General features: G+C 37.5%; 9 protein-coding genes across 18 annotated transcripts in view; 5 read left to right on the forward strand and 4 right to left on the reverse strand.

Annotated features, from left to right (window-relative positions):
- LOC100529005 (G protein pathway suppressor 2) overlaps nt 1–4843 on the forward strand; it is a 7911-nt gene extending 3068 nt beyond the window's left edge. The window contains exons 6-11 of one of the 3 annotated variants that reach the window (XM_017470992.3): nt 404–483; nt 609–783; nt 1453–1536; nt 1674–1750; nt 4072–4107; nt 4412–4843. In XM_017470992.3, coding sequence (XP_017326481.1) covers nt 404–483; nt 609–783; nt 1453–1536; nt 1674–1750; nt 4072–4107; nt 4412–4504 — 545 coding nt within the window. In that variant the 3' untranslated portion in view covers nt 4505–4843. 3 annotated transcript variants of the gene reach the window in all.
- Nucleotides 4844–6641: 1798 nt separating this feature from the next.
- On the reverse strand, nt 6642–12539 carry LOC100528739 (eukaryotic translation initiation factor 5A). Of its 5 annotated transcripts, none has more exons than XM_053681127.1 (6): nt 11119–11520; nt 9638–9813; nt 9271–9375; nt 8950–9081; nt 8783–8855; nt 6642–7788 (listed from the first exon to the last, which is right to left on the reverse strand). In XM_053681127.1, the coding sequence occupies exons 2-5, from the start codon at nt 9803–9805 to the stop codon at nt 8793–8795; spliced, it is 468 nt and encodes a 155-aa protein (XP_053537102.1). In that variant the 5' UTR covers nt 9806–9813; nt 11119–11520; the 3' UTR covers nt 6642–7788; nt 8783–8792.
- A 10646-nt stretch (nt 12540–23185) lies between these two features.
- On the forward strand, nt 23186–33378 carry LOC108267906 (Y-box-binding protein 2-A). The gene is made up of 10 exons (XM_017472412.3): nt 23186–23351; nt 24453–24516; nt 24641–24674; nt 28753–28842; nt 28962–29210; nt 29461–29546; nt 29747–29924; nt 30188–30316; nt 30670–30736; nt 31778–33378. Exons 1-9 carry the CDS (start codon nt 23273–23275, stop codon nt 30694–30696), a joined length of 936 nt encoding a protein of 311 aa, XP_017327901.1. The 5' UTR covers nt 23186–23272; the 3' UTR covers nt 30697–30736; nt 31778–33378.
- LOC108267905 (solute carrier family 2, facilitated glucose transporter member 4) lies at nt 32663–52330 on the reverse strand. Its single transcript, XM_017472411.3, has 11 exons — nt 51974–52330; nt 48916–49011; nt 45373–45533; nt 42125–42249; nt 41247–41362; nt 40995–41157; nt 38921–39108; nt 36486–36590; nt 34633–34734; nt 34224–34427; nt 32663–33802 (listed from the first exon to the last, which is right to left on the reverse strand). Exons 1-11 carry the CDS (start codon nt 52004–52006, stop codon nt 33578–33580), a joined length of 1518 nt encoding a protein of 505 aa, XP_017327900.1. The 5' UTR covers nt 52007–52330; the 3' UTR covers nt 32663–33577.
- Nucleotides 52331–55761: 3431 nt separating this feature from the next.
- LOC108267915 (cellular tumor antigen p53) lies at nt 55762–63234 on the forward strand. 2 transcript variants are annotated; one of them, XM_017472433.1, is made up of 11 exons: nt 55762–55955; nt 57494–57638; nt 58211–58271; nt 58446–58658; nt 58929–59115; nt 59877–59989; nt 60324–60433; nt 60531–60655; nt 61822–61919; nt 62043–62146; nt 62254–63234. In XM_017472433.1, the coding sequence occupies exons 2-11, from the start codon at nt 57562–57564 to the stop codon at nt 62348–62350; spliced, it is 1185 nt and encodes a 394-aa protein (XP_017327922.1). In that variant the 5' UTR covers nt 55762–55955; nt 57494–57561; the 3' UTR covers nt 62351–63234. The 2 variants fall into 2 exon arrangements, with proteins under 2 accessions (XP_017327922.1, XP_053537279.1); XM_053681304.1 differs by lacking the exons at nt 55762–55955; nt 58211–58271 and having other exon boundaries at nt 57521–57638.
- A 100-nt stretch (nt 63235–63334) lies between these two features.
- LOC108267914 (receptor-type tyrosine-protein phosphatase eta) lies at nt 63335–76017 on the forward strand. Of its 2 annotated transcripts, none has more exons than XM_017472431.3 (9): nt 63335–63552; nt 65310–66011; nt 69245–69490; nt 69993–70244; nt 70718–70987; nt 71684–71950; nt 72226–72501; nt 73718–73815; nt 74579–76017. In XM_017472431.3, the coding sequence occupies exons 1-9, from the start codon at nt 63447–63449 to the stop codon at nt 74648–74650; spliced, it is 2289 nt and encodes a 762-aa protein (XP_017327920.1). In that variant the 5' UTR covers nt 63335–63446; the 3' UTR covers nt 74651–76017. The 2 variants fall into 2 exon arrangements, with proteins under 2 accessions (XP_017327920.1, XP_017327921.1); XM_017472432.3 differs by having other exon boundaries at nt 65313–66011.
- Nucleotides 76018–77373: 1356 nt separating this feature from the next.
- Nucleotides 77374–79978, forward strand: LOC108267916 (homeobox protein HMX3-B). Its single transcript, XM_017472434.3, has 2 exons — nt 77374–78291; nt 79252–79978. Exons 1-2 carry the CDS (start codon nt 78138–78140, stop codon nt 79740–79742), a joined length of 645 nt encoding a protein of 214 aa, XP_017327923.1. The 5' UTR covers nt 77374–78137; the 3' UTR covers nt 79743–79978.
- A 24086-nt stretch (nt 79979–104064) lies between these two features.
- Nucleotides 104065–115587, reverse strand: LOC108268203 (carboxypeptidase Z). Of its 2 annotated transcripts, XM_017473016.3 has the most exons (11): nt 115290–115587; nt 114858–114887; nt 112103–112477; nt 109060–109275; nt 108559–108785; nt 107820–107981; nt 107447–107605; nt 107143–107278; nt 106905–107044; nt 105931–106030; nt 104065–105768 (listed from the first exon to the last, which is right to left on the reverse strand). In XM_017473016.3, the coding sequence occupies exons 1-11, from the start codon at nt 115402–115404 to the stop codon at nt 105422–105424; spliced, it is 2007 nt and encodes a 668-aa protein (XP_017328505.1). In that variant the 5' UTR covers nt 115405–115587; the 3' UTR covers nt 104065–105421. The 2 variants fall into 2 exon arrangements, with proteins under 2 accessions (XP_017328505.1, XP_017328506.1); XM_017473017.3 differs by lacking the exon at nt 112103–112477 and having other exon boundaries at nt 115290–115585.
- Nucleotides 115588–117716: 2129 nt separating this feature from the next.
- On the reverse strand, nt 117717–121148 carry gpr78b (G protein-coupled receptor 78b). The gene is made up of 3 exons (XM_017471457.3): nt 120037–121148; nt 119835–119948; nt 117717–119056 (listed from the first exon to the last, which is right to left on the reverse strand). Exons 1-3 carry the CDS (start codon nt 120702–120704, stop codon nt 118819–118821), a joined length of 1020 nt encoding a protein of 339 aa, XP_017326946.1. The 5' UTR covers nt 120705–121148; the 3' UTR covers nt 117717–118818.
- Between the last annotated feature and the right edge of the window lie 4703 nt (nt 121149–125851).

Consider the following 125851-nt stretch of genomic DNA (forward strand, 5'->3'; position numbering starts at 1 on the left):
TCTCAATTGTCAGACACTAATGTGGAACTCTTCAGTCACTGACAGACACGGAGTTATTTCAGCTTGAGTGAGTCCCTGATCAAAGTAAAAACTAATTTGTTTATCCATGATGCTGCGAGATTGCGCTAAGCTTTTGCTGCCTCCAAGAAACATAAAAAGACGTTGTTGAGTACACAGAAAAGAAGTCCGGATCACGAGAAAACAAGAAAGGAAAAAAATAATAATGCATGGCCTCTTAGGGCTTCCATACTTTAAAGATGTCATATACCCGTCTTTGGAGGGGGTCATGCTCCTGAGTTCTTGACGATGAATTGCTTTGGCATCATCAGAATTTAAACTGTGATCGCTTGATAGAGGCATATCATTTTATTGTTTAAGTTTTGTATATGTATCTATCTTTCAGGCAGTCCTGTGAGTCACAGTAGACCTGGAGGTTTGTTGGCAGAACGTGGTAAACAGTTGTTTCAGACACCTGGTATCCCTGTGAGTCTTTTTTGTTTAGACTTTTCCCAAAGACCAACTGCTGTACATTATGGTGCTGGTTAATACTGTATGCTTTTCTTTATCAATGTGTAAATCTCTAACTGATCATCGTTCGTGTTAATCAGGGCCGTCACTTCCCTGGTCAGCCTACTTTCACTTCAGGCTCTACTGAGCATGCTCAGTTTTCAGCCAGCCCTGCAGTTCATGAGGCGTACACAGTCACCCAGACTCAGCACCCCTCCACCTATGGCCCAGCTGCATCGGTCCCCATCAGCTTCTCAGGAACGCAGATTAGGGCTGGTATGTATAAAGCCACTCAGAGTAAAATTCTAGTCTTAAAGTGGTGAAAACTTCGAAGAAATTAGGATTTATTTTTCGCCTCACACTTTGGCTCAGGAAAAGTTTGAGTTTATAAGTTCGAACAGGATGATTGAACTTATCATGTTTTTTTTTCAGAAAACTACTTGAATTGGTGAAATTGTACTTGTATGAAATTGTTTTGCACTGTCTTTTGCAGTGATGTTTTTAGCTGTACTCATGTTCAACGCATGTGAATCAAAGAATGGCTTTGGCTGAATGCGCTTTGTGATGATGTGACATGACATATGACATCATAAATCTGTGGAAAATCTGCAGTAATTTAAAAAAAATTCCAAGCTCCTCTGAATATTGCAGAGTTTGCTTGATTTTGCATTCATTTCTGCAATCGTAAAATTGCAAAATCCTGGAGTCATTGCCCGGTGGTGTGAAGTTTTGCTGTTGTAGCCCATAAGCCTCAAGGTTCAACATGTTGTATCTTCTGATATGCTTTTCTGCTGAGCACATTTGTAAAGAGTAGCTATTTTAATTACCTTAGACTCCTGTCAGCTCGAACCAGTCTGGCCATTCTCCTCAGACCTCTTTCACCAACAGTGTTTCCAATCACAGAACTGCCTCTCACTGGATGTTTCTGTACTACTCTCTCTAAAGGTGCTTCAGCTTTCCAGACCATGCCCTACCTGCCCCATCAGCCACAGGGTTATGCTGTCCACAGCCACTTTGCTTCCCAGCCAGGTAGATACAAGTTTGTTATTATAACTTGAGTACGTATTTCTAGCTGTTAAAATCTGCTGTTTTACTAGTTATCAGTAAGTAGTTAATGATCATCTACGCTTCATTCACTGTTAACTTTCTTTTGTTGCCTATAACAGGATTCCTCCCCAGTGCCAGTATACCCCTTCAGAAGCAACTGGAACATGCCAATCAGCAGTCTGGCTTCACTGACTCGGTATAACCATTTGATTTCTGGGTTCACTTCATTCAAAGTAGGCTCAAACCTACTTACACCAGAGAGTGTGTTGCTGGCGGAACCATTGTATAAGCTTGTGTTGCCTGTTCAGATAACTCGGTCTGCACAAATATTACATACAAGATTCTTCTTAAGGTGACATTCACAGTTTTTGGCAGCCCTCAGAATGGGCACTAGAGTACACACAGAGTGTGCATTGCTGGTTTGTTATAGTGTATACAGTGGGGGAAATAAGTATTGGATACATCAAAAAAAAATTTCAGTAAAAATATTTCCAATGAGGTTATTCATGTGAAATTTTCTGCAGACTTTGGTGTTAACTCAAGAAATCTGGAAATATAAAGAATTCACAATATTAAAGTTCATAAATAAAGTTATGTGTAATAAAGTGGAATGACACAGGGGGAAAAAAGTATTGAACACGCTGACTGAAATGTATTTAATACTTAGTGGAGAAGCCTTTGTTTGTAATGACAGCATCAAGATGCTTCCTGTATGAAGAAATTAATGGGACGCAGTATTAATGTGTGATTTTGGCCCATTCTTCTAAACATATTGTTTTTAAATCTTGTTCAATTGGATTGAAGTCAGGTGATTGACTGGGCAATCCTTGATTTTTTCCCCCTCTGAAATCAATTGAGTTTCCTTTGCTGTATGCTTTGGATTGTTGTCCTGCTGGAAGTCCACCCACATCTCATCTTAATCATCCTGGTGGATATCAGCAGATACTTCCCAAGAATCTCCCGGTAAAGGGCTCCATTCATCGTACCTTCAATTATATGAAGTCTGCAAGTACCATGTGATGATAAACAGCCCCACACCATGATGCTTCCACCTCCAAACTTCACTGTTGGTACAGTGTTTTTAGGGTGATGTGCAGTGCCATTTCTTCCCCAAACATGGTGTGTAGTATGACAGCCAGAAAGTTAAATTTTGCTCTCGTCTGACCAGACTACACTCTCCCAGTATTTCATAGGCTTCTCCAAATGAGTTGTAGTAAACTTTAAACGACATGCCTTTTCTTTAGTAATAGTAAAGTGCACTGCCTATTGTTTTCTCTGTGTCAATGGCACTTGCTGCCTCCAAGTGTTTCTGGAGCTCTTTCTGAGTGGTACTTGGCTCTTGGGCTACTCTTCTGAATATTCTGCTGACTCTCTGGTCAGAAACCTTGCGAGGAGCTCCTGTGTGTGGCCGGTTGATGACGGAGTGATGTTGCTTCCAGTTGCGGATAATGGCCCCAATGGTGCTTACTGGAAGATTCAGAAGTTTTGACGTACATCTGTATCTGATTTCATCAATATGTTTCGCAACAATAAGGTTGCGAAGGTCTTGTGAAAGTTCTTTGCTTTTACCCATCATGAGATGTTTCTTGTGTGACACCTTGGTAACGAAAAGCCTTTTTATAGACCATCAATGTACTAACCCAGCTGATATTAATTTGCACAGATAGGAGGTATAATTACTTACGGATTTCAGTTGGTTCCTTGCCTTACCTTGCCTTAGAAAACTGCTTTTTCTTAGCGTGTTCAATACTTTTTTCCTTTGTCATTCCACTTTATTACACATAACTTTATTTATGGACTTTAATGTGAATTCTTTATATTTCCAGGTTTCTTGTGTTAATACCCATGTCTGGTGAAAATTTCATGTGAATAACCTTATTGGAAATATATTTACTGAAAAAAAAAATGTTGACGCGTCCAATACTTATTTCCCCCACTGTATGTGTATGTGTTTTTGCTAACCCAACCTGTGCACACACTCACATAGCAAGCCGAAGCCTGCCATAAGCTGTCCTTATAGATTTTTTTTTTAGTGCTGTTTCATACAGCCCTGGATGTGAACTGAATACTGCTCAACACTGACCTAAATTACTGAAGCCTGAATCATTTTTATGCATCAGCGTGTATTGGTGTGCATTCTGTTAATGTATTGATTGCACTGAATCAGCGATGGGCATTTTTGTAAGATACCAGAAAGTCCTCATGAACACCACCTAATGTCTGACAAGCTTCATAGCCAACGTGACATCAGAGCGCATTTGGTTTTAAATTTCGATGTTTTTGACCCAGTTGTTTTCTGTAGCATGTACTGTATGTGCAATTACAATGAAGTGATGCATTTGCCTTCTGATTATATATCTTGTGTATTCATGGTGTATTTGACTAGTAGAGACATTCATTCTGTTTACAGGGAAATATGAAAACAAACACAACAAGTTCTGCATATTCATATTATACATTGCTTGATGTGAAAAGAATGTCTACATGATTTTAAGTGTGTGTCTGTGTGTTTTACAGGGTGCACTGAGGCCCATGCATGCACAGGCTCTACATGTAAGTGCTGCAGGACTGCTGCCTACACCTTCACTGGCTGTTCAAATTCCCACTGCAAAGGTGAGCTCACTGAGCAGTGCTTTAAGTCTCAGTGAACTCTTGCCCTATAGCCTTAATACTTTACCCTAAATTCACTTAAAAAAAAAAAAAAAAAAAGATTTCTCATTGTCCACATAATGTTTCCTTTGGTACACATTAGTCATTTAATTTTCCTTTATTCACTCTGTGTGTGTGTATGTGTGTATAATATAATATATGCATTTTACTTGCTTAACACCAATATTTCTGTGTGTGTATTTGACAGGCCCCATTTCAGAGCTCTCCTCAGCCAGCTCCCCGTCATGCTTTCCTCTCCCACCCACAAGCTGGACAGAGATTCTATCACCATAGCAAGTAACCAAAAGCAGACCACATAAAAAAAAATTCTCAACATGTGGCCAGTAACCATAATGACCATAACACTGGGTTAGAAAGGGTCAAATAATGTTTATACCTCTGTACAGGTCTGATTTGGATGGTCTGGAAAATGTACATACACTTTTCATGTAGATATTTTGTGGCTTCTCTTAAACGCATTATGTGGGTGAAAGGTTTCATCTAGAAGCATTACTCACTAGTTTTTTCTGTTGTCAAAAGTGATTAGACATCATAGATTTAAGACATTTGTTCAAATATGATTTGAATTGTCCAGATAGCTTTTTGTTCAGACTGAATAAAAATACATTTTTGTGTGTGATATTTGTTCAGTGAGTGATTTTTGCAGATCCTGTACATATTTTCCTATTCATAGGACTGTTGCAAAATAGATGTATTAGATGCCAATTGGAAACATTTACGGAGACAGATGTTTACCACTGTAGAGGAAGTTCCAGTTGTTTTTACACTAAAATTATATTTGACAACCATGGCTAGATTTTATTTGTATTGGAAAGTTATTCCATAATTGAGTATGATTTTTGCTGTCACCTGGCCAAAAGCTGCTTCAAAAATCATTCGCAACCCTGAGGAAAACTAGAAAAAAGAAGACGTCTACCACGGTACAGTGTCTTGTAGCTGTATTAATGATTCAAGGGAGGCTACTCTGAATATTACAAACAAGGTTTTAAGGTTGGAGTTGATTAGAAAAGACTCCCACGTGCACAATGTTTCAAGATTTCTTGTTAAGACCGACGTGGCCTGTACAAGACATCTCTGGTGCTAAAGTGTACCCCTATTTTTATATATATTATATAAAAAGCACCTAGGCTGAGACCTTGCAATCTAGTCTAGTCTGGCCTTGCTGAACTAGATTAATGTACAAAGCTGTGCCTTGGCCTCTGGCAAGGGAAAAAGCCCCAAATCATCAATAATCAATGTTACATAAACAGTAAATACTCCCTAATTTAACATTAGGAATGATTTGTGTATTTGTTTATGAGGCAGAAAAGTTGTTTTAGGATGCCTGCCTACTAGGCTTGTGTGATTATAATAATATAATCATTGCTACACAATATTACACTGCCAGCAGACCTGCCAACCGTTACACATTCTGAGTAGGAGCTCCTCAATTTAACATCAGTGTATGCTAATACGTGGGATTGCTCAAATACACCAAAAGGGCTTCTTTTTCTCCCCAATAAAAATGCCACATGAGACAACTGACACGTAAATCTGAAATGATTTGTGCAGGTTTTGTACTCAGATATTAACTGACTGCCTGGACGCCCCACCACCCTTCCCCCTTCTTAAATACTATCAGGGCTCTCAGGAGTCGTAGGGAGTTCTCGCCGTGTGCAAATGGAGAATGTATGTTCCATGTAGCTAACATCTGATAACTATAAGACCACACTTTTGTTTTGTTTGTTTTTTCATCCAGAAAAGAACTGCATCGGTCAGCACGAAGATATGTTCAATCACTTCGGGCAGCAAATTTTATAACTTTTTTTACTGTTTACTGAACATTACTACTGCAGAATCACCTGAAAATCCACAATCGAGATGAATTTTCACACTTGACCCTGCCAGCCAGCAGTTCCTGACTACACCGATGGAAATATTTACACTTTACCATACTATCCTTAAAATGGAAATGGTGGAAATGCTTGTTTTTCGGTTCTGGTTGATTAAATGGTTTATTGCAATTGATAAAATGGTAAGTTGAAAACATAAAAATTAATGTCACAAGCCTACTGCTTACCCAGTCTGACATTTCTAAGCTTGCAGGTGTGTTGCTCCAACAGCATCTGATGCATGCAAGTTTATTTTTTTATCTTTCTCCTATGCCAATTAGGTCAAAGTCATCTTTTTTTTTTATTCACTTCCCATCAAATGTCCTACCTAAAAGGACCTGAAAGAAATCCACACTACATTTCCTTAGAGCTAAGATTATTATTCCAGTCTATTTAATTTAATGGGGTTTAAATAGCTTTTTATTAATGTAAATACAAATAATTTGCTTGTTTTCATCAACAGTTCCAATAATTCTGTACAATGTCAGCATACAACTGTGTTGCAATAATGAATGCCCATCAGACACTGAAACAGAAAAGGCAACATGAAGGTGCTCATTTTAATATTAGGGTATGAGAATCTCTTGGTTTAATACAGCTGTTTATCACAGTCAGGGTACAAACAAAAGTTCTGCTTAGGTAATATGAAAGTAAAAAGAAATTATCTTAACACCAAGTTCAGATATGAGCCAGCACAGAAAGCCAAACCCGTAGGGAGATAGATTCACCAAATTAAAATGATCATTGGAGAACAGCCCCTTTTAAAAGGTGGTAAGGGAATGACAGCTGTACATCATGGTTCTCTCTTAGCCACCTGAGAATGTGCTGAGACCAAATCATTGTCTGTTATACTCCCCCTATGGTAAGTTTGTTGTTTTTTTTGTTACCAAGGACCTATTTCAGACAAATTATTTTAAGATTACAGTTCATTTACTGAAACCATTGTTCTACATAAAAACACTTAAATTTGACTAATGCTTAAAAAAAAAAAAAAAAAAAAAAAAAAAAAAAGTGTAAACGGGACATTTTTATTAACCCTTTACTCACTAAATATACCTGTTCACTCAATATCAGGATGGCTCCCCATCTTCTATATTTTGACTACTAGAAGATAAAAGGAGTAGGTGGAGAGAGAAGAGACCACACCACATCCTGTTACACGTAGTCTTCTCAGGTTTTTTTTTAACCACAGTGCCTGTATTAGAACCGGATGCCACTTACTCAACAGTCCAATTTAAAATGGCAAAAGAAGGGTGGTAATTGGGACAAATGTAAATATTAAAAAAGAAATGAAAAAACAAGCCAAAAGACAAAATGAGAACAGACACTCATGTTAGTATAATACATATGGCGTGCCTTTACAGTTCCCAAAGCTAAAGAGCTCGTGTGTCATTCTGCCTTTTTTTTCCCCTCTAATATATACATTCAAAATATTGTAGATTAATGTATATTCAGTGTATTTACAGAGATTTTTGTCCATTTGCAACCGTTTCCAATTATTTAATCCCCCACCCTCTAAATTTTCCAACCCAAAGACAGGCTAAAGTAAAGTACATAAAGAAGGGGAGAAAAATAATTAAAAATTAAAGAAAGAGGGGGAGAGAGAAAAAAAAAAAAAAAACAAAAACAAACAACTCAGGGGGAATAGCATTGCTGAGGCATAATTCTCTCCTTCTGTCCAGGTCCAGTGCATCTTGCCAATACCTGAGAGAAAGTGAGAAAGGGAAGGCAGAGGAAGAACAGGCAGGCGTAAGGGAGCAAGTCAGAATGAAAAACAAAGGGGGTCAAGTACAACTAAAATAGAGGAATGTATATAAAAAGAGGAAAGTTTACCATTTCAAAGATGAGAGGGAAAGGAAAGGAAAATGAGGACAGCATGAGTAACTAAAATTATGAAAACTAGCCTTAACACTACATTATAAACTCAGAATGGCAACTTGACATTTGTCAAAGTTTGCAATGTCTGATGTTCTGGAAAATGTTCTGAATGTCAGGTAGCTAGGAACATGTTTAGAAAGGCCTGTATGTGCAAGCATTTATCAATCAGGTGGTTAAACAAAAAGTTTATAAACTCATTGCACACCCTTGCTGTGGCTACAGGGATCATTCGAATATTCATGCCAAATATATCCTTGATTAGGGGTTAATAGCTTCTGTATAGCAGCAGCCTTTTGATGCATTTATTCTGTAACAAATCATCCCCACCATGTTAACAGAACAAACGTAATACAGGTAGTACAAAATACAGAACAGACATAACATCCTATGTACAATTTGTCCATCCATCATGTCTGTTATTGTGTACAGAGCAATGTGAATACAAATAATGTATCTTTTACTATCTGTGTTACTACTGTGGTCATGCAAGCACCAGTGTGCAAAGAGCAAACCATCACCCTGCTTGATTTTTTTTAATAGTGAAATCTATATGTCGTGTTGTACAGAAATATATCCCCAGAATACACAGTTAAGTGAACACACTGAAGAGTTTTTGAACTAAATAGTATATTTTATTGAGATCACCACATGGATAATTATTTGACTGAAAAAAAAAATTGCTGGAATATAACGTAAACACTTGGATTAGTGCTTTGCTGTTGGCACACTAGCGTAGCACAGTTACTCTCAGCTAACAGGTGAGCATGCATACACACACACGCACGCACACACGTGAGAGCTCCAGGTACCTGCTGCGTTTTATTTAGTCATGGCTTTAATGGCCACTGCAGCCTCCTCATTCATTGCAGACAGGACACTGATCTGAAAAACAGACAAAGCAAGCAATTAGTCCAACCAGAGTTACAGAAAACACCCTTACAAAGACATGTGTGGTACAGCAGTCAAAGACATTTACCAGGATCTCCTCTCCGGCATCATACTTGCTCTCGATCTCTTTGCCTAGATCTCCTTCAGGCATTTTCAAGTCTTCTCTGACCTCACCGCTGTCCTGGAGCAGAGACAGGTAGCCATCCGTGATGCCAATCAACTGTGGATAGGGGAGACAGGGAAAGAAAGCTGTTTTAAACCATCTCAAACGGTCAATACATTTCCAAACAGACAGCATGTACATCTCTTACACTTGTTGTTTTGTTCTTGAAAGTGGAAAAATTAAATCATTCGTATCATTTATTCCTCTGAAACACAGCGGGTCAGTGGTTTAGCAGACATCCCCTACCTGATAGTCCATTCTCTTGATGTTGGGGACATCCATATTGTGAGTTGAGGGACAGATATCTTCATATTTTTTGCCAGTGAAGATGTCGATGCCAACCATGTGGACCTGTTCACAAGAACAACAGTTAAACAACTTTGTTTCAAACCTTTAGGTGATCCTATTGCATGTTTTCATGAGTTGCACGATGTCCACACATCAACTACTCACTAACACATGGTATACAATAAGACACGTTTTATTGAAAGTACATTCTGAATGCCAAAAAAGTCGCTACTACCTCGGACAGCTTCTAAAGGAGATGTGAACCTAGAAACAAAGCCAGACTTGACCCTTTTCAAAACGTGTTTTATTCACAGTGTCCAGTCACCTTTGCATGTCCATGTTTGCCAGTTTTGGAAGTTGACATCTCCACAATCTTGCATGGTCGACCCTTCAGCAACACAAAGCCGTTCTTGCGCAGGGCAGAACACTGCATGGGGTAAGTGGTGGAAGCCCCAGCATCACCTGTCGTGAAGTCCAAATCTGCATCTGCCATTTTGTATCCTGAAGGCAGACAAACATTAAACATGAAACTAGATAATGCTTCTGGGTTTAGTGAGTGTGTTCATCATGCTGGTAGAATAAAATTACAAAAAAAAAAAAAAAAAGTGGCTAATTTACCAAACCGCATATTATGTTTCTACTTTACTGACCACTTAAGAGTCATAGTAACTTTTAGGCAGCCTCGTGGTTGTAAACGTAAATATTTATTTGGGGGAGACTGAATAGTACTCTACGTTGCTAGCTCGAACAGGAGTGCTAAATTAGGTAACACAGGGATGGCACCTGTTAGCCATGCTTCTGCACAAATACTTAAAACTACACTTCTCCCAAAACTGTTGCAAACCAATCATCAGTGATAAAAATGCGTTTAATCTTAGATTTACCAGCAGGTAGTGATACATAGTGAACAGTGCTTTGCGGTGGAAGTCGGCGCGCACGCGCTCACGTGGAAGGGCCCAAACGTCAAGTCATGCTGTCTCCATGCTATCAGCGTGTCGGCGTAAACAGGCTCGTCAGAAAGTCCTCACGCACTGTCAGTCGTTTTAATTTTTTATCAGATTAAATACGATAAGTTTGACATTTTGGGCACGCACAAAAACCGGTCACAGTTTTCCATTTCCATACTGTAGCGGTAATCCGCCGGCGCTAGCATGCTAACATGCTAGCCACAGTCGGCGCGAGCTGCTGAGAAGGCCCGTTAGAGCGCTCGTGCGAGTTACACACTGCTGAACAAAGCGGGCTGAACCGATCCTCTGGGTTTCCTTCACTGAGACCTACTACAGCTCACCCGAGTCTCACCGCGGATACTCAGGACGTGTGAACACGTTTTCTCAAACATTGAGCTGGAGAAATCAGCGCGCAACTTTAGCCTGTTCACGCCTAGAAAGCTAACACGAGGTAATCCGGGACGCTGCGTGGCCGGCCACTGGCTGAAGTTATGATCCCAGTCATTTGATCTCTTTCCAGATCTCACCTTTTAACGCCACCACATCTTCGCAAATGGATTATTTATTTAATTTGTATTTCCGCAAAGTTGAAGTTGAGGCCTTAAGAAATTTTTTGTTGTCGTCATCCACATCCCAGGAAAATGAGCCCAAACCAAACCAGCCACAGCATAGGCCCAGTTAGAAAGAAACCCGCTTTGTCTGAAGTTAACAGTGCAAAATAGATCAAGTTCAGGGAAGAAGATGAAGAAGAAGAAGAAGAGTAGCTGTAGAGAGCCGTGTGTTTGTATGACTACTCTAAAGCGAGCTCGCGCCATGTTACCAGCTTCTCTCAAAGCTTCAAATACTTACGTCTACTTACCTAATTTGAGATATTTTCCACCCTAGACGTTACGGGGCAAATCCACCAACTGACTCGGTCTTGCTGGATGTCTCACTTTTTCACTGCTCTCTTATCTCGGCTGCTCGTGGCTGCGCACTGCCCCTGTTCTGCCTTAAATCAACTCTGTGGACACTACCGTCATTCCAGGCGTTTTTCTTTCTTTCTTTCCTTCTCTCTCTCCTGTTTTTCCTTTCCCAACAGCAGGTCCGAGTCTTTGACGAGGCCACACGTACAATTCAGTAACCGACAAAAGCGTGAGCCCCAAACTCTCTCTCTACCTCTCTCTCTCTCGCGCGCGCTAGCTTTTCTCGTTCACTCTCTTTGACTCAGCCACACATAGCCATGAAACGAACCTCAGCAGTTTCCTCCTCACTGCGCATGCGCGCTCGCCCATCGCTCTTTAAATTCTATAGGCCGGGCGGGGCGCGCGGTCGCGTGTTCGCGCGCTCTGCCTCGTGGCCGGTTGATCATTCAGCAGTAAAATATAAGACCTCTCATTATAGCGTTTTCTTTATTGTCCTTCTCAGTAATACGGGTGAATTTTACAGTGGTTTGTGTTAACTTGATAGTACACGTATCCGATTTGCTTTCTCTCTCTAGACACGTTCTTGTTTCTCCCCCATTTATTCTTCCAGATGGGTTCCGCTAGTTGGAGGCGGAAAGCTACGGCAAAACCGTATTCCTCAAAACTCTACGTAGCCTGTGTTACGCACTGTAACGGTGTTACGAGTCCTCCTTTTCAGACATGCGCATTAACGTTTCCATCCGTTGAGCACTGCTTTAGTACAAGTGCAGGGTTGGGAGGGTTACTTTATGAATGTATTCCGTTACAGTTAGAAATTACTTCATAAACAATGTCATCAGTAACGCAATCCAGGTATCACAACATAAAAGTAATGTAATCTGATTACTTTCGGATTACTTAAAGGTCATATATGTAAATAAAGTCAAGAGAAAGGCAATATGATCTATTTAGAGCTTAAAACATGTTCAGTGTTGTGAGGGAAGTTACTCATTTTTACTTTGTAATAATTTTGTTCTTGTTCATGTTCATCTGAGGATAACGCCTAAGGCCACGTCATGTCACTAAGATCAGTACAGAATGTTTATTTGCTTACAGAGACACAAACATGTTCGTCTGTTCAAGGTTCGTCTAAACATCTTCCAAGACCCTAAAACAAAGCCTGTTTGAACTGCCTCAAACTGCTTCTTATCAGTACACAGAATTATGTCATGCTCTGCTTTTCATATATATAGTAGTGGTTTAGTGCAAGGGATCATTGCGCTCTCATTATTCTATCCTGTATCAACCATCTTTCTGTGATAAACCTTTTTACCTTCAGAGGACGAGTGTGCGAATGTTGTCTAATTTCCACAACAATTTGGCGTCTCCTGGCTGGTCTGCACAAGTCTTTCAGATTTTGTGGACAACAAGCAAACCGGAGGACGCCCATGAAAAAAGTTCCACCCTGAACTCCGTGTTGACACGCAGGTGACCTTTTGCTGTGCAGAGCAAAAGACAGATGCAGCCTTACCACTGACTGGTAGGAATCATCAAGAATTTAGAATTAGAATTACAGTTTTATGGTCATTGTGTATTGCTGTTTCTATGCAAAGGAGTCAATGATTTAGAATTAGAATTTTATGAAGTCATTATGTATTGCTATCTGTATGAAAGGGAGTCAATGATATAAGAAATGAGCGTATTACATTGAGAGAAGTATTTCATGGAGCGATTTCTTATAAGAACTTCCAGGAACTTCGCCTCTGCGACGGCAGAGATATTGGTGTTTCTTAGATCACAGCTTCAAAACTAAAATAATATACTGATGGGTATATATATATATATATATATATATATATATATATATATATATAGAGAGAGAGAGAGAGAGAGAGAGAGAGAGAGAGAGAGAGAGAGATAACAACAGTAAAAATATTTGCTAACAGAATCAGGTTCGAGCAATAAATAAGTAAAGAGAGTACTTATTAATAAGTGCAAGAAGCGTGGTATTTTTGCATTGGGTTATTAAGTGACATGCCCCATTGACTCATTTCATCATATCAGCGGTACATGATACATTTGGCAAATTTAACGCACAAGAAAATTCTACTGAGATAGATAAATAATAATAATAATAATAATAATAATAAAAAAGAAGGGAAGAGAAAAATGTAAGCACTACCAAAATTGCTGCATGTGGACTCGCCCTCTTTTACATTCTTAAGGTTTGCTCTATTGAATCTATAGGTTATATCATTTAATTGAATGTCTAGAGATTTGGCACACATTTTGAACCTTTTCTGTCTGTCCACGAGAATGCATATTCACTTGATTTTCATAGCGTGTTAAATTGATTAAAACTTTGAAAGTTATGGAAGCTGTAAAAGGAATAAATAAATAAATAGATAGATAGATAGATAGATAGATAGATAGATAGATAGATAGATAGATAGATAAATAAATAAATAAAATGTGGGAAAAACATGTAGCAAATCAAATCCTGAGATACATGCTATGGTATGTACAGGGTGCTCACATGTTGATCCTAATATCACATTTATGCATGTGAATTATGGGGACGGATGTTTGAACCAATATGATGTATGGGTTAAAGAATGTGGTTTCTTAGAAAAAGGTCATTTTAGTCTCAGACAGTTAGAACAACAGAAATTTAATTTGGAGACAAAGGAGAGAGAGATATTCCTAAAAGTGAAAAAAGAAGCACAGTTTTTGGCAGACTGGAAGGCATTTGCTGAATGGCAGAGCGAGGCACATAAAAGAGAGAAAAAATGTCAGGCAGGGCCTTCATCTGTTTCTCAGTGTGCTAAATTGCATAAAGCCGATCCCGACCTGGACTCCGCCCACCGCGACGCTCACAGCCAGTAAGGAGGGAGGAACCTGCAGTTTCAGAGGCACCTCCTCACGATGAAGCAGCCGAGCGTACGCCACTTCATCTGAACCTGTCAGAACTGAGCCACAACCCCCACTGAACTATGCGCCAACCATCCTATCTTCACCGGTGGCGTTACACATGAGATCCCAAGTGAAGCGACCAACAACATTGCTGCCTGAGGCCTTCAGACCAACAAAATCGGACAGAGAAGGGACAGTGCAGGCCCTAGGAGGCCCTATGCTAGTTCACAGACTCTGGACATCGGAGGACATCAGGAGCAGCATGACTCATCTGCTGGCACTCCGCGAAGTAGGAGGACAAAAGTTTGGGGATGAACTTCAGATATTCTGCAGAGAATTCAGATCCACCACTCATGAACTACGACGACTGCTAATGGCGAAACTTGGCACGGACTGGGCCAAGGTTTCACGTGAATTCCCAGAGAACGATGTCCACCTGATCAACCCACAATGGGATGATGGAGTCAATGCAAGGTACAGAGCACAAATCACGGCGCTCCAGCAGAGGCTGACGAACACCTTTCTTGTGCGACTGGACATGACAAAAATAGCAAAGTGTAAACAACAAGACTCAGAGACTGTATCAGAGTACCTGTCAGAGTACCTAGCTCACTGAGCTCCATGACGCAAACTCAGGCTTGGGGAAACCCGACGCACTGGCAGATGGGCAGGCGGCCATCACAGCATGGGAGGCATATATTAGAAACAACTTTATGAACGGCATGAAAGAAGGAGGGAGAGGAGAGGAAGATCAAAAGCACGCAGACAAGGAAGACCCGGCCGTCAGGGTTATGGACCTGGATTAAACTGATACAGTTGCGGAAAAGTTGGACATTTTGCAAGAGACTATCCAGAGCAGAAGCGAACTGACGGGCGGAGCTAAGGGAAGGGTGAGGCACCTGGGAACAGAAGAGGTGACATCAGACACCCTAACTATCAGTTAGCTCACAAAGAACAGGATTATATTCGCACACCCACATCGAACATTAGTCAGACTGACAATTCACAAATGTCTGAACCAGTCATGACCCTTAACCTTTTAAAGTATAATGTCTCTCCTTTTACACAGTTACCATGTGTATCTCTTGTAGTTAATGGGCAAAGTGTCACATTTTTGGTAGATTCAGGAGCAATGTATTCAGTAATAAAACACTGTGAATTAAAAGAATCCCTGAAAATGCGTTCACGGTCACTGCACTGCATGGGCAGGACATTCAGTATTATAATGTTTCTCTGAACCGTTAGTTTGTGAATGTGAAAATGGGAAAAGAGTAACCCACCAATTCCTAATTTCGTCTTCATGTCCAGTCAATCTACTGGGCAGGGACTTAATGTGTGTTTTACGCTTAAATTTGATGTCCTCACCTCAGGGAGTAACAATAATTGATGACTCATCTTTGGGAACTCCATTTGTTAAAGAAACAGAGCTCTGTGTTTATCAATGGTTCATGCATAACAAGCCTAGAGCCTGTGCTCATTTGTTGATGTTGGCACATGATAAGATGAAGGACAACTATGTTGATTTTATGCTTTCCTCTGTCCTTCATTGCACAGCGCAAGTGCATGAAGGAAGAGACTTTAATTTTGAGAAAGAATGGTTTATGGATATCCCAGAAAGCGAAGAGGTGTACCTATATTGGTGTGACACATTTTGTGCATGTTCAGTCAAATTGATTGACACGCAGTTGCGTACATTTTTCATCCCAGAATCAACGCCTCACGTCTCTTTAGCCAAAATAAAGAACAAACAGTAGAAAGTCAGATTATGTGAGAGTGGGAAGATTACAGATTGGGAACAGAAACCCACCTCCAACATATGGTACAGCCCGAGGCTGGGAGTTTATAAAAATTCTTTCTGGAAATGTGCAAGGTTAACCGGGATGTTATTTGTCATGACAAGGGAATGTTTCTGAACCTTGGGACAAGCCCCACACCCCTAGAGATACACTCACAATTGAAGAAGGTGCCTCTCGGGCCGTGGGCCCAAGGGAAACATGACGTAGGCCTGATTAGAAGTGCACCACCAGTCGTGATCACGCCCAAATCTGACTTTAGGCCCAGACAATCTCAATACCCTCTTAAATCAGAAGCTATTGAGGGAATTAGGCCAGTATTTAACTTACTACTAAAAGCAGGGGTCATTGTCCCCTGTCCTGATTCATCAGTGCGCACTGCAATATTTGCAGTGTGAGTAGCAAAAAAAAAAACCCTACAACCAGATGAATTGAGATTTGTACAAGAATTACAAGCGGTAAGACGTGCCAAATTCTTACACTATATTAAGCCAGGTTCCTGCAAATATTGAATGGTTTTCTGACATAGATTTAGCTAATACATTTTTTCAGTATATCTCTTGATAAAGACAGTTTTGGTTTGCATTCATATTTGACAGACGTCCTTATACTTTCACTTGCTTGTGTTAGGGATGTTGTGAGTCACTAATGATATACAAACAAATGCTAAAGGACAGCTTAGCACCTCTACCACTTTCTCCAGGGTACAGTGTGAAACTGACACCATTAAATTGTTGCAGCATCTTGCCAAAGAACTCACAAATCACTGGGACCGTTCCCGACAACACTGGGGGTCCGGGGGTAGACCCTTAAGCTGGAAAGATAAACCAAAGCGCGAGATTGAAGTTTATTGCGTGGAAGATTTAATGATCAAGCACGCCAATCACATCGTTGCAGCAGAAAGAGTGTATGATGCATACACTTTTACCCAAATTTGGTATTTAGCTGATCGTGGTGACGGGACTAAGTGCTTAAGGCGACGTGATTTCTATAGGTCCCACATAAACCTGTGAAGTTCTTTAGTAGACTATTGCTGCAGATTGGATGACAATTAGTAGTTAAAAGCCCATATGCCAAGATATTGGTTGCCTCTGTAAACCGTTCTATATCGACTTTGGTCAGAAGAATCAACAGTGCTACCCACACAACCTCACATGTCCCCTCGTCACACAGACACATAATGGTTGTTCTATCATTAAACACATGTGGTCTGCGATACGCAACCCTCCATAGACTAGCAAGACAGGGTTTGATTGGCTGAACTCGGGGGATGGGGCTCGTGGATATTAACCATCTGTCTACCAATAGGTGCAATGATTCTTCTTGTCTTGCTCATTTTGCCTTGTATTGTTTCTCTCATTTGGAGCAGTCTCTCATGCTCATTGAAATCACTAATGACCAAACGCTGATGTTGACAAAGACTGATTACTATCCCTATGATGATCAACCTGACTTGTATTCTAAACCTGACTGGGTCCAGATTCTCACAGCGACACTGACAATGACGACCCATTGACATCCATTTCACACCTATTATATTCCTTTGACCAGGACGACTCTCATTTCACCCTAAATGAGCTTGCTTTACTCCAGGATACTTTATATCCACAAAAACAGCCTTAGCGCCTTCATTGTTTCTGTTTTATGATGAATTCAGTTAAACCATGAAAGGATTCTGAAGTTCTGATGTATTCACAGCATAGTAATTTCTCTGTTAATTTTAGTTATCATATTTTGTAATGATAAAATGGGGGAAATGTGAGGGAAATTACTCATTTTTTACTTTGTCATAATTTTGTTCTTGTTCATGTTCGCCTGAGAATAACACCTAAGAAGGCCATGTCATGTCACTGAGATCAGTACATAGCGTTTCATATATATAGTAGTGGTTTAGAAGTTAGGGTGAGCATATTCTGGTTTTCCAAAAAGAGGAAAGAGGACACCTTTTTTTTGTGTCTTAATAGCATTTAAAACAGTGTTATTATGAATGCAAATTTTAATACACTGAAAAAAACACACTATTCGCAGCATATATATATATATATATATATATATATATATATATATATATATATATATATATATATATATATATATATATATATATAATGTGTTCTGCACTTATATAGCGCTTTTATCCAAAGCACTTTACACTGGTTCGCATTCACGCATTCACACACACACTCTCTCACACAAAATGGTAGCAGAGTTGCCATGCAAGACGCTAACTTGCCATCAGGAGAAACCTGGGGTTCAGTGTCTTGCCCAAGGACATGTCAGTATGTGGAGTCATGTGGACCAGGAATCGAACCGCCAACCTTACAATTACTGGACAACCTACTCTACCACCTGAGCCACAGCCACATATTATGTATGTATGTATGTATGTATGTATGTATGTATGTATGTATGTATGTATGTATGTATGTATGTATGTATGTATGTATGTATGTATGTGTGTATGTGTGTATGTGTGTGTGTGTGTGTGTGTGTGTGTGTGTGTGTGTGTGTGTGTGTGTGTAAAAATTACTACATTATTATGAATATTCATCGAATTAAATATCAGATGCCATGAGTGTACCTTACCTTCTGCCATCATTGAATGACCATGTAATATGAAGCAATGTGATAATATGTAATTAAAAATGTTCTTATATGGCCATGGGCATTGTTTCAACTCAGGACAGCTTCGCTTTCTGTTATTGTCAAGCAACTGTTTGACGCCATACACAACAGCACTTCACCTCTGTGTGTTCGCTGAGAGTAGGCTAATGGTTGAGAGGCTGGAATTTGGCAAATTGTTGCTGCAAGTCTTTTAGAACTGACCAATTGGTGTGCGAGAAGGCAAGAATTACAGAGAGGGGTTAAAGCAATGCAAATATGTGCACACATGGTGCAGTATTAGACCATAAGCACATCATAATGAAACTAAAGCCAAATTCTGGACATTTTCTCAATTTTAGAAATCCCGGACGGACACTTTTTTAGGGTCAGAAAAAGAGGATGAATGGTCACCCTAAATAAAAGCATTTCAGGGAGCAATTTGTGTTAATTTCCACCAAATTAACTTTGTGCAAAAAAATTTTTGCGCATGCACGAGGAGGTTGCTCATGTGAGCCATGACTGTCGAGAGAGAACCAGAACTATAATCAAGTCTATACTGTGTTATGTCAAAAGATTAATTTATTTGGCTTTAAATGGGGAAAAAATAATCTTGATAGTATTCCCATTTTTTACAAAATGTACCTGTTATCTGCTTACTTTGGGTTTTTTTTTACGTAAGTGTGACCAGTTTTTTGTACCCTCATTATGTAATGCTGTTACATGTATTCCATTACTCCCCAATCCTGTAAATGTGCATCTGCATAGCAAAGGAAAAATTTGCAAACATATCCATAAGCTTTAGTTTTTAAGAAAAAATATAAACCTTTTCCCCCAACATTAACCGGTGATTGGAGTTTTTGTATTTGCAGTCTCAAAGAATCCCGTAAAATTAACATTTTCTTGTTTTGAAACTTACTTTTTCTTGCAAACACAGTAAACAGAAAGCTATTGAATAGCCCAAATGTAGGCCATTAATTTTCATGGTCATGCCAGTCTGTGGTTGTTTGGATAAATATAGCCATGTGAAACTTGAGTCTGGCGAACTTTTAGTGGTAGAGAGGGGGTTGAGTTAGGGAGGCTCAGAACAGGCCTTTTTCTCAACTTGGCAGTAGAGTTTGCTCTCAGTGATTTGGCCTAGACTCTAGAGTCTAATTTATCACTGAAGGCTGTATGAGTTGATATAATATGAGTATTAATATAATCATGTTTTTCTTTCTTAGTGGTTAGCATGTTCGCCTCACACCTCCAGGGTCCGTGGTTCGAGTCCTGCCGGGGCCATGTGTGTGCAGAGTTTGCATGCTCTCCCCTTTTCCGGGTACTCCGGTTTCCTCCCCCCAGTCCAAAGACATGCATGGTAGGCTGATTGGCGTGTCCGTAGTGTGTGAATGGGTGTGTGAGTGTGTATGTGATTGTGCCCTGTGATGGATTGGTACCCTGTCCAGGGTGTACCCTGCCTCGTGCCCGATGCTCCCTGGGATAGGCTCCAGGTTCCCCGTGACCCTGAAAAGGAGTAAGCGGTAGAAGATGGGTGGATGGATGGATGTTTTCCGTTAAGGGAAAACTACAATGTCTGTAGTATTTGCTCCCTGGGATAGGCTCCAGGTTTCCCTGAAAAGGATAAAGTGGTATGGATGGATGTTTTTCTTTAATAACATGACTAACAAGCTATTAGCTATTAGCTATTATATAGTTGATGTGTTGAATATAGCATGATGGATTCTGCACAGTGTTCTCAAATGTCCAGTCATAGATTAGGGTGGAGCAATCTTCAAACAGCAATCTTCAAACACCTTGAAGGACATCAATTCCCTAATTGCATCGCAAGGAGGTGAGGCACGAGGAGTGAGGAAGCTTCCAGAGGAGCTAGGAGTGAGGATATACAGGTGTATCCTATGTGTTTCTTGTCAAAAACCTGATGCATGTATAAATTCCCCATCTCCTTTACATCTGCTACAATCTCGAACAAAAAGTCCGTTGATGATGTGATGGAATTTTGTGTGAAATATAATTAAATAATATGCTTACAATAAGTATTGTAATTAATTGATCCTTGCATGTTTGCATTTGCAGAGCTGCACAAAAGATGTGATAAATTATGTATTGTGTATTAATTCATTGTGGAATAACCCAGACATTTCATATACTATCAGTGCATTTTGTTTTATTAAGAATGTTGTTATTAACCAAACTCCAACAACATAATTTTAAAAAAGCACAACGGCAGACCCCTGAAGCGCAATGAGGTCATCCAGCTGAGCACCGTCATCATTAATTGACATCGCTTTAAAGTGAGGCCTGAACGAGTGAGGATATTCCATTCTCCTTGCTTCAGTTCCTCTCCTCAGATCTCATCTTTGCATCTTTCCCTCACATCCTAAGGGGGTGGAGCTAAGATGCAAGGAAAGTCAATGGGGATGCACAAATAAGAAATGAGAAGCACACAGTGACATAGTGTTTAGACAAAATTAATGTTTAGGGTAAAAATTTCTTATAAATAAAACAATCCTGCTAGTTTTTATCAGGATGTGTTTATGATATGTTTGCTCATCAAAAAAAGATATATGGTGTAAATATACTCTATATTTGTTAATTCAATCCAATTTTCTATTGTCCTGCTTTAGGAAATATGGTTTCAAAAGAGGGACAGTATGATCTGCCTAATGTGGGACAATTCTAAATGTACTTTAGTCATGCAAAAATGTGTGGAGGGGCATGGATTGTGCAATAACAATGGTTATTTACAGGGTTTTAGTCTTCTAATGCGTTATTTTAGATATTAAGGTGAAGGGTAAATTATATTCAATAATTTGGGGTGGCTGCATCTCTGTTAAAATGGTATGATAGGGTTTTTTGTGGTTGTGTATATGTGTGTGTGAAGAGAGTACCCTTGCCTTTTTTAAAGTCTGGGATAATGTTAGGGATAAATGTCAGAGTTTAGAAGATAGCAATGAATTTCTAACCCATAGATATTCAGGTTGTTGTTTTTCCACCTATGCATTATAGGTTATTTAATCATTATCGATAATGCAGTCTGTGGTAAGCAGTGGTTTTACCCAGGTGCTGGGTTTATGTGTTTACTCAAGGTTTGATAGTATTGCCTTCAAACATGCCTGTTACAGTTGTATGTGTTCCCTGTTTAGTGAAATAGAAAATATTTTAATGGTTTAACATTTTAACTTTCAATTCATAGTAGTTTCATGAATGTTTAGCTGTGCATTTAATTCTGCTTTCTCTGCATGACAGATATGACCATATAGGCTATTTAATGTCATTATAATAAATGCATCAAACTATTATAGTCTATTGTTTGTTTTAGGTTGTTCTCCCTGTAATAGCCACACCTATAAGCCTAGGTTTTGTAACAGCAATGACATTGTAAGTGGTGAAATTACTGAACATGGGATTACACATTTAGCCTTGAGTGTTACTGACATGTGAAGTTTTTAAGGTGATTTAGGTCTGTTAATATAGACTTTTTAGTGTCCCACATTTCAGACAGAACAGTCCCACATTAGGAAATGCAGATTGTCTGAGACAACTTGGTATCAAGTGTACTGATTTGTCTACCATTTCTTTTATGAGTGTGATATCTGCTTTTTCTGTTTTGGTTTTATTAGGACACATCCTGGGGATTTCAGAGTGGTACTGGGTGTGGATTTAATGTATTGGTTTCATATCGCTGAATTTTTGCTGAAATGCAAAAAAATGTCCCACATTAGGCTAATTCACCCTATGCTGATTTTTTTTTTAACTACTAAAGGGGTTCAAACTTAAACAGTAACATTGTCTAAAGCTGAGCAGGAAAACAAGGTGTGTAAATGTTCCAGTTTATGTGAACATGATATGAGCAGAGCATAAGGAAAGATCATGTACTTAGCATGGCACTGTAGCAGCTAAACCCAGACAATGATAGCTTAGCTGTGCCTCCCCTTGGTTAGTGTCACCAAACTAGCCTAGTTAGAAAAGTTTTATATTTTATCAGTCTGGTAGTCCTACAAACAGTGACAACACCTGAGGCAAGGTTTATGATAAATCCAACTTTTTTGTAGTGTATTTTTGTAGGTTTGATAGGTTTTGAAAGTAACTTGAAAGTAAAGTAATTAGTAATCTGATTATTTTTTACATGCAGTAATCAGTAGTGTAATCAGATTACAAAATTTTAAAGTAGTAATTAGTAATCTGTAGTGGATTATATATATATATATATATACATATATATATATATATATATATATATATATATATATATATATATATATATATATATATATATATATATATATATATTTGCAATTTGCCCAACACAGTTAGTTAGTCAGTTAGTTGGTTGGTTATTGTTGGCATTTCCGTACAGGATCTCATCCAATTATCTATATTTCCGTAAATAAAGTATAACTTTGAGAAGACCACTAGATCACTTTGTTGTCACGAATTCATTTATATAATATATAATAATATATCTAACATGGATAATGTTTGGAATTGGATTACAAACCTGGCAGCACTCCTCGTTGAACTGGTTTTGGAATACATGCAGACTGAACCCTAATTTACAGCCAATAATTTTAGAGACATTTACCGACTGAAGCTTGCTCAAAAGTTAACAAAGTCATAGTACCCATAATGGTCCTTATCATTTATTTCCCACTCCAAATTAATGAAGTGAAGACGTAGCTGCTGCTCCCGGATTGGTCAGCGGCGGACCAATAGCGGTGCGGCTCGCGCACTCATTCCAGTCGTGGACTCGGGATAAAGCGATTGAGGTGGCGGCTGTAAGGAAGTTTTGTTGAGTAGGAAGGAGGGGGACAAATGAGCCAAAATGACCGACACAGAAGTGCAAGACGCTCCTCTGTCAGCGCCGGCGACCGAACCAGCTCAGCCAGAGAGAAAAGTGATTGGTAGGAATTTCTCAAACAATTCAGCGTCAACAACAGACCGTCATGTTCAAAAAATAAATATACATAGCCTTTATATACCGAAACACCACCCAGGTTAAAAATCGTATCCGCGCACCAAAACATACACATTTATGGACTTCTAACACGTCGTGCTTTAGTGTTGAAGCTTTACTTGGCGTTAACTTGAACTTTTACTTCTCTGTGAGTGTGTTAACTTGAGTTTTTGAGCGTGGCCTGTTAAGTTTCAGTTTGAGCTGAATGTTGCTGGTGAGCCACATTTCAGGAGCACTCAGCCCACTTCCACGTGCTGCTCGTTTCCCTTCGCCTCGGTGTTTATCTACCGCGCGACTTTAATAACGCGGAGAAGTGCGCGAGCTGCTTGCTGCCTTGTTTTGATTTTGCTCCTTTATTTAACGAGAGTTCATCCACGCTTATGTGTACTGTAGCTCAAAGGCGAAAGCTGCCCTTCTTTATAATTATAATAATAATAATAATAATAATAATAATAATAATAATAATAATAATAATAATAAAAGTCCCCAAATTGTCCTGTTGACAGTGTATCAAACAGTGCAACAACTGAAACACGCTGAAGTGTGCCCATAATGGCGTTTACTGTAGACAACATTTAGGGGAGGAAACTTTTTATTCCTGAGCAGCCTGGTGGTTATCTACGTAACCTGAATGTTCTTTAGGCCTTTAGTCCGTCGTATACAGGCTTTTTATTGCGCAGGTGTTAAGACTGCTCTTTCTGCGTGATCATATCATATCTTCAAGAATCATTTTTGATCGTCTTTAAAAATAATTTCTGCCATATGATTCATTTCTCATAGTGATCAAATCACGTTTGGATCCTTTTAAGATTTTTTTTTACTAGGCCACTTCATGTGAATGCTGTCCTGCCATTTAAAAAAACCAAAAAAAAAACCCCACACTTTACAAGGCTCTCAATTCATGTAGTTAATTATTTACACTCAGGGCCAAAGCTCAGTGGTTGGTCAAACATGCCTTGCGATTTGAAAGTGTGGCTGGCAAGTGTTTCACGACTCCTTTTTTTGTAAAATAGTCCGTCATGTATGCCTTACATTTGTGCTGTTACAGCTACTTTGGTGCAAGGAACTGTGAAGTGGTTCAATGTGCGCAATGGTTATGGCTTCATCAACAGGTACGTGGGGAGTCACAAAGACCCTTTTAGTCAGTCACTCATCTGTGAATGAGAATTTTATCCATATTTCTCAGTTCATACTGTGCAAACTTGTGTAGACTAAATGATTTTATTTGCCTTGTAGAAATGACACCAAAGAGGATGTGTTTGTCCATCAGGTAAGAGACACTTCAGTGTGTTTTGCTGCCACGTAGCTGTCGCTACATCAAACCTCATGAATAAAAGGATCTATTAGCGTTTAGTCAGGGAACAGATTTTTACCAAGTCATGCTGGAGAACTTTAGTAGCACAAACGTTATCGTACGCATCAGCGTGACCGCTGGTTACTGAGTACCAGGTGAAAGAGCAGAACTTTACTAGCTCTACTGCAGTTTCAGCTTGGCGATAGCTCCACGTATCTCAGAGGACGATAAAGCTATGATGGCGCTCAGCGTTGTTCTCAGTGATGAATTCATTTTTACACTACCACAGCTACTATGCGAACACCCCTGATTACTCGTGCTTACCCAATATAACAAAGTTTGAAATGCAAAAATAGAACGAAACGCCACTCGTTAGTCACAAGCCAGTTGTATTGGCTACAAACACCTCACAACTGGGTTATGATGAAAATTTCCAAACAAGGGTAAGTCAGCTGAAAATGTAAACTGTAACGAAAAACAGTGCAATGATTTGCAAATCTCAAACCCATGTTATTCACAATAGAACATTTACATAATGTAAATGTACCATTTTAAGAAAAATATAAGAATTTTGAATTTGATGGCTGCAACATGTCTCAAGTTGGGACGTGGGCAAAAAAAAAGTCTGGAAATGTGTTTGTTTAGTAAAATGAAACCGTTGAAGGTTAATTGACAACAGGTCAGTAACATGATTGGGTATAAAAAGAGTGTCTTGGAGAGGCAGAGACTCTCAGAAGTAAAAATGGGCAGAGGTTCACCAATTCACCATCTACAATTTGTGGATCAATTTCAGAATAATGTTCCTCAATGTAAAATTGCGAGACTATCAATATCTCATCATCTACAGTACATAATATCATTCAAAAGATGCAGAGATTCTGGAGAAATGTGTGCAAGGGTGAAAATCACTATTGCATGCCCGTGATCTTTGGGCTCTCAGGCAGCACTGCATTACAAACGGCATGATTCTGTAATGGAAATCACTGCATGGGCTCAAACACCTCCAGAACTCATTGTCTGTGAACAGTTTGCCGTGCCATCCACAAATACTGGTTAAAGCTCTATCATGCAAAGACGCCGTCTTTTTTGAGCCAAAGCTCAGATGGCCTGAAGCAAAGTGGAAAATTGATCCGTGGTCAGACGAATTGTAATTTGAAATTCTTTTTGGAAATTACATTTTACATTTATTCACTCAGCAGACGCTTTTATCCAAAGCGACTTACAAATGAGAAAGATACAAGCAAAGTGATATCAAGCAGAGAACAATACAAGGTAACCATACGAGATCTATTAATTGAATTCCAGAAGAAGCAAAGTGCAGAGTAGAGGTGTAAGTGCTTTTTATTTTTTATTTTATTTTTTTATTTTTTTTATTTTTTTTTATGAGTTTGTTAGGTGTTCATAGAAGAGGTGGGTCTTTAGTTGTTTTTTGAAGATGGTGAGAGATTCTGCGGTCCGGATTGAGATTGGAAGTGCATTCCACCACTGAGGAACAGTTACTGTGAAGGTTTTGGAAAGGGACCTTGCGCCATGCTGAGTTGTAACTGCTAAATGTCGGTCGCTAATCGATCGCAGATTGCGAGAGGGAACATAGGCCTTCAATAGAGAGTTGAGGTAGGAGGGTGCTGTTCCTGACAAGGTCTTGTAGGTGAGCATCAAGGCCTTGAACTTAATGCGGGCAGCTACAGGAAGCCAGTGGAGGGAGATGAAGAGGGGTGTGACATGGGTTCTCTTGGACTGGTTGAAGACGAGGCGCGCTGCAGCATTCTGAATCATCTCAAGGGGTTTGATGGAGCTGGCTGGGAGGCCTGAAAGCAGTGAGTTGCAGTAGTCCAGTTTAGAGATAAGAGCCTGGACTAGAATCTGTGTAGCCTGTTCGGTGAGGTAGGGTCTGATTTTCTTGATGTTGTAAAGGATGAACCTACAGGACCTTGCAGTTGCTGAGATATGGTCTGCAAAGGTCAAGCCATCATCAAGAATCACCCCGAGGTTCCTGGCCGTCCTGGTTGGCATGAGTGTGAGTGAACCGAGCTGTACAGTGAGGTTGTGGTTGATTGAGGGACAGGCTGGGATGACGAGAAGCTCAGATTTTGCCAGGTTAAGTTTAAGATGGTTTTCCTTCATCCAGACCGAGATGTCCGAAAGGCAAGCAGAGATGCGTGCAGAGACGGATGGATTGTCAGGCTGGAAGGACAAATGGAGCTGGGTGTCATCAGCATAGCAATGATATGAGAAGCCATGAGACTCAATCACCTGCCCTAGAGATGTGGTGTAGATGGAAAAGAGGAGTGGACCCAGAACTGACCCCTGTGGAACGCCAGTTGTGAGTTTCAGAAATACCTCCCCTCCATGATACCTTGAAGGATCTGTCAGAGAGATAGGATTCCACCCAGTGCAGAACCGTTCCAGTGATGCCCAGGCTGGAGAGAGTTGACAGGAGGATCTGATGGTTCACAGTGTCGAAAGCAGCAGAGAGGTCAAGTAGGATGAGGACAGATGATCTAGAGGTTGCTCTTGCTAGTCGTAAGGCTTCAGTGACCAGAAAGCAGAGCAGTCTCCGTGGAGTGGTTGCTCTTGAAGCCAGACTACTTGGTGTCCAGGAGGTTGTTCGGCTTTGTGGGTTGCTGGTGTGATGAACTGCTTGAGGTCGAATGTGGGAAGGAGAGCAAGAAAGTCAGCTGCATGTGGATTGTCTAGAAGAATGTTGAAATCACCAAGGACCAGAAGAGGAGTTCCATCATCTGGGATGGTGGACAGTAGCGTGTCAAATTCATCGATGAACTTCCCCAGTTGACCAGTTACTGTTCACCTGGGTCAATAATCGCTTCTGCTGTAGTTACAACAGGCAGGCACACTAATAGTCCTCACAGGTGCTGAGCACGCCTCTTTAATTATCAAAACAAAGAGTAGTCGCGTGAATGAGCGACTCCCGACCGAAACTGAATACCGGAATTTGTTTTAATCTAGCAACAAGAGTACAGCTCGTAGCAACAAGGAAGCACAGTTACAGCTTCTATCTGACAATCGGTGCAAAAACTAGTTTCAACTAAAAAATCCAGAAAGAAACTATTGCCAGTTACTGTTCGCCTGGGTCAATAATCGCTTCTTTATTATGGATGCAGTGCCCTCTAAACTAAAGAGGAGAGGGATCATCCTGCTTTTTATCAGCACTCAGTTCAAAAGCCTGCATCTCTGATGGTATGGGGTGCATTAGTGCCTATGAAAGGGGCAGCTTGCACATTTGGAAAGGCATCAATACTGAAAGGTATGTACAGGTTTTAGAGCAACATATGGTTCCATCCCATATTTACTTCTGAGAGACTCTGCCTCTCAAGATACTTTTTTTTTATTATTATTTATTAAAAAAATTTTTTTATACCCAATCATGTTACTGACCTGTTGCCTATTAACCTAATTAGTTGCAAAATGTTCCTCCAGCCGTTTCTTTTAGTAACACTTTTCCAGCATTTTGTTGCCCTGTCCGAACTTTGAGATATGTTGCGGCCATCAAATTAAAAATGACCTTATTTTTTTTCTCAAAATGGTACATTTCCCAGTTTAAACATTTGATATGTTTTCTGCACTTATGTGAATAACACATGGGTTTGAGATTTGCTAATCACTGTGTTCGGGTTTTTATTAAATTTTATTTACAAGTTGCACAGCGTTCCCAATTTTTTGGAATTGTGGTTGTATATTTTACCGCTAAAGGGGTAGTCTTTAGTTGTGGCTGTAAGGCAAATCGCCGGTTTGTTTATACCCTCATTCCCATAACTTATCATATTCTTTAATAATATCTTACATAGTCACAATTTAGAGAATTGCTGTAGTATAAAGAATAAAACATTTTGGGATGTGCTGTTATAGGAAAAAAATCAACTTTGGTGTCGTAACAGTAGCTCCGCTGTACATCAGGTCACTTCGTACCACCACCTTGTTGAATGTTTCCCTATAACATCTGCGATGAGAACCCCAGCTCCCACTTCCAGTATATTTGCAATATAATGCCTATCTATGGCAACAGATATGCTTCTGCTTTCTCTACTTTTAACAGACTGCCATTAAAAAAAACAACCCCAGAAAATTTCTCAGGAGTGTAGGGGATGGGGAGATTGTGGAGTTTGATGTCGTTGAGGCAGTCAAGGTAAGTGACCATCAGGTGTAAATGTTAACGTTACCCCAGATGTTTCCTTGCCTACACAATGCATGTTGTTGGTTTTGCATTATATAATAACTTGGATGTCTGCTGTCTGTCTAACTTAGGGCTCAGAAGCTGCTAATGTGACTGGTCCAGGCGGGGTTCCGGTTAAAGGCAGCCGTTACGCCCCAAACAAGCGCCGATTCCGCAGGCGCTTCTTTCCCCGTCCTATACAGGCAGCACAGGATGATGGGAAAACTGGGGATTCCTCTGCTGGTCCCACTTCTGAGGGGGAGGGACAGAATGGAGCTCTGCAACCCGGCCCACGGCGCCGCCGTCAGCGCAGGAAACCAGACATGCAGTCACAAACTGAAGTGAGTGCTCAGTGGACCTGTATGTCCATGATTCTGATAAGTGCTCATTCTTTATATTGTCAGTGTAAGAAGGTCTTGGTTAATAGCACCTAGAGAGTTGATTCACTTTGCTAGTTATTCATTCAGAAGCTGTAACTGAGCATATGTTTGGGTTATGGTACACAAAATGGGTTGGGGTGGGGTGTTTTTTAAGTGTAACGGATATCAGTTATTGTACATATCTTGGATTTTGTAAATGATTATTTTAAAGGGTGAATCTGCAGGTGAGCAAAAGGAGGTAGCAGATGGTAGCCAGCAGAGACCGGCACCGCGCAGGTTCAGACCCCGATACCGCAGGTGAGGCTTCATTTGTTTAAGAAATATCCTAAGAACTAAATCCATCTTTTTGGGAATCAATGCAATGATTAGTTTATGCCTCAGTGGGTGATGAAGCCTTTAGCAGTTTAACTTCCTAGAATTTCTGTTTTTTTTTTTTTTGTTTTGTTTTGTTTTTTTTTGAGGAAATGACTTATTGAAGAGCTTTGGGCATTTCTCAGGCCGTTCCGTCCTCGTCCACCTCCTGAAGAGGTTCAGTTGGTCACTCCTGCAGCGGGACAAAAGGAAGTGCCCAAAGAAGGTCCAAGCAACGGAGAGCAGGCTGATGGGCAGGCTCAGAAATCACGCCGACAGTTCACCCGCCGTAGACAAAGGAATTCTGACTCTACAACCTCTAAAGTAAAGTATCGCTGTTAATGATGGTTAAGAAAAGGGAAAGTCAACTTAGCAAGTCAGTGGGCTGTATAGTGGATTCTTTTATTTTGTGTCTCTGTCTGTGTAATTGAACACCTGAAGTGTCTGTGTCTGAGACTGATTTGTCATCTGGTGACTTATGTATTGCTCAAAGTTATTGGTTTAAATAAGTAGGTTAGAGTAGCTGTTTTATTAAAATGAACTGGACATTACATCACTATGCATCATGACTGGCTATTTCTTGACAGGATGGTGCGGATAAGTCAGACGCAGCTGAGCCTACCTCACCTACTACGCGTTCTAAGCCAGTTGATGCCAAAGCCTCCCCAAAAACCTCACCGAAACAATCCCAGAAATCTTCCCCAAAAGCAGCTGAGGTGATTAGTAGAGACTTAGTTTTGACTGCATGGTTTCTTGTCCTTTTATTTTTTTTTAAATCATTTCAGAAGTATAGTTTTTGCCATACATAAACATGTTCTCAGCTACTCTGAATTGTGCTGGATCATTTTGCATCAATATGCGCAATTGCATGCTGTAATACCTCCTGTCCCTTTGTAGCCTTGATTGACATGATTTATGACTGCTTTTATTGGTGCTTGAAAGGATAAGTTATAATAATGGCTAATTAGTAGTGTTAAGTTTAAATAGCACATTTAAATCTGCCTATTTCTTACCCATGGTTGGTGGCCTTCTCCAACATTCTGGAAACATCCCCCCCCCCCCCCCCCAGGCACCTGATGCCATGCCTGTGGCGTGAATTCAATGACCTGGAAGAAATCTAATGACCCTGGCAAGAGGTAGGACTCTGAGCTAAACTCATGCAATAATTCCGAGGGGTATAGAATTGTAATGTTCATACAACTGCAGCTAAAATGCAGTGGTTTAATATGAATGACTTGGTCTGGTTCAGTTTATTCAACTTGTGTTGAACGTCTGCCATATCCAGGAAATAGAGTAACAAATCTTATGATTTGCTACTCATGGTAATGATTTATTTAACTAATTGTTTCAAATTGTAATTAGACCGCTTTTTTAAATGATTATTTGCCTAAATTGGAATGTGTACAACTGTAAATAACTTTGTCAATCAAATTATCACGAAGTCTGAATTATTAAAAAGGGCCACCAAACAGTAAAATGTCGGTTTTCAATCACCAGGCCGGAGTTTAATAAAAGTAAAAACATTGCATTGCATTGCTTCAGCTGATTTGTAGAGAAGTGGAAAGGAACAATTAAGAGACCCCAAAGATGATCCCATTTTGTAATGAATACTTTTTGTACAAATTATATCCAGGGAATTTGGCCAACCTCAGTGCAAATAGGGTGTCCATACAAGTACTGTATGTCAGTCAAAACTGCTTTTCACATCTTTATTTTTAATTGGTTACTTCTAGATTTTAGTGCTCCTCTTAACTATACTCTTTTTGGTCCCCTTTATCTTTACCTACATGGGTCCTGTTCTTGTCATTGGATTAGCTGGTTTAGGACACAATCCTAAAATTGTCCATTCTTGGAAAGCTGTTGATGCGCTCGTTACCAAGGGCCAGACTTTAGTGTAAATGGGATTAGTCTGTGCACATACATTTGGGTTACATCTTCTCATTTCATCTAAAGAAATTGCTGATGCTTTGAACAAGCAGCTTACTGGTTAGATAGAGTTCATGAGTCTCTGGAGACTTGTTGGCAAATATTATGTTCATTTTAATTTAGCATTACCATGGGGATATGAGACATTGCCATCCACAGCATAATTGTATGAGGACTACTGCATGCATAACCACAATAATCCCCACCCGTTTCGTCGCAGTTTCATTAATTCTTTCATTTGTTTTGTCTAGATCTCTGGATGAGCTGGCGTGGTCTTTCAGCAAACCCACAACTGATGTGCACACTACCCTTCCCTCCTCCATACCTCTTGCCTGAACTCTTTAGTGTGGACCTTTCGTTTGGTGAGTGAGAGGGAAGAGGAGTGACAACTATATTTTGGACTTCAATGTCTTTAGGGGGATAAAAAAAAAAAAAAGACTTGCTCAGAAAGCCCATCATATTTGCCTTGTCTCCCTTTTAATTCAGTGATTTATGGGTGTGAGCAGCTGAAATGAAAACCAGTTTGGCCCTTTAAGTTTGGGAAGAACTATGAATGTGTGAGTGGTTGTGTGTAGAGTATGCCTCCATTCCCTTACCAGTGGCTACATGTGGGGGGGAAATGCAAAAGGCCTATTCATAAAAGATACAAACTGGTTGGTTGGTTTTTTTTTTTTTTTTTTTTTTTGGTTTTTTTTGTTAATTTTAAATTTTTTTTTTTTTGGAAGGGATTATGTGCAATGTCATTAAAGTGAAATATCTATCAAACCATGCAGAACAATACGGTTCTCTAATTTCTTTGTGTCAAGTCTTCTAATTATCATGCTTTGGTGAGAAGGAAGGCTGTCCTTGGAGAGGGGAAAATGTCCTTTGTGGAACTGGAATTGGTTAGATAAGCTTGTCTTCGTTTGCCTAATTAATGTAGGTTATGAAAGTGCAAATATACTACCGTAGTCACATTTTACAAGGGCAAATATTTTCTTATTTGCAATAAGAAAATTGGCAAGAGTATTTCTAACTTCTTAATTAAACATATTAGCACAATTAGTGTTAATGTCTTTTAAACATGCAGTCCTACATCACTGACTTGAGTTGATCAGTCCCACAGCATGTGACAGGAAAAGGGCTGGCCAAACAGCTCATTGTCCTTTGTTTTATTGCAAACATGTAAAACAGAACACACAGCTCACTTACTCTTGTCAAACTACTCATAACTTATCAAATATAACATTAATGCCACCATATAGAATTACTAACATTTCATTTACATAATACACACCATACATATTGAACATGGTGTCAAATACCAAAATTATAGGTCCTTTTGTTTCTCCCATTTCATAATACCACAATGTAAAGCTTGTCCAAGTCTGACTCGCATAAAATCAATTAGCAGCAGCAAACCGAACATGCAAACTTCTTTTTAAACCTTTTGCTAATAACTTTCTTACCAATTTAAAAAAAAAAAAAAAGTTAAATCACACTATACACATTAACCCTAAGGGTTTTTCTGGTCTAATTCTACTAATAACCATTCATTTTTCTCAAGTCAAATATCATGTGTTTTTATGTTTAACAACCACTAAAAGCACAAAAGTTGGAGTAAAGCCTCTGATTGGGACTCCCCAATAACAACAAATACAAAATATAATCTGTTTGAGTGGGGTTGAGGTTTATTTTCACCCTGGTCTGTCCGTGCCTCAAAGGTAAGGTAATGTGCTAGAATGGAATAAAAGGTCACATATTCCACTGAACATTTGAAGATCTCACAGATGCTTGAAGTAATCTTGAATATGTCATTATTAAGGAAACTAACAGCATGTCAGTGTAAATATAACTATACAAATCAAACTGGCATTTCTTGTCAACCTTTGTTGTGCTGATAAAGTGCAGTAATCAAAGTCTCCTTGAAACATGTCTTAAAAACTCATAAGCAGCATCACAGGTCTTTCCTTCACGCAAATAACATTCAGCTCCCCTTAAACACCATCAGAGGGTAAGGTGTTTGTTCCAGTATGTATCCCCTCATTAGATCTCCCTCCACCTGCTGGGCCTCACTGTTCTAAACTGTCTGCCCCTAGATAGTCCAACTCTGTACTGGGCTTTACTAGCTCCATGTTCAGTGCCACGTCCAGCATGCTTTCAGGATGGCGGCTGAAAGCTGCAGAAATCTGGTCGAAGGTCTTTCCTCGAGTTTCAGGAACCCGAAAGAAGGTGAACAGCAAGAAAAACAGGAGGAGTGCTGCAAAGATGAGGAAGACATATGGACCACAGAGGTTCTGCATTATAGGGAAAAAGAAAAGAGTATAGTGAATTTAAGTACATGCAATGTAAACTGTCCTTAATGTGTAATTTATTTGATACATACAGTGAATATAAAAAGTCTACACACCCCTGTTAAAATGGCAGGTTTTTGTGAAGTAAAACAATGACACTAAGATAGATCATGTCAGAGCTTTTCCCACCTTTAATGTGAAATTGCAAAGTATACAAATAAAGTGAAAAACAATCAGAAACTTTCATGAGGAAAAAAAAGGAACCTAGTTGCATAAGTGTGCACACCCTTTTATAATTGGGGATGTGTCTGTGTTCAGAATGAAACAATCACATTCAATCTCCTGTTCAAAAGTAATGATCATACAGCTGTCTTCAATGGAATTATTCTGGTTACTCTATTTGTACGTAAGTATTTGTACGTACAGCAAGATACTGGAATCCCATGCCAATTATGAAGTTCGCTGTCCAGTTAGAACATCCAGCCACGGCCATGGCTGCAGGTCTGGGCCCCTGAGAAAACAGCTCAGCCACAAAGAACCAGGGAATGGGTCCTGGTCCCACCTCAAAGAAGGCCACAAAGCCGAAGATGGATAGCATGCTGATGTAGCTCATCCACGGCACACTTTCCTGATGAATAGATAACAGTTAATTTATGGAAAAAATTTAAAAGAGGATTTAAAAGCCCCAGAAAAGGATAACAGCATGACTTCATAAATTAAGAAAACTACCCAGTTTTATTTTTTAAAAAATGTTCTGGAAAAACTATGAGTAATGGCTGGAGGACAGAAACTTTGTGAAAATGTTTCAAAGCCTTGGAATAAAAGTTACTCACCAATAAGCTGAGGGCAATTGTCATGATTATTGCGCACACACACATTCCAGCCAGTCCTAGCATGTGCAGCGTCCGTCGGCCCATCCTCTCCACCAAGAAAAGCTGTTCAGTAGACAAAGGGTTTGAAAATAGCAAAGTGATTTTGAATTTATTTTAAAGATCTAGTTTTTATGATAGCCTGTAAGTTTACAGCAACTCCATAAGAAGAGCAAAGCCATTTGCAGAAACCCTGCCTATATAAGGTCAACTCAGATGCAAATCATGTGTTTCAATCAGAAACCTTCAAAGCTAAATCAGGACACTTAACCAAACTGACCTTTACAGTACACATGACTTCTGCACTATAGAATATACTGAACTGAATAGCCTATTGCTCCACAAAATATAAAAACTATTTTAAATTGAAAGGTTTTTATACATATGCTGAGATCTAATGAAGTAAAAATGAAGAACAATAAGCATTCAATGCAAGTCAAATATAAAGTTACTGATGAGTACATATCATGGAAAGGATAAAATGATCTGAGCGTACCTGTGTGCGCTCTATAGTTCAAAAAACATAAGCATGTGATCCAAACACTGCCTAAATCAAACTACCACATAAAACAGAGATGACAGGGAACTGGTAAGGTTCTCTACTATGAATTTGACAACAGACTGGAGAAAATGTACAGCACATCATTTCTCACAGGTCTATGTCAGAGCAGCAAAAGGCAAATAATTGCTCAAAGATCAGCACCTTAAAGCGACAATGTACCTGAATGCTACAGAAAAATTGGAACAAAAGTTCAAATGAGATGAAGTAGAAGTCAGGGTGGTGGTAGCATCAGGCAACTGGTACATCAGAAATAGAAAGCTTTTTGTGTATGGAGAACGGCTGTGTGTGTATGGGGCGGCTGTGGCTCAGGTGGCAGAGCAGGTTGTCCACCAATTATAGGGTTGGCAGTTCGATTCCTGGCCCGCATGACTCCACATGCTGAAGTGTCCTTGGGCAAGACACTGAACCCCAAGTTGCTCCTGATGGCAAGTTAGAGCCTTGCATGGCAGCTTTGCTACCATTGGTGTGTGTGTGTGAATGGGTGAATGAGACACAGTGTGTCTCATTCACACTCTGTCCACACACTTTGGATAAAAGTGCTATATAAGTGCACCATTTATTTATCTACCATTTATGAAGGACCAATGAATAGAATATCAGCAAATATTTGAAGAAGCCCTGTTTCAGTTCACTAGACATAAAACTACTAAAAATATTCATTTCTCAGCTGGACAGTGGGCCAAAACATGTGAAAAGCCATCCTGGAAAGCTACATGAATAAATGAATAAATGTCTTTAAAAATGAGTTTGAGTAGCCTAGCCAATGCTATGATCTGAAGCATTGAAAGTTCACTGAGCAAACACATGGAATGATCAACATGGTGATTATGTCAGTACAGACTTAACTGAAAAGCTTGAACACTATAAATGCTACTATTTTTTCCTGCGAAATATTGAGTTCAGTGCTCACGTCCACAGGTATTCTGATTTGATTTAATCTTATCGCAGGTGACTTCATCCTTGAAATGATATCCTTGAACTTCAATTTCAGCATCAAGTTATATACCAGTTACAATGTGTAAATTTGGCTGTATGTTTCATTCTGTAAAATTATTAAATTTCATAGTCATTAGTAGGGTCTGAATATTTTTGGAAACTTAGGGAGATCATTTTACTTTGCTACCTGTGTTTATATCACACCCAATGGCATTAAAATTCCATGACCTAGTAAAGCAGTGGACATTTTGCCCTCTTATCTTGTTTGCTCTTAGATAAGATGTTAAAGAGTAATGGGATATGAATATTCTGTTCATACCGAGACCACAGTGAAGGCACAGTTCACAACTCCAGCACCGATGGTAGCATAGACTGGACTCTCCACTCCAGCCTTCTGGAATATGCTGGTTGAATAGTAGAAAATCTAGGGATAAAAAATTATATTATTATTTTTTTGGTCCCAAAGGTTATAAATGTCTATTAGTAATAATCCCAGACATCAACATGATCTAGATATACAGAATATTTAGCAAACTTTCATCCTTTTTGTGTTTGGAAATATGATTATACAACAATATCAGGAAAAATTATCTTACAATAAATTTCTGAGCTATCACAGATGTCATCAGGATATTTATAACTGTTACAAACTCTGATCAGAAGCAGCTGATTAGATGCTAAGATTTTGCCCCAGATGTTTAAAATAGAAAAAATGTAACATTTTGTACTGATTCTTTTTCTTTAAAAAAAATACATTTATAACTGCATTGCTGGCAACTTGTTAGCTATAGACTGTACTGCAATACATACTGTGTATCATAGAAATGACTTTATACATATATACTCAGCAAAAAAAAAAACAAATATCCTCTCACCTTCAACTGGTTTAATTGCCAGAAAATTTCTTAACAGGTGTAAATATTTGTATTAACATAAAAAGTGAACAACTGAGCAAGTTTCACAGACATTTGATAATCAGAAATGGAATAATGAGTCCCTGAACAAAGTGGAGTCGATATCAAAAGTAACAGTCAGTACGTGGTGTGTCCTCCAGCTGTTTTAAGTACTACAGTGCATCTCATCCTCATGGATTGCACCAGATTTGTCAGTTCTTGCTGTGAGATGTTACTCCACTCTTCCATCAAGGCATTTACAAGGTTTCGATCATGTCTGGGGGGGAGGGCACATGATTACATGTAATTTTCCTCTGCAAAGACGATCAGCTGTCCTTCCTGTCTCCCTGTAGCACTGTCTTAGGTGTCTTACATTACAGACATTGCAGTTTATTGCTCTGGCCACATCTGCAGTCCTCATCTGCAGTCCTCATGGCTCCCTGCAGCAGGCCTATGGCATGTTCACGCAGGTGAACAGGAACCCTAGGCATCTTTCTTCTGATGTTTTTCAGAGTCAGTAGAAAGGTCTCTTTAGTATCTTAAGTTATTTTATTAGGAAGATGCCTAGGCTATCTTCCTAAGCTAGAGATGCCTAAAACATGGCAAACTAAGTGTGATTTTCTCATATACAGTGAATGTCAGGCATAGATCATGGTGATGTTAACTATATGACCAAAAGTATGTGAACACCTCGTATGTGCTTGTTAAACATTCAATTCCAGATTTAGTCCCAGATTGCAGTTATAATAACCTTCTGGGAAGGCTTTCCACTAGAGCTTGGAGTGTGGCAGTGTCGGACGAGGAGGCCTGGGGTGCAGTCAGCGTTCTAGCTCATCCCAAAGGTGTTCAGTGGGGTTGAGGTCAGTGCACGAAACTCGAGATCTTCCACACCAACCTTGGCAAAATGTGTCACTGGGCATTCTCATGCTGGAACATGTTTGGGCCCCTTTGTTCCAGTGAAGAAAATTGTAATGCTACTTTATACAAAGAAATCCTGCACAATTGTATTTCCAACATTATGGCAACAGTTTGGGGAAGAACCACATATCGGTGTGATGGTCAGATATCCACAAACCTTTTACCATATAGTGTATATCCACGTGTTGTAGAGAAAAGAACACAAGTCTAGCTAAGTTTCCCAGAACAATCCATGGCCTACAAACATGGCCACCCAAGACTACACTCTCCAACAACCACGGATTTTGTCATGTTCACAGTCACCTGGTTACTAATTGCACACACCTGAACACAATCACTACACGCTATATATATGGTTCTGATATTGTTTGCTTCTTGTTTGTCATTTTGGATTTTGCCCCATTGTTGATGTTTGCTGATCGTCTGACCTTTACCTTTTCTTGGATTATATTTTTGGACGCTGTTTGGGATGTGTTTGCCATGTGCTTCAATAAAACTTCAAACTGCACTTTCTCCGTTTCAGCCTCCCTTACCTGACACTATCAAATGCCCACAATGCACCTGTGCTATAGTCAAAATAGAATCTTTAAATGCAATTTTCTCTCTTTTCAGTTCTGGGGTAATTAGACTTTAAAACGCTATAACTTTGCTTGAGCTTGAGATACAAAAGAGAAGTATTTCAGAACTATATGTAGTAGAACGTGTTGAAAATTTCCCCATGTCAAGGGGCTTCCCAGGCTACCACACATATTTTTTCATCTTGCCCACAAACTAACTGATAACTTGACTAAAGAGAAGTATTATATATGAGATCATGGAAAGCGCATTCATTCAGGTGTTCAATCAAGGTGTTTAAAGTGTTTAAGAAAGCTAACTCACTGTTAAATATTTTTATTACAAAGAAAAGACAATTCTTTCAGTGACAGTTGTTCTCATTACTCACAGCATTGATTCCTGACAGCTGTTGGGAGAGCTGCAGCAGGATGGATATGATAATGGGCTGTCTGTAGAGTTTAGAGCGGAAAAGCTCAGCAATGGACACCTTCCTCTCCATGTCCATTCTCCTCTTCTCCTCCTTCATCTCTGCCAGGGCATCACTCACCTCCAGCCGTCCAGTCAGACGCCTCAGGCCTGATTAAAACATAGAACATACTCAGGACATGCTAATGCCTAAATTAAAACTAAACATTTTTCAAAGTAACAGTAAGGTGGTAATGATAATAATCATTTAATTACAGAATTTCATATTCATTAGACATGGTACTGTTGGACCAGAAAGCAACCAGTGACTTTTTTTGTTCATAGAAGGGTCAGTCATGACAGTCACAGGATGTTTAATAACTCATCCAGTGCCATCCACTTCTTCTCAAAAGGATTCCTGGTTGTGAGTTATATATTATACATTTCTAAATTAGAAAATCATTTGTGTAGAAACACAAATGATTTGGTTTATTAAATAAATAAAAAATTACCCTGATCTTAGGTTATCATATATTTTAAAATATTAAACTGAATCCATAAGTTGTTTGATATATAACCATGGCCATGACAGCTGTATATTTGTATAGATGGGGCAAGGTTTTCAAGAAGGTATTCATTGTCATGATAAATGAGGAGGTAAAGCTGAAAATTACAGGCAGCAGTAATAAAAATGCTATTGTAGAATCAATTCTACAGTCTTTTTACAGTCTCACCATGTGATTTGGACATATTTGGATATTAGAAACAAATTAGACATGATTTCTCTTTATAGTCAAGTTCAAAGGTTTGTATTGCCATTGGTTTTTGAATGAAAGTGAGAAATTGTATTCAATTTTGCAGTGCATGTACAAAAATAGAATTCTGAAATTTACAAATGAAATGTGGGTGTCTCCTATGATAACAGCCCAAATCATAAGGCAAACTCAGAAAATTATTTTTGAAAAGGTTTCCCATTCACCTCTTAATCTCCAGACCTTATCTGAAGAAGGCTGTGTACGATAGTCAAAAGGTTTTGAACATGTAGTTGTTGTTTTTTTGTATTATTTCAGTTTAGCCACTATTGCCAATTAAATGAAAAAAAAAATTGTTTTGTTTTGTTGTTTTTCCAACAACTATGTAAATCTTTGTATTTAAGGACTTATTTATTGTCCACTCTCAGGTTCTAATGGGACTCTAAATAATGCTTTATTAAAGTCAGGTGCACTTGTTTTGGAAGTGGTTACTGTAAAATTAAGCTCCTGTATAACTATATTGGTTTTAAAGTTGTGATTAGACAGTGTATAAAACAAACATACAGTATGCTGTGTGCTCCAAGTAATTAATTAGAGTGATCCAAATCAACCTTTTCCAGTTACTGTTTCTGTTGAACCTGTTTCTTGAAGTTTAACGAAAAATGTTAATACTGGGTGAGGTAGTCTATTTCAAGAAGAATCTGGCTACTCAAAGGATATGAAAGAAATTCAGGCAGTTTTACAGAGGGCAAAAAAAGTTATTAGAGAAATTTATATCACATTCAGCAAGTCAAGGAATTAAACTGATTTGAACTGACATAATTGTTTTCCCACTATAAATATATTTTATACACTATTTTTCTATTTTTCTAGCAATAAATATTTATGAATCTAAAATAAGTATCTTTGAAATATATAGTTATTGTAATGCTCTGAAGGTTTCTTGTGTGACGTGTGTAATGTCAGTATTTACTGTGCTTCTTTTTGGCAAATGGAAGTATGTTTATATATATAATGAGTACTATATATATATATATATATATATATATATATATATATATATATATATAGTACTCATTATATATGTAAACATGCTTCGTCAGTATAATGTACGTCAATATAATGTATATATAATGTATATATTCGTCAATATAATGTACGTCAGTACAATATATATATATACATATATATATATATATATATATATATATATATATATTGTACTGACGTTGGACTTGGTACAGCTTTTAAACATGTGGACACTTGCTTCTAGCACTCTGTGATTTATTCAGCGTGCCACCTCACCGCTCTTGGCATGGTGCTCCTGGCAGCGGATAATGTAAAGGAAGCGAGGACTTTCTGGACAGAACGGCAACAATGCCATCTGTAGGACTGTAGGAATCACTGTAATGCCCAACAACACAGGCCATAACTCCTCATTGCCCAGCAATGTCTCCAGACCTAAAATCTGTACAGAAACAAACCATTATAAAGATAAGAAACTACACCCACATTTTTCTCAATGACCTTTTGGCAATAAACTGATTATGAGATTACCTGAGCAATGAGAATACCAGTGACTATGGCTAACTGGTGTAGTGTGCCCAGAGCTCCTCTCAGACTCGTGGGTGCTATTTCACCCACATACATGGGCACCAGACCTGATGCCAGCCCTGAGAACACATCAAACTTTTTATATCAAATTTACCCACTATGAACACAACAGCTTTCAAAAAGCGGTGTGTGCCAGAATGACCTAACTCTAATTTGCTCTGAAAACAAACATAAAATTACATGATCCTGGGTGAAATCTGGATCACACTTACGCAGATAAACCAGGTTGAAACAGCTGACCAAATAATAACATCTGGGTTGCTATTCAACTGCTACTCCTTGACTATCATTAAGCAACTGATAGTCAAAGCTGTTGTTTCTCAGGATTTGTTTTGACCTCCAAAGTACATATCCCTTTAATAAGTATATATAATGAACATCAAAATAGAAAAGATACAAATAAAGACTATAAAGGACATTGCAATTATCCTATTATTTTGTATTCTTTTATTCTCAGTTATGAACAAACAAATATATGATTTTAGCTTGGTTTATGACACACGCTAATGTCTGAAGTGTACTGAGAAGGGCAGTTTTAATGAATAAAAATCAATAATTAGAACTTCAATTCCGAACATGAGCATGTTAAAAGCGTGTTATATACACACACACACACACACACATATATATATATATATATATATATATATATATATATATATATATATATATATATATATATATATATGTATATATGTATATATGTATGTATAGTGTGTTCCATACTAAGCAGAAAAATTATGTTTGAAAACATAACTGGCAGTTTGCCAAATCTGATTTGATGTCACCATATATATTGAAATTTTTACTAAAATACTTACCACAGTAAGCTCCAATCGTAAAGCGTCCTAAAATCATCATTTCAAATGATCTGCAGAGTTTAGACAGTGCCATCAAGCCTCCACCAATGAAGGCCAGGAGATTACTGATGAGCATGGCTTTCCTCCTATCAAAACAGACAATATACAATCATATTAAATCCAGTAAACTATAAACCTCTCTAAGTATCCAATATTAGGTGTGTTCAACTTCATACAGTAACTATTCTGGGATGTTTTGCATCAGATCAAGCAGGAGCTCCTTGCTCTTTGCTCCTCAGTGCTCTTCGCCTTGTAGTATTTATTCCTCACAGGAACGTTAAACTGAATGACTCGGTTTAATATCTGTGTTTTGAACTCATCAGCTAAATACGGACCCCTTCTGAATTAAATTAGAGACAATGCATATTGATAGTTTTATAGTTATAGCATATAATTGGTTATATCATTGGTTATAGGTGACGTATAGAACTGAAAATATTTAACTGAATTTAATAGTTTTATTTGTATAGGGATTTTAATATTAGACACTGTCACACTGACGATCAAGCAAGTAAGTTTATTTGGTTCTGTGCCTCAAAGACATGAGATAATTTGCAAAAATTACCTTATTGATGTGAATGCGGCCCAATTGGATGCAAGCAAGTAAAACAACCGCTTGAAAAATTGTTCATTATTCGGTTATTGTACATATTGCACAACTTATATTGTGAAAAAGATTTATTTTGCAGACAACATTTTTCATGAAAATGATTTCTACTTAGATTACTTAAACATATAGATTTTTTTCATATTGTCATGTTATGTAATGGAGATTAGGACGGATGCAAATGCAGTTAAACAGTTTTATTAAAGGATATAAAGACAAGACAAATCCAAATCAGTAATCCAAAGCATGGTCCAAAAACATGCAAAAGGTCAGGTGATTGGCCAACAGGCATAGATAGGGTGAGGCAATAATCAGAGTCAAGAAACGAGAAATGAGGTCAGAGAACATGAAACGAAACGAGAACAAAGAACAACCGCTTGGTAAGTGAGTTAAACTTAATACTAAGTCTTAGTCTTAGTGTTTAAACAGTCTCTTATATACTGTGGTGTGAGTGTGTGTGAGATTGGAAACAGGTGTGTGTGATTAGAATTCCGAGAAGGTGAACGTGTGTGTGGGAAGTGTAGTCCATGGCGGCCACATTTGTAGGCCGCAGTGCAGGATGGAAAATGTAGTCACTGGTTTGCTGTGACATGACAGAACCCCACCCCCGAAGCGCCAAAATACACTCCCTCCCCTGGCGGTCCTGGCCCTCTGGGCAAAATGTCTTCACATGAACCGTGATACTGAGCGGAGTCCACAGCAGGGCAGGAAGGCAGAACGACGTCCTCAGCGGAGCAGGAAGGCAGAGCGGCATCCTCAGCGGATCAGGAAGGCAGAGCGGCATCCTCAGCGGAGCAGGAATTCAGACCGGCGTCCTCAGCGGAGCAGGAAGGCAGAGCGGCGTCCTCAGCGGAGCAGGAAGGCAGAGTGGCATCCTCAGCAGGACAGGAAGGCAGACCGGCATCCTCAGCGGAGCAGGAAGGCAGAGCGGCATCCTCAGCGGAGCAGGAAGGCAGAGTGGCGTCCTCAGTGGAGCAGGAAGGCAGAGCGACGTCCTCAAAGGACCCTGGTGTAGTGGCATCCTCGCCAGTGTAGGGAAGCAAAATGGAGCTCTTGTCTGCAACTTGGTCATCCTTGTCAGCAGACTGGGGCGTGAGCAGAACTTGGTCGTCCTTGTCAGCCGACTCGGGCATGAGCAGAACCTGGTCATCCGTGTCAGCAGACTTGGGCGTGAACAGAACCTGGTTGGTCGTGACGTCGACTTCTGGAGTGAGCAGAACCTGGTTGGTCATAATGTCAGCTTCAGGCATAAGGAGAACTTGGTTGATCATAACAGACTCTGGCGTGAGCATAACCTGGTTGGTCATGACGTCGGTTTCAGAGTGGAACTTGGTGTGGAAGGTCACATCAATCTCAGACTGGGACTTGGCTTGAGTGGTCACCTCTTCGACCTCAGACAGGAACTTGGCTTGAGAGGTCGCCTCTTCGATCTCAGACAGGAACTTGGCTTGAGAGGTCACCTCTTCGCCCGGGAACTTGGCTGTAGAGGCCATCTCTTCAAACTCAGACATGAACTTGACTTTCTGCTGGAGTTCTGAAGATGAGACCGCCTCATGGGTCTCATGCTGGAGCTCTGGGGATGAAACCGCCTCGTGGATCTCATTCTGGAGCTCTGGAGGTGAGGACACCACGTTGACCTCTGGTTAGAGCTCTGCAGGTGAGACCACCTCGTATGTCTCGAGCTGGAGCTCAGGTGTTGAGGTCGCTACATTGACCTCTGGGAGGAGCTCGGCAGGTGAAACCTCCTCGTGGGTCTCAGGTTGGAGCGCTGGAGCCGAGGTCACCACGTTGACCTCCGGCTGGAGCTCTGCAGGTGAGACCACCTCTTAGGTCTCAAGCTGGAGCTCTGGAGGTGCAGTCGCCATGTTGACCTCTGGTTGGAGCTCTGCAGGTGCTCTCTTGTGGAGCCGTTTGCGAGTATGCCAGCTGCTCTTGAAACATCCCTGAGAGCAGAAATATGACCCCTGGATCCCACGTTTCTTGCATGTGGGACACTGTAGCTGGGCCTCTTTTCAGCAATGCTCAGTCTTGCAGGTCGGTGTCACCTCCACCACTGCCCTGTCGGCCAGAGCCTGAAGCTGAGCTGTTGAGGCTGCCCTGTCAATCCATTCGTAATAGGTGTGGAATGGCAGGTCAGCCTTGTTCGACACACTGACTCCCCTCAACAGTTGATCCACGTCCTTGCTCTGCCCTGGATGCCCAAACTCCTACAAGAATAGTTCTGCAAACTGTGTTACATTCTGGAGGGCACTTGACCCTGTACTGGTCAGATGCTCCGCCCAGTCACGGGCCGGGCCATAAAACCGGTACAGCATGAACCCAAGCCACTGTCGCTTGTCTGGCTTGGGGTGCGCTAGGCTAGAGAAATGCATTTGGCTTTGTGCCTTTAAAATGTAAATAATACATGTTAAAATAGTATTTATATCGCTATGGAATACACATTTACAAGAGGGCAATAATGGCATTATTTGCATATACTCAACAAAACACAATATACAATACACATAGTAACAAAAGAAAAAGAAATGGAAATAGAAATACATGCTCCATCAGTATTATTCCGCACTCTAATGTGCTCACATGGTACATGAAGCCCTCTCACCTGCCAAGCCACTCTGAGATGATTCCCATGCAGAAAGAAGAGAACATGCCTCCGATAGAGAAGATGGCTACTGAGAGAGACCAGAGAGAAGTCAGTGTAGACTCAGGAATGGGATTTGAGTAACGGTGTACCCATGTTGAATTATACTCGTTCTCAATAATCTGAGGAGGAACAGAGGAAGATGTGGAGGAACATTACATTAAATATACAGTATAAAAGCAAGAGTAACATTTGTTGGGAAAGAAAAAGTGATGGCTGAGTTACTTGTCAATTAAAAGGATGAGCCAGGCATTCTTTTATAGTACTTCAAAGTTATAAAAATGTGTGTTGACACATTATGACAATACCTTATTTACATAGTGGTGTATTCATTTAGATGTGGCCTCAACAGTGGAGGAAGACATGTTCTGTTAGACAAAATTGTACTGTGATAGTACTTTGAATATTTCCTAACAGAAAAAAAATTCCATGCTTTGTGACTTTTGCACACAAACAGTGTGTTGTGTGTTTATATACAAGTGTAAATACCATTTCTGTCAAGAGAACTCATTTACATGATATTAATTTTTTTTAATATACGTATATATAATAGCATTAAGGCTACCATTGGTATGTGTGAGTGTGTGTGTGAATGGGTGAACGAGAAACAGTGTAAAGCGCTTTGGAACCGCTAAGGTTAAAAAAGTGCTATATAAGTGCAGACCATTAAGCTATTTATTATTAGATATTTATGTAGTCTATTTTTTCCAAAAAAGTAAACCAACATTCAGAAACCAGGTGGATTTTTTTTACACCCTTCCTACTTCCACAATCATTAAGACAGAAGTTAGCTGGCTGGTGTTACTAATGAAATGCACGATTAGATCATCATCAAGAAGTGTGACTACCTCTATAAAAGCAGAATTGGTGTTTGGTGTTCTGGAGCACTCAGGTGTTTGTCTACATCATACAAAGGAGAAAGGACATCTGCCATGACCTCAGAGAAGCAATTGTTGCTGCTCATCAATCTGTGGAGGTTTACAAGGCCATCTCCAAACAATTTGAAATTCACCATTCTACAGAAGGATTGTTTACAAATGGAGAGCCTTCAAGACAGTTGAAACCTTCCCAAGAGTGGGTGTCCCTACAAATTCAGTTCAAGGTCAGATTTAATGCTCAGCGATACAAAGAAAATCCCAAGAGCTACATCATTTGATCTACAGGCTGTAAGAACATTACATGTTTATATTCCTAACTGCACAATCAGAAAAAGACTGAACAATTATGGCTTTCATCGAAGGGTGGCTAGGAAAAAGCCTCTTCCCTGCAAAAAGAACATGACAGCATGATTTAGGTTTGCAAAACTGCATCTGAACAAACCACAAATGTTCTGAAATAATATCCTTTGGACTGAAGAGACCAAGGTGGAGCTGGCTATAACCAAACACAGCCTATCACCACAAACACCTCATACCATTGTTAAGCATGTTGGTGGAAAAGTGATGATTTGGGCTTGTTTTGCAGGATTCTGGAAACTTGCAGTCATTGAGACAACAATGAGCTCCACTTTATTCCAGAATATTCTTAAGACAATCGTCAGGCCATCTGTCCAGCAGCTGGGCCGAAAGTGGTTCATGTAAAAAGACAATGATCCAGCAAATCGACATCTGAATGGCTAAAGAAGAAAAAATCAAGGTGTTGGTATGGCCAAGTCAAAGTCCTCAGACCTCAAACCCATTGAGATGCAGTAGTGGGATCTTAAGAGAGCTGTACATGCCCACAAACATCAATGACCTGAAGCAATGTTGTAAAGAAGAGTCGGCCAAAATTTCTCCAAAATGAGACCAATAAACTCCTACAGAAAACGTTTACTTCAAGTTATTGTTGCTAAATATAGTTCTACATGTTACTGAATTATAGGGTGTACTTGGTTGGTTTACATTTTGGAAAAAATTACTACATATTGAAATTTGTTTTGATATTTAATGTCACCTGATGTTATTTGTGTGTTTACAGAAGTTAGTGAGGACCACACAATTGTTATTTAGGCCCTGATATATAAAAACATAGAATTTGTATATTATTAAATGAAAAAGGTTCATTTGCCTTAACAGTCCAGACTGATACCTTAAATTATAGTAACAACAGCTGGGATGAATATTATCATAGATATCCTATGTATATTAAAACATGTTCATTTTATACCAGGGTGTTGTAAAGTAAATATGGTATGAGTTTGCCAGTAACTTATCACAAAAGCAAAGGGAACCATGAATATGTATGACGTATGGAAAGGAGACTGAAATAATCAGTTGATCAGTTGAGTTCATGGTGATGATCAAAATAAAATGTTCATTGGCAGGCGCTTATGAAGGATAGAACAAAAGGACTCATTCTGAAGACAATTAGTACAGTGCATTATAAATGTTCTTCACATATAGTAATTCATTCTGCTTCATATTTGCTGAACACTAAAGATCTTTGGTATCTCAGTGTCTTAATGCATGCATTACACCTGCCTGTAAGAGTTCAAGAGGTTTTCCCCATTACACCATTGTGACTGAATGTTTCTGAATGTGACTCCTGAGCATGAGGGCTGCATGCATGTTTGTCTGTCTGTGGAGCTGTAGACAGTTGGGGAGATATTTTTGGTGTCTCTTAACACATAATAGACACCGCCACACAAATCCAGTGTAATGTTGATAATACAAGCTCCTGTATCTTCACTGTTTTCTATATTGTTATTACATATATTTTATTACTCATTTACTTGTATCTTGTAAATGTGATAAGTAATGTGTCAGTGTAAATGTGTAAATGTGACCAATGTCGAACATACTGCATAAGTGGTGATGATCGATACCTCTTTAACCCTTAATACAATTAGTTGGAATCACACATATTTTAAACCTAGACCTAATCTCCATTTATATTTTAAGACTGCCATGGCATTATTACATCAGGCTGCTGTTTATTTCTATTTAGCTAAAAAACTGTGATCCAAAAAATACAAGCTAAAATTAATGGATGTTGTGATGGCTCGATGACAGAGTTGTCATCATGCAAATCTCCATAGTTTCACCTGTGCTGGATTCTGTGTATTTGTGTGATTGAGAAAACATCTAAAAGCCTATGAGTTTTTACAGTCTGTGCACCTTCAAGACAGATATTCAACTTAACACATGACACTTTATCTCTAGAATATCAATAATGGCGATTCAGCAACTGAAGAATTTTTATAGGAGTAAGCACTGGCCTAGCCCAACCATTTGATACTGATTAGTGGTTATGAAGATTTTTTTTTAAAAAAAGGAAAAAAAGATGTGTGACCCTTTCTAAATTCTAATCATTAACAAGTCCTAAACAGTGCTAAAGATTTTATTTGATTATTATCATGTATAAAATCAGTCATATTGCTTTAACAAAAAGAATTATAGCATTTACTGACATTCTAATAACAAATGTATTAACGTGCGGCATGTAGCAACATGAAGAAGCAGTGGTTATACCTGTTTGATTACCAACTTTTACAAAATCAGTCAAACTGATCCATCAAAACATTACCTTCTGAGGAGCATTGATGACTCCGATATTGTATCCAAATTGAAGAGAGCCCAAAACTGCTGTGAACACTGACAGTGCAAGAGTTCCAGTTATTCTCTGTAGAACCCACACACACACACACACACACACACACACACACAATCTTGAGTAGAGGTTATTACGTTATGTCATAGGAGGTTATGAATCAACAAAACAATTTGTATCATGGAAGTACACTTATAAAAATTAATATAGTTGTAACAATACAGCAGAAACATCACAAACATTGCACAAATTGTTTTTTTTTAAAAAATGTTCTATATCAAATGTGGTATTGTTTTAACACCTCACTATAATATAAACAGACTAATCATTCTAATAGTTCTGTTCAAAAATACAAATAAATAAAATAACAACAAAAAAAAACCCACCTAAAATTGCATATGAGCATGCCTATACTTTTACTCTAATAAAAATGCAAGGCTCAGTGAATATGCATATATAAATTACAACCCCAACACTTCCTCCACTCTCCTGTTTATGTTATGCTATTTGATATGGACACACATCACACACTGGAGAAATGTCACCTTGTATGTGTGAACCTCAGACTGACTCAGAGTCCTAAATGGAAACATTTGTTCACCAAAATTACTGATTTATCAGCATGGAACAACAGTGTTTACAATGTATCAATATATCTGTATGGTACTGTAGCTGTGTAGCACAAGCAGACAGCTAGTTAAATGCTAGCCAGTAAACTAGCGCGCTTTGTTTTGTATATGTAAGTTTAACACAAGTGGGTTTTCAGTATCTGAAATTCAATTTGCACTGTTTTATATGCAATCTATCTCAAAACAGTAGCCAAACTTGAACAAAACATAGCATTGGCCTAACAACCAAAGTTTTATCACTAACCAAGTTAGTTAGCCAGCCACTGCAGCTGAAAGTGTCTGTTTAAGCACATCATCCTCTATTAATATCAGGCCACAGTATGTTCAAGTCCTATTTCGTGAATCACAAACATAGTTCAAATCTAGCGCATATATATATATATATATATATATATATATATATATATATATATATATATATATATATATATATATATATATATATATATATATATATATATATTCATGCATTCAGACATTACATTTTTTTTTTACTTTTTTTTTTTGTCTGAGAATAGTGTTTTATATAAATAAAACCAATTATTATACAGGTGTTCCTACAAATGATTTAATCAAATCATAGTAAACCAATAGAGGTAGACAGTATAGGTATAACACTGTGTAATAGATAATAAAAGTGTAAGTGAAATAGGGAAAAAATGGTGTATTGATTAGTCTTTAATGTTTTTCATTAGACCACTGCTGTTTAGTTTGATGTTGTGTGTTCACTGGATCTTCCACACCTGTCCTTCTACTGAGTGACACCAGTGCAAGAAGAGATGCTCTATGCTAAGCAAGGCACTACAGCTTTAGACAACTTTATTTTGGCAACACAACTGCTTTTGTAGTCTCTCCGGGGCTGACCTTTGCAGTTATGATGTTTACTATCTATCGCCATAGCCACATATATGGTGTAAAAATTCTTATCGTTACATACTGAAGTAATTTATTACAATGGCCATTTAATGAATGTTAAAATAATGAATATGAAAGTACACTTTCTTTGATTTGATGTGTTGTCATATGCTGAGTGCTGGAATCATACGTTTAAACAAGAAAAAGGCAATGACACATAAAATCAGGACCTATTACTTGGACAGTAATAATTTCCATTTTTCACCTCTGGAACTTGACCATACAAACTGATTTAATGTTCTACAGGAAACATTTTATATACATGTATGTATATCTGATGTAGCATCTGCTTATTTTTAGTGCTTTAGATTTGCCAAAGTTGTGTTGCTGTCTGTCAAGTGTGATAAATATTATGTTTAAATAACGTTTGACTTTAGCACATGAGACTATGTACATGTCTAATTAATACCCTCTAAATTGAGAGTATAATAATCATGTCTCCTTTCCACAGTACAAACGAACTCTTGAAGCTCACAGCTCCAGCATATTTGACTTCTAGAAATGTGCTGTTACCCAGTAAGTTTTAACTCGTTAAGCAGGTCCAGAATTAGGCCACGTACATTTCCTTTTTAGTTTCACTGTCGTTACAAAACAGTTCCTAGCAGTTCCTTAATAAAAAAATGCTTTACGATGAATAACTGTTATATGGTGGGGATTTAAAGAATCAATAGCATGTGCTTAACCTCATTCCTTGTTGATGCTAGAAGGTTATATAAATAAATATCCCATTTAAACACAATACTGCGTACTCTGCGAACAGAACAGCACTGACCAGTCTTACAAGCCTGCTCTCCTTGTGAAGGTCACTTTCTTTATATAAGTAAGGGCCTGACATGTTTAAAGTAGTAGTAGTTAGGCATGTACAAATCACATTAAGAGTGCAGTGCAAGATTCTTTTTTAGAGTGAAACCCAAGCAGTGATTTAGGTATCAAAAAAGTAATTCATTAATGAGGTTTTCAGAAGCCAGATGAGTTATTTCCAAAAGGTGACTGTATCAGTGTTAGTGGGCGGGGCTATTGCTGTGTGCCCTGTATGTGTGGAAGAACTTACTACACGCTAATTACGCTTAGGACAAAATACCACATTTTTTTCAGAATATGTGAATGAAACAAAGACAAATAATAATAATAATAATAATAATAATAATAATAATAATAATAATAATAATAACACCACGTAGTTTATGATTGATGTACACAATACAGCATACGTGCACATATGGTAATATCTTTATTATTATTGTGCAACTTTGTTATTAAGTTACAACCGCATTAATCAGCCCCTACAATAATAATAATAATAATAATAATAATAATAATAATAATAATAACGCTACTACTACTACTACTACTACTACTACTAATAATAATAATAATAACGCTACTACTACTACTATTACTCCTACTAATAATAATAATTATAACGCTACTACTACTACTACTCCTACTACTACTACTACTACTACTACTACTAATAATAATAATAATACCTCTCCTCCAAGCTGCTGAAATCCAGGCGGCATGGTTGAATCTTTTCTGCTTTCTCGTTTTTCCTGAGGTCACCCCCCTCCCACATACAAGATCCACGTGGAGAAATTAAATAATAAAAAAATTATTCCAGACCAATTTATTTAAATAGTCTAGCGTTAAAACTAAGTTCTAGGAGAGTTCACACGGTAAGCGAAAACGTTATCTGTCTGTGCGTCCAGTGCGCGCGCACTTTGGCTTGTGCGCGTCCTCGTGCACCTGCCGCCGCGCTGTTTAGTGCGGAGCTGCACGCGGTAATGCCACAGCCGGTCATCTTCTTTCCTGTTCTTGTGCCGAGACTTTGTCTTGACCTTCTCTGTCATTGGCTGAAGGAGCGAGGGGTGTATTATGTGCGCGTACAGTACGGTGAGCGACACAGCCGTGAGCCACAGGCACTTTTTTTTTTTTTTTTTAACCACGACCACAATGAAGAGAGAGAAGCTGATTCGTGCTTCTTTTTAAATTAAAGGGACACTAATGCTTTCTAAAATGTGTACTTTTTTCAAACACATGCAATTACACACAAAATCATATGAAGAGGTACAAACACGAATCCTAACTCTAGTCTTGGCCTTTTGTACAAATTCAGTTACTAATTGGCAAGTGTTGCACTGGATTTCTAAAATAGAAAATTGGTCCAGGTTCAAAAGGTCAAAATGCACCAGAAGGATGAGTGGCAATGTTCCCCTGCCATGTAGTTAGAACTTCAGGCCAAGTGCTTTTGACACTGCTGATGGTTTGCCATTGTTTGTCTTTCACTGCACATAAATCCCTTACTATTTTAGATGCATGCCAAAGGGGTCACACACTGAGCCAACCCCCCTTCTCCTCAACTCACCCCAATCCCACATAAAAAGCCTAATCCTCCCACATGGCATACATAACAGGTGTTCCTTCGATTGTGGGTTGTACCACTGTAGTCTCAGAGGACTGGGGTCAGTGAGTTTCAATGCTTCGGAGAAGTCTTACAACAGTGGAAAATGTCAAGACTGGTTTTGTCTCTTACTGCCCTCCGCATGCGTCCACATCATGCCACATTTTCCTTTCCACCTCCTCTCTTTTTCGAGCCCTGGCTGTCCTGTTGTCCCTGCCCCCTCCCTCCCTCACATGATGTGTCCGGATTCAGAAGGAGCAACTAAACCTGACACCAGTCAGCTGAAGTGAGGGCCCCAGTCAGCGTCATGTGGGCCTCACTCACTAAACCCAGAGAAACTTAACACCACCTACCCGCATCGGTAATGAACAACTCACAGTTCAGTACAGAAATAAGCAGCAGCAGGACAAACACAAGTGACAATTTGAAAAAGTGTAGCAAAGTGAAGCTAAAGTTACATCACATAGAAATCATGCCATTTTAGTTCCAGCCTGAAAGGTCAAGGATAGACTAGAGGGTCAAAAAAAAGGCAAATGTACAGAATGAACCTCTTATTCTCTCTCATTCGCTCACAGGCTCTCTCTCTCTCCCGTTCTCTCCCGTTCTCTCCCTTTCTTTCTCTCTCTCTCTCTCTCTCTCTCTCTCTCTCTCTCTCTCTCTCTCTCTCTCTCTCTCTCACACACACACACACACACACACACACACACACACACACAGTCAAACAAACAGGTTATGTGACTGCTGCTCAAACAGATGACTGCTTTAGTCAGGTGATGGAAATGCTTTAGAAATATTTATAGTCCTCTTCATAGATGACGACACCAACAAAACACTCTGCAGGGACTATATATAATACCTCTTAAAAACACAGTTTTAACTTTGAGTTTCAGGGATGTACTGATTGGGGCAAGATGGCTTAGTGGTTAGCATGTTTGGATTGCACCTCCAGGGTTGGGGTTTGAATCCTGTGTGCACGGACCTTGAATGTTCTCTCTGTGCTTCGAGGGTTTCCTCTGGGTACTCCAGTTTCCGCCGCAGTAAAAATACATGCGGACATTGATTAACAACATGCGGCTGACTGGCATTTCCAAATTGTCTGTAGTGTGTGAATGTGTGTGTGTTATTGTGCCATGTGATGGATTGGCAAGGTGTCTTCTGCCTCGTGCACCGGGTTCCCTGGGATAGGCTCAAGGCTCCTTCACAACCCTGTGTAGGATAAGCGCTACAGAAAATGGATGGATGAATTTAAATGGATGCGACTTAATATTAATTGACCACAATGGGATGAATTACAATATTGAGAGGAAACCATGCTGTCACCACTCTCAAAAAATTGATTATAAATAAAGGTTGAGCACAAAAAAAGCTTATTCATTCAACTTCCATAACCACTTTATCTTCGTCAGGATAACCAGCTTATCCCAGTTGCAGTGGATCTGGAGCCTATCCAAAGAACACTACAAGGTGGAAATACACCCTGGTTTGAACACCAGTGCATTTAATTATTTATAGATTTATCTATAAAGTGGTGTATCTTTTAAATCTCAAATGACCAAATTAGAAAGTACTACTCCCATATATAGCTCTTTGAGTGTTAGGCCTATTGTGGCAATAAATGCAACATTTGCCTAACCTTCTTACTGCTTATGTATTACACTTACAGTATATTTAATCATTAATAAATAATATACTGCAGAAAAAGTATCATGACTAACAGCGGCATTAATTTTGCAACAAGACTTTACCAGCAACTTTTGTAGTAAATTATAAAGCATCTATCCATACCGCTTATCCTACACAGGGTCATGGGGCAGCCTGGTGCCTATCACAGGGAACTCAGGGCACAAAGTGGGGGGACACCCTGGATGGGGTGCCAAACCATCACAATCGCACACGCATTCACATACTAGGGACATTTAGGAAATGTCAATCAGTCTTCAGTGCATGTCTTTGAATTATGGAGGGAAACCAGGTTATCCTGAGGAATCCCCCATGATTGCGAGGCAATCGTGCTAACCACTAAACTACTGTACCCCCACATTAAAAATACATTTAAGTAGGTAGTCATTTAGTGTACAGTATTTTTTTGTAGTCAGTCCAACTGCCAACTTGCAAATATTTTGCCTAGCGTCATGATGTCTGATCTGTAGTTGCTTTCATGGCTCAGTCTAGCTGTGTGCTTAATAGGACAACACAACACAGACACACGTGCGCTTTTGAGTAGTAAACCAGTTATACTTTTTCTTGATGTTTTCAAAAGCAGCAAAAGTTGTTTGTTGTTGTTCCTGGGGTTTTTTTTTGTGTGTGTGCGTACTTCTACCAACTTTGCATAACATAAACCATTAACATTATGTGACTCTTTGTGATAAAGCAGAGCTTTTTGTTACATGATGATGGAACACAAGGTCACGTGATATGGAATGCTCTTTGGATTAATCTAACAGACATGAGTGTACAGCCCTGTATCTTTGTCCCCTCACCCCAAATATATATATATATATATATATATATATATATATATATATATATATATATATATATATATATATATATATATATATATATATATAATTCTACTGAATCTTTATAACTGCAGCTGGTTCATTCGCTTTAACGCTTTAATGTTTAAATGTTTAATTCCACACTCAGTTAATGAATGCAACATTTACTTCCGGAACAAAGGCCACTGCGAAAGTGGGCGGCCACGGTTCGTTTTGAAAGATGTGTGGACAATCCATGGACCACATTCACTGACATATCTAAAATAATGACTTGTATTGTCGGCTAAATGGAAAACAATCCCACATTTCTCCAAGTTTAAAAGTAAACACTTATTGAGTGGTGGCCGCTGATTGGCTGTATGAACCACGTGTCTTGCCCCGCCCACTGTTTGAGGAAACTGTTCTTCACGTTGTCGTTGTGTACTGTAGTGAGAGACAGCTGTATAAAACTGTTTAAAGCTCTAGAGTCACATAGCGCTCAATGAATCTTTCTTCCAGACTTCTTCTGTGACTAAACGCAGAACTCTAAAGCGGTTTCTCTCTGGGAGTCAAAGCTCACTGGGAGGCGAGGTAAAACTTTTTGAATGAAAGTGAAACGCGAGCAGGCCACACAGTTACCGCAGAGTAACCAGGAAGTAAAACACGGCGCGCGAGACGCGTTCGTTAAATTAAATTAAGCAAATTACCCTGGTAGAATAACGTGTTTTTAGTGCTTTTAACCGCACTTTTCACGCTTGGAGGTTAGTCATGCGCTGTTATCAGGAAACGAAGCGGTAGCTATCTGAGCCGTCTTTGTTATTGAAGGGCCTTGTTGCCTCTCTCAGCCTGGGCCTGTTTATCATAACCAAATGTAAACCGCAGGCTGGTGTGAGTGTGTCCTTTGTTTCCTACAGGCATTACTCCTTATATTACTGACATATTTATATCACCAGATACACACGTACATGAATCATGCGTGTGTTTGTGGGGTTATATGTGCAACAATCTGCCCTCGTGTCCGTCCTTGTGTGGTTTTTGAACTGGCTGCACTCAGGCCTGACAGATTAGGGGACATGATTAATGATTTTATAGTCGTTCACAGTTTTCCGTTTCCTTCCTGTGTTTACGTCTTAAACGTGTCTCTGTCTGTCCATCATTAACACGTGTTCAATTCTTTCTTTAACTTTAGATCTTCGGACAAAACCCACCCAAATTCACCCAAAGTCTTAATGACACCAGTTCATAGGGCTGGGCGATATATCGATATTATATTCATTTCCTGATAAATGATCACGTGATAGACTTCTGAGATATCGTTGGTGTGTGTATGTATGTGTGTATATATATATATATACACACACGTGTGTGTGTGTGTATGTGTGTGTATATATATATATATATATATATATATATATATATATATATATATATATATATATATATGTGTATGTATGTATAAAATGTGTGTATACGTTTTTAATAATTGCAAATTAAATGGTACTGAATCTTTTTTTTAGGCATTAAATAAAAGTTTTTTTCAAACTCAGTTTAATGTGTTTTTTTTGTTTGTTTTGTTTATTTTATGTATCATGTATAGTGGAAATGTGCTCAGTTTTGTGATATATTTTTGTCATATTGCCCAGCTCTGTTTTCTGAAATGATTGTATAAGCAACAGTGTGTGAATTTAGATGATATTCAGTACCTTGCAGGTTGTGGATGTTGAGTAATTGCATTTTTAAAAACGTTTGTCGTACATGGGGAATCTTGTTTTAATTTTATCATTTCCACTTCAGCTTGCTCTGTGTGTGTGTGTGTGTGTGTGTGTGTGTGTGTGTGTGTGTGTGTGTGTGTGTGTGCGCGCGCATGTGTGCGCATTGAAGGTATAAAAACCCCAAAACCTGTTGTAATAAGGGTTCTCATGCAGATGAAAGCATTCATACATGTGCGGAATTTTTTTTTTTTTTTTTTTTTTTTTTTTTTTTTGCTCCGTAGAAACTGTCACTTTGTGATATAAATCTTAAGCATTTTAACACTATTTGTATTAACACATCTAGGCAAGCATTTAAGTCATTATATTTTCTCCCCATATGTTGTAACTACCAATTGGACTATTTGTGTCTCCTTGCAGTTCCCATCGCCTCTGTTTTTCCAGTGACGCTTTCTGAACGTGCATGCCTGCAGTGACCGGGATCAGCCATGAGTGAGCTGGAGATGACCCTCCCCTTGAGCCAGGACAACTTCGAGCAGCTCTGGAGTGATGTGGGCTCTAACATGTGAGTTAACACACAACATGGATTGGATGGGATGTGGGTCTTAAGTTCAGTCTTCTGTGTTAATTGGTGAACCAAAACAGGGCTGGAGCAATTATAAGTCACAGTTTTAAGAAAGGAAATCCAACACAATAACACCCCGTGAGTGTTATCACCACAACTACTACCCAGATATCTCAATCAAGCCTGAATTGACAGTGTCTGCTGTTTTCCAGTTGTGATGCTCTCTTGGGTTGTAGATGTAGATTTTTTTATGATTGCCATGAATACTATTTATTTAAATATTGTGTGTATGTGCTATAAAAATAAGCAGATGACAACTTGAGTGAAATAATTCAACGCATACATCTCTCTGTCTTGTAGCATACTGACTGTTACAAGGTGCTCACACACGATCTTCCATAAATGTTAAATAACTGTTCATCATATCAGTGATAAAATAATACCTTAAAATGAATCAGCATCTTCTGAACAGTCTGATTCTGTAACTGGGCCAGGTGTCAAACTAGAATGAACCTGTTTCGCAAAGTACCTTGTAACTCTTTATTGATTTATTCATCTGTGTTTATGTATAGGGGTTTGAATCACCTGCTTGCAGAGCTGCCAAGAGCAGACAGTGATGCCTGGCTCACTGCTGTGAGTTTTGTTTGTTTGTTTGTTTGTTTTTGTTATTTTCCTCCCCTCATCCTCTAGGTTTCAATTGTCACTAACTAGCACCTATAAGTATTCATGATCACAGTTGGACAGTTTCTCCATGTTCTCTTTTAACTTGGAATATTTCTTGATGTTAACATGCTTTTAATTTTATAGGCCTTGCCTGATGGCACCTTCAATGAGAACTTTGATGACCTTGAACTCCCTGAGGCCCCTGAGAGCACTGACGTAGCTGCTGTAATGTCTCCGGCCCTGGACAGCCTGCCCCCTCCAGCTGCAGTGGTACCTTCCACTAGTGACTATCCTGGAGAATATGGCTTCCAGCTCCACTTCAACCAGTCCAGCACAACCAAGTCTGTTACCTCTACGGTTAGTTGGGAGGGGCAACAATGCTGTATTTTATTGTCTTACTAAAAGTTATAAATATTTATTTATCAAGTAGGCAGGTCAAAACAAAGGGTGCAGTTTAGACCCGTAGCACTGAACTTGTGTGGCAATATAAAATTATTCTCATGACCACGAGCAATTAATCTGACAGATTTCTTTCATGCCATATTCTTGTAAATAAGAAAGATGGTTTAATCTGTTTTGGATTAACCAGAGCTGCACAATCATGTAGGTTTTCTCTTTTCCTTGTAGTATTCCAAAACTCTGAATAAACTGTATTGCCAGCTGGCCAAGACATGCCCGGTTGATGTCTTGCTGACGAAGGTTCCTCCTCAGGGAGCAGTGCTCAGGGCCACCCCCATTTATAAGAAACCTGAGCATGTGTCGGAGGTGGTGGTGCGCTGCCCTCATCACCAAAATATCGCTGAGAATAATGAAGGTAGTTTCTTTTTTTTAATTGGGCACAGCATTTCTTTAGAAGAATCTGGAGGTCATCTAGGCATGTGCCAGTATTTGTTTAGCTTACCGAATACTATATGTCGGGACGCTTTTATGAAGATTTAAAGACTGTTTAAAAATAATTTAAACTGTACAAGAAATGTTGTGATTTGTCACTCAAATCTAGCAATTGAGGTTCTCGAAATATATGTAAAATGCAATTATATTTTGACTTTGTCAGTGATCAACAGTTGTGTCTCCCTGGCAATGTCAGAAACTTGTTTCAGGTACTAATGTAAGAAAAGCAGGAAGGAGTGCCAGAGTGTTAAATTTTCACAATGTGTCTATTTAACCCATCACAAGTCAACAGTATGATATATTGACATGACGTATTGGTGCATTTTGGACATATTTCTAAGCATATTGGGAGGATTAAAAAGCAGCACTGACCAGTGTCATAATTTGCAAGTATGCAAAAATGGCGCTCTTATCGCATGTGGTTTAATATAAGCTGTACAGTCCTAACTTTGAACCAATGCACAGTGATGCACTAAAACTTTTATGCTCAGTGGTGCATTGTAAAATTCTAGCTACATGCAGTTGCTTGTCACACATAACCAGCAAGAACAGTGCACCAATGTACATAATTGGCTCAGCCACATACTATATTCAGGTTTACAGCATGAATCGATCAGCATGAAACTGGGCTTTTTTTTATTGTTATTTTTTTTAGGCCTTATATTTTTACTGTTCTTCTCACAGGTGTGGCTCATCGCAGCCATCTTATCCGTGTAGAGGGGAGTCAGAGGGCTCAGTATCTAGAGGACCCCAATACGAAGAGGCAGAGTGTTACCATTCCCTATGAGGCTCCTCAGGTAGTTTGTTTAATGAAAATCTAAACGTGAAGCAAGGAGTTACTCCATTATTATATATGGATGTATATTTGATTCTGGCTATGTCTAGCATTTTTAAACCATTTTAATTAGTTCCCGATTGGATTTGTGTTCTGGTCTTGAGATGTGTGTCAATGTTTTTCCAAGTAAATAGATAATAATCCTCTTGGATATGGTGCAGTCATAGTTTCATAAAGTGAGGGTTTTTTTTTTTTTTTTTTTTTTTTTTTTAAATATTTTATTTATTGGCAGATGGATAAAACATTGGCTCTCGGAACCATCACTTCTTTGCCTCTTTTTGTCTCCCTGCCTGCAGCTGGGGTCAGAGGGCACCACCGTTTTGCTGAATTTTATGTGCAACAGCAGCTGTATGGGAGGCATGAATCGCAGGCCCATTCTTACCATAATGACTCTTGAAACACATGAGTGAGTCCTGCTATGCTCCTTCATTGATCTTTCCTCCACTCTGTTGCTGCTTTAGCCTTGTAAATTAACCATAAATGTCTATTCATTATTGCATCAGTGGGCAGGTTTTAGGTCGACGTTGTTTCGAGGCCCGTGTGTGCGCCTGCCCTGGCCGTGATCGCAAGACCGAAGAGGAAAATCCAAACAAAAAATCTTTGAAGACCGCCACAAGAATGAAGAGAAGTAAGAGCAAGGGTGGGCAAGTTTGGGAAATGGATAACATGAACAGCACTTATGACAGCCTGTACAGGATTTTACTGAGTTTGTGATTGTTGTAGCCAAAAATGCTTGATTTTGCTGTGGCTTTTTTCTAAATTTGTGATGCATTTTGCAGGTTTTTTTTTTTTTTTTTTTTTTTTTTTTTTTTTGAGAATTACTTGAATTGGCAAAACTGCAATTGTATGAAATTATTTTGCACAATCGGTGGCTTAGTGGTTAGCATGTTCGCCTCACACCGCCAGGGTCGGGGTTTGATTCAACGTGGCCCTGTGTGTGCGGAGTTTGCATGTTTCCTCCGGGTACTCCGGTTTCCTCCTCCAAACCAAAGACATGCATGGTAGGCTGATTGGCCTAAAGTGTCCGTAGTGTGTGTGTGTGTGCGTGCCCTGCGATGAATTGGCACCCTGCCTTTTGCCCGATGCGCCCTGGGATAGGCTCCAGGTTTCCCCGTGATCCTGGAAAGGATAAGCAGTATAGAAGATGGATGAATGGATGTTTTGCACAATCTTTTGCAGCAATGTTTGTTGGTAAAAGACATGTTTGCAGTACTCATGTTCAACACCTGAATCCAAGAGATTTGGCTGAATGTGCATTGGGATTATGTCACACGGCACATCATGGACCAAATTTGTGGAACATCTGCGGTAATTTTGAAAAATTGCAAGCTCCTCTGAATATTGTGGTTTGCTTGATTTTGTGTTCATTTCTGCGATTGTGAAATCCTGGAGGGACTGATATGAATGGGGTTTAGGCTAACCTCTCATCCTGAAATAGGCTTCTGATTTTTGCCTGATTGCAGTTTTCCTTTTTTAAATATCATGATAAATGATTTAAGTGTCCACAACATCTTGTCTTGTTTACACCAAGTCTTCATACCCACCACATGAAATTGTTTTGCAAAATAAATAAGGAGTAGAATTTTTTTTCCCCCTCCTTTCTCTAGGGCTTCAAAAAACAAACAAACTAATACACCAAGAGCCTGGACATGAAATCTGCTTGTCCTGCTTGTCCAACCCTAATGAGCCTCTGCATGTGAATGAGCAGTTTAATTTTTATTCTGAATTGCTGTGGTTTTTTTGTTTGTTTTGTTTTTGTTTTTTATAATTCACTTCCCCCCCCTTTCCTTGCAGAGTCTCCAGGCATGGAATCTCAGGTCACTCCTAATGCTGAATCAAGTAAAAAGATCAAGATGGACTCCAGTTCTGAGGAGGAAATCTATATTTTGCAAGTGAGTGGAGAATTAAGCAGCCTTTCACAAGCACTCAACTTTATAATCTTGTTTCCTGGGAATAGAGTTACAATTTATGTGTTGGTGAAGTCATACAGAATAACTTTTAATCTTTCACCATAGATTCGTGGGAGAGACCGATTCAATATGCTAAAAACAATTAATGACAGTTTGGAATTAATGGACATAATGCCTGCTGCAGATAAAGACAAATACAGACAGAAATGGTAAGAGATCTCGTACGTCCTTCAGGAAAATTATATCCAGGTGACATGACTTAAGTTTGCCTGCATTTAAGCTTCAGATCTGACCCCTTCCATTTCATTCCTTTCAGTACCTTCAAGAACTTGAAAAAGTGTGGAAAGGACCCTCAACAACTAAGCCATGGGAAAAGGCTCCTTCAGAAAGATGAGAAGACAGACACTGACTAAAATGAGTTGTTCTGTTTTGTATTATTTTTTTTGTTGTGTGTGTGGGTTTTTTTTTTGTTTGTTTTTTACATTTTTTTTTTTATAAATACCTTTTTCTGTTCAGCGTATTCACTGCCTTATTGAAACTTAGAGATGGGTGACAAGTTAAAAGAATAAACAGCCAGCCTAAACAACTTCAGTGTGTATGGTAAAGATTCTATAGGTTTCTTGGAACTGTACTAGAGCAACAGATCACCATTTCCTCAAAATAAATTGGTGGGGGTTTTTTAGATTGTGGTATTGATTTAGTGACCCTTCACTCTAAAAGGACAGGTGGACCATAAGGCCACAAAAAAGCCTTCACCCCATAACAGAGCTGCAGTTTTCCCCTTGAATTTGTCACCTGTCTATGCTGTAAGCTTTCGTAGATTTTATCAGTGCTCCATTTTGTTCCTACATTTTGATGAAAATACTTTGTGATTAGTAAAATGGATTAAAATTGCAGTAATGGAGAAGCTTTTATCATTAATGCTTTGCTATAGGTGATCATGTGCTAATTGTCAGTTCTCTCAGGTCAGTTTTTGAAGTGGGCAGATGTTCGAGTATTTTTCTATGTTCATGTATTTTTTTTTTAATTATTATTTTTTTTATTTACTCTAGACATTCCAGATATATTTTTTACATGACAAACCAGTTTTTGTTATTCTGATGTTTACGAAGAACTGCTTTTTTTTTCCTGCCTTTTTTACTGTAGGCACACTTCCTTGTTTAGTGATAAGTACAAGTTAAGCCATGTTTATGTTCACATATGCAAATCTTCACAGCAGATCATTTGACTGTACTTTTTATATTTTTGCTATATGAAAATTGAATATCAAGAAAGCAAATAAACCAATAAAAAGACAGCTTTGTGTCAGTTCTCATTTCTAATAAGTAAGGCTGCTTGTTCTGCAGTCTGTCCTCAGATAAATGCAAATATATTTATAACTATTTCCCTGTGCCTTTTCGCCCTCTACTATACATTCAACAACCTCATTTGAGTGAGGTGAGGTTCATGCTGATCTTGATCTGAGTTGTTACTACGTATGCGATTCATTTGTGCTCCTGATCCTGGTCCATGATTGATGGTTTCTTGTTTCCCTCAGTACTTAGAATTTCTTCATTTCTTTTTTTTCTTTTTTTTTTTTTTAAAATGTTGCTGCTGGGGTCTTTGCTTTTAGTTGGTAAGTAACTTTAAGTGTCTTCCAAAATTATAACTGGGTAATTACTGGCAAATAGTAAAAGAACAAATGAGCTACAGTGCATTGTTTTAAAAACAATATTTTAATACTAATCAACTCACCACATAAAATTACTGTGAATTTATATTGAATTTCTGAGGGAAAGGTACAAAGAAAGAAAGTTAATCATTATTAACTCATTTACCATGTACTATAACTAAAAACAAACTATGATTCTAAGAAATTACTGCATTACACATCCTGGAATACCTTGTCCTTTGCATGAGCATGCAGACTAGTCTTTAAAATATTTCCATGTGTTGGTCATTAACTAGTCATTTAAAATAAAAAAAGCCTCTTTTGCAATATTCTGTACGTTAGGGTTGTGTCTCTGGTGTACCTTTCTGTGGTGAGGTACATGTTTGTTATTATTAAGCATTTTGGGTGTTCTTGTTGATAAAATTCCTGTACAGTTCTCTCAGATTTGCAGCAGGTTTGTGTATTATGGCAAGAAATAAAGCATTTTAGCTTTTAGTGCACATTTTCTATGTAAAACCATAATAATTGTAGCTGATATAAAATGGTTGATTGTTGAATGAGATGATTGGTTGTGAGGTATTAAAAGTAATCTATGCCACAGAGTAAAGCATAAAATTTGAGCTCTGTGCATAATTTAATGCAGTTGTCTCATTTGTTTTGTATGTGCTGGATTTGTGTACTTCCTGAAAAACTCATGCATTAGGGAAGGCAAACATAGGCCCATTTTGTACTATTTCTCAGAACAACATTTATGAAGTGGCAGTAGTGACTGTAGTAATAATTTATTAAAGTGTTATTGTAATTGAATTTACTGGGTTATTGTGTGCAAGTGTATGGATTAAAAAAATGCAGTCATAATCAAAGCTGGAAATTGTACAGTACTATTGCAGACAAAATGGTAAAGTATTAGGAAAAGAAGACTTATTGGTGACTTCCCTCGCCATCTGACATTACATGAAAGACCCTGAAGAACAAGTAAAACCCACATTTTGAAGAATTCTAATGTCTTGTAGTGCCACAGGATGGACATTTTAAAGTGTGTCTGGTTGTATTACTGTTTCCATGTATCTAGTGCATTTTTGCCACTGTTGACTTAAATATGGTGCCACAGAGGTGCATGGTGGTTATTTTTAATTAGATGTGGCCACAAATTAACGTTCAGTATATTGAGTACTCTGTCTGAATTCGTGGCAATTATTGTATTTTAAAATGAGTGAGAGAAATTAATTGAATTAGACCATTGTGGCCATAGGAACCTAAGCATGGAGATGTTTAATAATATTACAGTTCATCTCAATCATGGGATGACTCATGAAACATTCTGGAGTGGCTGGTGTTACAGTATGACTTTACTATTAGCCCGTGTAACCTTAAGAAAATTATTATAGTGAATACATGTTTTCTCCTGTTCTGGCAAAATAAATACCTGGATGCCATGTGTTAATCAAGATATTCCCACAACAAATCAATTTATGGAATTAAGTTACACAGTTCATGGCCTCAATGTATTAACTTGTTGCCTATTAATTTGTGGCTACACCTTATTAAATAATAACCACTATTTAATCTCTGAGGCTCTGTACTCTATTGTGTATTATTGTTTCCTTTGGTTACTTTGTCAGCTTGTGATTTTTTTGGTTTGTGTAAATTTCTATCAAACAAGTGCTCGAGAGTGTAATGTTTCTTTCTTCCCTCATGACTTCTTGCCTATGTCTCTTCAGCAGTCTCCATTATGTGCGCAGAGAGGGACTATTTTTATGAATCTGATAACGCAACATGGGACAAGGCTAGGCTTAACTGTCAGGAATGTTACAAAGACTTAACCACCATCACCCCAGCAAATGCCGAGATTCTTGGTCTGAACCTTACCTCAGACTACTGGATTGGCCTGCGCCAAAACATAAATGGTTCAAAATTTTGGTCACGGTGGGCTAACGGTGAGCCTGTCCTCTACCAGAACTGGTATCCTGGTCATCCTGTCCCAAAGAAAAAGCCAGAACCACAGCCCACATGTCCAACCCCACCAGCAATTAACAATACAAAGATAGAGGTGATGCAGTGCCCAGCCTTCACAAAACTCTGTGCCTGTCTCAATTCATCTGATGACAATGATAATTATTTGACTTGGGAAACAAATAACAGTTCAATGATGTGGTGTCCGGCCTTGGCAGAGCTCTGTGCCTGTCTAAATTCAAGTAGGGAACCTGAAACTTCCATTACAGAATCCACAACGGTGTTCACCACATCAAATTTTGTTACAAGCCCAACTCCAACGATGCTTACAACTACCAGCTCCTCTGCAAGTATCATCAGTAATGACTTAGAGCCTGAATATATTGAGGATTCCTGTGTGGCCCTGCTCAGCTTTGGTATGTGGCAGGAAAAGAAGTGCAGTGAAGCCTTGCCCTACATCTGTTATGATGGTAAGGACTTTCATTTTTTTTTAAACAGCACCTCAGTCTCACTTTAATATTTACATATAGGGAATTATTTTGTTATTAACAAACATGGTTAGAATAAGGTCATTTTTTGTGGTGTATTAAGAAACTATGGGTTCATGATTATATATACTATAGTTATAGGAAATGTTTGTTTTCATAAATGTCGTTATGCTGTTTCTTTTTTTTTATTCAATTAGAACTTCTGTGTCAGGTCAACGTCTCTGTTAGGCGATGTACTGTGTGTAGGTTGGGAGCTGGAAGTTTGGAAGTTAGTCATCAAGCTGAGCTAGGTGTTTTAGTTCTGACTGAAGAGGACTAGCTATACTTTAGATTTTGTTTGATTTTTGCCAGTCCAAGTCTGGGGGTGCATTCCAAAACTCTGATTGACGTCTCCTTAAATCCTTGATCCTGCTTTCAGGACTCAACCCATAAATCAGTTGAAAGAATCACTATTCATGGGCATAGTCATTCTGCACTCTTAGGAATCAAGAAGCAAGGAGATAAGAGGGCACTAGATCAAGTATACACAGACTCTTCCTATGCAGACATGTTTATTTTATCATATATTAACTTTATATAAATAAACCACAACAAATAAGATCCTAGGATGACAGTCAATTGAAATATGCCTTGCTTTAAAAAAACAGCCAAAAGAGATGTCAGGTGATGAGTAGGATCTTGTTTAGAATAAAGCATCAGCAATTAAGCATGTATTGTGCACATGAAATAATGTTTTTTTTTTTAAGACTAGTTGAGTGTGTGTTCAATGTTATATCTATGTAGATCCGTTATACAATTAGCCTAATACACCTGGGCAGCATGTTATTAGTAGGTGAATTCACTTAAGTCACTTTAAAGTGATGCTTTAGTGAGCAAGGACATATTTATTTGGCAAATACATTCTCAGTTCCTCCTGTCCTTATTTACTTTTCTCCATCCTGAGAGCTAAGAAGGAAAAGAAGCAAAGAATGGAAATGTGAATCCCCCGTGCTTTCTGAAACTTTCCCTAAATTCACTAGTTTTAATCCTTCTACAACCACTAGGATTACTAGTCTGGCTACAATGGCAAAAAGTGGTCTACTCTCAAACCCTGAGAGGATGATATCCCTTATACTTCTGACTCCTTTTCTCCTGTCTTTCAAAGAAAGGATCCAGCCAACCTTTCTCTTGGGTTATAAATAATGGCATAACTCACCAGAGAGGTGTTAGTGTGCCATCTAGGGGAGCCATTACAACACCAAGTTGTTAGAAATTCAGCAATAATGAGACAGGGTCCAGGAGACTGGTGTTGGTCTTTAGGCTTTGATGTTTATTGAGCACTTAAAGAAACTTCAGATGTTAGAAATGCTCTCAACAAGCTCTCTCTCAAAAGGTAGAAGCCAGCTTATGTACAGAGAAGAAGTGAAGGGAGATCGGTCCTTGATATGTTCAGTAACAATGACGCTTCAGACCAAAACACAATTAATGAGAAATATTGCATCCTTAGAAACAGCCTAGAAATAACTGGTCATACATAATATGAAAGAGAATACATAAAAGAACATAAACTTTAGCAACTGATCAACAAATCAGAGGCAAATAATTATAAGCAAATAATTAAAGGCAAATATTTCCTTTAGTATGCATACATATAATTGAAAATATACTGTATGTACAACTTAAACAAGACTATTTTATTATCTGCTGGTACCTCTTGGTGGCAATACCTCATGAAGGTGCAGCACCAACATAGGTTAAAGTTCACTTCTGCACAACACCAGAAAAATGCTCACGCAAGCAGCAGAGGAAAGGTGTGATGTTATTCATCTAAACACAATCTGACTGAAGAGACTATGTGATTAGATGGCAAGGTATTGAAACACAGTTTCACATGGGCTGCCTTAGAACATTGTGCTTTAACTGTTGAACTATTTTAGCTACATGGCCTTGAACAGATGCCTCTGAAACGTCTCCATAACTGGTACATATTTAAATCATTTACTGTAGATGATTGCCAGGGTGTAAGGGGAAGTTGATCAGAACACAAAAGCCTTGTTGTATGGTTTTGACACACATGGATGTGTGTCTGAGTGAGTGAGAACTCGTATTGTAACCTCCTGCCTGATGAGCTTGCCATCAGAGGAGCACACAGTAATTTGTCTTGAAGATTAACATCCTTTGGTTATTTTTGAGTTTGTGTATATAGTTACACCTTTACACTCTCACAGCACAACCTCAGATTGTGCTCCCTTGACATCACATATATAGATAAACACAACACTGAGTTTTTTTGTTGTTGTTGTTTGTTTGTTTCTTTGGTAAGAGTGTTTGGGGCATTAGCTTAGTGGTTAGCATGTTTGCCTCGCACCTCCATCGTTGGGGGTTCAATTACCTCCCCCACCTTGTGTGCGGAGTGTGCATGTTCTTCCTGTGCTTTGGGGGTTTCCTCCGGGTACTCTGGGTTCCTCCCCCAGTAAAAAAACATGTTGTAGGCTGATTGGCATCTCTAAATTGTCTGTAGTGTGGCAGTGTGTGTACTGTTGTCCCCTGCCTCATGCCTCAAGTCCCCTAGGATAAGCTCCATATCCCCACAACCCTGTGTAGGATAAGCCATACAGAAAATGGTACTATTATAGAAGTAATAGCATTTATCTAAAATTTTTTGCTAAAACGACTTGGTACATTCTTATTGGAAAAAAGTCATTTTGAATGGGTCTTTAAGTGTCCATTAGACAATTAATGGTACTTAGCCTCCTAAAAATTGCACTTTCTGAAACACTACATAGAATTGGATCCAAGTGTGAGAAATGTGATACAGCATTATATATATATATATATATATATATATATATATATATATATATATATATATATATATATATATATATTGTCTTTAATACTTCAGCCATTAACACCACATGGGTAAGGTTAGTTTATTTTATAAGAACATGGAAAATTTGATGTTTTTTTGCTTTTATGTATTTTTAAAACTATATTTGTCAATTTTTTTTTATAATATACTGCTGTATTCAAAATGACATCTGCCTTCAAACAGAATGTCATATACTGAATTGCTTTTGGTTTGTAATGTAAAACTCTGCATTTTTATTTATTTATTTATTTATTAAAAATAATGTATTTTTTAAAAAGCTCATTCGATTCACCCAACTAAAAAGCCTCTTTTTTTCCACCCTCAAACAAGCCGTCATTCATCATGCTGTACCCATTTTCTGCAGAACGATTTTATGGTGATGTGGCAGTCTCTAACAAGACAACAACTGGAGGTAATCTGAGTTGGAGTGAGGCAGGCATAAACATTTCTCAGTACAAAATAAAGATCAATGGAAATCATGCAGCAAATGTTACAAGTGAGACAAGTTACAACATGAGTGGCCTGGATCCTGGAATGTTGTACAGAGTGCAGGTAATCCCCGTGAAGTGTGGCCGGGACCTCAACGCTCAGAATATCTCCTTCTACACTTGTGAGTAAAAATCAAAGACATCCACCGTTCTCCGTTAGGGAGCTAGGGATTTTAAATTAGTATTTTTGTGTAGTATTTTTAACTTTATCAGTGACTGCTGTTGTCAGGAATAGCAACATACTGTTGGCTTTAGTATCCATCTGTGACACGTGGAAAACAGGAATTGGCCTGCTTTTTCAGTATACATTTTTTTTTTTGTATCCTCTTTAAAAATTGAGTGACGTTCTATAGACTTTACTACATCAGTGTAGAGATTATCATAATGAGAGATGACTCGGCACAATGGCAGTCTAGTTTTACAATGCATTGCTTGTAGGAACCATATGCAGCCAGTATTGTCTAATGTACTCACAGCAACATTCCTTGCATTTATATTTTATCTGATATTTTCTGTTGCACCACTTATTTAATATTTTTAAGTAATGCATTTGTTTTTCAAACTTGTGTAGTTTTATATAAGAACCTCATGCACAGTTTTTTCCTCCCCAAATCTTTCTCCTAGTGCCGGAAAAGATAATAAATCTCATGATAGTGAGTGTGGGAACAGAAGTAATTAGCCTCAGTTGGAACGCATCACGCGGAACTAATGTATCCTACATATTAAATACTGAGCCGGGAAATGTAAATACAACTTGCCTTTCCGAGACTTGCAATATAACCAAACTAACACCAGGACAAAAGTACAATTTCACAGTTAGAGCTGTGGTCAATGTAAGCATTTATGGAGACTCGAACAGCACCACGGCCTGCACCAGTGAGTAATGCAGTTACCCTATTAGACATGATAATACCACCAGTCATCATATGCAATTCATGTGTTCTTAAAAATATGTTTTTTTTACTGATTAGCATGAAAGCATCAAAGAAAGTAATATATGCTAATACTCATACTATTCATGTATGTAAATTTGTAAACTGTTCAGAATTTGATCTATAAATGATGCTGATATGAAGATGCAGTGCATAGCATTTGCACAGAATATGACTTCTTAATCAGTATAAAAAAGATTTTTTTAAATGACAAATTGTAATAAAAAAGTTGCTCTGCCATTGCCCATTTTTAAAACGAAGAAATCAGAAGTTATTAATTACTGCCTTTAATCTAATGTGGTTATATGTGACATTTGTTCCTAATATTTCTTCCACTTTAGAAACAAATATGTACTAATAAAAAAAGATCTAACTGTCACCTTACCACCTTATCTACATGTGAACCTAATTTTACAGAGCCTTCTGAAGTGGTGAACCTTACTTCTTCAAACGATGAAAAGGACACCATAAATGCAACGTGGGATTCACGTGATGAAAATAGCATGCTATACAACTATACCATTACTCTAACCAATACATCGTTTACAAACACATATACAGCAAATGCTCATAAAAGTAAACTTTTGGAGTCCCTCACACCTGGTACCAAATACACATTAAGTGTGTTAGCAATAGAACCAAATTGCAACAATAAAGGAAAAACAACTTCCATCGTTGCCTATACAAGTGAGTCAGAGATTCCTCGTTTTCATTATTTTCTCTTTTTTCTTTTGTAGCACTCTTATTACACATGTTTTGTATGATAGAACAGTTAAACAGTAATGGCTGGTATTAGATGGGAAGGTTAAAATGTAATCTTTATCAATAGCTTCACAATGAAACTATTTAGATTGACCAATGCATTATCAATAGCAGAATAAGAATGATGTGAGGCAAACTATTAATACATGGACACTGATGGGCAGCTTTATTCGTGAGTTCTAATTTTCCTAGTGTTTTAAGTCTGCAAGAAATCTGGATTCATGCTCTGTTTTTCAACTTACTAAACAGAAAAGCTGTTATTCAAAGCAAAAAACACCAACTGTATAGTTCTGTTATCTATAATTTTGTGCTTTGATTGGAAAATTAGTGCTTAGTCTATCTACTTTTAGTTTCTCTTCCAAATGTGTCTTTGGGGAGGATGACAGCACGAATAATCCACCTCCCCAAAACTGTATTTGTGGTTTAGCCTTGCTAGCCCATCTTGCACATTTATACCAGCCGCCCTCAATGTTCTAGCTGTCTGACACTACCTCCTTTGTTTAACGTACTGAAGAATCAATAACCAATTATTCAAACTTTTTCAAGCTGGCATAACTGTGAGGAAAATTTTATTGTGTGTGTGTTTTGAATTGTGTGTCATTTTTATGTTATCATGTTTAGTACCAAAGCAAGTGGACAAACTTAAACTGGAGAGTACATATAACAATATTACTGCAGAATGGGCCCTTTCAACTGGAAATTTTGCTTGGTTCATTGTGAATATCTCTAGCACCATGAGTGAGAACATCTCAGATCCTGTCAACACAACCTATTCTAAATGTTATTTCACATCTCTGGAAGCAGCAGCATTGTACACTGTTACTATCCGTACTTATGTGGCGGAAGACCTGAAGCCAAGTCATCCAGTCAGTCAATCAATTTATACCAGTAAGTGTGAATAGCTTTCATGCCACTAAATGTAAATAACAGTTATACTACAGTTCTATTCCACTTTTCAGTCATTACACTTTTCAATTCAAGGAAATTATCCACAACTTATATATATTTTTATATTATATTATGAATTATAGTACAACTTCTAAAGCTGAAAAAAAAAAAACACTCAAATGATCCTGAATGATCCTAAAACAGTGTCACATTCTTCTTTCTCTAGTTTACTATAACATAGTCTATTTGCTATTTATTTTCTCTTCTGTTCATAGAACCCACTTCACCTGGTAAAGCCAGTGTACAAAGCTTAAACAGAACTGCAGTATTTTTAAGTTGGGGAATTCCAGCGAACTCAGAAAAGGTTAAAAACATTAGTTACTCAGTTACATATACTTCTGATTTTTGGAATCATACTGAAAGCCGGAACTTATTTGGAAACACCTCTGTCACCATTAATGGATTAAAATCTGGCACCAAGTATAAATTTAGTGTCAGAGTTCACGCTGGAGAGTTGAGAAGTGAGCCCTCTGAGACCACCGGATTAACAGGTAAGGAAATTATAGCCTTCTCACATAAAGGACTTGCTTTTCAAGTGCAAAAATAAAGTGGTGCATTAGTGTAAAATGTATTATCAAACCAAAAAGACAACAGCAAGTCAATAACGATAACAAACAAATGTTCAAGGATTCATATGATGCTATTTTATTTATATTTATATTTATTTATATAAGAATGTAAACACTGAAAACCCACTGAAAGGAAGATGGGTTATGCAGAAGAAAGACTTACTCCTCACTATAATAAGTAATTTCACATTAAATTGCTTGCACTATGCCACCTGGATAAAAGACTGAATTTTTTAAATTCTTTTTCTTTGTAATACTTATATGCTTGTCCAATCAGCAGTGAGAGTGTGATGTTAAATAAGAACCTACACTTTGTGCTGTGAATTAGCATAGATGTGTTTCTGAATTTCTGGTTTCTGAATCTGTTGTGTTTGGCCACCATATATAGAGGCTTTTATAGTAGCAAACATATTCATATCCACATTTACTGCATTAAGATGAATTGTCAATATAAGTAAATATAAAGAAATAAATAACAACAGTATTTTTTTTTTATGTATGGTGGCCTGTAAGGGCAAAACACATTAACAAACCAAAAATGCACTGACTAGTACACAAGTATAGCATAGATCACATAAACTCATAGTTGTATTAACCAGTTAATCCCAGCTCACACTGCCAGTAAAATGTCAGAATTGTGGGGGAAAATATGTCTACTGGAAATGTAATTTTCTGTGTAATTGTAGTTCAGTCATATTTATGTACAGGTGCCCATTTTAGGCAACACAAATACCATAGTTAATTAATTTAATAAGCATAATTAGTGTTGCAGTTACTAGTGCTGTGACACGTATTAATCAGTCAACGGCCAAACCAGGTAAAAATCCTGAGACATTGTGATGAATTGTTATTAACTGTGATCAACAGTTTTCAGGTCAGGAGACCCGAATCCACATTATTTTATATGTGTTAATGTGACTGTTTTCAGTTTGATGTGGTTGCTTGGTAATACATTGCCAGGTAAAATACAGAAAAAGGAGTATGGTATTTCCTAAAAACAAATATGCTGTTATCATTACTGAGAGTTAAATATAAGACACAGTGGTATTGCTCAGAGAGGAAGTTATATTATTGTTTGAATCACCTATAAATACCTCTATCCAGGAACTGTATAAAAACAACTTCTATTTTTTTGCAGTGGCTGAAATTAGAAATCTAACCATTGCAATGCTGTGTTCCTCTTCCACTGAACTTTACTGCATGAAAAACAGCACTATGAATTCTGTCCTACAAGAGGTGAGTGTCAAATATATACATTAACAGTAAACTTTTTTTTTGGACTGAAATAATATTACTAAAAGGTCAGAATAATCAATGAGCACCACATCCCAATATTTAAGTTTAAATATACAGTATGATGTAATTTCCATATGTTTTACAAGCTTCATTTAGTCCAACAACAGAATTTGATTATTCTTCTTAACCCTCAGTGAAGCAAAGATACAAAACACAGGCTTAATTTCAAGAAGTATTGTTCACTGTTCATTTTTCCCTCCTTCCATGTAGAATCCAGATTTTACTAGATTCAATCGCCTTTCCCACAATGAATAACTATGATCTTGGAAAGAAAGTGTAGATTGTTGTTGGCTACCAGTTTTGGGGCTATTGCTGTCGTTTTCATATATTTCATTCGATACAAGTGCAGAAATCAATTTAAGGCACATTTATATATATGCAATTTTCAGTATTGCCTATTTATACAGTTTTATTTTCACTCTTTTTTAGTCATTTTAGCTTTACTTTCCCTTTGCACTTAAAAAAGAGATACAAGAAATGCTTTTTTTTTTTTCCTTTTTTTTTTTTTTTTTCCTTTTTTTTTTTTGGGAAGGTGACCTAATGAAAGAGTGATTGCATGTGACCTATAATTATGAACTGTCAGGTGAATACAATCTTAATGTGTTCATTTGTGTGAATGCATCTTTTATCTATGTATTGATTCTTTTCTTACTATTACACATACTTAGATAGACGATGATGTATCTTTTTTGTTGTGTTGCAGCTGAAAAATCTTATTCACCGCAACTTTGAGGATAATGTTTTCTGGAACCTTACTTTGAGGGAAAAAAAGTGATGTATATATAATGCAAGAATGCACAACATATGTTCCAAATGTATGCAACACGATAATTTTGCTTCTCTAATATCAGCTCCATATGTCTTAGACTTATCAAAGCATTGTTGTATACAGTAATCATTTATGTACCTACATACCTACCTACATTTATTTAACTACTCATAAGCTTTATATTTGTTACAGGGCATAATCCTTTAGGTCTCTCATAAGTACATACTAACGATTATTCTTTCTCAGCTATGTAAAATAATCAAAGAATAATGTAGCTGATTGTGCTTTATAAACTTATTGAAACCTAGTGGAATGGGGCTCTCTCAATAAGATAAAAGAATATTTTTTTTATCATTTTTTATCACTTTTATAATTAGCCTAATAATTATATAATTAGAAGTACACATAAAGATTTGAGTTATTCTCACTGTTAATAACCGATATATCAGATCATCTGGCTCTTACCATAACTTCACAATCAATATTAAATATCATATGGCTTAGAGTAGGCCTACTTAAGCAGTTGTTAATAAAGTATAGGAGTAAATTGTAGCTGTAACTTCAGGCTTGCTAGCATTTACATAGGACATTTTTTTTCACAATTAATTTATTTAAAATTTTTATGTCAATTATATTTCACGTTGGACTATTTTCACATGTGAATTTTATCACATCTTCATTGCTTTTCAGATATGATGAATTCTTTTTCCACGTGATCACATTTTGTTTACATGATGTCACATTCATTTACTTCATGTTCATATGCATTTTTAGCAGAACATGTTGAATAAAATGCATTGTCACATGTTTTCTTCATGCTATTAAGCTATATACACTATATGGCCAAATGTTTGTGGACACCTGACCATCACACCTATATGTGATTCTTGAACATCCCATTTCAGATTTAGTCCCTTTAGCTGTTGTAATAACCTCCAATCCTCTGGGAAGGCTTTCCAGTAGATTTTGGAGTGTGGCTGTGGAGATTTCCTAATCCATCCAGATGAGCATTAGTGAGGTCAGGCATTGATATCGAGTGAGCAGGCCTGGGGTGCAGTCAGTGTTCCATACTTTTGGCCATATAGGGTATTACCTACATGTGAAAAAGTTATATAACTAGTTGTTATGTTGTAGCTGCAATGTTTATTAAATTCTGAATGTTGAATTTTACATTTTACATTTTGAACTTTTATCTTCATTCACTCTCTGGACTCAAAGACTCTGTATATCCCACTGAAAAATCTGTGTATCCATTCAATCCATATCCTTTTTGAAATAACAAATATGAAACGCTAAAAATGACTTCTGAATGTATCAATTTATTGCCTTGGCTAGAAATTTACATTAAACAGCTTTTTTTGTGAACAACCAAATCATGAATGTGAAGTTTTAATATATTGGCTTATAGGCCTAGGAATGAGGCTTTTATAAATATAGGCCTATAAATGAAATACACTTGTTGCAATTGTTTAAAAAAAAACCCAAACAAACAAACAAAACAAAAATAAATGTCTGTTTATTATTCTTGTTATAACCTTCTTACTTGTGCACTTTATGTCCTTTTAAAAGTTTATTGTGTCTTGTAGAGCAAAGAGGAACAACTAACAGACTTGACTTAAAATAACCCGCATTAAACCAAACACCAAAACAGGCTTACTTTCCGGAAATGCTGTTCAATGTCAATTTAAATATTGGTCGATATATAAAAATTGGCCTACAAATTAGGCTCATTTATTGAGTCCACAATGGTGTAAAAACAAAAAACAAACCAAAAAAATTATTCGAATTAACCAAATCAAATACACATTCCCTTTTCTGCATGTTATTTTGAGCAATAAAATAGAATTTTTTTTTTCTCCTTGGATTTTACCTGGAACAATAATAAAATAAGCCACTTGTTTTTATTTTTTTTTTGGTCATTTTCGCTTACAGACATGGAAGTAGAATGATCTTCAAATCGGTTGCAATGATAGAAATAATCAGTAGGTGGTGGGGCTTGACAAGTAAATACTAAAACTAAAATAACCTGGTATCTTTCCTCTGTGTGACTATGACCTCAATAACCTTTATGATTGGCTAGGATAACATTTCCCTGATCTGCTCCAGGATGCAGTGATGAACACAGCTCTGTAGAACTGTCAAACTAATCTGAAGTTTTTTTGTTTGGTTAAAAAAAAAAGGTTTTATTTTATTTTATTAAACCTGTAGTTTATTGCAGACACTGTTTAAGAGTGATGTCCTGTCTGAAAATGCAGTCAAAGTGGAGCATAAAGTGTCAATCATTTACAAGGTCAGTAAAACGGAATGCTGGGGGAGAAATAACCATAGAGATAAATGGTATCTACTCGGTAGTAGGATAAACGAATATACTTTCATTTGCACTGGAGAATCTTTAATGTTAAACAGGATGTTCAGGGTCTAATGGGATCTGATAAGCTGAGCAAAAGTACATAATTCTGAAGTACCCTATTCTTATCCAAGTCTGACATGAAGTGCAATGGTCACAATCATCATCATCATTATCATCATCATCATCATCAACAACAACAACAACAACAACAATAATAATCTGAGGTATCTGAGATGATGATGACGATGATGATTATTTAATCTCATCACATTGCTATATATATATATATATATATATATATATATATATATATATATATATATATATATATATATATATATATATCTCAAAATAAACATTGGAAATTAACATAAAAAAAATGTATGCATAACTCTAAGAGGAAATAAACATATAAGCAATTGATATATTGCTCATAATTTATTAAACAGTTTTAAAACTTCACAGCTTTACATTAGTAGCCTAACTGCGTCATCACTGAGCCCCTCTTCTGCTTTCCTCCGTTTTATTTATTTATTTATTTTTAAAGAAAGTTGTGATCATGCAAAGTGTTGTGTGTGTCCGTTATTTATTACCATAACTTGGACAAAGACCATAAGACATTTTATACATTCGAGGCAAGCCCAATGAGTTCACAAACTTTCTTTTTTCCCACAATTGACCTGATTTGTAGAATTTAATCCGCTACTCAGGTTAAACCAACAAAACAAACAAACAAACAAACAAAATGATGACAGAGGAAAATGATTAACATGTTTCAGCATTAAGCAAATAATCAGTATCTTATCCGTCATTTAATTCAGTGGTTTTATTCAGCTGTTTTATTTCGACCTTCATCATAACCTGAAGATGTATTTTTGCTGCTTCTGAGACTTCTGAGATATGAATATTGCCCTTTACTCCCGAAGTGCCAGTCTGCCGTTGTTTTGCGTCACACTTTTCCAGTTTCAGCCAATCCGATGCTGCAGCAGCTCGCGCTTCCGGTCAGCGCTGGCGCATCTGGAGGACGCATTAACGCTGAACACGGAACGATGCTGCGCGCGCACTGCACAGTCTCTGTTTCTCACACATCACTAACGATAGGCGACCTTTAAAGAACCTAACAGTAACCTGGATTTGGAAAGTATGGGTAAAGAAGACATGTTGTGCCGACCAGCAGCGCTGAAATTCACTATTGATCACATCCTTAATAAGGACTTTGATGTAAATCACCAAAATTCACAACTCAGCTCAGAGAGCAGCTGTTCATCGTGTGAAGATCAGAAATGTCATGAAACAGGTAATTCATATACACTCCTAAAGAATGGGTGGAATATTTAGTGTTTTAATGTTAATTTAAACTTGTTCTTACACTCAAACAAAACAGTACTAAAGCAGGCTTTCCTTGTCCCTGTTGTGGAACACCTTTTGTACTTCTCGTGTGCAGCTTCCACTTGGACATGAGGATATACAGTAGTAGGGTATACCTTTGAAATAATTTAAAGTAGACTACATAAATGGACCGTGATTCGATTTTAGATTGACAGGTACACTATTCAACTTTCTAATGTAAAATATATACAGTAGTACTGTGCAAAAGTCTTAGGCACCTTATTTATTTATTTTTTTTTTTTAAAAAATACACATTATGTTAATTTTATTTTACTTCGACGTTATTGAGTCAATAGAAACTTTAAAAAAAAAATTTTTTTTTTAGATTCCAAACATTACTTTTAGAAACACAAAATGAAATGTTACATGGAAATGTTTGTCTGGCAGTCAGGAAAACGACATATTACATAATACAGTACTTTTCAGACAAACACTATAATGAAGTCTGTCCGGATTTATGTGCAAACACAGGTATGACAGTCAGAGTCTTCAGATTCTCCAAGATGCTTAGAAAAACACATCAGCTAATTTCCTTATAAATCTGCATAAAGATGCATTTTGTGAAGAAGAAGAAGAAGAAGAAGAAGAAGAAGAAGAAGAAGAAGAAGAAAAAAATTTAATATTGACTTTGTTTAGTTTATTACTGTTTACTTCTTTTAATAGTGGAGTCTTTATGTACAAATGTTAATTTTTTTTTGAAGGTGTCTTTGTTTTATAGCATTTCTTTGCATGTGCCTAAGACTTTTGCACAGTACTGTATACCAGGTATAAAAGGTGTAGCACCCGAGAGACAAAGAGAGGTGAAGTTTACATTTTCCCCCTGAGATATACTACCACGTGTAATGGCCGCAGTGTGTTCCTTTGACAGATCACAGGAGTAGTGACGTCTATGGCCACAATCTGAGCGTCACGATGGACGAAGTAAGTGGAAAGTTTCCTAAAAATTCCAATACGCACAGCAGAGATGATCTGTCTAAGCATCAGCAAAACCACAAGAAGATCAAGCCGCTGGTGAAGAAGAAAACGCGCACCATTTTCTCCAAAAGACAAATCTTCCAGCTGGAGTCGACTTTCGACCTGAAGCGCTACCTGAGCAGCGCTGAGCGAGCATGCCTCGCCAACTCCCTACAGCTCACTGAGACGCAGGTGAAAATCTGGTTTCAAAACAGAAGGAATAAACTGAAACGGCAGATCTCCACAGACTTGGAGGGGTCGTACAGAGGAAGTGTTGGGAGTAATATTTTGGGAGGATGTTTGTTGCCGACACCGGTTCCACTTCTGTATGCAGGGAGCACTCCGCATTACCTTTACCTATCCCATGCCAGCAAATATTTCAGCCTTTTCGATGGAGACACGTGATTTCTCACAGCACAGACGGTGTTTTTTTCTTTCTTTCTTTCTTTTTTTTTTTTGTTCGTTTGCATGGATGATACGCCAACATTTGGAAGCACAACACTGAGTCATTTAACTTGTGATAATAGTTGCACAAAAAAGATTGAACAGTAATGCTATCGTGTTTATTTTGCTATGCAAGATGTTAATAAAGGAAACATCAAACAGTTCTGTAATAGCCTTTATCACTCTTAAATGATAAAATCGCATCATTTAAAAAGTAAATACAGCTTTGCTAAAAGACATTCAAGATCTTTGCTAAAGAATCTGCTATTTTATATGTTACTTTTTTATTATACGAAGAACACATTGTGATTGTTTTTTTAATCGATGTAATTTAAACGTAAAGCATTAGACTACAACATATGTGTAGGGTACCTCTCTTTGGGTTTCATTATTTCGTTAAATATATTATTCTTAAGTAGCTGCATTTCTGGCATTTCTAGCGACATTCCTAAACTGGGCAATATTTTAAAAAATCTCTTTTATCTCTTTTACTCTTATCTAATGAAGTGAGTGAATAATTAAGTTAATAAACATAAGCTGTTATCTGTAAGCTCATGACATATATTATATTTTTAAAATGTACATTGTCAGTGAAAAAAACACAATAACACAATCAACCAAACATATATATATATATATATATATATATATATATATATATATATATATATATATATATATATATAAGCCACATTCTTATATAATAAATGAAATTAAATGTGTCTACTTTTAAAAATACAATATAGAGCAGTAAACAGTAGTAAATGAAACAAAGTCAATATTTTGTGTGACAAAATAATAAAAATAAATATAGTAATCTTCGGTACAATTTCTGCAGTTTTATAAGGAAATGAGCTGTAAGTGTTATTGAGCATCTTGCAGAACCAGCCACGGTTCTTCTGGAGACTTTGACTGTCGCACTTGCTTCTTATTTTTGCTATTTTTGTTACATTCAGAACCTATCAAACCTATAAAAATACACTACAAAGTAAAACTCATAGTTCTTTTAGTAATTTTAACGTGTGTCAATGAGTGACATGATCAGAAAAAGTTGGATTTATCATAAACCTTGCCTCGGGTGTTGTCAGTGTTTGTAGGACTACTAGACCGATAAAATATAAAACTTTTCTAACTAGACTAGTTTGGTGTCACTAACCCAGGGGAGGGTTTAGCTGCTACAATGCCATGCAAAGTACATGATCTTTCCTTATGCTCTGCTCATATCATGTTCATGTAAATTGGAACTCATGTAAACATTTACACACCTTGTTTTCCTGCTCAGCCTCAGATGATGTTACTGTTTCAGTTTCAATCCTTTACTGGTTTTAAAAAAATCAGCGTATGTCCATTTTTCTTCACACTGATTCTATAAGCTAGCGTCTGGCAGAATTGTCAGCTGACAGCCAATAAGACACAAGTGTTTCCATGTATTTTCCTGTAAAACGTGTCTGATTGGTCTCACCTCCGGTCACTGAAGACACAAAATTACAACACCGCCGTCTTCTTTTACTGACGTTCAGTTTCGTAGTGACAAACCACTCAAAGTGGAGAATTATTTCTCGTCTAAATAAAAAATCGTTTTTGTGCAAAGCGTGATATTTATTTTTTTTTAAAAATGGATTTTACTTACTATTGTTTTCTTAACAATAAATTTGGGCGCACGGTGGCTTAGTAGTTAGCACGTTTGCCTCACACCTCCAGGGTCAGGGGTTAGATTCCCACCATGGCCATGTGTGTGCGGAGTTTGCATGTTCCCCTTACTGCGGGGGTTTCCTCCGGGTACTCCGGTTTCCTCCCCCAGTCCAAAGACATGCATGGTAGGCTGATTGGCATGTCCAATATGTCCGTAGTGTATGAATGGGTATGTGAATGTGTATGTGATTGTGCCCTGCGATGGACTGGCACCCTGTCCAGGGTGTACCCCGCCTTGTGTCCGATGCTTCCTGGGATAGGCTCCAGGTTCCCCCGTGACCCTGAAGGAAGGATAAGCAGTATAGAAAATGGATGGATGGATAACAATAAATTTGTAATGCAAGTAACATGATTTTATTGACATAAGTAACTGTAATCAAATGACATAAATTTAAAGAATAATGCATTACATTACTGCATTATCAGAAAAAAAATATTAGATTACAGTAACGCATTATACCCAACTCTGTTAATAACATACAAACATTTTTCTGTAACATTTAATTTTGTGCTAGAAAACTAATGTTTGGGAATCTGAAATGTTTTTTTGTACTGACATGATAATGTAGAAGTATGTGTGTGTGTGTAGAAGAGGGGGTAAAAAACGTTATTTGGAGAGTGTCCTCAAATGCCATAGCTAGCTTCATAGCTTTGTTCTCCAATTTTTCTGGGTCACTTACTTCTTTTGTGTTCGAGCTGTCCTCTGCTTCCATCTTTCAGAGCAAATTAAGTGTCTGGTCCAGCCAAAATGTGCATACAGCAAGAAAAGACGGTGATCATTTACACCTCATTCTCATGTTACTTCTTGTAAAACTGCTGTGCTAAAATAAATATGCAACATTAAAAAGATCAAGTTATGCTAATGAAAACTGAGCCACATCAGTATAATATTTTATAATGTAGCTCTCTTATTGTCATGATGATGATGATGATGATGATGATGATATCACAATATCAGACAACTATAATCTTTTGTCAGTATATTTAGCCTATACCATCCTATAGATAACTACTGCTGTTTATAATTTTAAGCACAAAACAATTAAATATATGTAAAGTGGCATTGATAGGGCACTCCATGGTTTCTGCAATAGAAGAATGTAATTTTTTTTTAAACCTAAATATTTTAATAAACCTGATCTTTGGCCCCAAGAAGTCAAACAAGTTTGTGGTTTTATTTGATTGCATTTTCTCCAGTGCAGGCAAATACATTACACAAGCTCATAAAAAAATCTAATTAGATGTTTACTGGATGAACCTGTCTCATTTTCCGGACTAGTCAAATTATAGTTAGGATAAATGCAGCATTATGATGTTCATTCAGAGCAATAAACTCTTTTTGTTGAATTTACTAGTTTGTATAGCACCATTGTTGTTGTTTTTTAAATGCTATATTTTATTTTAGTGATGTAATTATTATTTTTTTCCCTTTGCAGTACAATAGAAAATATTCATAATAGTCAAGCCTTCTCAAAATATAATTCAACAGCTAAGAAGAGGTACAGTGCATTAATCATTACCCATTTGGATTAAAAACCTAAGAGTTGAAATATTTAACCAGTGAATAACAAATTAAGTATAGCCTGTTTAAGATGAGGTAACTTTCCCATTTATATGAATATTACTCCAATCTCATACTCTATAATCCAAAGAAATTGAAGCAAGTACACTGAGCGTATAATATTTTACAACAACCAATAAAAAACCCTTTTTTATACCTAATTAAAGAGAAATACAGATATCCATGTGGCCCTTTCTTACCAAGCTGCTTCAAAAGAATTTCTATAAGAATTTCCACAGGTTTTGAATGCAAAATTATATATGAATATGTTAGACTGTCAGTGAAGCTAAAAGAGAAAGAGAATTTTGATGAATGTAGATTTTACAAATGAAAACATAGAAAGAATAAATTAATATTACACTACTGCTGCAAACAAAATAAAATGTTTATTTCTACACTGTTTCTAAAGTTAGTGTTGCTTCCATACATTTGGCATGTGTTTTATCATTACTATGATAATTTTTCTTTAATTAAAATGTTTCATTTTTAAAGCACTCTCCCTGCCTGGCTAAGCCACTGTTTCCTCCTATTCAAGACTGTTTACTTTTGTTTGGAGCTGCAGAATAATGGTGCACCAACAACAGCACATTCAGCCAAAAGTGCATCATCTGCATGGACAGCTTTGTCATCTGCAGCAAATCACACTGTAAGCTATCTAATGGGAAGTTATTAAGCGGGGGGCTAAAGTGGATTATGTGAATTTGTTTATATGTATGGCATTATATGAACATGGAATAATATAAAGGAATATTGGGATTTTTTTAGCCTGCAATGTAATCCTCTAACACAGTGTGTGTGTGTGTGTGTGTGTGTGTGTGTGTGTGTGTGTGTGTGTGTGTGTGTTGGGGGTAGGGGTGGTAGAGGTAGGGTGTTGGCTGTAGCTGCCAGACTTCCTGGCTCTGCTTGTGATGACTCTTGGTGGTGTATGAGCCATCCAATGCCGCTCTGCTCTTTGTTCTAGAACCTCAAGGTATAAATGACCTTCTAGTTGATGAGCCACTCTGCGATATGGAGCCATGTATGAAGTGAAGGGAAATCCATTAAAGCCTTCAGCTGATCAAAGGCTCCTAATGCCAGGATACCATATGCACTCATTTAGAAATATCCATGACTTGTGGGCACACAAGATACTGACTTACTGCCATGCATGTCTACAAAGTGTACACACACACACACACACACACACACACACACACACCCTTTTGGATTCAGTAAAGTTACCACAAATTCCTTTATAATTAGAGATTTAAGCCTGAAACTGCTCTGTTCTGACTGAAACTGTGCCACAGAACACATTTCCTCTTGATATAAAATGACAATGACACTTTTTATGCATGCTGTTGTTGAAGTAATGGACTAACTATGGCATATTTTCAGGTAAAATCTAAAATAAATCCATAGTTTATCCATCATTAAGCCAAGTACAAACACGTTTATTCAGGAATACGATACATTACAATATCATATGTTCACTGAATATGAGGAAAATCTTTACAAATCCAAGGGCGATGTTCTTGGGTTTTGTTTGATTTCATCCAGTTGAAGATATAAGAAAAGGCATGAATGCTAAACCCACTCCAACCCTAATCTTAACCTTTTTAAAAAAAATGTATACAAAAATATAACATTCCATCTGGTTCAAAATAGTCAAATTTTCTGTTACAAAAGTTATAAAATACAGATCATATACAAACAATACCATAAGGATCCACCAAAGCAGGTAGAGTATTTTCATCATTTCATGCTTACTGACTTTTACATCCAGATGTCTGACAATAATGACAGAGTCTTATAAGCAGCAGCACTTATAAACTGTTTATTCCTATGAAAGTTCTATCATTAATTGAGGAGCTTCTATACTGAGATTTTTTTCACCAAATTGAACAAGATTAATTGACTAAAACTAAATGATGATAATCTTATGTATACAGATTACATTCATTAACTTTAATGCATAATTCTTTATTGAGGAAACAGATGACAATGAATATCAAGCCACGCTCTAGGGCTTAAACTTAATGATATTATTAAAATGTGCAAGTACTTCACATAGGAACATGTTTTTTGGGAATAAATATCTTTAAAAATACATTTTGGGCAAATTACTTTCATTACACAAATACGCTCTAAAAAATAAATGAGCCAGAAAACACGTCATAGTAAAACAACTTTTAGTTACTTAAAGAATTGCTTTTGATTAACTAAAACCCTTTCACAATTTCCACAATTAACGAAATAATTTCCACCACAAAGATCCTTCCATATAATGTCAAACTTCATGGAGAACTAAAAAGTGATATTTGTAGTTCTTTGTTTTACCCAAAAATATTGTTAAAGATCCAACAATAAAGGAGTTATTTAGAAAACACCACATCACTCTTTTACACATTTAGGAGTGTAGATAATTTCTTAGCAAACATCTTAAACTTACATCTTCTTTTTCAGTTATTCATTTTAAAACAGATTACACAATGATGGCAGTGCAAGTAGTAGTGCAGGTCCTACGACTTTTAGTCATGGTTAAGAACAATGTTCAGACACTTTTGGGTGTTATTCCTCTAATGATCACATGTCAGAGAGCATTTGTGGAAAAAAATCGATCATCCAAAAGACAACAGCTCAAGCTAAGAGTGGCTTGGATTAAGGACTCCTTTTTTGGTGATACAAACTGAACCCCAGTGGTGCAGGACCGTACAGAGCACCACAGTGGATCGACAGCCTTACATATATATATATATATATGTATACATACACACACACACACACACACACACACACACACACACACACACACACATATATATATATATATATATATATATATATATATATATATATATATATATATATATATATATATATATATATATATATATATATATATACACACACACATATATATATATATATATATATAGTGATTCCACTTATTTAAGCAAATAAGTAGAAATGGTGGTTTATGCCTCAGAAATCCAAATACTGAAGGCTTGTGCATTGGAATTGGCAGCTGTGATAGAGTTTGTTGTTAATGTGTCCAATAAATCATTAAATATTAAAAAAAAACATGAATGAAATGTTATTTAAAACTACACACACTGTCAAAATTACTTGAGCAAAGTGTAATCAAATAATTGCATTTTTCACTGGACAGAAAATTGATTGAAAAAAACAACAACAAGGAAATGTGTGACATGTTCCAGTTATTGAGTAAACCATCTTGGGGAAAAATAAAAGTCGAAATGGCAAACACTTTATTCATCATTAACATATAGTTAATTGTATTATGAGTGGCTTTAGGTAAAAGAAAAGATTAATATTTCTAGGATGGTGCTGAGGAGTTCAGCAATAGACTTGTTGGGAGATCTTGATGAAAGTAATTTACAACATAAACAACATCCCATTCATTAAAATCTAAAACCAAATGAGTACTGTGGTAAACCTAATCATCCCATTAGATCTTCAAATGGCTTATTGATTTAGAGCAAACTGGGAGCCTGACATGACTTAATGCTTTGACATTAGAACCTCAGTAGGTTTATTAAATACTGAACCCACATGAAATTTATGCATTAAATTTACTTAATGATTGCAATCACTTTTCTTAAATACACTCTAGCTAATCTGCATACTTGTTACTTAAGTGTGCTTATGCACAGTTGTCACTTGTCTGTCTCTAGATAAAGTGAAAGTGCAAATGTGAAGTATATAAATAAAATTTACAAAGTTACTTTATACTGTCACAATACTAACTGCCTTTATACAGTTAATAGAAATATATGAAGTGATGAAGTGTTTGAATTTGTAATGCGAAAAAGCAGAGATTTCTGTGTCAAAAGTATTAGGCAAAAGCAAAACTAATGTACAGATACTTACAAACCAAAGTAAAACAAAGTAATTGCACTTTGTTACTTCTCAACTCAATTAATTTAGTAAGTAGATAATAATGTAAAATAAAACATAAAAAAACACTTTAGAGAGCATGAAATGATTAATCAAGGTTGTCAACAAACTGATTATACATAATAAGGCGGTTGGTAAATGATATAAACTTGTTTTTCTAGCTCAGCATATGCTATATTCTCTGTTAATATAGTGAATTATTATTATTTGTGTTGAAAGAAAAGAAACATATATTTCTGTTGGTTTAATGATTACATATGGCTAATAACATTTGGACACGTCAAATTAAAAGCAATGACCTCTTGCCTCCCCAGAGCTGCGTGTTGTTCGGCCCTTTATAATCTCATTCTTGCTGACCCATCTGCCCCAACAACATGGGACCAGCTCACATTACTCTGCTGACAGCAATCTGCTCAGTTCAATGAAGATTTGATGTTTTCAGACCATTGTACATGGCCTGGCAAAAATATTAGAAAATCAATATTATGTGTTAGTGAAAACTGATACTGGCCTAATGGATGAGGCTCAGCCATGACATGGATGTGGAGTTAAATTCATGTTTATGTGGCTGGCCAAGGCCAGGGGTCACAGTGTGACTGTCTATCTGCTTTTAATGGATGACTATCGACTGGGTTTGATCAGAACTTTGTGCTATATTGTGTCACTCTGGGGGTGTGAGGCCTCCTCTCTGTGCTACAGATCAATAGTGTATCAGCAGCACATATGTGCAGTCTATTAGCTTGTTTCTTTTTTCATTTAATGGTCATTGACTCATATACATATTCAGAGACTTGTATCCTCTAGTGAGTAGCATCAGTAAAATACTTTTGCTAATTATGCCTTACCCTAGTACAACCTCATTGCATTTTACCCAGTGTTCACATGTTGAGGTAACAATGCTATTAAATAAATGTGTTCTGAATTTTGACAAAGCAGAAACGTTAACACTTTATGCAGTGCAGTGAAAAAGTATTTCTGATTTCTTCTGGTTTTGTGTATATCTCATACTAAATAGTTTTAGATCTTCAAGCAAAATACAACATAAAACAAAGGCAACCTGAGTAAACACATAATCCACTTTTTCTTTTTTGAAGCAAAAAAAAAGTTATCCAACACCAATGTGAAAAACTAAACCTAAAATCTGGTTGCGCCACCTTTAGTTGCAATAACTGCAGCCAAACACTTCCGATAACTGCAGATCAGTCTTTCATAACACTGTGGTGGAATTTTGGCCCAGCCTTCTTTGCAGAACTGCTTTAGTTCAGGCAAACTGGAGGGTTTCAAGCATGAACTGCCCATTTAAGGTCCTGCCACAGCAACTCAATTCGTTCAAGTCAGGTTCAAGTTACTCTTTGGATCATTGTCTTGCTGCATAATCCAGATGCACTTGAGTTTCAACTTACAGACTGAAGACCAGACATTCTCCTTTAGGATATTCTGGTAGAGAGCAGAATTCATGTTTCCCTCAATTATTGCAAATTGCCCAGGCCCTGAAGCAGCAAAGCATCCCCACACCATCACACTTCCATCACCATGGTATGATGTTATTTTTTGTGGAATTCTGTGTTTGATTTACGCCAGATGTAACGGGACCCCTGTCTTCCAAACAGTTCCGCTTTTGACTCATCAATCCACAAAACATTCTTCCAAAAGGTTTGAGCATCACCAAAGTGTGTTTTGGCAAAATTCAAATGAGCCTTAATGTCCTTTTGGGTTGGCAGTGGTTTTCATCTCACCACTCTTCCATGGATGCCATTTTTGCCCAGTGTCTTTCTAATAATTGAGTCATGAACAGTGACCTTTTTTAATGCAAGAGTGGCCTGTAAGTCCTTTGATGTTTTCCTTGGATCTTTTGTGTCTCTTTTCCTGGATGAGTAGTTTCTGTGCTCTTGGAGGAATTTTGGAAGGTCAGCCACTTCTAGGAAGGTTCACTACTGTGCCAAGTATTTTCCATTTGGAGAAAATGGTCCTTTGGAGCCCCAGACCCTTTGAAATAACTTTTTAACCCTTCCAAGACTTCCTCATCATTTCTGGAATTTCTTTCAACTTAGTTGGCATAGTGTGTTACTGGGTAAGACCTTTTAACCAACTTCATGCTGTTGAAAAAGTTCTATTTCTATTCTATTACATTACATCTATTCCTTTTCTATTACAGGCCAAGTTGGTATTGGATAACTTTTTTCTTTTAATAAATAACTATCATTTGAACAATGTATTTTGTGTTTACTCAGGTTGCCTTTGTTTTATCTTAGATTTTGTTTTCATTTCTGAAAAAAATTAGTATGAGGTATACACAAAAACAGAAGAAATCAGTATGGGCAAATACTTTTTCACAACACTGTATATGAACCTGCTTTGACAGATTACTTACCATTGCGGTTAAAGCGGTTACTGAAAGTGTGTGAGTGAGTAAAACTCACATGTTGTTAAAGATTACATCTCTCCTGTAGAACTGCATCTCTCTAATGTCTATAATAATTGTATCATCAAAATCCACGATAACATTAGTAGTAAAGTATGTCATTAAAAAGTAGTAGTAATGTAGGTCATTCTGGTTTCATATTAATTTACCTTTCATGTAAGCAAGCTCACTAAGTATAAGAGTGTGAACTACTACATCTCAGCACATTTAGCCTATGAGTGTTAACCAAGATGGCAGAAGCCTGGGGATCAAATGAGCATCTCCTGCTAGTTGCAGCTTGCAGTTTGCACAATGAACTGTGATGCGATCTGTCACAGACAATTCATGCCATGATTAACATGACTGCTAACATTAGCCTTTGAAAGAATGAGTGATCTTTGCAAAGGTCACAGTAACTGCCCCATCAACAAATTCTGATCCACACATTTAGACAGAAACACATTTAGACAGAGTCCAGAAGAACAATTGTACAATTGCAGCTATAAGGCTGTCATAAAATGACATACTGTTTACACTACAATCAAAAATGGCACCAGGCTTTACATGAAGATGCTTGGAAATTATATCTGTTGCAGGGATGCAGTTCAGTATTGAATACACATGATTGTTAATAATTAATCTATTAATCAGAGTTCAATGTAAATGCTGTCATTTAAGTGTTGCCTAATTCCATTCCATGTAAAACCTATAAAAGAGCTCAGTTAACCAAGTAAAAGTACACTTGAAGTAATATTCCTAATATTAACTATGTACTATATACAAATTATTATTGAGTGCACTGCCTGTTGTTTTCTCTGTGTCAAGGGCACCTGCTGCCTCCAAGTGTTTCTGGAGCTCTTTCCAAGTGGTCCTTGGCTCTTGGGCTACTCTTCTGACTATTCTTCTGACTCCCTGGTCAGGAATCTTGCGAGGAGCTCCTGTGTGTGGCCGGTTGATGATGAAGTGATGTTGCTTCCACTTGTGGATAATAGCCCCAGTGGTGCATACTGGAAGTTTTGAAATACATTTGTATCAGATTCCATCAATATGTTTTGCAAAAATAAGGTTGCGAAGGTCTTGGGGGAGCTCTTTGCTTTTACCCATCATGAGATGTTTCTTGTGTGACACCTTGGTAAAGGAAAGCCTTTTCACAGACCATCAATTGACTAACCCAGCTGATATTAATTTGCACAGATAGGGGGTATAATTACTTACTTCTTTCAGCTGGTTCCTTGCCTTGGAGAAAATGATCCAATATTGCATATCTGTGAGTGGCAAACATATGTGAACCTTTACTTTCAGTATCTGATGTAAATCCCTTGTTACTGCAATTATACGTTTCTGGTAACTGTGGATCAGTCCTGCACACATCAGCTTGGAGGAATTTTAGCCCATTCCTCATTACAGAATGACTTCAACTCTGGGATGTTGGTAGTTTTCCTGCTTGCTTGAGGTCCTTCCAAAACATTTCTATTGGATTAAGATCAGGTCTTTGACTTGGCCATTACAAAACATTAACTTTATTCTTTTTTAACCATTCTTTGGTAGAACGAATTGTGAGCTTAGGGCTGTTGTCCTGCTGCCTGACCCATTTTCTCTTGAGATTCAGTTCATGAACAGACATGACATTTTCCTTTAGAATTCACTGGTATACTTCAGAATTCATTGTTCCATCAATGATGGAAAGCTGTCCTGGCCTTGATGCAGCAAAACAGGCCCAAACCATGATACTACCACCACCATGTTTCACAGATAGGAAACATATAGGTAACATATAGGAAACAGATAGGTTCTTATGCTGGAATTCAGTATTTTCCTTTCTCCAAACACAATGCTTCTCAACCAAAAAGTTCTATTTTGGTCTCTTCTGTCCACAAAACATTTTTCCAATAGACTTCTGGTTTGTTCATGTGAGCTTTAGCAAATGCAGACAGGCAGCAATGTTCTTTTTGGAGAGCAGTGGTTTTCTTCTTGCAACCCTGCCATGCACACCATTGTTGTTCAGTGTTCTCCTGATGGTGGACTCATGAACGTTAACATTAACCAATGTGAGAGAGGCCTTTAGTTGCTTAGAGGTTACCCTGGGCTCCTTTGTGACCTCACTGACTATTACATGCCTTGCTCTTCGAGTGATCTTTTGTTGGTTGACTACTCCTGAGGAGGTTAACATTGGTCTTGAATTTCCACCATTTGCACACAGTCTGTCTGATTGTGGATTGGTGGAGTCCAAACTCTTTAGAGATGGTTTTGTAACCTTTTACAGCCTGGTGAGCATTAACACCTCTGAGGTCCTCAGTAATGTCTTTTGTTCATGCCATGATACAGTTAAGCAAACATGTGTTATGAAGATCAGATTTTGATACATTACTGTTCTTTAAATAAAACTCACACCTGATTGTCATCCCATTGACTTAAATCCCCTGATTCTAATTTCATCTTCAAATTAACTGCTAATCCTAGAGGTTAACATACTTTTGCCACTCACAGATATGTAATATAATTTTCTTCAATAAATAAATGACCAAGTATAAAATTTATTTAATTTTTCTCATTTGTTCTCTTTCTCTACTTTTAGGACATGTGGGAAAATCTGATGATGTTTTAGGTCATATTTATGCAAAAATATAGAAAATTCGAACAAACTTTCAAGCACCACTGTATTTAGAATTTATAAATATATATTCACGATTTACACGTATATACTCATAATTATAATGTTATATTCAGGATACAGGATATATGTATGTATGTATTTGCTCTTTACATGAAAGATGTAAGAAGATTGAGAGAAGTGCGTTAACAGATTGTTATGTCACCATTAGTGGGCTGTGATAAAGTCATATTCATGTTGCATTATGCATGACTGGAAGACCCACTTCTCTCTCCTGTCTGCTCTATTCACATCACACTGTATTAACTGGAGCGGCTCTCTATTGCTGCCGAGTGCCTGTGCTACCAAGCTGAGAAGCCTATGGAGGTCCATTGATGAGCAAAATGTTCTGTTTGTATAAATATGGAGCAGGTTTAATCCCTCTTGAAGTTCATGAACACCAGAAACACACAGTAGATAGCATATACCATTGCTGCTTCCACTTCACCTTTACATTAAAAATCCCAAACGTCAAAATGTAAATAAAATTTACAAAAGAGAACTTGTATTCTCAAACAAGCATTTTAGCTCAATATAAAAAGATGTGTGTGTGTGTATATATATATATATATATATATATATATATATATATATATATATATATATATATATATATATATATATGTATAAATTTTTTTCTTTTGCCAAAGCACCACTTGTGTTTGACAGCTACATAGCCGTCTGCACAAAGGAGAAGGAAAAGTCCTGAAGTAACACATAAAAGACTGGACTTGTCTCTGAATGAGAGCTGTGTGTGTGTGTCTTGCGGTGTTTAAATAATTCACTGAAATTTTTGGTTGACTGGAAAGTGTGGGGAAAACATTACTATCATAACTATTGCTTGAACAGTGTGATGATTTTCATGGAAGTAGAGGATAAACAATAAAAGTAGACATTTAATTGGACAGTTAACTTAATACATTTATGTATAAGCAATACAGTGATCTTTAGTGTTGTTGTGGTTGGTCATCAAGAAACTCATCAAGAGTAAACTCTAAAGTATGATTGTGGCTCTCAGATGGATTCCTGTTACATCGATAAAAGGGGCTCTCATGGTACTGTTGTCTTCTCTTTCTCATGATAATCTGTTTTTGATAATAGCCAAGGTGCCCAAGAACCTGTGGCTAGAACTCACACAGTTTGGCAATGAGCATGTACAGACAAATCACAGATAGAGTTGTTTGGCCACAGTAACAGGAGACATGATTGGCACAGACAAAAGTTAGCTTTTCAGGAGAAGCAGCTCATACCAACTGTGAAGCAAGGTGATGGAAATGTTAAGGTCTGGGGTTGCTTTACTGCCTCAGGGACTGGAAAGCTTGCATTCATTCATTCAGCTATTAATTCAGCATCATATCAAAGAGTGCTTGAAGATAATCTGTCTGAAAGTTGAAGTTGAACTGAACGTGGACCTTTCAAGAAATGGAGGGTTATGGAATGGCCTAGTCAAAGCCTGGATTTGAATTCCATTGAAATTCTGTGGGGGGATTTTAAATGGGTAATACATGCAAGAAAACCCTCAAACATCTTGTAACTGAAAGAATATTGCATGGAAGAGTGGTCAAAAATTCCAGCAAGCCTGGTGGACAATTATGCAAAATGCCTACAAGAAGTTATTTCTGCTAAAGGGGGCAATACTAGCTTCTAAGATCAAGGGTGTACTTATATACTTCCACAGAAGTATATCAGATCTGTTGATCTTTCTGTTGAACAAATGATTGAAAACTTCTGGGTTACGCACGTAACCCTGCTCCCTGAAAAGGGAACTCAACCTTGCGTGAGCTTTATACTGTGGGAAGCACCCTCGCACGTGACCGGTATCTGAAGCTTGTGTAACATCATGCCTATTTAAAGGCCTTCTGTGATCAGGTGACGTGGCAATTAACCGGGTCGTGTGATATAAAAATGGCACCTGTGAACTGTGCCGTCAGCCTCTATTATCTGAAGTGAAGACACAATTCACAGGCATGACCTAGTATGACAAAGCTACGCAACGTCTCACTCCCCTCTCAGGGAACAGGCTTACATGTGTAAAGCAGATGTTCAGTTTCAAAGTGAAATCAACATTGAGTGAGCTTTATGCTGTGGGAACAAGAATACCCACTCCATCATACTGAGGGCATGACCTATTCAAAAGGTCCAAGCCCGGGTTGGAACATATATCCAGTTTGTAATATCGAATGAATGTGTGCGGCATAGACCACCCCGCTGCAGCACATACATCCTGTAAGGGTACCCTTTGAACTAAGCCCTCGAGGAGGCGACCCCCCCAGTGGAATGAGCCCTTATGTCCAGAGGCGTAGCGACACTGCGCATCTCATAAGTGATAGAGATTCCTTCCAGTAACCAATTAGAGATGCGCTGCCATGACACAGCATCGCCCCTACTGTCACCCAGAAGTCAGAGCAAGAGATAGAGCAGTGCTCGTCTCCGGCTCCTCTTCCAGATTCATGTGGGATCTCCAGGACCTGAGCCAGCTGGTTGCCTTGGTAGTGGCCGGCCCAGATCCCCAAGGCTCTGAAACTCAACTTCCTTTGGCTGAGAAGAGAGCGAGTCACAAACAGAGCTGCCTAATTGTAAGGCGTTCACAATGCGCCCAGCCAGACTTCTTGAGGGCTACACTGGTGTGCTCCATCCCTAGACACTTCACACAGAAAGTGTGTCCATACGTCCCCATGATGAAATGGGACCAAGGCGTAACACACTTCCTGAATTCTCTCTCACTCATACTTTTCGCTCTCTCTCTTTTTTAAGGGACAGAAAAGTAAAGAGATTTTTTTTTTCTTTTTTTAAAAAAGATAGAGAGGAAATGAAGTTTTTTTTTTGCGAGCGTTACACAGACTGACATGCAGTCTTGCTGAAGATAATATAGCTGACGGCGTGGTTCACAGGTGCTGTTTTTATATCACGCGACACGCTTAATGGCCACGTCACCGGATCACGGTAGGCATGATGTTACACAAGCTTCAGATAACAGCCACTCACCAGGGCACTTCCCACAGTGTGGAGCTCGTACAATGTTGAGTTTTTCCTTGTGCTTTTGTTCAAGTATATCAACTTTATTAATAGGAATTGTTTCATAGATGATTGATTGCTTGTCCAAATATGTAAAAAAAAAAAAAAAAATTAATTAATTAAAAAGCCCACAATTTCCATGGTGTGTACTTGTTTTTTATACATGACTGTATATATTATGATTGATGCAGGTCAAAACAAGACTTGAAAATTCTTTCATCTGCATATTCATGTTCAATAAACCCAAAGTATGATTATTAGAGATTAATCTGATACTCAGTATCAGTATCATTCAGATACCAGCAAAAAAAAGTTGGATTGAATATGGAAAGTATATGTTTGATATTGGATCGTGTAAAAAAAAATAGAATTTGATTTGGAAAATAAATGTATTTTTGGAACTAGAAATATTTACATATAAAAAGACCTGACTGTTTTTTCTTTTGTTAGAGTTGATTTATATGGATCATTATCATGGGGCAGTGGTAGCTCAGTGGTTAAAATGTTGTGCTACCAATCAGAAGGATGTGAGATTAAATCCCAGTGCTGCCACTGCTGGGTTCCTGAGTAAGGCCCTTAAACCTCAACTGCTCAGCTGAATAAAAAATTCACAGTGGAAAACAGCACCTGCTAAATGCTGTGAATTTACAATGTAAGTCAATTTTGTGTGAAAGAGTTTCACTGCAAAGTGCTTCAGTTAAAAATATATTTTAAAGCTTAGTAGTTTTAAAAGAAAACAATATCACTCAATATCATATACTCAATATCAAGTATTATATCAAGTATATATCAAGTATCAAGTATATATCAAGTATATATCAAGTACTATTATTTCTTTTCAATATCAGAAAAGAAAAAAATGTATCATGTTATCTCTAATGATTATTTCTTCCAGCTGTGTGGTGACATGATTTGTTGCCTGGATAAAGAAGTTTACAGGATAAACAAAGTTTATGCATTTCAATTTCAGTGTTACCTGAGACATCGTGTTCTCTCTTTTGTCTTCAGAACTTTTATAATTGAATGCTTATTAATATCAATCCTGTTTTCTCCCTGGGGCTGAGGAGAAAAAATGTAAGTAATACATAATTAATACACCTTTCTGTAGATAAAGTTAAAGATAATATTAAGTAAAACCTTCATCCCCCTATGTGATGACTTAATTTCAATATAAATCATTGCATATTTATAAATATATGAACAACCTATGATGAACCTATGAACACAGGCAACACATTTGAGATCCACTTACAGTGCATCCGGAAAGTATTCACAGCGCTTCACTTTTTCCACATTTTGTTATGTTACAGCCTTATTCCAAAATGGATTAAATTCATTATTTTCCTCAAAATTCTACAAACAATACCCCATAATGACAACGTGAAAGTAGTTTGTTTGAAATCTTTGCAAATTTATTAAAAATAAAAAACAAAAAAAGGCAAATGTGCATAAGTATTCACAGCCTTTGCCATGACACTCAAAATCGAGCTCAGGTGCATCCTGTTTCCACTGATCATCCTTGAGATGTTTCTACAACTTGATTGGAGTCCACCTGTGGTAAATTCAGTTGATTGGACATGATTTGGAAAGGCACACACCTGTCTATATAATGTCCCGCAGTTAACAATGCATGTCAGAGCACAAACCAAGCCATGAAGTCCAAGGAATTGTCTGTAGACCTCCGCGACAGGATTGTATCAAGGCACAGATCTTGGGAAGGGTCCATCCATCCATCCATCCATCTTCTATACCGCTTAACCGAGCCTATCCCAGAGAGCATCGGACACAAGGCGGGGTACACCCTGGACAGGGTGCCAATCCATCGCAAGGCACACTCACATACACATCTTTGGACTGGGAGAGGAAACCGAAGTACCCGGAGGAAACCCCCGCAGCATGGGGAGAACAGAAAAACTCTCACACAGGGCCACAGTGGGAATCAAACCTCCAACCCTGGATGTGTGAGGCGAACATGCTAACCACTAAGCCACCGTGCGCTGGGGAAGGGTACAGAAACATTTCTGAAGCATTTCTGCAGCATTGAAGGTCCCAATGAGCACAGTGGCCTCCATCATCCGTAAATGGAAGAAGTCTGGAACCAGCAGGACTCTTGCTAGAGCTGGCCGCCCGGCCAAACTGAGCAATTGGGGGAGAAGGGCCTTATTCAGGGAGGTGACCAAAAACCCGATGGTCACTCTGACAGAGCTCCAGCGTGTCTCTGTGGAGAGAGGAGAACCTTCCAGAAGAACAACCATCTCTGCAGCACTCCATCAATCAGGTCTGTATGGTAGAGTGGCCAGACAGAAGCCACTCCTCAGTAAAAGGCACATGACAGCCTGCCTGGAGTTTGCCAAAAGGCACCTGAAGGACTCTCAGACCAAGACCAAGACAAAGATTGAATTCTTTGTCACGTGAATGGCAAGCGTCATGTCTGGAGGAAACCAGGCACCACTCATCACCTGGCCAATACCATCCCTACGTTGAAGCATGGTGGTGGTAACATCATGCTGTGGGGATGTTTTTCAGCGGCAGGAACTCGGAGACTAGTCAGGATCGAGGGAAAGATGAATGCAGCAATGTACAGAGACATCCTTAATGAAAACCTGCTCCAGAGCGCTCTGGACCTCAGACTGGGGCGAGGTCCACAGTCTTCTAACAGGACAACGACCCTAAGCACACAGCCAAGATAACAAAGGAGTGGCTACAGGACAACTCTCTGAATGTCCTTGAGTGGCCCAGCCAGATCCCAGACTTGAACCCGATTGAACATCTCTGGAGAGATCTGAAAATGGCTGTGCACCGACGCTCCCCATTCAACCTGATGGAGCTTAAAAGGTCCTGCAAAGAAGAATGGGAGAAACTGTAGGTGTGCCAAGCTTGTAGCATCATACTCAAAAAGACCTGAGGCTATAATTGGTGCCAAAGGTACTTCAACAAAGTGTTGAGCAAAGGCTGTTTATACTTATGAACATGTGCTTTTTTAAAAAAAATTTTTTTTAAAATAAATTCGCAAAGATTTCAAACAAACTTCTTTCATGTCGTCATTATGGGGTATTGTTTGTAGAATTTTGAATAAGGCTATAACATAACAAAATGTGGAAAAAGTGAAGTGCCGTGAATACTTTAAAGATGCACTGTATTCTCATTTATGGTGTCCAGAGATAATAAACAGAGAATCATGACTGTAATACTTTAAATACTTTGATGGGATAAATAGTGCTCTGTTAAATCTACTTTCTAGGACATCTCCAAATAATTTAAGTCTTAATACCTAATATGCCTTTGTTCTATATTTACTGTGTCAACATTATTGACATACATATAACTAAGACTTGATTTTTTAGCACTGTGCTGTCCCATCACCCTGGTAGCTGCTGAACTCACCAAATACATTTTATATGCATGTGTGAGCTTAAGTGCCTCAGAGCACTTTACACCAAGATGCTCCACTTTATTTTGCATATTTAATAATTGGGCTTATGTATTAAATGAGTAATACGCACAGGGACTCCAATTACACTGTGGCAGACACTTTTCCCTAGTTAAATTCTTATTTTACTTGATGCCTTTATTCATGCATTTAGATTAGTTTAATTTATGTGTAATAGCCGACAGCACATAATGTATATAATACAGTATAAAAATTACAATATAAGCCACATTTGAATAATTAAAAAGCTTCCATAGTCCATTTGTTCTCAATCCCAATCCCACTTCCATCCATCCATCTTCAACCACTTACTCCTTTTCAGGGTTGAGGGGGAACCTGGAGCCTATCACAGGGAGCCCCAATCCCACTTACTATATTAAAATTAATATGGTTTAAAATTAAATTAGACTGTCTTTACATGTTTATAATTTTAAGTTCTGTCTTCATTGTAAAAATGCATTTTATATTTCAGTTTAAATAATAAAGACTTTTTCATTTCAGTGGTTTAATACCCATTTTATTTGAAGATGAAGGATTGTTGTTTATGTATGTATGCTTATGTTCACATTCTCGTCTACAGGTGGACTCCAATCGAGTTGTAGAAACATCTCAAGGATGATCAGTGGAAACAGGATGCACCTGAGCTCAATTTTGACTGTCATAGCGAAGGCTGTGAATAGTTAGGTACATGTGTTTTTTTATTTTTTTTTATTTTTAATAAAGTTGCAAAGATTTCAAACAAACTTCTTTCACATTGTCATTATGGGGTATTGTTTCTAGAATTTTGAGGAAACTAATGAATTTAATCAGTTTTGGAATAAGGCTGTTTCATAACAAAATATGGAAAAAGTGAAGCGCTGTGAATACTTTCCGATTGCACTGTACCTGACACTTTTCTGTACTGTTATAAATGAGCTGGTTGAGTTCTTTTCTCTTTCTCTCTCGAGCACTGAGCTGAAAGAGTGTGTGGTCATGAGACAAAATCAAGTAGAGCATGCCGAGTGACCTGAAAAGCTGCCAAATTTTTTCTATTTTGCTTAAATGTGTTCATTTTTTTAATTTCCCTGTTTACTATCATGCTGCAGCACAAGTTTCAGATCAAAATAAATAAGATTACATGCAAGATCCCCCTGTGTTGGGTAGTTTCTTGCATAGCTACACCATGTTTGCTATTCTGCAGCAATTTGTCATTTGAAATTGTTCATAGAATTATGACTTTTCACTAGGTGCCAATGTGGGAATATCCCATAATGCCCTGGATCAAGAACGAGACATTGTACACTTGTGGAAGGGAATGTCACAGACAATCTCATATTTCAGTTCCTGTCTTCCCACAGGCAACACTAAAAGCTGGTGGTGGCTGGATCAGATAAATTTCTTCTGTGGTTTTTAACATTGTTGTGGTGTCAGGTGTGTATTGTCCTCAAGACATAGTTTGTATTTCCAGCATTGTCTTCTCCTAAGCGCCAACAAGACCTGTCTCTTTTCTCTTTCTGTCTGGGAGCAGCAGCTGAGCAGTGCCATCATAAGGCATTTTCTTCTGTAGCTCTCTTGCTGACAAATATGATTATGAACTTCGGCTTGATGCAATACCCAGCGACAATCGCTGCCTCACACTTGCCATGGGTCTTATTATAAGATCAAGCTGTAGACAGAGGTTAGCTAAGCTTTTTTGTTGTTTTCATTCTACTAAGCAGCCTGCTTTTGCTTCATGACCTCTAATGTAGCTTCCTGTTCAGGCACCCTAGTTTCATTAATCCCACTGCTACAGACAGTTCTTAAATGTTTTATTGTGGAGGCGTGGTCATAATGTCCATTAAAATCACGAACATGTATTTAGATGTTAGCACTTACATCATAATTGCACATGCATAATTCTACCCAATTTCACAATGTCTAGACACTGACAGGCTAAATTAACCAGTGCAAGAATAACATATTTCTAACTAATGTATAGGTTTGGGTACTTGTAATGGTCATTTCAGAGCAGATTATAAAATAATGAGAGTCATTTGAAATTTATTGAAATGACTAAGCCCAAACAACACACAAAACTGTAGATTAAGTAGAGAGAAATTTCAAGTTTGCAAGTCATGAGATAACAATAAAAGAGAGTAAAGGCAACACTGTGTTGTAGGCCTCAGACACAATTTAGAGTCAGTGCCTCACTGCTCTGAAAGAAGTGCACTAGACTGAAACAACAACAAATGGAAAAGTCTAATGTGCATAAACAAAGACTTGATCCATGACAAGTTTGAACAAATACATTAGTCTCAGGGTCAATCTTAAGCTTCTGTCATATTCTTTGCAATGACCTGTTGTGGTTGTAGAGAGAAAATCAAACAAATCATAGCTACAGTAAGCTTCACTAAAGCCATTAGTGTTTGCAAATGTGTTGGGCACGCTTGTTTTACTTGATCTTGGTGGAAAAAATACAGCTGTATTTTATATTTTGTTTGCATTAAACAAACCAATAAAGAGGATCTGCTTTAACACAGCTTGGTTTGCTCATATAACCAAGGTATTTCTGACAACAGTGATCTTGTTTTGTAGAGATTCCTGCTTGTCTTGGGATGTTCTCTTTGCTTTGTGTGTTTTGCTCAATTTTGTTTAAGGTCTTTAACAAAGAAACAAGCTTATTATCTCCTGCTGAAGTAATTGTCTCCTACAGTCCAGTAATTGCTGCAGAATAACAAGCAGCACTGGAGATGATACTGAGCTATGATGAATCAAATACTGTTCTTGTAGTTGGCTGAACACAATGCATCATCCTGGTGACTCATAAAAAGGTAATTTATTCACAATCAAAAAGCCAGAGGAGGGGTTCAGTTCACATTAAAACTACACATGGTCAAAATAGTCGAGTTTTGGGATGTAAAATTTTTTTTGTTTAAAAAATAGAGAAAACTGAAATTATGATTTGAAATACAATGGGGGTTTTTTTTTTTCCCTGAAACCTTTTGACCACCTGTCTTTTGATGAAGCATTTCTATCCTGATGGGAGTGCTCTTTTACAGGATAACAATGTGCGCATCCACAGAGAACAAAGCCTTACTGAATGGTTTGATGAGTGGGAAAAGGATGTATATCATATGTTAAGACCATCACAGTAACCAGATCTCCACCCAATTCAACAGATACATGAGATTTATGGACTGTTAGAATCTAAAATGACTTTTAACAAGGAAACATTTGTAAAATACATTGCTTGAATTGCAGACATAAAAATACTGATTTCAATTCAGGGTGATTATAAAATGTAAATACTAACATGTTATACAACAAAATAAATCTATTAACAAATAATACCATAATATGATTAGAAAGTGGTGATTATAGCTACAATAGTATAAAATATAGTCAAGTCAACCATGAGCACTTCCAAATGTAAATTGTTATATTCTTCCGGAAGATCTCCTTAAGTGAGATTATTGAGACGTGAAGGGTGAGAAGCTGAATTCTGTTCATTCTGTTGCCAAATGTTTAGCCTGACTATTTTAGCCTAAAGTCACACACTTACAGGTCATGAAGTATCTTGGTTTGATGACATCATCTGAAATAACAATTTCCAATCTTAAGGCAAGTCACCACGGTCTGTATGTTACTCTTTAAAAACAACAATAATAACAACAACAACACAGTTACTAGACTAATTGCTAAAATGCAAATCCATGTATAGTCTGAAAACGGTTAAAGAAATTAAATTAAGAGAACAACCCCGCCCCCTGGTGGTTAACTTACTATTACACAATTCATCATCCAGGAATGCCATACATGAATTTATTTAAAGTTATAAAATGTGCTATATTTGCAAATAAAAATAAATGTAAACCTATACTGGGTAATAAAACTATAAACATTCTTTACAAGTGCAAAAAGTATACTCAACATTAAGCAGCATTTAGGTTATGGAGAAACGCTTCCTTACAGAAAGTCAAGGAGTTGTACAGTCTGATTGTCACTAGGAGAAAAGATCTCCTGTCATGTTCTGTATTGCTCTTTGGGGGCCTGCGTTTCTGGCTGCAAGCATTGCTTGGGCTAAGTACTGTGCTATAGAGTGCGTGAGCAGTGTTGCCAATGATGCTGTGGAGTTTCTGCAGCATCCTTCTCTCAGCCACTTCCTCTAGTCAGACCAGCTGCACACCCAATATGGATCCAGCCTTTCTCATTAGTTGTTGGTCCTATTGGTATCAGATTCCGTAATCTTCCAGCACACCACTGTGAAGAGCACCACTGAGTGGTAGAACATATAGCATGCAGATGCATCATAGCCTCCTCTCCACAGAAGTTAGAGTCTACTCTGACCTTTTTTGTACCGAGCCTGAGAATTCCCTACTCATTCCAGACTATGGTCCAGATATACTCCCAGATCCCACTCTAAATGAGCTTTTGATATCATTGCAATTATTTGCATAGTAATTATTTCTTGTATCATTATTAAACACTATTATCCTAGACTATACTTCAAAATTAACAAGTGAGTCCCCTGTTGGGATACCACGTGAGTCATACTGATACTAGATTTGCAAATATGTGTGTAAAGTAAATGTAAAAGACTCTAACGTTGCTAAAGTGACTTTAACTACAACATATGTGCACATTTCAGATAAATAAATTAAAACATCAATACAACCTATATACATCATTTTGCCTGTCTCAGACCACCATGAATACATTTTCCTTGAAATGTAATTATTTTTGCATTAATGTGTTAATCCATGTAACATCTCATGCTTAAAACATTCTTTTCCACAAGCCATAAAAAAAATCCATAGATTTTTTTAAAACATACATTTACAATGTATGTAAATGCCCCCACACATTCACGAAGAGCTTCACATATACATATATCCATGTATTTAAATGTACAGCATGAAGAATGTTAATGAGATGGGCCATAAATCTTTCTGTGTTGACAAATCTGATCATGTGAGCATGTGCCATATGGAACCAAAAAATCCTGGTCAGTTTCTGAAAGTTTTTGAACTTTCTAACTATGAAAGTTTAAGGAAACACTGTTGTTTGTTAAAATTAACTGAGTGTCTCAGTGTCTCCTACAGCCATGTATTCCTTCATTGTTCATAGATGGAGGAATCATTACTAACTTACACTACATTACAGTTATAATTGCCTTGTCAGACTTACTCACACACACACACACACACACACACACACACACACACACACACACACACACACACACACACACACACACACACACACATTCTGATCTGCTTTTCTTTTCCTCCTGACTACATCTGGCACCCTCATGAGGAATCTTTGATTCTTTCCATCACCCTCTGCTTCTCCCACTCTCTTAAGATCACTGACAGCAGGAGCCTATAACATTTGTGAAGCAGGATTAACATTCTTACTTTTTAAAAAATTTTTTACATGCTACACAAAGCTCTATCGCAGTGAAATATATAAATGTAATATGTAAAAGTTCTAAAGCAGCCAAACTATCCAAATCTGATTCCCCAAGCATGTTCGACACAGTACACTTTTGATTCCTTCTTAAGTGGAATAATGGACAATAAGCCTCTATTCATTTCTAGCTCAGCTACACAGGACTGACTTTCTGGTTAGTGGACAAAAAAAATGTCTCCCAATAACATAACAGATAAAACACTGTAGATTCTTAATCCAAACTTTATTCTCTCTCCAGCCAACATGTCTTGACACTGAAAATTATTGGATGTATATAAAAAAAATCAAGTGCTGTAAGTAAACTGGTTGTTATATTCAAAGGTGGAATAATCTTTCTATGTATTACTTCATTTTGCTATATTTATACTGAGATATATTTATTTATACGTTATATTCCAGTATTAATAAAATTGAATACTTGTACACTTATTTAATTACATTTCCAAATATAATCCTTACATTTTTATGTACACCTTCGAGGTACTCATTAAAATGTTAAGTCTCTTCTTCTCTCATCTTGCTGATGCCTGTGCAACATTTATCAATAGAATGGGCTCAAATTAGCATCCAATCATTTTAGTTTAGCATCCAAACAAGTTTATCAATATTAAAAAACATTATCAAAAATCATGCCAGTTTGACACCTACAGTAACCTTCTCATGTTACACGATGCAGTTAGTGCTATAGCTATCCATGTGTGTCTGAAGATAATAAGCCACTGGAATGCAGTGTGGAATTTTATGGATGAGCGCCCCCGTCCCTATCTTTGTAAAATGTTTCAATATGCTGGAGTAATCAAAGAGATTTGCTAACACTAACTGCCTATATTTAACTAAGTTAGCCGGTTTCCTTTGATAAAATCAGGTTAGACAAGAATGGATTCCAGTATGTAATGTAACGTAACTGGATAGCAAGTGAAATTCTAGCTAATTGTAAATATTAGTTATTTACTAGATAGTTAAGATATTTTATTTCTGTTTAATTCATTACTAAAATAAACTACATTACATTAGCCAAGCATATGACCAGCAAACTTACAGAGATTGGATAATGTTTTCAGGTAAACCTATATAGATGCTTTAAAAGGACAATTACCTTCTAACAGTTTTAGATGACTTATAAAAGTCTTTTAATTTTTATTTGACTTTTTAGTACTTATTAAAAGTAGCAACTGTTTTACTTTCATTGCATTTTTGGCTGAATACTTCCATGTTTAATTGAGTAAGATTTTGACACATTACCTATACTTACTTACCTATACCTATCAGTACTTTTCCCCACCCACTGTTATATTAAAGTAGTATAAAAGCAATGCTGGTAAGTATATTCAAGTCGATTTTGTCTTGATACAGATATAGATAATTGATATATGGGGTGAAATCATATAGGTTTCTTTTTTTGTGTAGAGAAGTTTGTAGATTGTGCTGTAAAATCTCAGTAGAGGTGTTCATATACATTGTAGTGTTAGTGCTTTATGTGTGTACCATACACTCATTAATAATGATCTTAAAACTGACCCAAAAGCAGGTTGTGAAAATACTTTTGGAGCACTAGATGGAGCTAATTCCTCAAGAGCCAGGTGGGGTTTTGATTACTCAACTGTGTAAAATAGGACCACCACCATGGCTTCTCCTGCCTCTCCTCTTCCGTCTGTCTAGATTCCCTTGTGTAATACCGGTTCAGTTGGTTATAAGGGTCAAATCGCTCATACCTAGCCAAATGAAGGATGTTTAATTCATTACTTTCTGGATCCAGTGGAACTTTCTTAAGCACAAAGTCTACTCGCCCAGCATTCTGCATGTGAGCAGGGAGGTGCACCCTCTTCATGACTCTGCTATAACCTGGTGCTGAGGCACTGACAATGTGGGTGCCTGGTGTCAGCAGTCTCCAGTAATCACCATTTTCAGCTGATAAAACAGGCAGAGATGTACATTTAGACGAAAGGTAATACTAATTTCAAGCACAAACAGGCCATTGTGTATTGATTGGAAATAGTATGCACATCTAAGTCATAAATGCATAGCACACATTTTTTAATTAAATGTATTTAACCATTACTTCATTAGTACCTGTGGTGACGTAATGCCGGTTCCCTCTTAATGACACAATGGCTCCTTTAATGCCATGGCCATCTTCATCTTTCACAATTCCTTTAATTCCCCTATGCACCTGGAATATATATTTTTGTTTGCATTTTGCATTTACAGCATTCAATGTCAATAGTAAGTGGCTGAAATCTAAGGATACCATACTCAATCATTAAAGGACTGAATGGCCCCTTTCCCACCCAAGGGCACTGTATACACGTAGTTTAAAATTTAAAAAAAAAATAAAATAAGATAAGCATTGACTGTTCATTGAAATTTAAAAGATACAGGACTGAGGGTCAGTAAAATATGATATTTAGACAGTATCATACATATTTAGTCATATTTACAGTAAGTAAAATATACTTTACTTGCACTTTAAACAAAAGTGTCAAATTATTTGCATTTAAGTATCAAAAATACAGAAAAAGCATTAAGAACTTTCTATGCCATTTTATATGTACCTATAATAATGATACAATTTCAAAAATACTGTAGAAAAAACTTTTTTAAAATAAATGCCCTAACAATCTGAACAGTCGTTATTCTATTGTTCTTGCTCCGAAAAGCTCATTCTGTCACATTTGTTTTCCTGCTTGAAACTTGTGCACTGATATGTGTACAGAAGGAATTGGGAGAGATTGCAAACTTCAGGATTCTGATCTTTGAGGGGGAAGAAGTGTACAATACTGAAACTAGTAGACTTGTTGAGAAAAGTTGAAGAGATGGGCAGCTCTGTTCTACCTGCGGGTAGGGCTAATTTCTGGGTCAGAAAAATGTCAAGAGAAATTTGAAATTAAGTAACTAATCTTTTCATTCTATGATTATTAAAGGTATAAAACATGTTTTTTTTTTCTTTTCCAAATTGCCATTTAGTGCACCTAATAAACTACACATTGTGCATTTTTATTAGATACATATGCACATTTTAATTTATTTATCCAATGAAGTCTTACCGACTCCAACAAAGTCAGGAGAGCCTCTTTATTTTCTTTCCAGCCTGTATATAGATCGTCCTCTGCTGGGAATTTGTCACAGCCCAGCTCTACTGTTATCTCAAAGCAGTTTGTGTGGAGATAATTAAAGTCTCCCATTCCTGAAATAAAAAGGAAGGTGGGAATTTATTTTATATTAACCTGATCATGGCAACGTTCATTAAATTAACAGCCTTTAATGTATTTTCACCATACTTACCTCCTGCTATGCTGTACCACTGAGCCCCATTTACAATCCCCTCTTTATCAGCAAAATTGCCACCACATCTGTCTGTGTCCTGGCTGGACATTGTGGCATGGGCATTTGCATAAATTTTGGCCAACTGTCTGAAGACCTGCAATTCAAAAAGCTTGTGTAACACTACTGCAATTGTATTTTGTTTTGAGTTTTGTATTGTTTCCATTGCATCAGTTGGTTTGCTGCAGTTTGTAACTAGTACTTATTCATGGCAGGGTTACAACAGTGCAGTGATGAAATCTGCCTATTAGCTGCCAGGAGTCACCTGCTCGTCTGGCGTGGGAGAGAACATGTTCTTTTCTAGAGGATGCTTTGAGAGGTCATAAGGGTAAGATACCACCAGGTCTCCTCCATGAAAGCTAGCAGACAGTACAAATGGAATGGACCGTATCCATTTCATTACAGCATATGTCTCTGGAGCAACCTTTATACACACACACACACACACACACACACACACACACACACACACACACACACACACACACACACATTACACTGCAGTGTAACTATTTACATAAATAAAAACATTACAAATATATAATTTTTTGTTGTTGAACTGGTGTACTAACTATAATATATTGTAGATATAAATGTATTTTGTGGGGCTTCTGTATGTAAGGATTGAGAACTCCTACCTTACCAAGCCAGTATGAGTCTGGGATGGGAATATGGTCACTGTGAAAGTACTTTAGTCTACGCTGGTTGTAGACATAAGAAGTCAAGTCTGGGAAATTCCTATTGAGGTCTATATTCTGGGCATTGTGACGGCCAGCTGCATACCCAGTGTATATGGCATCCTGTAGATTTAATATTACAGCAAATGGATGTTATCTGGACAATGCTTTTAACATTTCTTTTAAAGTATATTCTTTTTGGAGTACTGATGATTAAAACCACATGTTCCTACTTGCAAATTCTTGTAAACCATTGTGTGAAATCCATGCATGCCTCAATGGTTTACTTCAAAGGCATCATAAACTCTCAAAATAGTCTTTTAGTAATAAGTTGTATTTCTTGTGTAACAACACAACGTTGTGTATCATCTCTGTCAGGACAAAGACATGTCTGTAAAACTATCTTCTGAAGTTACAGACACTGAGACTAATGTTACATCAGTGCAGTTGTAGGCATTTGTCTAAAAGTTCGAGTGGATATAAACTTTGCAGGAAAGTAACTTTCAAGTAGGACAGTTGAAATCCTAGACACATTCAGATGGCTTGACTGTGAACAGTTTAATGCAATAAAATACAAGCATTTCCTTCCTCTATCAGGATAGAAAAAATTAAATAAGAACTTTTCTTCAGATGGTGACATTAGTCAATAGTAAATGCAATACTTGGAATCTATGAAACATGAGAGTTAATAGCTTCTCACCTCATCATCTGTGTAAGAACTTCTGTGCACTTCAGAGAGGGCTAATTCATAGCCGTCAGGATTCATGGAGGGCAGAATGTGGATGCGTGTTGTGTTGATGAGAGTCTGGATCCGTGTATTTCCCAACAGATACTCAGAGCACAAGTACTGAGCCAAGTAAATCAGCAGCTCTCGCCCCATGACCTCATTTCCATGCATGTTTCCAATGTACTTGACCTCTGGTTCCACTTAACAAACGAGAAGACACAGAAAAACAACTAGCTTTGTGGAGAAATAGGCCACTATCATCAAATATTTTATTTGGTGTCTGTTGTCCACAAAATATATTGAGTTGTTGTTGTTTTTAGATTGTTATATTGTCTTTGGAGACTTTTTTAAAGTACCTCTGAAAAAGTTACATGTAGCCTGAGGTTGTGCTCTACAGAACAAGATGTCAGATTTAATTTCTGTTCCACTGCATTTAATAAATCATCTTACTGCTATTGCTTTTGAATCACTTACATAGTTCATGTTCTCCAGGGTTGCTTGAAAACTCAATTACCAACAGGTCTCTCTTTTCAGTGCTCTGTCCAATACTATATGTCCTTGAAATGTGAGAGCAGTCTTCTGCTGTCTTTTTGAGAATGTTAAACATCTGTTTGTTGGAGTGATATGTGAACGGGATTACTGATGATGACTCCTCTATTGGCATGCTATCCATTTCAGGCTCCTCTGACTCTTTAAATAAAAAAGTTTAAAAAGTTAAAAAATAAATTCAAATTGAATAACCACACAATATAAGAAACCTATATAATTACACAATGCCCATTTGATGGGTGCAACTTTCCAGATTGATTTGAAATTAATAGTTAATTTGTAGCATATTAATAGAAATTAATAGTATCCATGAAAATTATTTTTATTTTATTTTTTGCAAAAAAATAAGAATCGTCAAAGTATCGGTGACATCTTAAAGGAAGAGAAAGCTCAAGGAATGTGTCTGTTTATATTTTATGGTTGATGTTATGGTTGGAATTTTTCTACTCTGACCTTGACAAACCATGTCTCTATAGACCTCGCTTTGTGCACAAAGGCATTGTCATACTGGTATAAGTTTGGGTCCCTTAGTTCCAGTGAAGGGAAATTGTAATGCTACAATTGCATTTTTGTAATTGTACAGAGAGATTCTAGACAACAACTTTGTGGGAACAGTTTAGCAAAGGTCCATATGGATATGATGTTCACATGTCCACATCCATATTTTGGACTTATAACGTATATATAAAGGTGCTTAAAGGTATAAATGTTTACCCTTTTTTAACTTAGACAGTAAAAATAAAGTTACTGTCTAAAAATAAAGTAATACAGCAGTATAACAGAAATTGCTAATGACCATGGCAGACACCACAAACTGGGCTGTATATTAGGATTCGATGGCCCAGGGCAAAACACGTGAACAAGATAATACACAGGGATATGTTGTACCTTTTAAAGTATACCTTGCATCAAATATTTAATATCAACATGGGATTAATTAAGTAGCTAAGAGATTGCGCTAAACATATGTTAGTCTTTTGCCTGCATAGTCAATCTGCAGCTTATATTCTAAATGTAGTTACTGTACTTAAGGAGCAAAATGCTGAGCAAATTTAGATAGAAAATCTGTGTATAATAATACAAAGTGGCAGAGCAGGTAAGATGAGTAGTGAATGTACTTGCAGTGATATATGTTAGATTAATTACTTATAAACTACAGAAAGATGTATACAAATGGAGTTAGTTATTCCTGTGACTTCAGATCAGCTAGGAAAGTCACCTTTGATGTTAAGGTTTAGCAACTACGGGTCTCAAAGCTGCTTTCTATATTCTGACTGCACTGAACTGCACCTCTCACAGATGGAACTTCACACTATTGTACTTTTTGTACGGGTTCACTTTTTTGTAGACCATGGTCGTGCTCAATCAAATTGATCGACAGTCGGGTGCTCAATCAGGAAATCAGCTGACTACACAATCTTAGGGAAAAAAAGGGTTCCTCAAGGGTACTTTGGATAGTTACATGTTCTTTACTTCCTAAAGTGATGCTACTGGGGAACAAAGTTTAAGTGGAAAAACAAAAAGAAATGCTTCAGGAAAAAACGAAAAAGAAAAAAAAAATCTTACAATAACCTGGTTGCATAATTGTGCACACCCTGTTAAAATGGGTCACGTGACTGTACTCGGAATTAACCAATCACATTCATGTTCAAAATTCATGTTCAAAAGTAATTATCATACAGCTCAAATCAATGAAGTGATTCTGATTATCCTCAAATAAAGACTGTTTCTGTAGGATTTTCTTGCAATCTGCTTGGTTTCATCCGAATGCTGAAGCCATGGTCTGCAAAGGGCTCACAAAGCATATATCAGATCTCATCAAAAGGTATCAATCAGGAGAGGGGTACAAATGAAATTTCAAAACATTAGATGTACCATGGAACACCATGAAGTCCATCAAGAAGTGTAATATGGGACACCACAGTAACATTACCAAGAGCAGTATGTCCCTCTAAAATTAATGAAAGGACATGACATAAAAGGCTGCCAAAAGGCAACATTAAAGGAGCTGCAGGAATATCTGGCAAGTACTGGCCACTCCCTGAATGTGACAACCGTTTCTCATATTCTTCACATCTGGGGGTAGATGGATAGATGAAAGCCCTTTCTCACAAAAAATAAATATCCATTCCCACCCAGATTTTGCCAAAACTATGAGGCAAAATGTATTATGGTTTGTTAAATACAAGGGAGTTTAAAAAATTTTTTTATGCTAAAACACATATTTGGCACAAAAACACCTAAAGAACATCATACCCACAGTGAAGCATAGGGTTGGAAGCTCATGCTATGGGGATGCTTCTCTTCAGCTGGGACTGGGGCTCTAGTCAAGATAGAGGAAATCATGGATAGCTCCAAATACCACTCACAAATCTGTCATTTTAACAGGGGTGTACAGACTTTTTATATCCACTATATATACTGTAGACCTATTCATAAATGTCAGTGCATGCTATTTAAAAGCATTTCTAATTGCAATGAGGGTTAGAAAAAAAGTTTTCTTTTAATAGCTAGAGTTCTACCTTTCATCATTGTTGTATTGATCTACGTAGAACCTGTCCTACTCAGGGACAAATTAATCAACACTCTATAGTGCTAGATGGAAGTACAAGCTTCTGATTATAAATGTGAATATGTTTATTCAGTTTACTACTTCATTCTTACTAAAATTTTCAGTCTAGGGTTCTTCAGTTTGTCCCTCTTGGGGAACCATAGAATGTTCTAAGTAGAAGCGTAGGACAATAGAACTGAGGGTTTTCGTTTCAGAAAACCTACTAAGTAAAACCCCTTTACAAAGCTGGAAACATTAACCATGCACTGAACAAACCGCTTTTTTATGAGTGCATTTACAATTGTCATACACAATATCAGATTATATGTAATGTATTTATTTTGTGCACTCAAATGAGACAGAAGGATAAAGAAAGTTCATACAAAGTATGAAACAAGTTATCGGATTAAACATTACCTCTCAGGCCTTCCAGTGGGTCATAGCAGCCCTCCTCTTCACTAACAAAAAAGCGGTCACAGTCTAGATAGTAGGGCCAAGCCATTCCAATGCTCTCAAACATGTGGTCACAGGCTTTGTGCACAGACTCGCAGGTGCTGCGACAGGGCTTCAAGATCTTGTGGTCCTCACAGCGTGGTGCTATGATGGAGCAGCCCAGCATGCGTATATCTGGATTGCACTCCCAATTTAACACTGAGTGAATTACATTCAGAAGCAGATACTCCAAACTCTGCTCAGCCTCACTGCGACTTTTTTGATCCAGGAGGTTAGGGTACATGGTGGTGGAGTAGGGCATATCTTTACAGTAGGTCAACATGATATCTGTACATTTGGCTATACAGGTAAAAGAAAAACACAATATACCCATCATAACTAAAATTCACGTACTTCATTACATGTTTTAGTATAGGTAGTTATTTGTGTGCAAATATAATGTAATACCTGTTGTGGTGCATTTTCTTCTTACATTATACCACCCTTAAACATTAGAAATGATTTTTCATGGGTATCTGCACTATGTTTACTACCCTGTGCAATAGAAAACTATATGTATGTTCCAATATGACTTCACTGTTCCACATTTGTCTCATTTACAACCGATTATGAGTGGGGAAATACAGTCCAGGACAGAATTACTGGCAACCTCACTCATGCATTGTCTCCTTGGCAAATTTTCAACTGTTCCAGTTCTGTGGACTGTTCTTATTTTGGCCCTAATGCTTAATTGTATATCTCAGTATCAAGATCTCTTGGACAACCATGCTTCCATTTTGTCTTTCAGAAAAATAAACCCTGAATTGAAACCATTAAATAACAGATGTTTTTCATTTCTTTTCAGTGCAACATTTTGTATTGTCAAGTGAGCACTGGGAACTTGCTCTGAATCCCTCTCACAAAACAGGCCTTCTTACAGATGTCAATGTTAACGTCTACAGTGGTGCTTGAAAGTTTGTGAACCCTTTAGAATTTTCTATATTTCTGCATAAATATGACCTAAAACATTCATCAGATTTTCACACAAGTCCTAAAGAGAATGCAATTAAACAAATGAGACACAAATATTATACTTGGTCATTTATTTATTCAGGATAATGACCCAATATTACATAACTGTGAGCGGCAAAAGTATGTGAACCTTTGCTTTCAGTATCTGGTGTGACCCTCTTATGCAACAATAACTGCAACTAAATGTTTCCTGTAACTGTTGATCAGTACTGTACATCGATTTGGAGGAATGTTAGCCCGTTCCTCAGTACAGAACAGCTTCAACTCTGGAATGTTCGTGGGTTTCCTCACATGAACTGCTTGCTTCAGGTCCTTTCACAACATTTATATTGGATTAAGGTCAGAACTTTAACTTGGCCATTCCAAAACATTTAAAACTATTCCAAAACTTTATCTTCTTTAACCATTCCTTGGTAGAACGACTTGTGTACTTAGGGTCATTGTCTTGCTGCATGACCCACTTTCTCTTGAGATTCAGAAGCTTTCTCCATTCACCCCTGACATGCACACCATTGTTGTTCAATGTTCTCCTGATGGTGGACTCAGGAACATTAACATTAGCCAATGTGAGAGAGGTCTTTAGTTGCTTAGAAGTTACCCTTCGCTCCTTTGTGACCTCACATACTATTACACGTCTTGCTCTTGGAGTAACTATGGTCCTGAATTTCCTCCATTTATATACAATCAGTCTGACTGTGGCTTGGTGGAGTCCAAACTCTTTAGAGATGGTTTTGTAACCTGTGTTCAGTAACCTGTTCTTAAAATAAAACAGGGTGTTAACTCACACCTGAATGTCATTCCATTGATTGAAATCACCTGACTCTAATTTCACCTTCAAATTAACTGCTAATCCTACAGGTTCACATACCATTGCTACTCACAGATATGTAATATTGGATCATTTTCCTCAATAAATAAATGAGCAAGTATAATATTTTTGTCTTATTTGTTTAATTGGGTTCTCTTTCTCTACTTTTAGGACATGTATGAAAATCTGATGATGTTTTAGGTCATATTTATGCAGATAATGCACTATTGTATCTGGTAAACAAATGTATGTTTATGCTTCATTTGTGCATATGTTTATTACATTTCTGCTTCATATGTGTTGGTACTGTGTTATGTTATATATAGTAGCCCACAGTAGGAAATAATCCAAATGCTTTCTAAAAAATATCAGTTAACCTATAGGCCAAATAATCAGTTTTACTTTTTTTTTTTAATAAAGCAAAATCATGATATTGTGACATATGCAAATACATGGTGAGACTTTATACCAGCTGAATCTGTCATTATTAATGTCAGTTTATTCAGCTAGCAGGATCAGTCTCCTTGGCTTACTTTCTTTTGCTCTTGCTTACTTTTACTACATCTATGACTATTGTACACCTGTTACAAAAAAGTCACATGAGCTGCTCATGTGAATAATCACATGATTCAGAAATGTGAAAATGTTCACGTGTGGACGCTTCACACATGCATGTGTATTTTTTATTTAATGTAGTTTTCACAAATAATTCATTTATTTCACATTTTTTATGTGATCATATTATTCGCACGTCACATGTGTTCATTGCAGGTGTTGAAATGTACTTTGATTTCACGTGTGATCAAATACAATTAACATAACCACATGCGAAATGTGTGTGAGTATTCCGTAAGGAACACACACCCACATACACAAACACACACAACTCTGTTAACTCACGTTTTTCCTCGGGGGGAGTTCTGCACTGTCCTGTGTGGGAGAAAATTTTTATTTTAAATCAGAATTATAGTGTAAAACGCTAGATGGCGTACACTATGGAAAATTTGATTAATGCCTGATTTCCAAATGACTCCATGTGTGACATGTGGTGCACTTTAAAGGGTGTAAAAGCCATCCCTTTATATCTAATGCAGTGCACATATACAGGGAGTTTGAGGCCAGTTGGAATCCAGCCATTAACTTTAAAACAGATTCAAACAGCCTGTCTATGTACACCAAGTAGTCTGCCAAGTTTCATTACTATAAATTCTGCTTGACTCCAAATATAACCTCCTGCAGCTCTTTGAAATTCTAAACAGTGTGTAACTAATGTATCGTATTAAATTATGTAATAGCCATACATTTTTAACATCAATTACACAGTTGACCAACCTTGAAAATAGCTGCCAGGTTTACAATGCTGCGGAAAACCCCAGATAACTCTTCCCAAAATGTTGAGGAAAAGAAACGACCATAAACTTGCCATTTTGCCCAGTTTTATATCCATACCGTAAGTAAAGTGTAAACTGTATCAGTCCGAAGCTCTCACTGTTTCTAGCCTCAGCGCTCTGGATGTCTCCACTCAAGCTGTAGCTACAAAGCTCTCAGATTACACAAGGAGAATAAATCAAGAGAAAAAAATGTGCTGCTGCTCTTGCTGTCCCCTTTCTGAGATGCCTTGTTGAGTTTCAGAGGCATTGTGCTGCCTGTGTATTTTCTTTTTCCAGATGAAACAGCTGAACACTGGAACAACTTTTGGTGAAACCTCAAATGAGGCGGGTTTATGGCGTGTTTATGTATGAAGGTGCTTCAGAAAGACAACATCAAAACTGTAATACAAGATGAAAACAAACCCTCGTTGCTGTTCTGTTTAGAAATGAAGCTTGAAATATACAGTGGAATATCCTCTTACTCTGTTCCCATGTAAAGAGAGACTTTAAATGCTTGCCATGAAGATTAAACAATGATAACTGTTTGAATACTTTAATGACTTTTAATGATGTGAAATTAAGGCAGCTAACAAGTTAGTAGTAAAGCCTGGGATCATTCCTATGTCCTATGTTCCACAGTTCAATGTTCTGTTAACACATTAATTAAACTTTTCCAAAGGTTTTATGCAGTCAGGACTCATTTTCCCAGGACCCTATTAACTTTATTACCTTTTAACTTTAAACACCAAAGACACATTTAAATGAATAACAACATACATTAGATTACAATCCATCTTTCAGCCACACTTGAAATTCATGAACTTTATGAACTTGGAAAATTAACTAGGCTGCACATGCTGAACCCTCGTTTGTGGTGCTCTTAAAGTAGCTGTTATGCATATGCTAAGCATGAACAATAGTGAACTTTTTATACTAAACTGAAGAAATGCTGTACTGTAGACTATAAAACAGTAAATGGTCATAAATGGAACAAAATGTTAAGTATGAACATGTCCCAGCTCTCACTTATGCTGAAGCCTAACACTAGCTTTAAATCACCAGGTGTTCATTATGTGCCATATAAATCTAGGGGGACATAGATATTCTCCCCATAGCCTGGGCCAGAAACAAATGTAGTTTTTTTGTTTTGTTGTGTTTTTTTAAAAACAATGACGTTAATCAAATTTTCACAGGTTTCCCATTGAACTCAAATGCCAATAAAGACTGTTGAAAGTCTGTTGCCTTAAGAATAAACAAGGCTATCACAGCTAACAAGAGACCACTGCTTAGCATCATGAACTCTGCATGAAAAAATAGCTGCAACTGTTATACAGATTCATTAAAAACGAAAAATAAATAAATAAATAAATGAATAAATTATACTGGGTCCAAAATGGTTGAAAGTAAATAATCATCTAAACTCTTAGAAAATGTATCATCCTGAAGGGTTTCCTTAATGGTTCTGTGTAGAACCTGACAACAGGGTATCCATACCAGCAATTATTCCAAATAAAACACTTTTGTTTTGGTGGTTAACCCTTAAATAACCCTTGAAGAACCCTTGAGGAGTGTACAGATAGTTAGCTCTTAGAAATAACAGTGTGTCATAATGCCAGATACCACATTTGGTATTATGTAAAAATACTGATGTGTAGTACATGTTTGTATGTTGCTAATATGAGGTCATAAGCTTCCATTAATTGTTAATATGTCTGGGCCAGGATATAACTAAAGCAGCAGAAGTCTTGAGTGATTGACTAATTCAAGTCCAAAAGTGTGTGCATTTAAAAAGAATTCCACTGAACCATTTTTAAAGTATGTTTTTGTAGTTTGACAAAATGATTTTCCATTCTGAATGGTTTCTTAGTCACAGTTTGAGGATCCATGGCAATGTTGCAAGAATAACAGTACCAGGCAAAAGGATTCTGCACACAGTGGTATGTGCTATGTGCTATCTGGTATGTGGCAAAACCTCAGGCATATAATAAATGTCTTCAAATCCCTTCAAGCGTAAACTATAATGTTAAATGTCAGACCCAGAACTGTCAGTTCTAATAACCTTCTCAATCCATTGAAGTTACTGAAAAAGATATTTCTCAAATTTGGGACAAAAATAGAATTTAACATGAAATATCAGTCGGCTTTCTTGCTTTGCCCATTAACCTGAGAGACTGTATTAGTCATCATCTCCATTCATTTGCGTCTCCACATCAATGTGGAATGTTAGCCACTAAGTGTGAACAAGGCAGTGTTCGTATTTGTTGTTGTTGTTATTGTTTATATATATATATATATATATATATATATATATATATATATATATATATATATATATATATATATATATATATATAGGTGAATAGACTGCATTTGGGGTAGCTGGCACAGATGTATTTTTTTTGCCACTGTGACTGTAGTTTTCTTTTTTTATTGGCGGCATGCATTTATTAAAATACTACATAGCTTAATTTAGGTTTGTGTATATTCTCCTTTGCTCACCATGTTCACAAAACAGTACAGGTATAACAAAGCTGGCACAAATATGGCTGTATAAAGCACTTCATTATCATTTCATTAGTTCATAACTCCCAATACCACACACTTGCCTTACTGAAAAAACAATTGATTTTACATTATAAATTAATTTATACTGTGCAAAGTATGTACAATATGTTGAACTGTAAAAACACAACATAGTGTACATAATATGCTGCTGTAAAAAAGAATCTAGTACATTCACTTATAACCTGTTCTAGGTACTACAGTGTAATATTCAACTTTGGCTGATTGGAAACTAATAGCAAATAATTTATAAGAACAAAGTGCAGTATTTTCCAGTGACTGATCTGGGTTTATAAATGAGTGAATTAATAATGAATTCACACTAGATTAAGACTGAGAGCCATTTTCATAATATATAAATGACCAGCCTGCCTAACAGTAGAAACATCTAAAGATTATACAACATTTTATCCATTATGAGAGGTTCACCAATTCCATTAACATACTGAGCGTGCGTGCGCATGGCACATAGTTCAGGGTAAATCATATCACATGACATTTTCCACTGAATTATGTTTGAAATCTTGGGGGAAAGAAAACACAGACATTGCAGATGATGGTGTGTCTGCTGAGGTTCAATTATCGTGTTCTGATGTCTTTGGTGTTAGTGTGTGTGTGTGTGTGTGTGTGTGTGTGTGTGTGTGTGTGTGTGTGTGTGTGTTGTGAACAGAGCACATGGCCAGTTAATCACATATTGCCTTTGTCCATTTTTATCACTGCTGTCTGGTGCATATATCTACGTGTGCATCAAACAGTCAGCATCTTCAGCTATATCCAAGTGATAACCATTACAACACGCTCTCTCTGTCTCTCTCTCTCTCTCTCTCTCTCTCTCTCTCTCTCTATTTCTCACGTTCCCACTCTTTGTCTCTCTCCCTATATACTTTGACATCAAAGCATCAGGATTTTTTTTTGTAAAGAAAATGCCACTAGCTGATTCTTTGGAGACAGTAATCATTTTCTGTATCCAGGGAGCTGTTGTGTCCAGAGGAAGGGTATAAGTCACGTTTCAATAGGCGATTGGACACTGTCACTAATACTTTCTTGTACTGTTGGCGCAAGAGGGAATAGGCAAAAGGATCTGATGCTGCTTTGCTGTATGTTAAACACTTGCTGATGATGCCCCAGTATCGGTTGATATCCACAAAGGGAAGAAGCTCTGTCAGCCTAGAAAGCAGAGAGCAGAAACCATTAACAACTCAATAACAGTCAGGGGTAAAAAGGAGACAAAACTGAATGTTAACCCATTAGACTCTTAGAACCTGTTGCCAGGACTAGATTTACAAGACCCCTCTCTAATGTAATGATAAACTTTTAGAACATAATTTAGAATAGTTGCTAAATATTAGGAGTTAAGATGAATAAGTAAGTAATTAAATGAAAGTTTAGGGGGCTAATCTGATATTAGACCTTTTTCATTAGAAGATTTTCATCTTTTGCACACACACACACAAAAAAAATCCCATGATCTATGTTTGTTTCTATATTTCTCTATCCATTTGATGATTTTTTTTTTGTTGTGATTTGAAGAATTGGCCTTGTGAGAATAAAATGCAGCAGGAATTACAGAAACATAGATTAGAAATAGAGAGAAGGCACGAGGAGAAAAATGCTAAGATGCTTTGAGCGTTTTAAAGGCATCATCAAGTGCAAATCCCCAGAGAAACAGACACTATTGATAGGATCTTGTCTTATCACCTCTGGTGCACACCGGCTATTCTTAGAAGCGCGGATTTTTATGGTGCGTGTTTACGTCACCACAAGGCTCAATTAAATGACGCCATTAAAATGCACCTTAATAGACTCTTAGCAGTAAAACTTATTAATAGAATTCTGTTCTGAGTAATTGACGTGGTTTCAAAACGTCACGACACTAGTAATGAACTAGTAATGAACTGAACATCTGACAAAGTCTACACTTTATTTTAATTTGAATAGCACCTACCTGGTTATGACGTATGGGGCGAAACATATAATAAATGATCCAATAAATATACTGATTTTCTTGGTCGCGCGCTGTTTCCTCCTCTTTTGCTCGGCCAAACAACGTTGTTTAACGCTGCAAAAGAAACGCAATGCAAGTTGAGATCTCGACCAGAATGGCAAACATAATGTGCAGAAGCTATATGAAGAAGCGACATGAATACCTTGGGTGTATATCAACAAGCAAGAAGAGCGTCTGCATGGTTATAATGTCGATTCTTTTGCAATGAAAGCGTGCGACTTTGAGCACTTTTAAGTAAGTCACGCACAACACGAGCAGCGAGAGCATAAAGCTGGCGCCGTGGAAGGCCACGGTGAAGGCGGCGAAGTCGGTGCGGGAGCTCTCGGCGTTCAGGCGCAAGGTGCAGGACGCGTACGCGCGGCTGTAGTCGAGCCAGGAGCGCAGCAGCGCCACCACGGAGAAGGCGAGCGAGTGGAGCCACGCGTAACACACCATCAGCAGCGCGTCCCGGCACCGCATCTTGCTCGAGTAGCTCAGCGGGAAGACCACGGCGATCCAGCGGTCGATGCTGAGCGCCGCCATGCTCAGCATCGCGTTGGCCGTCAGGAACGTGTCCAGGAAGCTGACCGCGCGGCACAGGCAGTCCCCGAAAGGCTGTTGGTCCTTTACGATCCCCACGAGCGTGGACGGCATGTTCAGCACGGTGATGAGCAAGTTGCAAAAGGACAAATTCGTCGTGAAAATGCCCGGCACCTGCCTGCGTATCTCGCTGCTGTGCGCGAAACATAGCAAGACCAGCAAGTTGGACAACAAGGAGACCGTCGCGACCACGACGATGAAAAGTGCGAGCAGGATCTCCGCCAAGTCCATGTCTCACTTCAGAAGTCTCGTTGAGGTGCGCCCAAGCCCGGTGATCGGAAACACGTCGGAACGTCCATGATTCCTCATGAATTTGCCCGTCTTAGTCTTCTTATGAAAATACATATATCAACTCCAGAAAAAGTGGAACGAACGAGTGCGCTGTCCAGCGTTCTGAACCGCAAGCGCGCGCGAGTGTCGTTTTAATTCCCAAAGCTCCTAAAAGTCGCGAGTAAATCTCAATGCATTTCTGATAGACTACAATTATAACCGATTCGCTATGATTTGGTGCTGCATTAAGTACGTCCTCTCAAGACTAGCCTACTCTTCTCCTTTCTGTGTCTCTCTCAGTACTCAATGTGACTGTCAGGCTCTCGAGCGCCTTGTGCTCAGGTTATGCGCACACACCAAACCCACCGTGGGAGGCCACAGAGCAACAGGCCTATTAGTCCTGCAAGTGTTGACTGTAATCACAATTACAACAAAGTGAGCAGATTTACAGGCTACATTAGCCTGGCAAACTTAGAGCACTATGCAAAATGTATGTTTCACAGTACAATACAAAAACACCTTTTAATAATTAAGAACTAGCCTACGTTATCATTAGTGTGTAATTGGATTCTGTTATATGCAAAATAAATCTGAAATCTTTTCATCCCACTTATCTGCAGAATTCTATGAAGCTCATTCTCACCAGCAGTTCTCTGTGGATTATAGGATTTTCATTATCTAAAAGAAAGATAACGGCCAGTTCGAATATCAGAGATAACAGAAAAATACAGCCTAAATGATAATTACACACATAAACTTCAGGCTTGTTAATCAGTTACTATGAACAATTTAGTAATGACAGTAAAACTAGGAACTTATTTTTAGCTATTGCTCATTGGCACACATTAGAGCAGACACACAGTTACAAAGTTAGTATTCAATTATCAGTTATAACACCTCATTTAGCAGTTTCAGCTGTGAGTCAATAGGATACTATGGAAAGTGAGAGACCAGAGTCTCACATACAGAATATAAAATGAACTAGACAATGGCTGCTAGTCTGCTACAGTTGTCCAATAGTCCTGTGTGCTACATATAGAACTACAATGGGGAGTCTTCTTCTACACTTTAAAAATTGTTGGGTTATTTTTTCTACACAAACGTTGAATTAAGCCTTTTGGGTCATTTAATTGGGTTATTTTCCCAGTCTTGGGTAGTTTTGTGTTACCCAACCGCTGGGGTAATGGCTGGGTCATTTTCACTGACAGTTGAATCATACACCCTTCCCCACCCCGACGCATGAGCCCATCTCCTTGGGTCAAATCAACTTAGCGCGGACTGTTTGAATTTGCCTCAGGTGGAGGTAGTGGTTCTTGAGGCGAGGAAACCAAATGATCACAGCTAAGTTAGTGTTCATCACTATTTAGCGTTAATACTGCTGAAAATGCCTGGCTGAGTTTGTGATATTTGCGCAGGGAGCACTCAAAAGTGTATTCATTTTAAAACAGAAAGTCGGCAAGTGATAATTTTACTTTAATAACTTTACCTATAACAATGGCTTCAAAAGTGAATATCATGTACTGCTTCCTCAGTGTTGGCGTTACACTACTAGTGTCGTGTTTATGTGGCTGTGAAATATGGACTAAGATTATTCTAGAATTTTCTGGGTCTGCATCTTATCTGAGGCTCTGAGTTAGGGTTAGCTAGCTGGATGCTGTCACTAGTCACACTAGGGATGAGTGATGCTAACCTAGAAGCTCACTTGAGTTCATAACATTACTTTAGCATACAGCTCTAGGTAATGTTAGACATTCCCACTATCTTTTTGAAAGTTTACAATAACAAATAATAACATAACATTACAGCCATTCACCATGGTGTAATACAGAGAGTGGGTTAATATTACTTACATTTAGCAAGTGTTTTGGACAAGGCAAGCTGTAGTAATTAGCATTAAGAGGATTGGTTAGAGCCGTGTTTCTTCATGTATTTGGTGAATGTTAATGCTGGGTAACAGGTGCAGACAGTCAGTGGCTAACGGAACTTAGCTAGCTCAGTAATGCCGAGGCCAAAAGTTATTCACAAGGTTACCGTAACAAAAAAAGAGGATGGGGTTACAGTAGGTTGTAATGCTTTCCACTATCTCTGTAATGATAGTTAAATTAATTAGATTGTGCCAAAAAAAATTGGCACTGAGGCGATAAAGGCAGGAAAATAACTATTCACAAGTTCGCTAGATTTTCCTGGTGAGTCTACAGCACCATTTTGTTCATTAGGAGAGAGGAGGTCACATTTCCAAAATTACACAATTTGGGATTTTGCAATGCAATTTCTCATTTAAAGCCCAAAGGCATTTGTTCATATTTTGTAGCTAACAACTAACCAATACTCTTTTTGATCTTTTACAGCTTTTCAATTGGAAGAGAGTGGGACTCTTGTCTTCCCAGATGGAACGAGAAGTAAGAAGATGCATCAACTCCAATTCTTACATCAGTCAAATTTAAATGATTTTAATAAATGTTACTTGAATTACATGCAATTATGTGTTTACTTTGTGAGTATTTCAGTTGAATTTTAGCATACAAACAAATTGCATTTTAGGATAATTGTAGAGAAAAAGTATAAACACATCTGTGTTATTTTTGTGCTATTATTTAAAACATCTTTGAGTGGAAATGTTTAACACACAGCATGTGTTCAATGTAATAACACACTGATTGTGTTGAAAGCAACACAAAATGTATTGTCCTTAACCAGACACACAGGTGTGTTGAAAATTAACACATGATTGAGTGAAGGTTCGTATCAGTATAGTTATCCATAAAACCCTTAATGTACACAAGAAAAATCAAAAATCTGCGATAACAGTCCAATTTACATGACATTAAATGCACCATTATCTTCGTTAGCTTTGGATTACTTGTTTTGTAATGCCCAATGTATCATAAGCTGGTTACTCTTTTTTTTTTTTGGATGTTTTAAATGTCTCCTTTGAACAAAATCTGTTAAAAAAAAAAAAAAAAAAAAAAAAAAAAGTTATTTTTCTTTGTGTTTTTTTTTTTTCAAGTATATTAACTTTATTAATAGGCACTGTTTCAAAGATGATCAAATGTTTGCTTGTCCAAATATGTAAATAATAATAATAATAATTAAATTAAAAAAGCCAACAATTTCCATGGTCTGTACTTATTTTTTCATATGACTGTACATGATGTCTGTATGTGTGTGGGAGATGTTACTTGCTGCATTATGCCCCTGATTATTTCAGTAGGATCCACAATTTCCTGTTCATGGTGTTGTGGTTAATGCACTTGAATATTTATGTAATGTATCTAAGGTGGCTTATAATGGGTGGATGGTGTTATTTCTGATTTCATTTTGCAATCTTGAAGAGCACTTATGAGGTAGATGCCATATCTTTCACAACCTGGTTTCCTGCTTAATTAAACAGAGTGAATCTGATTATACACAGCGCATGAAAAGAAGACTCTAAATCCACCTGCATCCTGTGGTGGACAATTTTAATGGCTATTATGTAGTGGAAATAGGCCTAATTTGCATTTCAGTAATGTTTTCCTTCCTCAAATACAGTTGTTGCATTGCTAAATATGGCCAAGTGGCCAAAAGTTGTATTTTTAATGTACTGGGAGTTTAGTGACACTACAGGGTTGTAGTGCTATGTGTCATATTTTGCTAGTTAGAAATATGAAGTTCAATTTAGGGTCTTCCAATAAAGGAAATGCATCATAACGTAACTACATGATATTTAAAGTACATAAGGTGAGCATTTATAAGTTGAATCATCTTCATAGAATGGCCAAAGATCTTATGTGTTGGATTATTTTAATGAATGTGGCAAGACCAATAGTTTCAGTCCAGGCACGATCTGAATTCTATGCTAGATTTATCTACTTAAGATAAATCTTGCTGTATCAGATCTTCTCATGTTACTGCCATGTGAAGAATCTCATGAGTCAAGATGGCAAATCCATTTTTCAGTATTATATTTGTATTATATTTGTAAAAGATAATTTTCTTCTGCATCAGTTCTAGTTGAAACTGGGATCTTGTCAGAGGGACAACCATTTAACCATTGTGTATAAACCTAATGTTTAATGTTCTTTTGTAATTCCACAAACTTCAGCAATAATTAACTATGAATAATTTCAAAAAAGTAATTAATATACATATAAATAATGCTAGGGCAGCACAGTGTCACACTGGGTAGCCTCGCTGCCTTACAACCAGGGTCCCTGCTGATCCTAAGCTTGGGTTACTGTGCAGTTTTCCATGTCACCATGTGTTTTCTTTGGGTTGTCCGGTTTCCTCCCACTCCCCAAACACATAAACGTGGATTGGCTGTGCTCAATTGCCCATAGATGTAAATATGTGTGTGCATGGTGCCCTGTGATGGACTACCATCCCATTCAGGGTGTATTCCCAGAACAGGCACCACATCCACTGTGACCCTGACCAGGATAGTGATGCTGAATGAATCACTAAATAATGTTTGTTTGTACATGGACTAAACATTTGGAAACCAACATTATCCAATGTTTCTGACTAAAAATTAGTCTAACAATAATAAATAAATTACTTACAACTTACTTACAATTATCAATGTCCTTTCTGGGTATTCGTCTTATAAATGAAGAAGATTGGTAGATTTCAAGATTTACATCTGGTGACTTCATCAATATTTAGTAGCATTTCAAACAAACATCATTTAACACAACAATACCTTTCTAAAATTCAATGCTCAAAAACATTAATGTGGCTCACAAGCTCACAGACAAAATGTTGAAATAAGCCTGGATATTGATGGCTTCCTCATAAAACCCTCTGAAAAAAGAAAAAAATCTTGGTATTACATTTAACCCATCACTGACTTTTGAAGTGCACATCAAGTCTTTCAAGAAAATGGCCTTTTTTCAGCTCAGAAAGATTGCCAGACTGTGTCCCATTCTTAGCATGAAGGATGTCACTGGTTCAGGCATTCAGAACATCATGACTTCATTACTGAAATTGTCTGTTTTTTTGCCCTCCCATCCAAGTTGTAACCAAATTACAATACATTCAAAACTCTGCAGCATGCGTTATTACCCATACAAAATGCTTCAAACATATTACTCCCACTTTAGCTGGTTTGCACTGGTTGCCTGTCTCCT

Source organism: Ictalurus punctatus, chromosome 7, assembly GCF_001660625.3.
Source record: "Ictalurus punctatus breed USDA103 chromosome 7, Coco_2.0, whole genome shotgun sequence".
Classification (NCBI taxonomy): domain Eukaryota; kingdom Metazoa; phylum Chordata; class Actinopteri; order Siluriformes; family Ictaluridae; genus Ictalurus; species Ictalurus punctatus.

Excerpts from the sequence above, each read along its gene's own strand:
- LOC100528739 (XM_053681127.1), bottom strand. The coding sequence starts at position 9,805 with ATGGCAGATGCAGATTTGGACTTCACGACAGGTGATGCTGGGGCTTCC. Across the intron at positions 9,376-9,637 it reads GCAAACATGGACATGCAAAG|GTCCACATGGTTGGCATCGA; the intron begins GTGACTGGACAC and ends TCTTGTGAACAG. Across the intron at positions 8,856-8,949 it reads ATGCCGGAGAGGAGATCCTG|ATCAGTGTCCTGTCTGCAAT; the intron begins GTAAATGTCTTT and ends TCTGTTTTTCAG.
- LOC108267906 (XM_017472412.3), top strand. The coding sequence starts at position 23,273 with ATGACCGACACAGAAGTGCAAGACGCTCCTCTGTCAGCGCCGGCGACC. Across the intron at positions 29,925-30,187 it reads CTGACTCTACAACCTCTAAA|GATGGTGCGGATAAGTCAGA; the intron begins GTAAAGTATCGC and ends ATTTCTTGACAG. Across the intron at positions 30,317-30,669 it reads CTTCCCCAAAAGCAGCTGAG|GCACCTGATGCCATGCCTGT; the intron begins GTGATTAGTAGA and ends CCCCCCCCCCAG.
- LOC108267905 (XM_017472411.3), bottom strand. The coding sequence starts at position 52,006 with ATGCCGCCTGGATTTCAGCAGCTTGGAGGAGAG. Across the intron at positions 41,158-41,246 it reads CTGGTATTCTCATTGCTCAG|ATTTTAGGTCTGGAGACATT; the intron begins GTAATCTCATAA and ends GTTTCTGTACAG. Across the intron at positions 34,428-34,632 it reads CAATTGCCCTCAGCTTATTG|GAAAGTGTGCCGTGGATGAG; the intron begins GTGAGTAACTTT and ends TCTATTCATCAG.
- LOC108267915 (XM_017472433.1), top strand. The coding sequence starts at position 57,562 with ATGAGTGAGCTGGAGATGACCCTCCCCTTGAGCCAGGACAACTTCGAG. Across the intron at positions 57,639-58,210 it reads AGTGATGTGGGCTCTAACAT|GGGTTTGAATCACCTGCTTG; the intron begins GTGAGTTAACAC and ends GTTTATGTATAG. Across the intron at positions 59,116-59,876 it reads TATCGCTGAGAATAATGAAG|GTGTGGCTCATCGCAGCCAT; the intron begins GTAGTTTCTTTT and ends TTCTTCTCACAG.
- LOC108267914 (XM_017472431.3), top strand. The coding sequence starts at position 63,447 with ATGATTGATGGTTTCTTGTTTCCCTCAGTACTTAGAATTTCTTCATTT. Across the intron at positions 70,245-70,717 it reads CAGCACCACGGCCTGCACCA|AGCCTTCTGAAGTGGTGAAC; the intron begins GTGAGTAATGCA and ends CTAATTTTACAG. Across the intron at positions 71,951-72,225 it reads CAGTCAATCAATTTATACCA|AACCCACTTCACCTGGTAAA; the intron begins GTAAGTGTGAAT and ends TTCTGTTCATAG.
- LOC108267916 (XM_017472434.3), top strand. The coding sequence starts at position 78,138 with ATGGGTAAAGAAGACATGTTGTGCCGACCAGCAGCGCTGAAATTCACT. Across the intron at positions 78,292-79,251 it reads TCAGAAATGTCATGAAACAG|ATCACAGGAGTAGTGACGTC; the intron begins GTAATTCATATA and ends TTCCTTTGACAG.
- LOC108268203 (XM_017473016.3), bottom strand. The coding sequence starts at position 115,404 with ATGGATATAAAACTGGGCAAAATGGCAAGTTTATGGTCGTTTCTTTTC. Across the intron at positions 114,888-115,289 it reads ACCTGGCAGCTATTTTCAAG|GACAGTGCAGAACTCCCCCC; the intron begins GTTGGTCAACTG and ends TCTCCCACACAG. Across the intron at positions 107,606-107,819 it reads ACTCATACTGGCTTGGTAAG|GTTGCTCCAGAGACATATGC; the intron begins GTAGGAGTTCTC and ends GTGTGTATAAAG.
- gpr78b (XM_017471457.3), bottom strand. The coding sequence starts at position 120,704 with ATGGACTTGGCGGAGATCCTGCTCGCACTTTTCATCGTCGTGGTCGCG. Across the intron at positions 119,949-120,036 it reads CTTGTTGATATACACCCAAG|CGTTAAACAACGTTGTTTGG; the intron begins GTATTCATGTCG and ends TTTCTTTTGCAG. Across the intron at positions 119,057-119,834 it reads GCCCCATACGTCATAACCAG|GCTGACAGAGCTTCTTCCCT; the intron begins GTAGGTGCTATT and ends TCTGCTTTCTAG.